At 40.4% G+C, this 108,270-nt stretch overlaps 1 protein-coding gene across 2 annotated transcripts; it reads left to right on the forward strand.

Moving 5' to 3' along the window:
* Window positions 1–2,881: 2,881 nt before the first annotated feature.
* On the forward strand, window positions 2,882–100,782 carry LOC139465940 (acid-sensing ion channel 5-like). Of its 2 annotated transcripts, none has more exons than XM_071247946.1 (9): window positions 2,882–2,961; window positions 36,911–37,157; window positions 79,071–79,671; window positions 84,404–84,502; window positions 91,649–91,829; window positions 93,080–93,136; window positions 94,212–94,350; window positions 95,461–95,564; window positions 96,575–100,782. In XM_071247946.1, exons 2-9 carry the CDS (start codon window positions 36,955–36,957, stop codon window positions 96,733–96,735), a joined length of 1,545 nt encoding a protein of 514 aa, XP_071104047.1. In that variant the 5' UTR covers window positions 2,882–2,961; window positions 36,911–36,954; the 3' UTR covers window positions 96,736–100,782. The 2 variants fall into 2 exon arrangements, with proteins under 2 accessions (XP_071104047.1, XP_071104046.1); XM_071247945.1 differs by lacking the exon at window positions 2,882–2,961 and adding an exon at window positions 12,869–13,518.
* Window positions 100,783–108,270: the final 7,488 nt, after the last annotated feature.

Below are 108,270 nucleotides of genomic sequence, written 5' to 3' on the forward strand. Positions count from 1 at the left end.
GGACACCCCGACGTGGAACTGGTTGACTTCTTTCCACAAGTTTGAAAGGATTTACCCATAGAGAAATAAAGCAACAAAACCTTTTCCATATTCAATCTCTGTATAAAGTAGAGTCGATTGTACGATTCCGACTATATCATGAGCATGTGTTTATGAATCACTATCAAAGAGTAATGATACCAGGTGTTCGCGAAAAGCTGAAAAGGTGAAAAGCAGGATTAAGAATCCTAAGATAGCCTATCTAATTAACTCAAGATTCACATCTCATTGTTTCGTTTTATCTCACTTTGCTCTGAAACCCTGTACCGTGTTCCACGCCTGGCACGTGCGTGGGTCACTCGTGTGCAACTCGTAGAGCACCCGTTGAGCATCCGTTGAGCACCCGCTGAGCACTCATTGAGCACCCGTTGAGCACCCGCTGAGCACCCGTTGAGCACTCCCTGAGCACCCGTTGAGCACCCACTGAGCACCCGTTGAGCACCCGTTGAGCACATGTACAGTCGTGTGGGCTACCGATTAAAAATTCGATACGCAGACGCTTCAACAACTTTGCATTTTCAAACAAACAAATTGCCCCAGATGAAGTGGTTCACGCCAGTGTATTTCGATTTTCTATTGGGTCGTTACCGTTTCACAATGGAACGTAACATCTGATGGGCGTGCCTGGCTAATATACACCATTCTCATGTAATTTCCAAGAGATATGCTTTGGAGTGGTCAAGTCGACTGCAGCAGCTCCGTGGTTCAAGGTTAAGGTATGGTGTTATATTGCATATTTTAGATAAAGCTTTTTATGCATATTCAGCCTTAGTCATACCTGTACATCTACAGCGCCTCATAACAATTAACGGATTAGTGCATTAAACCATATTGATCGCGTGCATTCATTTGAAAGTCACTTAATGCGTTTTTGAAAACATCACATGAGAGTATTGTCTTGGCATCATTGGCAATGCCGGCTGTCATAATCACTCACTCTTAGCACCCAGTAGTATAGTTGAAGCATACCTACAACCAACACTCAATTACTCAGTGTGATGGTGTATGCAGGGGTATTATGCTCACTCGGATCACTCGATCGGCGTGATAGCTGCCACAGTATGTGATGCACGCTCGAAATCGTCACTCGCCTATATGTTATGTGTTTGGGGTGTTTTTGTTTAACGCCGCTCTTAGCAAAATTCCAGCGGTATGACGGCGGTCTATAAATAATCCTGTCTGGACCACAGAATCCAGTGAGTGACATCATGCGCCTCGATCCATGCAATTGCCATACGATGATATGCATCAACCAAGTCAGCGAGCCTGACCACCCGATCCCGTTAGTCGCCCAGCAGAGTCGCCTTTTAGGACACGCATGGGTCAGTGTGATTGCTGGGTGCAATGCCATCGCTCACTTAGACAACTATGCGACAGCTGACGCACGTATTCAACAACTAGCAAACTAGCAATACGCTAACTTGAATTACTAACATAAGTGATGCAGGTTTAGTGTGATCAACCACAAGAGCACCACCGTTTCTACCCATTTCGCACATGGATTGTAGTGTTATGCTCATGATATACAGTTTTCGTTAGTTCATTTCGTCCTCCCTGACTAACTCATGAAACGAATAGAAAATATGTCTGACAGTACTTGTTAAATATTATACATGGATATTTATACTGAGGGAAGATCCGGGTTAGAATTTGTCTTCAGCAGCCCATGATTGCCGTAAGAGGCGCCTGTGCTTGTCGTAAGAGGCGACTAACGGGATCCGATGGTCAGATTAGCTGACTTGGTTGATGCATGCCATCGAATCCCATTTGCGTAGATCGATGATCATATATAATGTCAATCACTGGATTGTCTGGTCCAGACGCGATCATTTACAAACCACCGTCACATAGCTGGAATATTGCTGAGTGAGGCGTAAAACAACATACAAACAAACATGATAATTACCCCCGCCAAGGGGTAATTCTCGGCTCACTCGGAAGTGTTTACCACTATCTGAACTGCATTATCTGAACATCTCATCATGTTGAGTACCTATTCACTTCTGGGTATACAAAGGTAAACATGTTGAGTACCTATTCAGTTCTGGGTGAACAAAGGTACACTGGTTACAGAAAGATGATCACAATATGGTACTCATTCACACTTGCATTTCATAAAGGTTGGTTTTGGCATTATATTATTTATTTATATTTTACGTCTTCGACGTAGCTCACCTGCTCCTCTCAAAGCAAGACGAAGAAAGAACCAGGAATACACATCCGTCACACGTACATACTATGATACAGTTACTACCTAAGGGAACAATATTACCTTAGCACCCCCTCCCTTCCCCTCCCCGCGAACACACAATATAGGTTGTGTGCCTGTAGCTAGCGCCAAATGCTGCGTCATGTTGTAATCAATCCTACCGGAGCAAAGGAAGAGTGTTTGGATACTTGTTACGGACTTGATATGAAGAAAACCATGATAGAATAACGATTTCCTTGAAAGATGTTTCGGTATTGTTAGATAATATTGACAATTTCATACAATCCATACTCTTTGTCTGCACTATTCGTCTCATTTGTCCTTTGTCATTCTGGTGCCTTATGCAACCTTTCTCTCTAACTGTTTGATAGGATTATATTTCTCTCTACCTCCGTATTTTGGGACAGGTGCCAGAGATCTTATCGCCTTAGAGGGTTAAACGGTAAAAAACTGCTGGGAGGAACATTTTTCACTGATACAAGTGGTGTAAGGTGGGTGCTTTTCATAGCAACTATGTGAGAACAATTCATCGTCATCGGTATAATGTGAATTAATATATGATCTACTCCAGTGATTGTATATATCTTGGTCTCTTCATCAACCAGGGACGACGTGAATTGTCAGGCAGGGTCTTCAACATCTACAACCAGAAGGGATGTATTGACCTGCTCGTCAGTGTTCTGCCCAACAGCGAGGACCGACGGGAGCTGTCGGTAGGTGTTCCATCGAAATGCGCTTGTGCTTGCAGTATTTCCACAATAATTAAATTTGAAGGTTCCGAAACATTATATGATGTAATCATCCAAACATTGCATTTATTGATTTTAAGTAACTCGGACATCCACATATTTCTAATATGGATGTCCCGCCTAGATTCGGCAAGAATAATAATGATCCTCCTTGTGTCACTTCCATACTCACGCTTGTGGGTTTTACCCAGGGTTATGTGGCAGTAGAGATTGTTGCATGTATATCTGTTGTGATTGCCAATGGCAGCAAACGATTGAAGCGCTGGTAATATGTCAAATACTGTCGTGTCCAATTATTAACAGCAGGCATCTGAAGTGAGTTAGTTACAGTTAACAGCCTTTGTGCTGTTTGATTTTTCGAGAAGTTCCGGTATAGGACAGATTCGTAGAGGCTGGCTGTACCTGCATGAGCAACACGAGGACGATGTAAAGCCTTTTGCAACCATCTTTTTGGCAAGTGTGGACGGGACAACTGTTTAAAAAGGTTACATCCAGCCAGCTTCCGAAATTATTCTGGATTCAAAATTGGAGCACGGCCTGTCTCACAACATCCGACAGTGACGTCATTCTGGACATTCGTGGGTGCAAAGTCATATTGTAGGGTGTGTTTCATAGTGCTGCTGCCACATTTTTGACCCAATGTGTTGCCTATTGTGATTGCAAACCTGAAAGGGTGTGTTATTTTTCGTACATTTTCAGATTTCAGACTTGAGTTCTGTATGTAGCGATTGGTGGGTTAATTTAAATGGGGTTGTTGTGAAATTATCGCTCAAGCCTGTCATAGTCATGTTTACCCCAAGGGGTATAAATCTAAATTTCTTGCTGCCGATGTCTGCCGCTAAAATCTGGCCACGACAGCACTCGACACGTTACAGCTGACAAACACCAGAAGTAAACCAACAACAATATCCACTGTCACATCAAATCTAACATTCAGATATACATATCGAGGCGATACCTTCATGAATAGGTATTGACAGATGCAGCAATTAAATGCAACATACACCTCGACTTTAGGCCTGGATTTACAATTTGCACGTGCATGTTCAGTTTAGATGTTTGAGTGCTAGTTGAAAGCATGATACTCACAAACGTGATTTTGTTCATTGTGAACGGCACACACTGATTGCTTATCTGTCAGATGGCCATGAAAACACGTTGTTTCATCGAAAGCAACGCTTAGGCAATGCCGCGGCTTGCTGAAAGTCAACGTCAACGCGGCGTGAGTATGCAGTATATCTGGACGTCACTGATGGTCTTGCAGGGGTCTACAGGCGTAGAAGAACGATTTAGTGACGCTTGTGTTATTCAACGTCGTCGGTTTGTGGGTGGAAGTGTAATGGTATTGGGTGGCATCACAACTCATGGGAGCACACAACTTATGATTGTTAATGGCAATTTGAATGGCGTACGCGTCGGGGAAGAGACCATGTTTTACCATGTGTGCAAATATAGGGACGTTACGTGACGCTGCAGCAGGATAATGACCGCCGGGATGGTGCACGTGCACAATATTGCTATATTGCCATGGTCGGATGTTTATCCAGACCTCTTCCTCATGGAACATATCTGGGATGAGGCAGGTCGAGGCCTCCGAGAAGACCAGAACGATCCGGTAGCGCTGGCTGCGTTGGGCCAATCTTTGGTTGACATTGAGAACGCCGCTGCCTTGCCTGTATGGTGGTCAAAACCGATATTGACATTGTTAAATGAGTTCCTACACCAGGGCGTGTCGCTGTCTCCTGTTTCCGGTGTGTTTTGTAAAAAAATTGTTATGATGAAATACTGATCAGACGAATGACCAAAGTTTTTATTTTCACAAAATTTACACCACTTTATATGAAGTATTGTTACAGTTACGTTAAAATATATATTAAGCGAGCGGTTAATCGCTTTGTGTAATATTAAGTTCCGTTGTCCATTAACACTAAACCCGTGGCATTGAAGTGGTGACAACCAAGTATTGATGCCATTGCCAGAACGAGCACCCAAAACGTCACCAAGTATGAAGTATATTGCTATCCCTTTTCATAACCTGTGCTTAATTAAGTTATTTTCTATACATTAAGCAAACTGTCGTTTTAGTGCAAACGGTTGATGTTAAGAAATAAAAGCTTCAATGCCCTGAACCATGTATGCACGATGTGTGCAATTATCGGCGTTCACAAACAACTGCAACATTCACACTGTAGCAACTTTCGTTCTTACACTACGCGATGCCGCAGAATAAACAAAGATTAATTATTGCTGTCAGGACAGCATACCAACAATGTATGGTCAGTGTTTGTGCCTCTGTATAGTATCAACATCATTAGGTAGTCAGAAGACGAGTGTACACATATCAGCACATGTGCTCAAGAACAACTATCCTTCAAAGACAAATACGCATTACATTTATGTATCTTAAGATCGTTATTGTGTTTACGCTACATAATACAATGTTGGAAACCTGTTGTTACTTAAATACACGACCTACGTGGCTGTGTTTGTAGTGTATACAATTATCAACATGCTCTAGTCATTGAGAACACTTTGTGTCTGTCATAAGACAGTTCCTACAGTTCCTATATGTTGACGCATACACTTAATGAGTACCAACATTGAGTTAGATATCTGATTTATGCATACATTTATCCTATTCCACATTGCCTAAGGCTTTCTGTACACAACGCCATGTGGGGAGCCACAATTTAGTGGTGAGAATATATTCACCTAAAAAACGTTAAGCACCAATAACTATATTTTGCACTTTTAAAGGTTGTTCCAAGTATTTATTTTCTGAAGAAACCCACTTATATTTGTTCTTAAAGTGACATGTTGAAAAACAGAAACAGAAATCAATGATGTAATGACATATTATGCAACTGTTACATGACAATAATTGTTAGACCTCCTTTCGATTACTTTGTCTTCGCATCCTTTGGCATCACCAAGTCTATTGATCATCTTGCGGAAGGTACAATGTTCTTATACAAACGTTTCACCAGGCATCTGTTTTCTTTTGGGGTTTATCTCAATAAGACCGATAGCATGTGTAGATGGAAATTCGCATATGTAAAAGAAGAAGAGTTGTTCTTACCTTTTCTTCTAAGTGTGTTGCAACTAATCGGGAGAGTTTGTATTTTCAATTATCCCAAATGCTTTTCTTATCTGGATGTATTTCAAACGGATGTAGCTTGGAGATAGGCGGACTACACGTGCATTATACGTGCACAATGTGAAGGTGTCCTCAAGTTATTCTAAACAGTCTACAGAGATGTGTGAGGCAGAGTGTTAGAATGTGAATCGCGTCAGTCCTACAGATTATATGTAGACTTAAGGTCAATCTTCCCGTTGGACGTACAGTAAAGACAGACACTTTCCGGACAAGTCGGTGTATCATCTTACCTTAGGGAACTTTGATGTGTATGTCTGTATGGACGTGTTCGTGATTAGATAATCAAGACTATAATAATAATACGTCTGTTACGCCATTTCGAGATCGGATGTTAATATTAGTAAATGTCGACAAGTGCATGAACGTTTGTGATGGGGAATTTTAAAATGTCTAGCATGTGGAAATCATGGAATTTGTTAACGCCGATTTTCATTTTGAAATAACACACTCAGCATTCACAAATAGTTTTGTTAACCAGTTAAAATATTGACAATCACCATGCCAAGACTGGATTAACACGTATGAAGTCAGGTGAGAGCTCGTAGAAGCTTGTGAATTTTATTCATCGACGACTAATGTATACTAAAGTATAATTTCATGGATAAGAGCAAGAGATCATAAATATGACAGGGAAGTCCCGCAGCAGCGATGTGACACAGAATCGTTCCACTGAGTCACACTCTCACGGCGGCCTATACAGCAACACAAATTGCTGCACACACAGTCGATAGAAGACAAAGAGCAGACGAACTTCGTATATATAGAGCTTACGGCAGCGTAGCTGTGGCACAACATAATTGTCAAGAAAGCTGGCGCACTGTCGACATCGCCATGGATGGCCTCCCCAACGTGGGCGAGCTGTTTGGAAAGGGCTTCAATACTGCATGTCGTGATTTACTGACTTGTTAGTTCCATAACTAGAAGATGGAGCAGTGTTGGGCGCACATTAGATTTGACTTCATGAGAGCAATGACCTAACCAACGGCGGCATTATGCAGGTGTACATACAATGATTAGTCGTCACACTGTTATCCTTATAATCCTTATCCTTATCCATGCCAATCTGCCCAAGCCACCTGTCCGAGGTGATTCAATAGATATGTGAAGAGGTACCTATTGCGATTCCTTTATGGGAGAGTATGTAATGAAAGTGGCATAGCTATTTTCTTCATTCAACATGGAATGTAATTGTTTCGAAGATTCAGTGTAACAGTTCAAATAGATTTCGTTGTGCACATGTACACATGTCTATACTTATATAGGGTCGTGCGCGTGTGTGTGTCTGATTGCATTGGTCCGGACTAACTTCAATGATATAATTCAGCCTATTGAGATGCCATTCATGTCCTAATGTTTACATGAATACCCCACTCAGACACAGCCGTCCACTCCTTGTTTGAGCTTTTAATGTCGAACGTCAGGCAGGGAAAAAACAAGTACCACCTTCAGATATGTGCGATACACTGCTAGTTTCGTAAAATCAGAGGGGCACGGGTGACCCCAGTCGCATAAGGCGCTGTGCAGGGTTACTTCCCGTGGGCACGCCAGAAACCTATGAATGCGGGTTCGAATCCCCTTTCACCTCGATTATATTTCAAGGTTTGTCAGCACCATACCCATCCTCGTGAGTTTCACCTAAGGAGTAAATTTCTGAGACCTGCGTCAGGCAGACACACCCTAATGTAACTGTATACTGTATATGCGTTTAACCCAACTCACTCACTCTCTCTTAAAATCAGTGCCACACAAAGATGATCAGGTAACACAATCACTACACGAATAAGTGAAAGCAAAGGGAAATGATTTCCTGTTTGTCAGAAATTGTATGGGCATACGTAAAGTAGATAATAGTACTTAAGTCACACTGGGTGCAGGTTCAATGCTGTTGAATGACTTTCAGTGTGGGTTATGCCAGTGCGGAATGTTGTAATTAGTACAATGCACAAACTGAAAAAGAGGAATTAGAATTGGGATAGACCCAGTCTGTCCCAACAATTGTCATCCAAAGTCTGACTTCCCAACATAAACAGTTTATTATTGTTCCAAAACACATAGGCCTTAAATAACGTAATCATTATATGAGAGCATGACTACATTATATGTTTTGATCAAAGAACTTGATGTCAGTGACATATTAAATAATGTCGCATACAAGGCTAGCTTATAAACTGAAAAGGACATCAGCTAAAACCATACATCAGGACTATCAACTTTGACTTTGACTCTAAAACCCGAAGCCAAGTCCAATCTCAGAAAAGAACCAAGTTCAATTCTGTCAAAAAAAATAATTTTTCTACTTTGTCCACCACTATCCAACATAACAAACTTAAGGCATTTTAATTGCATTAATCTTTAACCTTACCCTAAATGTACATATCACCTTCATGATTAAACATACCTACATGAAAGTGGACATAGATTATACTAACGAGAAGGATGTCAAAAGCAATTTCATCCGCAATTATTGAATCGAAATCTCTGCCGAAGTGTATTATGGAATGTTTTCATCTAATTGCAAATACGCTTCCCGGGGGGGACCCACCATGTTCAGAATGTAGCCTACACTAGATGACTAGTGGCACTCACACATACCTTGACCGTTCACGACAATTTGCACTGAACACTACAAGGATGCTGTCGCACATCTCTTCTTGTTTCACCATAGCCAAATGGCTTTCTCAGATTTGTGCAAGAGTTAACACTATTGTGGTGCCTTGATTATCGGCCTTGATCACCATCACTCTCTCGTGGGACCTGATGAGGCAGAGCGATCAACAGCGATTATGATCAGAACAATGAAGACTTCTGTGAGAACTGTTTTATCACTAACACTTTGTGTTCAGACACCTAGAAGACTGCCATTAAGAGACACACACCAATCCATTACATGTCATTGTGTGTTCATTTCCAGAGTGTTTTCATTTACAAAAGATCGTGTTGCTTAATCATTAATCACATGACGCGACAGTCTATTATGAATTAAACAAGGCGGTGTAAGATTTATTTTTGAACAAACATGTGTTTCAGTAGGATAGAAGAAAAATGATATTTCGCATGGTTTAGTGTCCGAAATATGGTTCACTGTGCGTGGGCGATTGTAGTATGCATTATATATAATAAGTACATAAGCATAATGTTTCTCTGGTCAATTATATGCACATACATTATTAGTGCTAATGGCATCGTGAACCATGATGTCGTAAGTAGCGCATCCTGTGTGTAGATTACCAGTGCAGCGATAATAGATGTGGTCAGATCACGTGACTTGCAATAAGTTGGAAGTTGTGTCTCTTAGTAATTGTTGCACATGTACAGTGAGAACAGTGTTGCTTCTTCGATAGATTAAATGACAGATATGGCATAAATGTGAACAGACCCTCCTATGAAAAAACAAATATGTGTCTGAATAGTGATGAACATAAAGGATGTATAAGCATTGCCAGGTGCCATGTAAACAATTGCAATGACATCTAAATCATCAATCGATTATGTAGTTTACTTTACGGACTAGATAACTTGAAGTGCAGTTTTGAAATTGTTTAATAACTGCACCAAATGTCATCTCCAATCGATATAAGAACGTACATATAATTGCAAAACACTTTTGCCACAGGCGATGTCCGTCTATCGTGAGTTTTAAACAACAAACACTCCGTGTATTGATGAACGCCAAAACAAAAACAGACGAAATGTTTATTCAAGTTTGGATCCATAGCTTTCAACCCGTATTCGATTCTTAAAAAAATGTTCAATGTTAGAATATTGATATTCTTCTGATGTGGGCATTCGCAGGTTCTGTTCTTTAGAATAAATGGCTTCTAAATGTTTACTGTGTTCAATAATAGACACCAGCTGTAAATTAATCGTGGCAAATATCGGATTTATCTAAAAACTTTGATAACATGAATATTACGTTCACTTAAGGGGCGGTCGGGTAGCCTAGTGGTTTATGCGTTTGCTCGTCACGCCGAAGACCCGGGTTCGATTCCCGTCATGGGTACTATGTGTGAAGCCCATTTCTGGTGTCCCCCGTCGTGATATTGCTGGAATATTGCTAAAAGCGGCGTAAAACCATACACTCACACGTTCACTCAAACACGTTTCCATGTCGGTTGAACAATATCCCACAACAGCTAACAACATGGCATTATCTTGATCTATAAGAAACTGAGTTACTGAACATAAAGATGAAAACGGTCACAGTTCTCTAGTAATGCACAGCCTACAGCAGTACTTTGGTCATGTGCAACACGTCGGACGTTAATTATTCAGAACATACCGAACTTTAACACATACTGCATTGTGCTTATGTATAAAATACCGAGCTCTGATTCTGTAAAACATACCCTTCTGTTGCTATGTAAAACATATCGAATTGTGGTTATTTCAGATTAGTTGCTTAATTTCTGCTATATTCCATCTATTCTTAACGTGTTACTACAATATTGGTAAGAAGGTTTTCTCAGCTTTGGCCCAAACACTGTGATATCACATGGACTGTAAAAATGGAAGGGGTGTACCTGTCATAATGTCGATTCCTCCGTGTAGGTTTGAGTACGTTTATATCAATACCAAAGGACATGTATATCCGGCTTCTGTCACTGGATGAACCGAATACTGTAATGTATCCAAATAACTGTTGTTGGCGCCATATTTTGTAGTTGTTATGTGGGAGGGGGTGGGGGTTATGCCATTCAAGTATTTGTGCCGTAAAAGATCCGGGTTCGATTCCCCCCATAGGTCGATATCTGAAGCCCATATAGCAGCATTAGAAATAGCAGCAGTTGATATTACTGTTAGAACAGCTGTTGATGCCGTCGTGTATATCGCCAACCACTTGTAAACATACCTCAAACGGAAAGGCACTGTGTAAAGTCAACCTCGAGAGTCAGGTTCATTTAATGGTTCTGGGTTCCACAGTGCAATTTCATCTCACGATGCTGATAAGCTAGTGGTTCGCAGGGGGTTTATAACTTATTGGCGCCCAGGACGAGATCCACTGGTCTGATGATACGACATAAGTGTGATTGCTCTGTAGACACAGTGCTTCTCTCACCCAGGGATGTTACTGCTGGATAATTCAGGTAGTCTGAAAAAGTCACTTTGCAGTCCACATCTCGCGACGCTCTTAATTTATGTTGTTAATTCAGGAGGCATATGAGAGATTCTATACATATGGTTTCCAATTGCTCCAGTTTTTATCGAGCATGTAGGTATATTTACTGTTATTATGTATCTGTTGCCTGGGAAACAGGGACATACACAGGGGCTGGTGGCACTATTGTATTACACACCGCAATTACATGTGCAGAATTCATGGGGTCGACGAATAGTCGTGCCAAAATTCAACGATCGTGTGTTCGAATGCAAAAATTGTGTTAATTATAATTCTTGGTTTATCAGCATCATACCCGTGCTGAAACTACTTTCCAAAGCTCTATTCTCACTTGCTCCTATGATAGACATAGTTTGCAGTGTCAGGAGGAAGACGATTAGGTTCATATGTATATGTAACTGAAATACTGTTACAAATAGCCGTTAAACCTATTTCATTCACTCACATGTTGTTTGTATTAACAACCCTCAACCTCAAGGCTTTCGTTCAATAATTGTTAAATGGAAAATTCCATTTCACCAACTTACCGACCTGAAGAGATCAGTGTAACCACCTCATCTGTTTCATATTTAGATCTATGCATAACGATTAAGAGTGATATTAAAACATCGATAAGTATTCGCAGACTCATGACTTCAACTTTCCCTTTAAGTCAAATAATATTGCAGCAACTCCACCTTTTGGTGTCTACATTTTACAACTTTCGAGGTGCAATCAAGCATGCTCTCTCAGCGACGATTTCAAATAGCGTTATCAGGTGCATGAGTAGGGTTAATTATTCATATAAATGTTGGTTATTTTACCCTTAACGCCAGATTGAATCTGTTTCGACGTATAGTCACGACTGGCCATTGTTTGCATCGACGTTCTATATTTATATGTACAACATCCAAGACCTTAGCAAGACCTCCAAGGGCTTTGTGGTAGACATGTGGAGGATATTTCCATATGCATCAGTACATCGATGATAAAAATAATGCCCGATGTCCGACTCCCGTGTTTGTTCAGGTGAACAATTGACTTGTGTTTCTTTTCGCGGACGCCTGGTATCATCACCATTTTATAGCGATTCATTGGCACAAGCCTCTGATACAAATACAGTCGGAATCGTAAAACGGAATCTGCTTTGAACAGATATTTCCGTGGACTGTGGACCATGATTTTGTCGCTTTTATTTTGTTTTGTACTTCTATAACACAACATCAATTTCCTCACATCCCGAATGACATGGAGAGAATCATGTAAGCATTGTCCAAAAATTATCAGTTTGAATACAATCTATTTACACAAATATGATATAACACTCAAAACGGAGTAGAAATGTGGAACTCTCATCGCAATACAGATCAATTTTCACTCAAAGCCACTGTAGGCGGTTACGTTGATCACGATTCCTTTAAACTCTACCGCCAACACATGTGCAGCGACTGATCAATAACCTGCATAGGTGTTGCAAAACCTGGCGCTACCGTCACGTGATTAGTAATCACCGTGTCCTCTCCCGGACACAAGGTTGTCCTCCTATTGCGCGTGTCCGCTCCCGGTCGCCTGGGTCGCCCTCCTTGCATTGCGCGAGCCGCTCCTCCCACTACACAGAGAGTGTCAATCTCATCACCGCCGCTCGCTGCTCCACACTGCGTCACAGGCAGCCCACATTGCAGGCCTGTTGAGAGAGAGAGGCTTGTTCATACCAGATAAAATATTTATACCTGTAGAAATGATTCTACAAAAAGGATTGGCATTTTCTAAATTATGGGTGATTAGATTGGGAGAGTGAATTCAGTCGTAAGCTCTTTACCATTCGAATCATTCAAAACACGTACTAAAAGTTACTTAAACATTATGTACATATGTCCATACACGTTATTATTAATCAGTTGTTTTCAAAGGAGTGTCTGAATCATAACACCTGGAGCCAACATATCGAAAGACGCAGTCTACAGATCGCTATGGAGATAGTTTATTGACCAACGGAAGACCAACATCGTCGTCTTCCACTGTGGTGATCTAGGTACTGGCATCCTGGTCCGCAGTTCAGCACAGCTGCTGCAGCCAACCTAGGAGGGTGAATGTACCGTCTCGTGTAATTACCCCGTACTTGGTCACCAGGCCACGTTGTGCTCATAAAGGGTTAAAGGTTAAATCCGGTTATTACCAAACAGTCAGGAGTACTACTATCTTTCACGCTCCAGGATGTTTTTATTACGAGCAGGATACCGAAAGATACCTGTTTCCAAGACTTGCGGTGGTAAGTAGAGCTACTCACAACATGTTCACAAGTTTATGTATACTTTGAGTACAGCTGTTTCAGTCCGTCATTTAGTTGTAAAGCGTCTATTTCTTGTATATTTTGTATTTCGAAATTAGTTACATTTATGTTACCAGTTCTTGTCATTTTTTATAATGCCATATTTTTGTGTCCATTATTCGTTGTCGGATTCTGATACATGACGTAGCCATGTTTCTTGTCCACTCTGACGCCGGCACAAGGAAGGTAGGTTTGAGAGAGCAGCAAAGGCTAAATGTTTACACAGAGACCTGACGTTAAACTGAGTGATAACAAAGGATTTCATTTAGTCCTTCCGTCAGAATACTGCATGTCTGATAGTATAAGAGTGTATCCAAACTGAAGATACAAACGAAATATTAACATATTATCTGGATCTACAGTGTAATTATTTGTACTTGCAGAGGAAAGCGTCCAACTGACAAACCTTCCTACCCATGTCGGTTAAATAAAACAAAAAGAGACTTGGTATTCTTCCATCATTCGTTTTTGAAGATACTTTCGTTTGAAGCAGTTTGTTTGAGAACCACTCTCATTCTAATACAGTTGCCCTGACAGATATGGAATGCGTTATTCCAGCATACATCTGAAAGGTAGGTTGTCTAAATGGGGGATGACGTCTGGTGGACTAGTCTGTAGGATGGGAATGTGGGAGGCGGTGTTTGAAGGGGCTATTAGTTTTGGGTTGTATCCTTCCAAAGCCGCACATGAGATTTACTGGGAGCTTGCTTATCAGCAGTTGCGATCGATCACAAAATTAATTAGCATAGCACATTTGTCACATCGTGTCTTGTCGCTGCCTTAAATATGATACCATTTAATATGAATTCCTATTCTTTCCATTAGTTATGATGATCTGATAAGGTATTGTGTCCCAACACTCCTGATATATTGCGCTGACGTCATTTGCATGACATTTAGAATCAACGTTTAACACATATCACGGTCGCTATTGAAACGACTTAAACGGCCTCATGAATTAAATATGTACCGCGGTTCATGTTGTTATGTACCAGAAAAATAAATACAATTTGTAAGCATAAATTAAAACGGAACTTTGTCTTATTTGGTAAATGAGTTTCAAATGATCATGTTTACAGGGACGGGATATTTTATTAACCATTTGTCATCTGTCATCTACTGATCGTGAACGCCATGCCAGCGGTTTCATCGTTATCATACAAAACAGAGTCAGAAAAAACTGTCATGTTTCTGCATCAGTTGTAAATGGTTCATTGGAGCACACGTGAATGCTGGTAATCTATACGCTCGAACTGTTACCGAGTTGCACATGGTGCGTCATCGATATCCCAATTAGATACCAGTATGTTGTTGATACGTGATTAAATCAATATTGCTGGTGTCCATGATCAGATCTGTGCAAAACAACAATACCTTCGTGCCCCAGGTTATGGCCGTAACATTGCTAAAGATGGCGTAAAACCAAACTCATTCCCTCACTCAGTCTCTTACTCACCATTGCCCCCGACCCATGAAGAATCCGGGGTAGAATAGGTCTTCAGGAACCCATGCTTGTCGTAAAAGACGACTATGCTGTCGTAGGAGCGACTAACGGGATCAGGTGGTTAGGCTCGCTGACATGGTTGATGCATGTCATCGTATACCAATTATGTGGATCGATGCTCATGATGTCAATCACTAGATTGTCTGGTCCAGACTAGATTATTTACAGACCGCCGTAATATAGCTGGAATATTGCTGAGTGCGGCGTTAAACTACAAACAAACAAACAACACCATAGCCCCGTATTACCATAGCCCCTGGTCATGTGGGACGTTTGTCAAGTTTTCAAATTTATTTTTTTGTTTCTAATTATTATAGAAAAGTATAGGTATTAGATAGCTTTGTGTTAAGGGATAAACATGAACAGTTTGCAAAGCTATACTGGTTTCCAAAATGAAACAAATCCAATCCAAAACTGTCCCACTGACAACATTTATGATTGCCAAGATGTCGGAAATTAAGTTCACATATGACATCAATGAGTCAAATTAGTATATAAATAGCTCCACGTTATTCCAAACCATAGTCTGGTGTAGTGGCGCGGGACTCAAATCAATATTTCTAATTAGCTTGAACCTGTGCGCAGTTTTGCATAAGGTATGTACCGTATGGCCTACCAGGGCCTTGTACTACGTGGAGAATGCAATTGAACATTAACTGTTAATTAATAATAAGATTACCCACACAAACCATCGCAGGCGTTACATTCAGCGGGTGCATTTGGTGCCTGTAAAATATTGTGAATGTGCAATGTGCCGGGACATGTATTTCACAGCACAAAACAAGCAGGTAATCATTTGAAAGTGTGTATGGTAACGTTAGGTAACATCGGGGCTCCAGGAGGCGGGGATCAAATCCGGGGCCTTCTCATATCACTTGGACTGTACCAATTTGTTCAAATCAAACTGAAATATTGGTTGGATCGATTGCATATCACATGCTCCAATACTTTTATTTAAACATTTTGTTTGTTTATTGGTATATCCTTGAATATAACAGTTCCACGTGTTATTTGTTTATGAATGTACTTTATGTTACACTATGTTACAGTCACACTGTGCAAGTGACATGTCTAAGATTATCAACCAAACACAGGGTCAACAACGGATATTTGAACATTATGTTCATATTTTCAAATATTTTACAGATAATACTTACACAAAAGTGTTTATACATACCTCAGTCGACGACAGATTGACAGAGCCATGTCTTTTTGTATTGTTGAATCGATGTAAATCGGCATAGTTGATGGCCAAAAATATTTATGATATTCTATTGCGATATTTTTTAAGACATCATCCATAGACAATCTGTGAGATTCGAATTGCGAGACACGTCCCTGCAGTCTGCACGTGCTAAAGGATATTATTTATTCAGTTGTTGAGTGTTCAGAATAATCGCAGCACTTGCAAAGTCAGTACCTCGTGCGGCCAACATCTGCATCCACAACTACATCCCTTGTGATGAGTGAACCAACCAGTATTTTACTCACACTCGTGTAGGGCGGAATGACGGCTGGAAGCCACGCTTGAGGTTAAGGCTTCTTCAGACGTGTTCATGCGTGTTTAAATCTTAATTAACTAATGGCCATATAATTAAAGGCGACAATACTATTTCCAAATCACACAAAAAATTGAACGTATCTTCCTTATTTAGTTTTATGTTCATCAGTACTGTTGTATAAGACAAGGGAAAACTAGCATTTATCACAAATGATACCAAAGGTTTGCACCTGGTTTTTAGGGTAATGCAGCGGTACAAGAACTGCCAGCATTTCAAGTGTCTGTCAATTAATTTAGTATATATATTGCAGCTAGACGTCTGATGAAGTCGTCATCATAACTGCAGCGTTTGAATACAATTACTAATCCTTTAGTCACTTGTTTGATAAAGCTGTACAGTACCATGTACCATACTTATAAGAAATCTATGCTAAAAGTGGAGTAGATTGTACGATTCCGAATATTTCATGAGCATGTATTCCCGATTCACTATCATATAGTGGTCGTACCAGGTCTTCGTGAGTGTATCCTGGCCCACGGATGGCACCCGTCACAAACACATACACAGGCAAATTGTTAACCTGAAAAAACACACGGTAACACATGGTCAAATCAAAATAGGGAATTGCATTGAACATCAATTTTGTCGGTGATGCGTAAAATTTGGAAGTGTCTGTCATAAAACGTTTTGAATGCCTTACTGTGGCCTTGAATGTTTTAAAAGAGTCCTTATGTCACAATGACATAACTATGGATGTCGGTGTGAGCCAGGTAGTCCTGCGCCATGACTGTGGAATATATATTTGTTTAGGTATTTTGTTTACTAAAGGCCTAGGCAAGTCTAGATTAAACTAACCAAGTCCAGTTTGCTTGATTCCACACCAGCGGAATAGGAAATAAAATTATACATTTTAAAGTTTTCATTGAAAAAGTGTTAGTCCATGAGCAAAGCAGTATGGACACATACCTCATGCTGCTGAAAGGGGTATATCTGGTGTCGAGCAAACATGGCACAAAATTGCGATCTATCTGCGAGAACAGATGCCCAATACACACACATTGACCCTGTTCTAAAATGCTTGGACCACCCCATGATCATCTGTCTTCAATACCAGAACATCATACAGTGCCTGCCAAGGCCCTACAAAACCATCAGCTGTCACAGTGGAACTGCATGTACATGCTTTCATCTGAACCACGATTCTCCACTGCTGCCAACGGAGGCAGTTGGAATGCTGCCTCGTCCTCTGTAGACTGTTTTGACAAAGCCAAGTTGTATAGAAGCCTGCAGGGGCTCGATGTCCACAAAAGATGCCACAGGCTGCTTGGTGTCGCCTGACTCTGTCATCACCGAATGGCCAGTGATGCTTGCCATGCGTCTATTGAACTGTTGCAGCTGCAGTTTGGAACTCATTTTTGCAACTGTTGCCGATTCAGTTGTCCGTCGGGATGCGGCTATTCATCCATGATTCTTGTTGTATTGACAAGTTCCTGCGAACGTTACGTTGTTGTTGAAGGCATTGTTGGTTTCGCCGTCGTCCCGGTTTCACTAATAAGCTGAAGCGCAGGATTGCTATTTCAATGATGTTTTGTTCCCCAAAACCTCCACGTGCAGCATCTTTTAAAAGTTGACCTTTGTTGTTGTTTTTTTGTTTTGTTTTTTGTTGTGTTTTTATTTCTTTTTTCTATTATCAAAACAGTAGCCACGGGTTTTACAATTAACCCTTACAGACGTATATCCTGTATAAGCATACTTGAAACAAACTCATGTTTTTCAGCTTTTTATCTTACTTCTTTATGTCAGTAACATGTCGAAAAACTACAACGATGCCTCCTGCCCTGCTTGGTGTATATCAGCACGTAATATACACATGTCAGGATCATGCGGTGCCTCACTGTAGACACGGTGATGAGCCACTGTCTGAAGAAGTTCTTACATGTGAGATATACGTCATACTTCCCCATGTCATGCCTACAATCAATCTCACTTCCTTTACGTGTATTGATGACAATTGGTGTTCATAAACCTTCGCCACCGCTCAACGCTCGCAGACATGTCTGGATGATCAACAAAGATATATTTTTATACGTATCATTTCAGCGTAGATATGAGAAAACAACTGACAAGTCTTGAAAAATGTCTTTTGGGGGACGAACCTTGAACTTGAATTGACGTCATACGCCATAAAGGTTAATATTCAAGATTTGCAAAATATCACACTGTGCATCAGCACGTCTGTAAAATTAAGTATACATTTTTTTCAGTCCTTTTTTGTCATTTATCATTTTATGTTTACCATTGGATCAAAGTTCGTACAAACAAATTCATATTTCTCAAAGTAACATTTCTGGCAGTTAGCTAACAACACAGTTTGTGATGGGCTGCGTTAGTTTTATATACTCTTAGTCAACATCAATAAGATCACTGTCTATGTGGGAAATAAACATAACAGATTCCCAATTCCCAATGTCCTACTTGTGCAAACTAAATGTGCTGTTGGGTTACGTCAGTGCACAGAGCTGTCACCATGATGCTGCGATAATCTCTAAATCTATCACTTTCTCGCGCCACCAAGGAATCGCTTGCATGCATTTAAGGTATAAACCGTTTTGTTATCGGCTTTATATTAATTATCTAAATAATCCGACATAAGATAACGTTCTCCCTATTAGATATATTTAGCTGGTGTTGCTAATCGTAAATAAAATTAGCAATTTCAAACAGCTATTCAGTTTTCAATAGTCATGATCCCTCTCAATTTGAATTAAAGTCATGATGTAAATTGATATTGTGGCAATATTTCTTCGGAGGGGTAAGGCAACGCAGTCTACACACGGGGTATTCCTTTGATGTTTTGATTCGTCAATACACTTACGAACACCCGGTGTCCTGACTCATTTACAATTATCCATTCGCATACTTTTCACCTCCATTTTGCCCCCTTTTACGCGCACTGGAATCCGTTTCATCTGGTTACTGAGGCTGATTATGATCGGGCTTATATCTATCGATGCAAAACCATTACACACTTGATAGTTATTTTTGCTGACAAAATTGCGTTATTTATCCATTAACAGCACTATTAACTTATGATTTCTGTTCTTGAGTAACATGTGTTATTATTTAGAATAGTTTGTTGTTTCATTTACATCATTCAATTGATATGTTTTACCTGTGAACGTTCTTATGGAATGCTTTTGAAGTCTCGTATAAAATATATATGCAATGCCTTTAGCGCAAGCTTACTGATCATTGTCACATCACTGTATGTGTCATCTGTTCGTTACTTAACGTGTGAACAAAGATACACGGAATATGTCAACCCCGACTACATTCTTCTCTGTCCGACATTATCAGATCATGTAAGGATTGACTACAACAAAGAACTACATCAAACACCTAACTTGAAATTACCGACTCAGTGGCGATAGGTTTTAAAAAAACATATTTCTTCTTCAACTTTCGTCAGATTAAGATGAACAGGAACTGAAGTGTCTCCCCGTGGACCAATGCCACTTTAACACATCTTTATACGTGAGGCCCATCCGGTCGGCACTGCCGTTTCTATTTGTTTCAGCTGATGTCTTTTGAACCATTACTTTGGTTTCATCATACGCTAAAATGCTGTGGTCGTTTGATGTTATAATAATTCACGATGAAACTTTCTTTCCTTGATGCACACATGCAATACGGAGCAGATCACATAATTAATTACTTATTTGCATCATTTTTATTATTATTATGATCATCATCCTCGTTATCTTTACGCTGAATCATCAGTATCGATAAACAAACACAGACACAGACAGACAGACAGACGCACACACACACACACACACACACAGGCACAAGAAGTATCGTTGAGACTCATATCTCAGAAAAGCCGTTTATTTTTCTATGTATTGATTTCTTTCCTGTTCGGTGCCATGAATTTAGATTATTAGCATAGGAATTTAATAACGCTTGGAAATGCAGAAAATGACAATGGTAATTACTTTTTGCTGCCTCGTGTAAGTCTCTTTCCAATCATCAGTTTGACTGGCTGCTGATCGATGTTTAATTCCCGTGCAGTGTTTCATTTCTGCGTTCAACAAAGACTAATCTCCCTTTAGCACAATGAAACATATGTGTATTGTAAGAAACCAACGATATTTGATGAGCTGGAAATTAGAAGTTAATGGCTTTACGCATTTGGGTGAGCAGAAAGGTTCTTTCTATCAGTTTTACGGATACAAAATTGTAAATGAATAATAAATCAACACGATTCGTTAAATTACCCACGTATTTGTAGATGTTGTTACATATACTAGTGAGCGTTTGTAGCTTATACGTTTTCCAACATACTTAACAAGGCGTGACGGGTGAGCAGAGGCTGGGGTGAGGGTGGGGGTGAGGGTGGGGGCGGTTCTTTTATTGAACAGCTAACGAGGTACGAGTGATTGCGTAAAATATTTCACATTTGCTATTAATGTTAATTAATGACTGCGACTGCGCGTATACTTCTTTTTATTACCCATACTCAGTCTTAACAAATTGATATGAAGATACAAAATCTGACCTCATAATACATTTCTGTCGGGAGGTGTACCTGCCTCCCACCTGACGTTGCCTATTGTCGTATGACGTGATTGACGTCGTCAAATGACAAAGTGACCTCATTCAATTTGGTATAAGATTTGGTTCAAAAAGTCATTTTTAACTGACAAACAAGCAGTTACCATCCCCATAACACCTCGTTAAGGCGAGATGAAGAGGGGTATCACTTGGTTCGATGCTTTGTTTAACACTGTCAACCTCTACAGTAGATGTATCTAGTAGATCATTAGACAGGTCACAGGTGATCAAGTTTGAACAAATATCTTCAGTAAAAAGTGGAGTCTTCATACATTGTATGAAGGGTGTTATTGTAATTTATTCTCACCATGTTTGGGACAATAAATCCATTGCTGAACATAACACAAGCATAACTTGCTAGACTTGTCAGCAATATAAAATGATTTCATCACATAGAGATATTTGTGCTGCAAACACATATCTAATTTCAGTCTTTTGAAGAAATTTATCGAAAACATTTTCAATTCAACTAATCTTTACAATTTGAAATTTCTTAAGATGACGTTTAGAAACTCTTTGTGTTAATAGTTTGAGACAGATTCCGCATGTTTCAGTTGGATAACGGCCCACATTGTTTGTATACTGCATACACTTGCTTGTCATGCTTAACTATGGCACAGAGTAACAATATTGAAATAATTAGCCCTTGTTCATTTTGCAATTCAATTATGAGTTAAACATCCGAGCAATTACTTCATAAATTTTAACAGTTGTCTATACCAGCTGGTTTTAAAACGGTAACAAATTTATAAACAGTATATTATGAAATTAACATAGTGTTGTTGTGGTGAGTGAGTGAGTAAGTATGGTTTTACGCCGCTTTTAGCAATATTCAAGTAATATAAGGGGAATCGAACTCGGGTTTTCGTCATGACGATCGAACGCATTAACTAGACTACTGTAGATTTGTATATGCAGTGTACTGGCCGCCTCCAAATCATAACGTTTGCCCCTGCACATTCGCTTTCAGTCGTTTACAGTCAGTATCACTGCACTGACAATAAACGAACTGATCAGGGTTTTCTCATAAATACACAAGTATTTATTCTTCTTGGATATATTTATGACATTATTCAAAAGATAAGGGGGTACAATTTCCATAACAAACATGTCAGTCTAGATAACTACATCGTGTATAAATGCTGTGTGACCAACATATCTGTCTACATACCTACATCGGACGCCACTACAGCGTAACGAACTTGTCTGTTTATCTATATATATACCTACATCGGACACCAATATTATGTAACCAACATGTCTGTCTATATCCGTGACATTATTGCTATCATTTAACTGGTTTATTGTATAAATGGCCAACGGCCCATTACCAAGCGAGTTACATAGAAATACAGTTTAATTAACAAAGATTGTTGTTTACGAAGCATCGAGACAATAGCATTGAAATTTAAAATCATCATGAATGTAAAAAGAATCGAGTTGCACGTTTTTTACAGCAGTCATACCATGTTATCAGTAGATATTCATGAAAATGAAAAGGCGTGAATATATAAGTATTAGTATTTTATCCTATACAGGGCAAATATTTATGAAATGAAATTCGTCGTCAACGTTAACAGCAAGGTTACAGAAGGGGTGAAATGTGAGGGACTTTTCAATATTCAAATGTCTTCCTTTATTCCCTTTCAGATCGGACACAAAGTCTGCGATCTAACCTACTCAGCCACCGAGACTTCCATAGAAATGAAAGTCCGACAACTGGTAGTCTAGATCACGTCCTTTGTGAACCCCTCTGATATGTGTACATAGGCACAGCTCATATCAATATCAATAGATTGCGAAAGCCATGATGAAAACGTTTTAAGCGTAAACGGGAAGCCCATTTATTCTTCCCAATATTATTAAGACATACAGGCATATAATGAGCTTTCCTTGGAAAACGATGTTCAGGCATATTTAATAACTTCAGCCAATAGCTTTGCCATCGAGCACAAGATGTCAGTTATAGTGGAAACCTCCCACATTTACCATAAACCACATTACTGGGAGAGGTCATACCCACATTAAGTACAAATGTATACAAGCGAACATGTGAACATTTTCGATGGAATAAAACTTTCGCTCCACATTTCTGTTCCATTACATTGTCTGTATTTGACAAATAACAACAGTCTAAAAAATGTGATGTGTAACGAAGACATGTTTACACAAAACATACTGCAATTTAAACAAGAAAGCTTTCTGTGCTCTCGTTAATAAATGTAACATCGATGTATTCCAAGGTATTTATATTCCCGGATAATATTTATGTATTCACCTTTAAAAGTCCGCTTTTCTCTCAATGCAGTAAGTGACCCTTTTTGAAAATCACCATATTAGTCCTATGTACGTTTACTTGCAGTCCCAATTCAATCCGAGTACGCTCATACATGTAGTATATCCATTAGGTTCTGTATTCCTGATATGATGCATGACATATGAATTACATAATCCGCAAACAGAACATCAAAAGTTCTATTATGTCATGAAATAGTTGGACACCATGTTTTCCATGTATAATTCCAGGGCATTTTTCATTGACAAAGAACGAAAAATAGCATAGGACCCAATACACATCCTTGGTGTACATCGATGGACAGTCGAAAATGTCAGTCACAGCCTTGTCACATCAAACACATGATTTAACATTTTGATCATTTTAATTATTTTAAATATTATTAATAACATACCTTTTGCCATCCAAGACATTTCTATAATTGCCGCCAGTTAACAGAAACGATTGCCGTTTTTGAAGTCCACAAAGGCAACACATAATTTCAGTTTATAATATGATGCAAACAGCATACGGATGTGGAACAGGCTTACTTGAATTCGGATATCAGTACGCATTTTCGACCACTGATTCAGTCCTATATACCTACCTCGGGAACCAGGACTGCGTGACCAACATGTCTGTCTGTATATGTTTATCGAAGACCAACACGGAGTGACCATCACGTTTGCCTATATACCTACACTGGAAAGAATGTCTGCATGTTTAATATAGTTGTGTATATACCTACGTCGGTGACCAACACTGCATGACCAACATGCCTGTTTATGTACCTACATCGGGAACACAGTCTGCGTGTTAAATATGACTTTCTGTACACAAAGATATGTAGCTGTGTTTTCTCAATGGATAGAGATAGATTGCGAGGCGACCATCTTATCAGTCTTTAGGCATGTGGCACATGCTGTATAAAGACGAGCACGTCTGTTTGTAAACCTATATCGGTGTTAGTGCAGTTTTCCAATGTAACAGTTTGCACTGTACGGGTGTGTGGTGAAACATCATATGACAAAAGACAAAATGTCATGTTCGTAACTGCAGCTCTCACTACAGTTCATGACCGCTTCCGTGGTCTTGTTGTAGAGTGTCCGCACGTAGATCAGATGGTCCAGGTTTCGATCACCAGCCGCGTAATACCACAAAATGGTACTTGTTGTTACCCTGCCTGACGCTCGGCATTACGGGGCTCAACCAAGAACTGGTCGGTTCGGGGTCAGTACACTCTGTCTGAGTGGGGTATTCATGTTAAACTGCGGTATGGTATCTCAGTGTGCTAGCACTATGTATCGGCACCAGTCTGGACTAGTACAACTACCACTACAGTTCATATACAAAATTTCGTGCTATCGTTAGTGACCACCAACACACCCAACAATACGTTCTGTGATATTATCGCACCTGAAATTTAGCGATCATTTACAGGAAATTAATTCGACATTATATATATATGTGAGCAGCCAGTCATTTCAATTTCCTGGAGCTTATTTAACACATGACACTATGTGATAATACGAGGGGAAATCTTAACCTCTCAGCCTGGAACATCTTGCTTGTTGTTTTGCATACGTGTGACGTATTCGAGTATTAATTTGACATGTGTTGGTTGTCTCCTCAGTCGCAGAATGTCTGATAACTGACATGAACACAACTGTGCACAGAGCAGTCATCAAATGTGTAACCCAGGCGGTAGCTCCCCACGAATATTGATGAACGGTTGCGTGCTATTTATGCGGACAAAGTAGACACAATTTATGGATGACAACTTTCTTTATCATTCTGTAATAGCAACATTTCGGAATAGATCCTTTTACCGTTGTCAAGCAACTATTGTTTATGGGAGACTGCCCCATTATATGACGTTGAAAAGAGTGAATGAATTTCAGTGCCGGGGAGAGTTTGGGAGATGAACTGCTACCTATGATCTTGGGATATACAAATATTTAGAATCGTTCTGTACAATTTCGGAATATTCCGTTATACTTCCTCATATTCCAATCTTGTACTACACATTTATTGCCTCTATACATGCCTTTGTAACTGAACGTCAGTCCAACGGAACATAGCTGACGGCTCTTACCTTGCTTATTGGTTGACCTTCCACCAGGTCCACGAAATAAACCCGATGGCGACTAGAACCTACTACTGAACAATAGGGGAATTCCATTCCATGAGTTAGAAGACAACGAAAGGCTTCTGGTATGCGTCCATAGAAATAATTCTTCACGAATATGTCAAAGCGGTGTGCCCGATGACTTACAAGAATGCTATCAGATGAAGTAAAGGCAACGCGGGACATCATCTTAGTGATGCGTGAATCAGATATTATCACAATCAGAGAATGATCATGATGGGTTAGTGATAGATGATGAGACCCACTTGCAAGGGGATGTTGCTACTGTCGTCTATCCCATTCACTTTATTCACCAGATATGTGACTACAGTCGGTTTTAAAACTTAACAAAACACTTCCTTCGTGTTTAACATGGGCCACGAACTGATTGCTGTGGTAAAGGGCTGATTGACAGATCAGGATTTGACCTTTTACCAGAGAGGAGTAATTGACCTTGAGTTGAGATGGAAGAAATATATTGAGCTGCGAAGGGTCAGTGTTGAACAAATAAGTACATTTCACGACAATATTTCAGGTCTGTGTTTGCTAGACTGAAAACGTTTGATACCCCATCATGCTGTGTAATGACATGTCTTACCTCTGGTTTGGGCCATTGAAAACGGAACTAAATTTCCTGAAGGCGATTGCAAACAGAGATATAATACCTGGATCAATAGGAACGAATACTGGTATGCTTATTTTGTATTCATTGTATATGACATTGACTGCAATTTTCCAGGAAAAGTGCTACATTATTGTATTGTAAATTGCTTGCTTTTGTTTACCTTTCATTTGCTGTTTAATTTGGATCATTGCCAGATGGTAACAGCTGAGTTTATCTACTCCAGTATCAGTGATGACATCAAAACACAGTTTGGAAACTAGGTTTGTTATTCTCATAGTTAATATCTATTCAATATTATTTCTGTAAGTTTAGTAAACGTGCTGTCCATTTCTTGCGTTGTCAATTACATTGCGTCGGCACATGTTTAGAAAATTTGATGGCCAGATAACAGTGAGACTATGTGTCCAACAACGTGTGTTTCCTGGTGATAGCTAGCCTAACCCCGCAGCTCGCAGTTATTCCACGTAAACGTACACATACCTCGACTGGTGTAGGGTTATAATCGTAGCAGGACATTGTGTCCCACGTGCTAAAGGATTGTGCCGTACAGCAAGTATATTTAGAACCATATTCGCTATCGCATCTGTACAAGCGTCAGTGTTAACGACTGTCACGAACATTCATCCACGACAGAAAACCTATTTACAAAGGAATGATAACTGCGTCTTAGTTATGCGCGGAAGGACATTTTTACATTTTTACCGTTCTTCAGTTGATATTCTCTGGTAACAAATCATTGCCATTCATCACCCACGTCCATCCATGGACAACATAGCCATATAATCAAGTACAAACACATTTGCCGTAATGTTCGGTTCTCAGAATGGAGTCACATTGGATTGGAGTCAGCAAAAAGATGTCATTCAGTAGTTCAAACAACTGACTGAAATACAAAGTGGCCATTAACCCAACTCGCTGGCGCAGCTTACGAAATATAAATATAAATATAATAAGGTTCGGTGAAGATTATCTGCTGTTCCTTCACTGTGATCTTTGTCAGGACTTTTTCAAACTCACGAATCAGGGACAAACGGTGTCCATATCTTTTTTCAGATCAACAATATATTTGCCTTTGCATGTGTTTGTGATGGTGCCACCCGCGCGGCTTGTATTTACTAGTTACTGAACCTTTACCAAGCAGGTGAATAATGGACCAGGAACTGTACCGATACGCCACTTTTGAATAAGTCAAGTCTGCCGTCATCAATGTTGAAACGGCGTTATGGTGACGATTTAAAAGACATCTGGCTGCAATATGCTAAATTAACCAAGAGACAAGTGAATGCTTGCAGTTGTTGTGTCACCTAAATACCCATAACACCTGGTACAATCCTTCGGGATCATGTTGGATAAATACTCCTGTTATATCTAGTGTTACACCACTATATCGAATAACAAAATAACTCAAGGACAGCAATCACGGAAAATGTATACATATCTACGCAGAGTATATCCACTGACTATTGGACTGAGTGGGTCATGCCGTTGTATGACATATGAATAGAATATGGTTGTTAGGAAGTTTCTCTTTATTTGATGTTATTATTGATGCTAGACACATACTAATATGCTTTTTGTTTTGGTCTGAATACAACACTCAACCACACACACACCACACACACACACACACACACACACACACAAACACACACAAAACACACACACACACACACACACACACATATGACATTCGTTTTCAATACCTATTATGCATTTTGGACGGTATAGTTCTGAGTTTATTAAAGCGTTTCATTTAGACATTGCGTTGAATAAAATCAGTTTCTGGTATCTTTCTTCCCATGTGTTATAACGGCTAATGTCGTCCAATCTGATAATACATTTAATAGCTTTAACTGATGTTCCTTGCCGCAACAACAACAAAAATAGTAATTTGAAATAATCCGAAAATATGTTCATCCGGCATCTGTGTGTCGAAGTGTAAAATGACCGAATGCTATTAAGGTTTTTCACCCTTGTCAGGAATGTAACATCTGTAGCCAAGTATTCTGTGGAGACCCGAATTGGATCAAGGACGTCATTGCAATTGGTTGATTGTGTTTGCATCTTCCAACACACAAATACAAGGACTTGGGATGTTCGTAGCTAAGGCAACACAAGAAAGTCGAAGTAAAAATGGATTTAAAAAAATTATGAAGTGAGATTGTTAGGGTAAAATTTAAAAAAAAGTTCTACAGTCGTGTTTCCCTGAAACATAAATCAAACGTTGTTGCGTTTAATACCACGCTAATGTGGAGTTCTTTTTAGCGCTGAAATTTGTTAACATTTTGTGGTCATTGGTTCCGTAAACTATCCATTAAAAACGTCAAAATGACGTCCGTCCGAACGTTGTCACTGCGATAAACGGTTCTAGGAGCGATGAAGTAAAAGTTGCTCGCAGGGGACGTTTGGTCCAGTCACATTGATGACGTGTCAGGTTGATAAATTAATGGCCGATTTCATAGCACTTGCAGCAGTCTTGCAGTTACACATTAACAAGAGACGAAGCGAGGCTTTGTGGTGGTGCAGGGATGAGATCTCCTGACCTTCCCATGAGGGAGAGATTAAGACGGTCAATCAATGATAACGTTATGAGTAAAGTACACAAGCGCAAAAGTGAAGAGCCATCAACGCGAAATACATCCCCGTGTGAGATTACACGGAACTGTGCACAATCAATTCTAACGTAACTACGTTGTGATGCTATGTCATGCCAGTGACGTGCAGGTCATGGCCATGACATTAATATGTATGCCAGAATGCTGTAATGCGATACATACAAACAAAACAAAGCCTGAATGCTTTTTCATTATGGTGTTAGAATACCACCACGAAAAGAAACTTTGATCAAGGTTGATATCATTTCAAATGAAAATGTTGCCTCACCCATATGTTTGAAAAAATCACTTCGCCCTGAACTGGAAAACATATTCGTACATTACAAATAACAATCCAATCAAACCACTACTTTATCAAATGTGTTACATATAGATGAACAATATTCCAAGTCATGTATTTGTGTGTGTCGCATCAGAGATTATTGTTCTTACATAGTGACACACATGTGTGTGTCTGCTTGTATTGGCCCGGACAAAGGTGGATTTTATAACGTTGCCCACTAAGATACCATGACGTAGATTATCATGAATACACCACTTAGACTCTGTATACTGACTCTAAGCCAAGCAGTCCTTGTTTGAGCCCCTGAATGCCAAACGCCAGGCAAAGTTACAAACAATTCCATCTTTTAACGCCTTTTAGTATGACGCAGCAGGGCATCGAATCGGGCGGACGCTCTTCCACTAGACCACTGAGGTGGTCTCAAATAGTTATATTGAGTGAGTGTGTATGGTTTAACGCCGCTTTTAGCAATATTCCATCAATATCACGGCGGGGGACACCAGAAATGGGCTTCACACATTGTACCCATTTTGTGGCAGACAATCTTCTTCTTCAATAGTTTGAAGCATAAATTACATATTTGTCTTTTTCCCCCCGATAAAAACAACTTCTCTACCTCCAAGATGAAGTGCATGAGTTTATGCGATCACCTGCCAACAGCACTATGTGGCAGGGATTCGTACACGCATGGTGATGATATAGTCGGGATCGTACAATGGACAATTTTGGAAACGGTTTTGTCGTTTTGTCGATGATCTGAGAACTGACATTTCCCATGCTCTTACGTCCTACATCACCGTTATATTTTCCACATCACAGAAATATAATACTAATTATAAACCCTTGACATTTATATTTATAATTCTGTGGTCCGTATCTGTTTCATCAATACTGTTATGCCCTTTCTTGGCGAAAACGATGAACGTTAACGTTTAATTACCCGTAAGAATGTGAAGCAATTCTTTTAATTCCAGTTGATGTTGTTAATTACCCAAGACGTGCACAGGAGCACGATTCTATACTCGGAGCGAAAATAACACAATGCGAAATAAGACCGACATATTGGGATCTACATTAAGGTGTACCCTCGGTTATTTCATCATTTGCTCCTGAGGCAGTCAGCATGTTCTGCCTTCTCACTCACCGAAGTGTTTGTTTGTTTGCTGTTTAACGCCTCACACAGGAATATTCCAGATATATGAATGCGGTCTGTAAATATTCGAATCTGGACCAGACAGTCCATTGATTGACATCATGAGCATGTGGATACGATGTCATGCATCAACCAAGTCAGCGAGCCTGACCACCCGATCCCGTTAATCGCCTTTTACAACAAGCATGGGTTGCTGAAGATCTTTTGTACCCCTGATCGTCGCGGGTCGCAATGTTTGTAATAAATGTCAGACATTTCCATAATCACAAGTGTCCATCGTACGATATGACGACAGCATGAGCATGTGCCTATAAATAACTATCAATTGGTGAATATGCCAGATGTTTGTGAAAACGTAAGCGTTTCCAGCCCAAAACGGTGGCATCCGTCACAAACACATGCAAAGGCAAGTCAATTGTTTGCCTCAAAATAAGTCAAAATAGGGAATTGCTTCGGAGAACATTTACATGACTGGTGCGTCTGAAATGTCCTCCACACGTCGACAATAAAACGTTTTGTAAACATGAGATTTGCAACTTTTTGAAAGTGCGGCATGCCTTTAAATTGACTTAAGATTGGCCTAATGCGAAGGGAAGTTACTGATGAGAGGAGTAAGAAGTCGGAAATGTCTTTGCGATACACTGAAGTAAATGGCCAAAAGATTGCTACTGCTCACGCTTCCTTCCTGTGCACTTACACTTTCTTTCTGCAGATCGTTATGAGATTATACACTTACACTTTCTTTCTGCAGATCGTTATGAGATTATACACTTACTCTTTCTTTCTGCAGATCGTTATGAGATTATACACTTACACTTTCTTTCTGCAGATCGTTATGAGATTATACACTTACACTTTCTTTCTGCAGATCGTTGTGAGATTATACACTTACCTTTTCTTTCTGCAGATCGTTAGGAAATTATGCACTTACACTTTCATTCTGCAGATTGTTATGGGATTATACACTTACACTTTCTTTCTGCAGATCGTTATGAGATTATACACTTACACTTTCTTTCTGCAGATCGTTATGAGATTATACACTTACACTTTCTTTCTGCAGATCGTTATGAGATTATACACTTACACTTTCTTTCTGCAGATCGTTGTGAGATTATACACTTACCTTTTCTTTCTGCAGATCGTTAGGAAATTATGCACTTACACTTTCATTCTGCAGATCGTTATGGGATTATACACTTACACTTTCTTTCTGCAGATCGTTATGAGATTATACATTTACACTTTCTTTCTGCAGATCGTTATGAAATTATACATTTACTCTTTCTTTCTGCAGATCGTTATGTGATTATACACAAACATGAACCGTCAATTTCATGTTTTGAGAATCGGCAATAATAGAAAAAAATGTTGGCCTTATAATCAATCAGGGTTGGGAGTTTTTCTCTGTCTGGCAAACAGGCAGACAGACTTATCGCCATGTAACACAGTAACAACGCAGACTTGATTCCCTAGCACAACAAACACATAGAGATTAGTCAGGGCCCAGACAAAAGTTTATTGAGGTGATTAATGCGAATTCCGCAACAAGGCTTCGTACTCTGAAAGTGTTCCGTTTCTAATATAATTAAATTGAATGCTCTGACAAGTAGCTGATTCTGGAAATATATGGTCTATCCTGCGTTGTCTTGACTACAAGACCCAATATTTTCATTTGTCTCTGAATAAATTGAAAATGCATACTTCATGAATAATGCAAAAATGACACATGGACATATCATCACTTTTTTCGATGTTAAAAATTGATCCAAACAATGCGGATAAAAAATTGTTATGATTAATAATGAATTATATTTGCTACTGCCATGGTTCAACTTCACCATGCAAAGTGGCTTCAGTATTTCGTTGTGTGTCGGGGAACATTGAGGATATTTATTACGCAATGGAAATGTCGTTTGAAGACCGGGTCCCCGTTCCACAATGCAAGCGCTGGGATTGTCGGAAGTCTATTGCGAAGTATGGGAGTTACGTTCACCTCAGAGCTTTAATGGATTTCTGTAACTGGAGCCAGTAGAAGAGATTGACGAGTCGTCTTTCAGACGATTCTTCCTGCGATATTTATGTACAGTAATACAATTTTGGAGCAGACACAAATCTAACTTTACTTTGGAGGATTGTGTTTTGAAAGTTCACGTACGCCAGAGATTAAATGAAGTTAGTTTCCACAACAAAATGAAAGACAGCTTCTTGGATTATGATCACAAACTTGTGGTTAAGATTGTCGAGTGTCGTTTTCTGCGATTAACAAAATGTCATTGAGGTGCGAATTACAACAGGTCATGAGGATTATCAGTGAAATCAACAATGTTATCTTCCTTAATGTGCGGAACGGGTGGCCAATCATTTGAGGGTCCGCAAGTCGCTGGGCAGAGTTGTGTTCCTTTCGTGCCAAAAACCAATGATCGAGGGTTCGAATCTCGGTTTGTCCGGTTCATGGTTCTCATCCGTCTTCGTAGGCCTCAACGGCTAAAAACTGCATCACTTCCTATATTAAACCGACACGCAGTGATATAACTGGAAGTACTGTTCAAAGCGACGTTAAACCAGACTAACTCATAAAACCATTCCTAAAAGGACATTCATCTAAAATATGTTGTGTGCAAGGTAATGCATTCTTGGTGTCATATGCATTCTTGATGTCCAGAGAAAACGATGAATCGTCCCTCGTAAATTTAATTTCAATTGTATAATTTCTGAACGTGGGAGGCCACAGACCTATGGAACTATTTATTTACAATGTTGAGTAAGAGACTAATGTTTCTTAAAGTTAGAGAATTAGATTTTTTTTTTAAATAAAATAAATGTGTATGTATTTAGATATACAATACATTTAGATGGTCCAACTTAATTCTAAACTGAGACTAGAGAGGACAAAGAAGCGGGAAAGATACTCATCTTCAACTCTATTCAGGTTACACAGTGTGTTCTCGCCTTCCTAAGCATATCGGTATATCATCATGATTGAAATACTGATAGAGCATGTTTAGCTGTTTTAATTTAAAGCGACAAAACCCTTTTCCATAGTCTTAATAAATCCCTGCTAAAAGTACAGTCAACAGCACGATACCGATCACAGCACGATCATGTAACATTAAGATCATACAGACACTGATCTGTATCAATATGTGCTTTTAACATTTCAAGAAATACAGAAATTATTGGTTGAACATAAACATTGACACAGGTTTTGCAAGTACATATCTTTTAGCCTTCGTGTGAATATTTATAAAATGAGAATTAGATTTTTTCCATATATAGCCATACGTAAATAATAGTTGTCTGACAACATGATTTCTGTTTCCATTTAAATCCTACTTTACAACATATTATAACACAAATTTGGACACCCCATGGATGACATATTCAACATTTATAACCAATCTTTTATGTCCTAATATAAGTGTAGATTGACACTGGTTACCTGTTACATCTATCACATACCATACTATTTTGTGCATTTGTTTTTACCCGAATAAATATTGTACAAGCATAATTTCTAATATGTCAAATTTGTATAATCCTCACCCTTCTGCACCATAATAATATTGGAAATAAGTATATATGCGTTGAGTTGACATATGTACAAAAGTCGCGCATTTTTAGGTGTCAAATGATTCTGTGTCAAATCGTTAACATGCTTACACTTTTCGCGAACACCTGGTGTCATCACTGATTGTCATTAAGCCATTTTTATAATGTTCACTTTTATATCGCCTTTTATGCCACTGGAATCTGTTTCGTTGAATAATCGAGATTATCTGGCGTTGATTTAAAATATTTGTTATTGTTCAGCGGACATAATTCTCACTTTCAGTGACGAATCCGCAGGGTAGTATTCCATATGGGTTCTAGAGTTCTAGAGATACATCGCTTTTTAAATTGTCTACAAACTTGCAAAAAGCAGACGAGTGACCGGTGCTGCTGAAGGAACGTAGAAGAAGTGTGAACGAATGTAGTTACTTTGGAATGCTGGAAATCTATTTGCGCTAACAACGACGCGCATTCAACGACGGGAGAAGAGTGTATACCTCAGGAGGAACGTTTGTCACCGACATTATATTGGATTACAGTCTTAAAGAACAGTCAGTGTAGTAATTGGATGTCGGTGTCCGTGATGCATTACATGTGCAGGGCATGTCTGGCATTACACCGGTGTGTGTTGTGTTCATTAGAGGACTCTATGTTGACATTCGATTTATCAAAAATGGACCCAACAGGAAAGAGGGTGATAAACAGTTCCTTGATTCGGGAACCAGTGATTTACAGATTATCTCGAGCAGATTAGCACGGTGTCATCCCGATCGGTCGTATATATAGGTAAGAATAAGAAAATAGTGGTTGAGTGCCCAGCACACTGTATTAAAGCATATTCAACGGATCAGCTTATCTGGCGATTATTACCGCAAAACAGAGCATTCCAATATTTATCAAGTATGGATGTAAAGACAAAGAAAAGAGAGTGTCTTGGTGTCAGCATGGCTTTATTCGTGGCAACTGGATTGTTTAATTAGCACCTAGAAGTTCATAGGACTTTATACACTTTATTTCCACACGCGTACGCCCAGCAAATGTGCAACGGATTCCGTGTATTCCATTGCAGAAATGTTGGTTCTCTGCCTCTTATGAGTACAGATTTTCATCTTTCTTGTTTACGGTGTACTCAAAACCTCCGTGGTATAAATACAGGTATCTGTTACATATGGAACTTGGAAGAATTGCAACTGCTACCATCGCATTAGCGATTGTTTGTAATTTTGGCGTAATATTGTTGCTTTGAGTGTTTAAGAGGTCGCCTTCTGCCTTTGCAATTTCGCCTGGCCTGGCCTGTCCCTCTTTGGGACTCGTATAGAAGTAGAGTACACATATCTATTGCTTGTTTTCGTATTGATAACGTAACTTTTGTCTCATTGATATGATTTCAATTTGGATTTTTAGAAATTTGTACAGTTTCTTTGGCAGCGCTGTTTATATTTGTTCGAGTAGCTGACCATATCTCAGAAATAGAGTTAGTTTGGCCTTTGCTATAGCATATCTTAGCTTCAGGAGATCTACGAAAGATAACGGACAAAACTGTAATTCTTGTTCTAACGCGTCCGGGCTGGGGCATCGTCCTGACATTCCAGTTACAAGTGATCAAGGGATTCAGGTTAACTGCAAGATGGACATAACTTGTCATGGTCAGAGTTTGAGGAGTGAGATGGCTACTTCAGCTTTTCCTGTTATTTGGGTATAAGTATGGCTTTTGGTGGATTTGAGTCTTACTTGCGTCCCATTGCATGTTGAATTTTGAAACAAACAATAGTGCCGTGCATCAAACGACCTGTTTATACTCACGCTTTGCCCTAAAAACACCAGATGTTCTAACTGCAGGAAACTGCCTCTCAAGTTTTTTTTAAAACAATAAATTGGAGTACTCTTCTTTAAAAACATACACTAACAAGATGTAAAGATAAGCCATGTTTTAATACTACAGGAAACTGATTCTCAAACTAATTGAAAACAATAATTTCCTTACACCTTAGGAAGCAGGTGCTTAAGCCCAAGCTCAAATAATCCGTGGATGTTGTGCACTGCTATACTGTGAGAGAATCCATACCTCTAATATGCGGCAGGCGTACATGTGAACTGCCATCATTTCCTTAATCATTTTGATGTGGGAAAGACTCAGTGTCACTTTGTGCAGAGGATGCTGTTATTATTTCAATTGCGCTTACAGTTACATTTAATCAGGGGTTATTACAAAGGCATGGTATATTCTAACCATGGTCACAAATTATTTCACAATTTAACCCCACTTCGTGTGTTTTAAGTCGGAGGCTCCATGTGCATGGAGATATATAGTTGTGAATAGTTACAGGAGAGAGGCTAGACCTGCAGACCTTGTGGTATGATGGACATGATACTAATGTTGTATAATACGCTAAAAACGACCCAGTACATCACTTTGATAGGAGTGTAATATCCAAAAAGAGCGGTAACATGATACATCTTAACATCTATGCTTTGCAAGCTTTTTGCCAGGCCGTATCCTAAGGGCGTTGAGATAATTGAATATTTGAGAAGCCAATCTCTGTCTACATGCTTGTACATAGGCATTGTTCATACACCGGCGACACACTGGTGATACGTCGGCATACATACAGAATGAAGGTAGGAAACAGTATTATATCAACTGCATATTGACATACAGAAGGACCCGTTGCTTGGGATCGTCTCGGTGGTATAGTGGAAAGAGTGTCTGTCCAGATAGCTAGAGGTCGTGGGTTCGATCCCCGGCCGCGTCATATCGAAATACGTTTAAAGATGGGACATGTTGTTACCCTGCCTGACGCACCCCATCCGTTCGCCCGGATTCCCTACTGTCCGGATAATTACTTTTTGAAAGACCTTTCGTGATATCTGAGCTAGTTTTTTTTTGACAGATGTTTACTTGTAGCGGCATTGTCCGGATAGATGGGGTTCACGGTGTGTGTTCTTCTGACTCATCTGTTGAAATTGTTGGTGTTCCAAGTTGATAATACATTTATTAAATCAGCCCCGAACATGGAACCTTTTAGCATTGCACGGCATCTTCGGATATCAAAATTAACAATTGTTGTTTTTTCTTTGCAGATTTCTGACAAAAGCTTGACCCTGCAGAGAAGTCAGGGGAATATATGATGAGCCAAAACGACGAAATGAAGCGGTTACAGTGTCTGCAAATGGAGGACAAAGCCCATGTGCTTCAGGAAGATGATCCTCTGGACGCGGGCGAACCTGACAAGAAGGGAGTTAAGAACTTGCTCATCTACTACGCCCGCCATTCTACCATGCATGGCATCCCTTCTATCGTGGGGTCGCGCCTCTACAGGGGACGCAGGTAAGATAAGATCCGCTGATCAAATACCGACTGTCCGAAGCACAGCTTATTTGGGGCCGTGGGTAGCCTGGTATGCGCTCGACAGGATCCGGGTTCCAGTCCCATCATCGGAACAATGTCCGAAGCCCATTCCTTGTGTCCTCGGCTGAGGAATTATTGGAATAGTGAGTGAGTGAGTATGGTTTTACGCCGCCTTTAGCAATACTCCACCAATATCAGGGCGGGGAACACCAGAAATGGGCTTCATACATTGTACCCATGTAGGGAATCGAAACCGGGCCTCCGGCGTGACGGCCGAACGCTCTAACCACTACGTTACGCAACTGCCCCTTGTAGAATAGTGCTAAAGCGGCGTACAACCAAACTCATTTACTCATAGTCTATTTGTCCGCCCAGAAATATTACTCCAGAACAACACTTGGTAATATGTTATGCATTACGCGACAAACGACAAAAAGTATACAGCTGAGAATTTACAGGCATAATGATTGAATAATTCCGGAAACTGACATTTTGTTCAACCCTCCTAAATGTGAGTTATGGGCGGAAGAGTGTCTCGTAATACAGCATAACATGTCGGACAATTAATGTAAAGTGAGAAGTTTTTTAAACTGGGTTACTTTCTAAGCTGCACAGCGTATCCCTGCACAAACAGGGCCATGCCAAGTAATGGCAACACTTGATGTGCAAGGAACTTCTCTTTCTTCATTTATTTAAGGGGGGCACGGGTGGCCAAGTCGTCTCAGGCGCCGCATTTCGCTATGCAGATTTGTGTCCCTTGGGCACGCCAGAAACCTATGATCGTCTGTTCGAATCCCGGTTCACCCCGATTATGTTTTCCATAATCCTGGAATACTGTTAAAAGCGGCATTAAGCACAACTCACTCACTCATTCATATGTTGGATCTGTCGTTTCCCCATTATCTAGTTTGAGTGAGTATGGTTTTATGTCGCCTTTCGAAATATTCCAGCATTATCACGGCAGGGGACACCGGAAAATGAGCTTCACATCGTACCCATGTTGGGAATCGAACCCGGGACTTCGGCGTGACGAGCGAACGCTTTAACCACTACGCTACCTCCCCGCCCCCATGATTTAGAATGTTGTTTTGTGTACTGCGATGATCACTTAAATTAAGTTGTGTTCGGTGAGCAGAGCTGCGTCCCTTACATGCCAGGACTTCGCCTCAGACCACAATAATTTCCATCTTTGCTGACTACAGCGATATTTTACACTATTTTATATCACTCCAAGGAAGATTATATGATGGTTCCAACCCACCTGACGCTTATCTTTACACTGCAACATATCAGTATCGATGCATCATCTAGATTTCGGGTCGTCTTAGGCGCCGCAATTCGCTGTGCAGAGTTGCGTCCCTTGGGCACGCCAGAAACCTATGATTGTGGGATCGAATCCCGGTTCGCCCGAATTATGTTTCTAGGTTTGTTAGCACCATACCCGTCCACGAGGTTTTTTACCGAAGTGGTAAACGTCTGAGACCTGCATCACTTCGGGCTTTCCTCCCACATTAAGCTGACACGCCGTGATATAACTGGAATACAGTAAAAGGCGGTGTTAAACCATACTCACTCACTCACTCACAATCTAGATTTCGGGGTAGCCACTGTCAACCCATTTCACCGGAAGCATCGCGCCTTTACACACCTATCGAACTTCATGGTCAGATTGTGGACCAAACACATGTATCTGCAGAATACTATCTAGCCTTTCATGTAAGCTATTGCATGTCACTCAGAAATGGCTGACATGAAATGAAAAAACAAAGAAACACAGCGCACGCTATTCTCCGAATTTCTTTCCGGGTCAGTGACAAACAGTGGGGTAACTGTGGTGTATGGTCATGTGCTGGTCATGGGTTCCATCTACAGATGGCACTGGTTATAATCCTGGATCTGTCAGCAGCGGTAGTGGTCTCACCAAAGTAATTATCAAACACGAAATCCTCCACTCCGTGCTTAGTCAGACTCACATGATTAAAATAAGATTCCAGGCGTCGTTATCCCTAGCTCGCCCTCACTGTTGTGTAACATCGAAGGGAGGATCACGCCCTTACCTCATGACTGCTATCGGTGTTATTACTGTTAGAAGTCTCGGCAAACCAACAATTACATCCCTAGACAGTACATTACCGGTATGATACGTTACTGCAATAACACAGTCTACCATTTGGGATATATTGACCAGACATTTCTTATATTGTGTGGTGGTAGTCGAGTTACAACCTAGACAAGGACCGGAGTGAACCGCAGGAGGAATTACAAGATATACAGCGATATAGTCTTTAAAGCAAGCTATTGTCCGTATAGCTTCTTAAACACCAAACATTAGTATCCTCCATTTCGAAAACAAATTACAGTGATGTACGTGGAGCCAGAATGACACAGTGTTCTGTATGTGTGGAGCCTTTTGTGTGTAAAACCAGCATGCCAGGGTTGTGTGTGTGGAGCCAGCAGGTCAGGGTTGTGTGTGTGGAGGGAGCGTTTCAAGTTGTGTGTGCGTAGCCAGCGTGTCAGGATTGCGGTGTGGAGCCTGTATGTCAGTGCTGTGTGTGTGGAGCCAGTAGGTCAGTGTTGTGTGTGTGGAGCCCGCATGTCAGTGCTATGTGTGTGGAGCCCGCATGTCAGTGTTGTGTGTGTGGAGCCAGTGGGTCAGTGCTGTGTGTGCGCAGCCCGATGTCAGTGTTATGTGTGTGGAGCCCGCATGTCAGTGTTGTGTGTGTGGAGCCCGCATGTCAGTGTTGTGTGTGTGGAGCCCGCCTGTCAGTGTTGTGTGTGTGGAGCCCGCATGTCAGTGTTATGTGTGTGGAGCCCGCATGTCAGTGTTGTGTGTGTGGAGCCCGCCTGTCAGTGTTGTGTGTGTGGAGCCCGCATGTCAGTGTTGTGTATGTGGAGCCCGCATGTTAGTGTTGTGTGTGTGGAGCCAGCGTTTCAAGTTGTGTGTGCGGAGCCCGCATGTCATTGTAGTGTGTGTGGAGCCAGCATGTCATTGTAGTGTGTGTGTGCAGCCAGCATGTCATTGTTGTGTGTGTGTGCAGCCAGCATGTCATTGTTGTGTGTGTGGAGCCATCATGTCAGTGTTGTGTGTGTGGAGCCATCATGTCAGTGTTGTGTGTGTGGAGCCAGCATGTCCGGGTTGTGTGTGTGGAGCTGGGCTGCCTGTTAGGGACGTGTGTGTAGAACCTGAGTTTCAGTTTATTTTAGGTACTTGGTTGAAATAACACACCATATATGCATTTGACCTGATTGTACAGACGTAGTTTGTTTCCTCCTTTACCCCTAAGACTGGGAACTTGGTTTAGTGATATCCAATCTTCTTTGTTCTTCTCAAATACTTTGTCTCTCATTTCTTCACTAGAATGACGATAGTGATAATCATTATCCATTGCAATGAAGTTATCCAAGACTGTCTCTTTCTATTCTCTTGGGCCACATTAACACTTTCCTTGATATGATGTGCAACTTGGAAACGGTCTCCAACTGGCATGTCTCCTGATACAGAATTGTATGGCACAAAGTTACTTAGATCCATAAAAACCCTCATTGCCTTATTTTTAACTTTATAAATACTCGAGAGGTTATAGGTTCCACAGTAGTGTTACGGAGCCATGTAGCGTGGTGTGTGTATTATACTGCATGCTACACAAGGTCTTCCACGTGGAAATCAGGAGCCCGAATGCCCTGTTTTCCCGACTCTTTGCTGCTTGTCCCATCCCATCTAAATGTTCTGTTAGCAGCAATCATAAATTGTCGTAAAACTTGCCATGGCAACTTTAATCGGCGTTATTATAAATAAATGTGCCTGTGGCTCTGTAGACGGAACGGTTTCCGAAGTGGATTAATCTGGATTCTGTTGCATTGATAGCGATTTCATTCTCTAGACACAAGGATTTGAGGCAATCGAGTATTAGATTAATATTTTCTTCATTATCCGCGATTAAAATGATTTCCTCTGCTTAAGCTAAAATGCTCAGATTTTCATTGTCGATTTTCCCTCCATGAGACATCTGAATAACAGATATAATAAGATCATTAAGGAAACAGGGAATAAAAGGGGAAATAATATGTATCCTGTCGCACTTCACGTCGATCCAAGGCGCACACTGGCCGTTTAATCCAACACAGCATTTGACGTCTTTATACAGTGAAGTAACTGCATGAAAAGAACCTTCAAAGAATACCAATAATTGAAATTTCCATAAGCTATTATTGTTCATACCAACACAGACTGTGTTCCAGGGTTGTGTGTGTGGAGACAGCGTGCCTGGGTTGTGTGTGGAGCCTGCTTGTCAGGGTTGTGTGTGTGGAGCCTGCGTGCATGGGTTGTGTGTGGAGCCCGCGTGTCAGGGTTGTGTGTGGAGCCTGCTTGTCTGGGTTGTGTGTGGAGCCTGCTTGTCAGGGTTGTGTGTGAAGCCTGCTTGTCTGGGTTGTGTGTGGAGCCTGCTTGTCTGGGTTGTGTGTGGAGCCTGCTTGTCAGGGTTGTGTGTGGAGCCTGCGTGTCTGAGTTGTGTGTGAAGCCTGCTTGTCGGGGTTGTGTGTGTGGAGCCTGCTTGTCAGGGTTGTGTATAGACCAAGCATGTGACTTGTGACCAATCCTCTAAAAATTTAAGTTGTATATCCTTTCCTCTTTGGGATATACGTATCAAATGTAATATAATGTATCGACACTGATTGTAGCCATTTGCACAAGAACAATGCATTATGTTGAGACTGATGTATCAGTATCGATACACCATCCAGCTCCGTGAATACCTGACTTTACATTCTGAACTCATTCATGACTAGATTGACTCTAGTAACCACGAGTCTACCCCATTGGCTAACCTGAAATTCAAATTACGTATCTTAAGTTACATGAAGATATATATAAGGTACGTTCACTAAACCAGATGCCTTATGTATCCCTCGACACGTACAGTCGAGCCTTATTGTGTCGAACTCGTGGGGACCTGGAAGAAACGTTTGAGTACGAGACATCAGGGGAATTTTAAATTGTATGCTTAATTTGGAATCTGGGACTAAAAAATGAGTTCGCGACAACCAGGAACTCGACACTTCAAGTTGGACATAACGAGGTTTAACAGTATACATGATCTGTTATCACAAATGATTTCATGAGAATGTTTATTTGCGCTAAGACGCCATCCGTCATGGTTTATGTATTTCTTTAATTCCAATGTTTTAGAAAATACAAGTAGGAGGTCGTTAACGGTATGAAGTGAGACTTTTGTCATGATTTTCTAATTTAAGATAAAATAGAAACCATCATTTCACACGTTTAGTATATACCAGGATCAAATACATTTACCACACTATCAGTGTGGTGCACGTGTTATAGCTTTCCTGATGGTTATATATGCGTATTGAGCGTTTAATATATCGTAATCAGGAGATCAATTTCTGAAGTTCCTTCTTATCGCACATTCATCTACGTCTCATGCACATTCACACTGGAGATTGCCTCCAGGTCGGTCCTGTCTGCTGACATTTCCAGGACGACTGACTTCGCCGATAGCATCTGTCTCAGATGCACAGCAGGTCCGGAGGATGGTATATGATGAGATCTGGCCACTAGCAGCCACCGTTAATGATGTCATCAGTTTAGGTAGCATATCTAATTGATCATTTTAAAGACAACATAGCAAGTGCAAAGCTTTGTTAATGACACTTGGAAGGAGTTCCTCTCATGCCTTGTGGTATTTTCTTAATGGTAAACAACAGTTCGGGGGTAGTGTATCGAATACGATGGATGAAAGAAGTATCTTATCACCGTAGATAGAGATGAGATAATGTATAAGCAGTATATCATATATACCAATATCAAAATGAAATTTTGATTGCATCAATCAATCAAACATAAGATGCGTTGGGTGTGTGATGCGCGCATGGATTTGTATATGTATCAAAGTACATAAAGACTCAGATACTGGAAATTGCGCATCCCAAAACTCAATTTGTCATGAAAAGCGACACAGCCTTGGAAAATAATAGTGAGCGAGTGAATGTGGTTTTACGCCATTGTTAGCAATATTCCAGCAATATGAAGGAAGCGACAGAAATGGGTTTTAGACGTCGTCATTATGAGAATCTGTGTTCGCCTCAATTGTCGCTTGGAACTATGTGAGATGTCATTGTTATTCCCCCGCCATGAAACTGTTCTCAAAAATTAATGAAAGCCTAACGCATGAACGAAAAGTAGATTCTACATTGGGAGCTTCCACGAATATCTGTTGACGGAATGATTGGAAGGATGTTCGGTGCCCTGACAGAGAGTTCCAGCTGCTCAGCGCTAATCCCCACTCAGAACAAGGAGGTTAATGAACATTCACACAGGAGTTTAATTATGTCGGCGACTTGGACTCATGAAGACAACCCTTGTCAAATCATTCTCAGACATTGTACTACTAAAAAGACACACTGAGTTTGACCTCAGTCCTTTATTACTGCGGGCTCACGCCGTTCGATACCGCATTCCCATTCTGTTTAATGGATGCTTTGTCTTTGCCACACCAATGAAAATGCATTTAAAAATTCGTTGTCGTGGAGTCTTGTCGTGGAGCGGGTAGAGCGTGTAGTGAGTGGCATTGCTGTGTATCAACGTTCATCCAACACTAGGACCAGGAAACCGAGTCTTTTTCTAACCTTGTTATGAAATGTGGACAATGGTCAACGTCTGAAGATTCTGCCATGACCCCTGGCGCTGGAAAATCGACAGTCGTGCAGACCCCATTGGACACTGAGCCAGTGGTGGGATGCTCGTGACGGAGTTCATGAAAACTGAAAATCATCAAAATAGGGAATTCAGTCACCTGAAATATTTCCATGACTTTCCGCTCAACCTACACCATTTGTTCATAGATCTAAAACTTGAACTGAACAATATTAAGGACAAATTAAAGGTTCCTTGACCTATTGGGTGAGGTGAAATTGGGTTTAATGTCGCTTCAAAAAAATTGTGCACGTATGTAGCCACGTGCATGCACTCGTGTGTGTGTGTGGCTGCTTGTACTAGTCCGGACTGATGACAGTTGATAGTGCTAGCCCTCTGAGATACAATGCCGCAATTTAACATGAATACCCCACCCAGACACAGTAAACTGACTCCGAGCCGACTAGTCCTTGTTTTAGCCTTTTAATGCCTAGCGCCGGACAGGGTAACTACAAGTACCACCTTTTATCGTCTTTTGGTATGACGCGACCGGGGATCCAGTCCCGGACCTTGCACTCCCCGGGCGGACGCTCTACCACTGGACCACGGTGGCGGTCCCTTGACCTATTGAATTTGATGAATAGGAGCATAACCTGAATAGTAACGCTCGAGAAAGTTGAAGCAATCACCATTACACTTTAGTTTCCTGGTTCGATGTAAACTAATACTCTGCTATCATTTTACATTGGTCTGCTGTGTATCAGAATCATATCAGTTTTTCTTAATTTTCATCAGCATTTCATTCCAGAAATAAACCATTATTGTGGTCAAATGTAAATATTGATTACATTTACCTTGTGCTGTCATTAACGGATATTTTTTTATTTTTTTTACCACTTTTGTAATTATCTCAGAGTAATTCAATTACGCCTTGATCCGTTGTGACAGTTCTGCTCTGTTAAAGACATGCGTAGCGTAACCCCTAGGTAGCGGGCATATGCAATATACAACAAAGCATTGCCGCTTTGCGTCACGTCACGTGAGTTCTCAAGAGAACCCATGTATCTGATTTTTGTTTCTGGTTTTCTGAATTAGAAACATTCTATGTTATGTGAAGAGCGATGTGTGGACCATGAATAATTAACACCGCTTCTTTAATTATGAACAATAACACCCCGGGGGGAAATCAGGACGTGCTTTAAAGCTGCTTCATCAAACGCAATTCAACTCTGTGTGTTTGTTCGGGATGGTAAGCATCCCAACGACTGGATTAAATCAATTCTGACAATGGTCCTGTTTGCTAGTATAATCCTTCAAGAGTGGCTTGATAATTATGATTCGCGATCTGAGTTCTCTGTTACCATTCAGAAACATCTTATGTATGTAGAGATATTATACACAATATGTCGCCTCATCAGGTTGTCATACTGCAGTTATTCCACTCTCTTACAGTATACTGACTCCGACCCGACCAGTCCATGTTTTAGCCCCTTAATGTCGAGCGTCAGGCAGGGTAACAAAAAGACCATCATTGAACGTATCTTGGTATGACGCAGTCGGGGATCGAACCTGCTCTCCAGGCAGACGCGCTATCCACCAGACCACGGTCGACTGACATTACCTGTAGACACCCAAGCTACCAATATAAGATGGAAGAGAAGACCGCATTCATTATATGAAAGGTTCTTGAAAGGATATCTCCTTTAGGGTAACCCTTAGACTATTAAGAAAGTTAAAATATTTTCCGCACGGACAGTGGTTTCTGTCGAGGATAACGCACAGAATGATTCGTTAGTAGCGATGAACTATGAACATTGATTTGGCAGCGTTGTTCTTTGCACGATACAACTAGTTCTGTATTTTTTATGCACACCCACGTACGCTGGAAGGATACAGTTTATTGTGCTGCCAAGGCACATGGTTCATGAGGAGTATTTTGACAATTGGAAATGGTGACAAGTTAAAAGCCTTGTAAACGTAAAGCTGCAGGATATTCTAATTTGTTTGACTATTGTCCGCGTTAAATGGGTGTATTTGACAGCCAGGACAACGCATTAAAGGGGTTACGTAGGTTATTACACACCCTTTTCTCTTGTCAGCATTATGTGTTTTAAGATTAATGAAATACGGAAGGATAAGTGAGGATAATATGCCTCGTACCTTTCTCTCAACGATGTGAAGAAAATGTTACACATACACGTTGTTCGTTACGTACTCCAAAATGAAGCCAAACATTTTGATGATTCGAAGCAGTGCTATGATAATATCTCAAGAACTTGGTATTATCTTTCTAATATGTCTGCAACATTACACCAACTGGCGTACATGTCTGTAAATAGCTTGGAAAATAATTGATGACAACAGGTGTTCGCGAACTAACTGATGTATTTCATGATGTGACGGTGGCTTGTGAAACTGAGTCAGGTTGAAATCAGATCATACTGATCGTCGATAGATATTTTCTTAATTACTTTTTAACTCTCGGAAACAATTCAAGGTACAATGACAGAAACAATATCAGATAAACATAATGAATACAAAGCAGGAACTTGTAAAACAATAAACGTAAAACATGACTACTTTTGGACGACTCAGCATGTTTTTCCTCTAGCTGTGGATCTTAAAACAATATCACTGAATCACGCGCAGCACTATAGAGAGATTGGGAGTAAAAGCTTTACATTACTGTAATTCACTAGAGAACATAAAAAAATCTTTCTATCAATAATGCCAGTGCCAAGACAAAACAGATTGAAATAAATGAAATCGTAAGTCTCTGGGAAAATCCCATACCTCGAGATACAGCTCACAGCACTTTTCATTACTGTAAGTCAGACGGACATTCGCTCTTAGGTGTTTTTTCTAACTTCGAACCTGGGTGTTTGTTGAAAGCGCTGTTACATTCTGTCTCCAATACTAAGGGATATGCGTTTATTGGATGATATTTGGGAGATTACCAAGACCCCTTATGATAAATCATTTAATGAAGTAAAGATGGGCCTCGCGGTTGTACACAACTTGTCCTGTGTTTGCTGAAGTTATGTCAAGAAAAGCTTGGTATGTGTATGAACAAAATTGTTATGTTAATTCCATCGCATTCCGTTCTGTGATCTGAGCAAAGAAGGATCTGCTAGTTTCAAACCAAGAAACGACCTTATTATGATAATAGGTGAGGTGAAGCGTGGCTTTCAAAATTATTGTACTTATATAGCAACATGCATACATATCCGTGTGCGCGTGCGCTTGTGTGTCTAGTTTATAGATCTAGCCCATTGAGATACCATGCTACAGTATTACATGGATAACCCACTTAGAAACATTATACTGACTCCGAGATATCAGTAAATGGCCAACTTCCAGTGAAAAATATCCTAATACCGTGCCGGGGGAGGGGGGGGGGGGGGGGGGGGGGTAACGCTTAGTACCATCTTTTAACGTACTTTGACACGGCCGGAGAACGAACCACAACGTTCCTCTTTCTGGACAGACGCTCTATCCATTTGACGGTCTATTATATAATGATGAGTGTGCAATGTCATTCGCTTGATGCTCTGGATGAAAATGGACATGGAGATCGCACTGCTGTACGTATTCTTAATAAAAACAACAACGCGTGTTATAGCCAGGTTATTTGTGTGGCTTTTTACAGTTATTTGGGAGATAGACATACTGTATTTTCAATGTAGAGCCAGGTTATCAGTAGATTTAACAGCGCTGAATTGAATTGGGAACGAACGCGCAGGGTGAGGTTTCAACTGTTAAATTTAGCACGGTTAAGTCTACAGGTAACCTAGCTCCATATTGAAAACAAAATATGTGTATCTCCATTCTACCATGACTAAACCGAACTACTTGGCGTCAGCACATACACTGAGTGAAGCGGCACGGATTGAGTCCAGTGGTTCGAGTGGTTTCTCGATCAGAATTTACGGAATCACCAACAACACCATTTGCACAAAATATTGCGCTCTGTATACTCAAACACTTTGTTTACACCGTTATGCTTCACTCGAGCTTATGGCGGGCACTGGAAGCGTAGAGCTAGGCACCTTCGTAAGTTTAAATAAGGCGGGCACGCCTGAAGAACGTCATATCGCTCATTGTGGCGCAAAACCACTCTCCCACCCAGAGCTCCTTGTGGGCAGCATAGTACGTGTGCTACAGGCCCGCGCAATGCGACGATTCATCACATTTTACACAGTTCATTCAAGATATTGCATGCGTTTTTCATATGTTTCGTTTTTGACAAGTCTACACATTTCGATAAACATATGTCAGAGAATTGTCAACTTCTATAGAGAAAATATCCTAAAACGTGAAAAACTATTTGCATTAGCGTAGTTATCCTTTGTTTACATAGGTTATACGGCTCCACGTGCTGTCATCGAAACCCAAGGGAGAGCTGTCAATAAAGCCACTTTCATTTATAAAACATAGTGGCCATGCACCTCACTGTCGCATTTTCGCTAACATATCTGTGTAACTGTGCACAGCAATATGTAAAGCGCACCTGAAAGGCTTGCATTACACCACTCTGTTCCGATTTCAGGATAAGCGCGTTTGATTACATATCACGTGATATGCAAATCAGCCTGTGGCAGTGGTAGTATACTAAGTCATCACTGCACGAGGAATGTGCCTCAAATCTTGAACTATTTTATCTTTGTAGATTTCTAGCGTGTCTTCTGCACGATATGAATCGCCTTACATCTTTTGAATATTGTAGTAACCTTAACTGTGCATTGTGTAGCCTATAATGTACATAAAATTATTTAAATATGCCCACCGACAATGACTGTAAAAGAAGTACTCATCTAAAAGTATCAGCTTCCGCGGTGAGGCGGCCGTCACATCGGCTGTTTAAGAGGTGGTTTATTGTGACTTGATACCTCTGATTGGCCAATCAAAATCGAGTATTTTCAAAATTATTGGTAGAATTTGTTATATACCTACAAACAACAGCCCTCTAAGTCGACTCGTGCGACAAAAGTGGGTTACCCCACCATCGGAGGAGTAATCATTAAACAATCTACAACTGTAGAAAAGGTTGTGTAATATTTAAAACAAATGTTGCGAATCTCGCCTCACTGAGAATCACACACAGTGTCCTCAAATAAGCGTTAGTGAAAACAATAAGTCACAATTCTCGATAAAAGCCCTGTAATAGATTACCCCCCAAAATAATCAAATTTTGCGAGCGTTCTGGCTTGAGATCTGTGCTCTTATAAATCGTGCAGTGAGCCAATGCTAAGCGCCTTCAATCTTGCTCAATGTCAAACTGCATCCCATTACTTTGCACCGTGTGTTCAATCCGTAATCTTCTTCTCATCACAGAAAGGACCCAGCAGTTGTAATTGTAACTAAGAAGGCATAACAACAATTGCCTAATACGCGCTGTAAGTTCATATGCAGATTGGGTATAGTAAAACGATAACATCAAGCTTAACAATTGTGTTTTCGGAACTAGAATCCATTAATATTGATAGTGCGGGCCCAGTGATTGCAGTCTCCAGCCCAACTATATGGATATATATCACGATATCCAACCATGAACTATGTAATTTAGTTATATTATGAATCTTTTTTTTCTCATAGCTGCAATGAAGGCTTCGTGTGAAAGGTGCGTGTTATCGCGCAATGCCGCGCTCTGGACGTAACAACGTCAGTCCAATTGACCGTTGAGCAATCATGTCGAGCGTATCATTTCATAAAAATATTTCATTGTCACAAACCTTGTACAAGTTCTTTTGCATTGATATTTTGTCGAATAGGCATGTCTTATGTTTCAAATTTCTTGATATTGCAAAATCCTTATCATAAGTGTCATGTTAGTCGTAATAGCCTGGTGACACCTGCTCTCAAACCCCAGTAACGTAAAGCTGCAGCCTGACAAGGTCATCTTGAGATTGTGCTACAACTGTTTGTTTGTTGTTTAACGCCGCACTCAGCAATATTCCAGCCATATGACGACGGTCTGTAAATAATTGTGTCTAGACCACACAATCCAGTGATTAACATCATGAGCATCGATCCACGCAATTGAGATTCGATGACATTGCTAAAACTGAGTTCGAAAGGTACATTTCTTGCCATCCTCTGATATGATTTTCGCAAAGCACGATCCCATGTACTCCATGTTTCCAATATCAATACAGCTTGGTATTCACTACATACCGAATCTAGGCACCTGAAAATGATACCGACAAGTGTCTTGTCTTGACAGACCATATAGTTGTTGTCAATGCGTACCAGGGTCTACTTGTAAGGTATACTTATCGTCGACTTACAGGATCAACTCGTATAGTCTACTTACCCTTGTCATGTGAAAATGGCACCAGACAACATCTGAAGGAACAGATTATTATCGATGTATATGTCAGTCTTCCAAACACAGTGCAGTATGTCATAACCCTAACATTCAACATTGCATAAATGACAAGAGGATACTTACAGTTACTTCTTAGAAATATCGTGAGAGGATTACATAACATGATTATTATGTTCAGCGTGTGCTGTTCATGTAAATATAGGCCAATAATAATTGCTCAGTAAGTATCATTCAAATGAAACAAGACGAAGGACTGCAACAGACCGATTGCTCGCACGGGAGATGGCTGGGTTTCTCCTCTACTGAGAAGATGTCAAGATGTCGCAGGAGAAAGAGTCCTGACCTGACCACATCGGTTCCGATTCACGTGTCTTGGAATCCAAAGAATCTTTATTCATCTTTATATTTGCCGTTCAAATTGGACGATCTTATTGTGGCATTGGTAATCCTCTTAGAAATGGGACCCGTTGAAGTTGAGAATATTTTAGTGAATCCTAAACACTACATGTAGTTCATCTGACATCCAACTCACAAGTCTTTGTCTGCAGCAAGGACAATGTGCCACCTCCGGGATCTGTTTATGTTCATCTTTGGTCTCTTTTGAATAATTTGGCATGAAGTTTGAGTCGGTACACGTACTTCCAGCCTAAATGTATCGTCCCCACCAGCTCTGGCAAGATGGTATACCTGTTTCAACAAGATCGACATCTCGAAAATCACATGCAACCTAGCGTACTTCAACGTCAAAGACTAATCAGTCTCTATTATCCGGCGAAACAGATTTCAATGGGCACAACAGGCAAATTAGCGACGAAAATTGTATGAATCACTGAAAATCAGTGATGGCACCAGGTGTTTCAATAAAAGGGTACGCACGTCCTTCTCTACCGGTATCGTTTGCGTATTAGGACTGACAAAAGTAAAGTTGCTGGTTGCATTGGAAATCATTTGTATTCTAATAAAGTCAGGTCATGTAAAAAGCTCTGTATAATTATGTTTCCTGAACACTTAACACCAGGTTTTATTTATGCCGCATCTACTGAACGCATTTTTGAATGGTCTTAGTATTTTGGAAGAACGCTTTTTAGGTATATTTCGATTTCGGTGGCATTGACCGTAAATCTGAATCATCTCAATGAGTGGATGTCTTTTGTATTATATTTGTTTAGTTTTGCTTACAGAACACAAACCCTCAACGTATTTACCATTACAAGCCTTTAATGACAATTTGAGAAATCAAAATTCAGAAAACATAGATTTCTTCATATATGATTTTATCATAAAGTGTCTGCAAAATACAATTCTACTTTATTTTGCAGACCTCAACACAAACAATACATGGCATAAACTATATATTCCGCGTGAAGATACATGTGCACACAGGCCATAAATGTAAAACACTGCACGGTGCCTGCCGTTGAGAATTCGTTGCTGTTATCGGCAATCTACTGGTGTTGTGCAGACAAACCTCATTAAGTATACGCCTTGAAGCTCGGTTTCGTGTTGATGACTATAATATTGCAATCTCAGATTGATTCTCCACACGCAACATGCACTAAGCTGGCAAACTAATAGCAAAGCAATAGTGAACATAATAACGATGTCTGATGAGGTTTTGAACACTTGTAACAATAATCATCATATCTTAATTTCACATGTTGTGAGTGATTGAATAGGACATTTGCTGAAATCGATACATGTCTTTCCGTAAGAGATACGTTCAGTGAATAAAGATGAAGTTGAAAATGCAAAATATTTCTCCGAAACAACTAAAAACACACATCAAAAACAAATCCTTAGAGTACCGAGCTACAGGACTTCAGATGCAGCTGACATCATCAAAGCCCATATCGGTTCTGATAAATGATTTTGGATCTCACAGTAATGGGATATGGATTCCGCGATGGATGTTCCTGAAGGAGGTGTGCTGTCTAACGTGGAGCGAAGAAATTTGAATTATGCTGACATCGTGAAATGGTGCCGTTTCAATTTACAGTTTTCGGGCAAGAATCTTTCGAATATCTTTGTGTTTGTTTAGTTTGGGAATCGTTTATGTTTTGATAGCCTAGGTTCCATGAGAGATAAGTTTATGTCTGCGTAAAGACATCAGAGGGCGTTCTGTGTTGAAGCATCTGTACCCAGTATCTCTAAATACAGATTTTTTTATCAAGTCGTTGTATCATATACCAACACCACGGAAATAACGTAAATTGACATAACATATTGACGATAGCAAATCACCACCTTACAGTGGTGTAGACAGGTGTTTTAGTGGTGCTCTGACGCTGCTAATCCTTCCATGTTCCTACCATAACATGTACATGCATGTCGAGTACTATAATTTTTCAATATTTACTTACACAGTTCGTGTGGGTTAATGTGCAATTACACATAGATAATAAGGACTTAATCATATAATGTTCGCGTAGGAATAAAAACTTATGGAGAATCAGTGTTCACCTGCACTTACATTCATAGATACAGAGGTCAGGTATTATCATAAGTAAAATGGTTTTGTCTCTGTTTTTACTACTTTTTTATGATTTTGGAAATTGAATTTTGTACGTTTTCATAAGAGATTTCTTATGATTAATGAAAGACTTTTGATGATTCTATTTGTGTAGCTACATTTTTTCATCGTCAGAATGTATTTAGTGGAGCAGATAACATATATATTTTTTAAGATGATGACACACGAACAACATTATTGCATGGTCAGTCGTGTTAGTTAACGAGGAAGAAAATAAGTAAGTCAGCGAAAAAACAGCATGGATACCAGTTGTCCTTTAAGTCAGTATTTAGATAATAACTTGACAATTGACTTGACGGTTTTTAGAACGACTATCTGTGCCTGTTGTTATACCGTGTTGTTTTCTGCTATTAAATGCTCCTAATTATTCTGGCAACTCAACACAGGAGCTATACAAGTTTCAAAATATAGATCAACATTGTCATGCTATTTCCACAATATTCATCCACGTTATTGTTTATTAGTATCTTCAATGGGCGATGTAGACAGTACTCATTGCTAATGAATTACGTCAAACAAATAATTCATAAGATTGAGTGAAAAGAGGGATGACTTCAACTTTCCAACTTGCCCTTAATGTCGAGATTGGTCCAGCAGCTCCAGTCCCTGGTGTCTTCATTTCACTACAGAGGTACGGTCGTGCACGCCCGTTCTACGAAGACTCTAGCGAGTTGTTTGATTGAAGTTAATCATTACAACGATTTTTTTTCAGTTTTACGACAGACATTTCGTTTTCTAAGACATATTTTGTAGGATTGTGTAGCTGCCATACACTGGGGTCACTAACGTGTCTCATCATCTGAGGTACACTTCTTCAAGAGAGAATGAAAATGGACCAATACATGTTCCCTGTTTGCCATGCAGGTACTTTCACTTCAGACGGGAACATCACATATATTAAAAGTTCTGTAGCAGAGAATACATCTAGTTTTTCCAGGCCATAATACACAAGTTTTATCATATGTTGGGATCTGTGAAATTAAATTCGTAACCAAGTAGTTTATGTTCTTTTGTCAAAACTAAAGTGTTTAATAGATTACAACAAGCGTTTGACTTCCTGGAACCTCACATTGTGTCACACAGATGTGTACGCCGGGACTACGTCAACCTCGAGGACACACGGCAAGATATGAATGAAGTTCCCGTATTAGTTTGTCAATGAAAGGGAACTTCCGGAGCCATGACCCCGACCCGCTAATCCGTGACCTAATGTTATGTCGCTTACATCTATTTCAACTACCAACATGTTAATACATTGATGATATCCTCACTGTCACGCGTGTAATAACATCCTGATCCAATCAGTCACCCATACGTCCTCTGTGACCGAAGTAGGACTCCGATGTGGATAATGATCTCTGATCCTGCACTACGCTGTGGGTTGGCTCGTTGTGATTCTTCTACCGTGGCCTACAACGGCAGTGGAGACACTATAGAACTATTTCGACATGTTTGATACAGTTTAGTATGGCGGTTATGTGACTCCATATGTGACATGGAGGTTAGACCCCATGTGGACCTCAATGTCTTCCAAACCCCTGAGGGGCGGTCGGGTAGCCTTGTGGTTAAAGCGTTTGCTCGTCACGCCGAAAACCCGGGTTCGATTCCCGACATGGGTACAATGTGTGAAGCCCATTTCTGGTGTCCCCCGCCGTGATATTGCTGGAATATTGCTAAAAGCGGCGTAAAACCATACTCACTCACTCACTCACTCACTCCAAACCCCTGACTGTCAAGTGGGCGCCACCTTCATCTCCACTCCACAACCGTCCCCACTGAAGATAACAAGTCAGAAGGACCCCCTCCGTACACAAACACACACTTTATGTTGTCATGCAATACATATACCCCACATGGACAGAAGTTTATAATTAATTAAACTGACACCGTCCTTATAAAAAACACTTTATAGAGTGCGCGTATGTGTCTGAATTGTACTAGTCCGGACTGATGCCGATTTTATAGCTAGCACACTGAGATACCATCCCGCAGCTTAACATGAATACCCCACACAGACATAGAATACTGACTCAGAGCCGACCAGTTTTAGCCTCTTAATGCCGAGTTTCAGGCAGCGTCTTTTCAGCGTCTTCCGCCCCCAACCTTCCTCTCTCCAGGCGGACGTTCTTCCACTAGACTACGTAGGGGGTCCCAAGTTGATGGATTTGTTCAAAGAAATACTGTCTCTAAGATATTATCTGAAAAGTGAATGTACATACATAGAATATTTATTGCATGCTTTACCCTAAACGCTTCTCCAAACTGTATGGCAGTATATTCTCGGTAGCACTTGACAAGGCAGAAAACTGACTTGCTTTGGATTTCCGCGACATACTGTGTTGTTGTACACGTAGGTTACTGTGGCCACTTCTGCCACTGTGAGGCAGCATTTCACTGTTGTCATTCTGGGAAATAATAATATGCTGGCATAAAAGTCAAATTTAACATTCATGATTTAATAGGTTCGTATAAAACAACACCATTTAATATTTGTTTTAATGCCTATGATTGATTAGGTGTTTTGTTAAACATAAAACATCTTTGATTGACGACCATGGATACCCACCAGGAGGATACATTCTACTGAGACAAGTCAATCAAGATCGCGGCAGTTGTTAGTATTCATTACCATTGAAAGTTATTCGTCATACCCGTGCCTTGAGAAATCATCATTGCAAAATAATTTTTAATTAATTGCGAAAATATTGACGAAATGTTTCGTTTTCGCACAATCCCTCAACTGCTTACCTTTGCTCTCTATAGCCACACATTTCATCTTTCAAGAGGAAAAGGGCTAATTGAAAACTGACAGAAATATCATGTATTAACATGAACATATACCCCCTAGCTTTAAAATGATAAGATGTGAGTCATTTTTGCATTACTTCAAAGATAGCCAATGCAGTGAACAAATTTGTACATACAATGAAAAAGACTTGCTGAGTGATATGGGGCAGATCGTTTAAAAGCGCACTTATTTAAAACTAAAATTAGTGCAATTGACGGACGTTACATATCACTTGCAAGATAGCTTGACAAATAATTCCACACCGAAATTTCAGCATCGCAATTGTAAGTGTCATGTGATGAGATATTTCGGAAGATAACGGTCTTCGGCGCATGTCAGTAGTTTATATCTGACAGACAATTTCTCCTGGGCCTCGTTATTCCCCATCCTTTTTTCTCCACACATCTGTTGTGTGCGTTAAAAGCGGTGTTAGAGAATATATATGTCCCCTAACTATGGGCATTCCTGCACTGCAATTATACAGTTTTCAGGATAGGACAATATATATACTTCAGCGTTATTCAATCACCATCACCCTGTATTACATCAGTTTCATTGTACCTGTCAATGCCATTTGGTTAATACGTTTTGTTATCGGTGGGTGTATTCAGCTATTTAGGAGACTTCGGCCGTGCCTTAACGGTGTCATTATTTGCGGATGATGCATTGTGGAAATTAAGCAAAATAAATAGTACAATAAACATGCGAGAACGTCTCGTATTCCATGACTGAACTGAAATGTCACTGCATGCCTATTGCTCCCATTCCTTCGCATTAAGAAGAGGAGATTATTAGAGCGGGGGAAAAAGTTTGTTAAGCAGTCATTATATTCCTGGTAAAAGTGCGCCGTCGGTGTACTATATCACAAAATAGAGCACGACTTTGCAGCTCATCTGGTCATGTAATGATAACCACAAGATACACGCGTATCGTTTTTCGTCACCCCCAAAGATAAGGGTTTCATTTTCAGTATTGGTATAGTGTGTGATGTTCACTGTCGATGTACACATCTCGATGGTGGCATATTTGGCTGAATGCTCTGTACTGACTTGATGCAAACCATTTTCGTACGAAAGCAAGAAACAGCATGAATGCTCCATCTTGTTGGACGAAACGCCTCTATCGTGGTGTATTAGCAAGCGTGTGGTTTCATACCATCAGCCATGTTTTATGATATTGTCAATGTTATCAAGGATAAAATTTAAATTCAAATTCAGTATGAGCATATGAGGTGTTGGCCGTTACTTCTTACCACCACCTATCACCACTTCATGGTCCTGAGGATCGGATGGTTAAACGCCGTTGTTCATGTTGTCCATTACTGGTTTGCCTGGCCCAGACTCTTTTATTCAAAGGTTGCCGTGATATATATCACTAATGTCATCTACCACGGCTGCAAACTGAAGCCTTACATGATCTGCAAGCATGTTCACTATTTACCGGCAAAACATAACGCAGAGATATTTCAACACAACTACAAATTTATGTTGTGGTGTGGGCATACATACCACGAGTGTCAGCCACGTTGGTTGTCATTCTGGAGGAGAAAATGCGGAACTGAAGAAGACATGCAACGTGGAAATAGCTTTTCAATTGTACAACATGTAGGGAACTTCCATCCGTTAATGTTCACATCATATCGTGATGACCTGTAAGGACATTTATGTTCCGTTAATATGATTTATAAGAGGCACTTACCACATGCAGCCTGACCAGTGTCCATTTTGAGGGACCGCCCACTTGTATGTTTTGGAATTGTCTTCAATATTGTTTTGCATTTATGGAGGTACAAATGTTAAAAACTGTGTGCAAACTGTATACATCCGTGCAGAGGATTGATGCAAAGTGTGCACACCGATCTTTACTTTTTTAAGCCCATAAACGCAAAAAATATTGAAGTCAATTCTTATAAATAAATATTGTCATGAATAATAACTTCAGTTATCAGTGACATCGTTCAGCGCAATATTGCAGCTTACACAGGCCACGCCCATTCTATTATCAGCCAATCGGTAAAAAGTAGTTTGTAAATGCGTGTGGCCTTTATTTTCGGTTAATGAAAACATAAACACAAAATCATGTTGCTTGGTTAGCCCATCCAATGCCACGGGGTCACTTGCAAGTATTTATTAAATGTGAAATTTCCTTGGGTTTCTATTAACCTCTCAGGCGGTACCTAAATGATCACTTGTACCTATATTGTTTAAATAACATCTTTTAAATATGCAGACACTGCACATTATCATGATGGTCTTATGAGTTGTATTAGTTTAAGTGCTAATGAGTAGTATCGGGTTAAAGTTTGATAAACCTCCTTGGCTGGACGCTTTGGGTGAAGGCTACTCGAGCGGAGGTTACTTACTCGGTCCCCGCGCTTTGTCGCCTCAAGCTTATTTAAGATTACTACAAAATACACTCTGTGAGAAAACGCCGAACTTGAGTTCGTACGGCCCCGTCGGTGCCCCAACCAGATGTTTAATGATAGGAGTCACTGTCTAGCTGTGCAGACAAAAACTGGTTACGGAACAGGTGTTTGATCAGATGTGTTAATCTATTTAGACTGGCGTTGTGGCAACCTATATCAATGATGATAAGTAATACCCCTTTGAGTAGGGTCAGCAATGTATTACAACTGATTACTGGTTACTATAAGTGATGCTTGCTTGTGTATATTTAGACGTACTCGCGTGGGACCGCCTCTGTGGTCTAGTGGTAGAGAGAGCGGAAGGCCCATTTCACTTCATCCCACCTCACCTCATGTTCTCGTGCGGTGCGAGTCCAACTTTTCATCACTAACTTAAAACCCAAATGCTTTAATTTTGTGTTTTTTTCCCCAGTGTTAATAAATCCTTCAACTAACAGATGGTTTATCTTTGTCAGTGCGCCTTAATGCAACCGGTCTGTCTATTTATTCCTCTCCCGACTTCACGTGTGTGTCCTCAATCCCGCAATAAAACACTTCTGACAATTACGTGTCGGCTCCTCTGTGGGTTAGGCGTTACCCTAGCGTAGGCGGTGTAATCGTTCGTTAAACACTGTGACAAGAGGTAGACACCTCTCAGCTTTATTGGCAACACCAAGTCAAACACGACGTACTATATGTATATCATGTCAACGTTGCAGCACTGCGTTCACGTCCTGAAAGTCAAATATGTTGATTTAATCATAACTGATAGAACAACGTGAATCAGTCTCCCGTACATTTAAAGGCTTCTATGTATCAGTTTTATCGTCGCGTTCAAGATCATTGTACTTATATAGCGATGGGCATACACGTTCGAACGTGGGCGTGTTGGAATTAACGACGCTTTCAAGATTACTGCACTCAAAATAGAGAGGTGCATGCACGCGCTCACTTGTGTGTCTGTGTGCGTATGTGTGTGTATGTGCGCGCGTGCGTGTGTGTGCGTGTGCGTGTGCGTGTGCGTGTGTGTTTGACTGCTTGTACTCGCCTGTACTAATGGCTATCTTAGTAACCTACTACTGCTGGCCTGCTGATGCTGACGACATAGATACCCTAATCAGACACAGTATACTGACTCTTAGCCGACCTGTCCATGTATTTTCAACCTGATATCGAGCACCAGGCAAGGGAAAACAAGTCTCATATTTTAACGTCCTTTGTTATGACGCGGTGGGGAATCGAACCTACGACCCTCAGCTCTCCGGGCAGACCCTAGATCCATCCCACCAGGGAAAAGGTTTGTATCCATAAACTGTTTTATGTAATGTAAGTTATAATATCACATAAAATAAGAACTTAGTCTAGTTATTCACTCATATGTAGGAACTAGTTTTTTAATGGACAGAAACAATTTATTTTTCAATCTACGTATCATTAAGAATTACGTTATTGTCAAGCAGATCGTTCCTTAATTGTGAATGCATTAAGAAAGTAAACAGACTTACCCATACAGTACAGTCAAAAAAGAAAAAGCAAACCCAATGTTATCTGATGCAAGCAATATGAACGCACAGTTTGATATTCAAAGGAAAGACTTTGGAAATCAACGGTTATTGCACACATGGACAGGTTTGAATCAGCCTTCATAATACATATTCTTTCATCGCCTGAAATCTGTGTTTCGTCCAGTGTCCTACACTCAGCCATCATTTCACCCGCTGGATACTGGGAGCATCACACATCACCGTTGACTTCCCTCAACAAGATTACCATGAACTATAATTAAAGTTTGTCCTTGTTCATGCTTGAGATCTGTGCTCTTACAAATCGTGTAATGAGCCGAGGTTGAAAGCCTTCAATCTTGTTACGTGCCAAACTACATCACGTTCAGTTTCACTATCCCCCCTTTATGTAATCTTTTTCTCGTCATACAAAAAGACCCCAGCAGGTGTAATTGAAAACTAGAAGTTACAACACCACGTGACTAATACGAAACTGTTCAGCCCCATGGAGACAGGACTTAGTAAACGATTACATCCAGCTTAACAACTGTCCTCAGAACTAGTATACATCATTATTGATAGTCTGGGCCCCGTGATTACAGTCTCCAGCCCAACGACATGGATATATATCAAGCAATCCCAGGGACAGCTGTGTAATTAAGTAATACTATGAATCCTTTTTTGCTCATATGATTCAATCAAGGGTTGGATTCCATGCGCAATAGCATTGTTAACACGGAGAACCGCCTTCTTCGCGAAAGTAAGTTGAGCTACTTGAACATTGAGCATTGAACATGTCAATATCGCTATGAGATCCTTGCATAACAGTGTTTTGTTGTCTCTTTCAGTCGTGATTATTAATTGTTAGTGAAGGTGATGTCGATACTAACCCCGCATCCGTATTCTGCTTCATTATGTCGTCGGCGGACTTTGCAATTGCTTGCAGATGGAGTATTTTTTAAAATCATGGATGTCCCTATTTCATCATTTCCATTACCATTACCATCGTTAAGGTATTTGTATGCACACAGCCAGATAAACTAGAGGCGTTTCTGTGGAAATTCCTGTGAATCTAGGATTTCAGTCATGGTAACCTCAGCCTGGACCAAGCAGAACAACCCATCGAGGCCGACATACAATATACTACAGTTATAACGAACTCAAAGATACCACTGATTTTAATTTGTTATAACCGTAGTTCGTTATAAGCATATATATACAACATATATACATCTAATGGACAGACTCAAAAACAGTTCGTCATATCCGGCAGTTCGTTATAAGTGTGTTCGTTATAAACGTAGTTTACTGAGACAAAATAGTACAAAAGGCATGCATGGAGAATATATATTTAAAGAAAATCGTGGTATAAGATGTGATATTCCTATGTGAATGTCTTTAACTCGTTGATCCCTTGGTCGTGTCATGGATGGTATTTGTCGTTGACTTGCTGGCGCCCGGCATTAAGAAGATAAAACAAAGACTGGCCCGCTCGGTATTATGTGTCATGGTGGGTTATCCATTTTAAATTGTGGCATGATATCCCAATGGGCTTGCACCATAAATTCCAAACCGGCATAAGTCTGGACTCGCACAATCAGCCACACACACACATACATACATGTATAGGTAAAATAATCTTGAATGCGACATAAAACCCCATTTCACCCCACCTCGCCGCAAGCATTAAGTAGCATAATTATGAACACAACAGGTTGTCGCCATTAACCAAACTCTTATGAACAAGGTCCCGCATCCTGATTCACAGATATCTGCTGTTGCGCCTGAGCACTGGGCGCTGTGTGCTGAGGTTACTTCATCCAACACGAAGACTCTGCTCAGCGTTTGGTGCTCACTTAACATCAGACTCGACGCAAATTGGTTGGTAATTGTCACGAGCATGGAACCAGACGCGCCAGATTGCTGTCGTTGACGACAGGGCTTGGATCACCCATTGCCCAGATAACGAACGCTAACATCAACAGCTTGCAGTTTCAAACTCAATTACGTCCAGATCTGTTCAGCTTTATGCGCATGGAAATATAAAAAATGCAATGATATTACCTTACTTTTGCCAGAGTTTCACATATGGCAATGTTACGTTGGTATTCAAATTTATGGATTTCTGGAAGCAAGTCGCACTGATGTACTACCAGTGGTTATTCACACACTGTTGCTACCACGATAAGTTAGTTATATAGAATAACTTATATAACTTATATAATAGCAGCTTGACACCAGCAAGCAATATTCCCCCAAATCGAAACAGTCCGTGGGTAACACTTCAGATTTATTAAGGTACTTGAGGGAAGTTAGTTATATTCAAACTTCAGAAAGTGGCACGTTGTATTCGTTAAAAAGATATTCCAAAATCATAACATCAAAGAGCTCATTGAAATGTTAATGGTTTGTTATGCCTCAGACCATTCTCTACAGACTTGACAGCTTGTGAAAAGTCGAGATTTGACACCATACTTTCCTTTGAGCTCTTCGGAAAATATGTCCGTAATTATGTTGCTTTTTCCAGCAATTGACTTCCGTTGGATAATTTAAGCGAAGTTTATCACCCAGGAATTACCGGGGGGAACTGTCCTGATATTTAACAATCACCATTTGTTGGGGCCAACAAAATGAATGCCACTTAGAAGGATAAGAAGGATTCCGCCTGGGACACAAGCAGACGACAGACATTATTATGCTCATCTCAAGGCAGATATTTACATCTAGATGGCATGTATAAAACCTTGAAAAATATCACTAACTACCTCCTCAGACAACATGACATGATAAATGTACATGACATCAGGGAATATCAGCAGAACAAATTAATTTAGTAACCCAATACCATTAATATAGAATACTAAACGAGCTCCCGTGTAATACCAATTTTATGAAACGAGTGAATAGTTGTGGTATCTGACGAGCGAAAGAGTCAGATATCACAACTATTCACGAGTTTCATAACATTGGTTTTACACGGGAGCTCGTTTAGTATTTTATTCATTACTTGCCATTTATAACGTTTTTAGAATTATACTGTTGAGTTTGAATAGGCTGACACCTTCGCGATCCACGGCATAATCCAATTGAGTTTAACAAAATAATACTTCAAACACGTCAAAAGTTGAAACGTATGAATTTAATACCATACAATGGCCCACCTTTAGAATTCAGGCGTCCGTTCCACACAATTATCGTAGCGTTAAGGTTATCGATTCTCACATACTTTAACTTAGTCTAACGACTGTCGTTGCGCTACAGTAAGATCGCCTTGTGGAACGGGGCCTTGCACCTCAAAGTTTACAATCTCGTCACAATACCCGATGACGTAATTTGTGGAAATTTGTTGCAAGATCCTTCGGCGAAACAATGCCATGTGACGTTAGCCTAGCAACAAGGTTGCTGGGGTCATCGCGTGTGCATAAGCTCCTCTCAGTGATCTATTATCTCCACACGCAATGTCGTTGAATAAGCCAAGGGACGTTAAGAGCTTTCAATATATGTTCTAGAAACGTGTTCCGAGAGTACATAAGCACGCGTTTTGGTATTACACAATGTGTAATACAGCTGTATGTTTATTAAACGGGTGATCTCTTCACGGACAAGTAATAACATGTTTTATTACCTACGAGGGCAAACATATCTGGGCACAACTGGTGCCCACAGGGGTGCTATTTCTTCTTGCTTAAATGTCTCATCCGCTAAGTGCACATTGATGTTATAAATGAGGACGTTTTCTCAGTTGACTTCAGATCTCATTTGCTTTCATTTGTAACAACTTGTCCTGAACCTCTGAAGCTATATACATAACTATAAACTATACCTGTGACCACCACGTTCATTAGCTGGTGTCACATGGCTTAAGGAATGAAGTTTTGAGATTTGGATTCCCGTAAAAATGAGGAAAGGACATGTCTTCGAGTTTTAGAGGTCAAAAGTTGACAGCACTAATATGTGATTTGAGCAGATTTCTTCCTCAGTTCTTGTACTGGCCTAAAATGTGGCATTATTTGATATGCATGACAAGTTGTTTGATCAAACAAATAATTCAGTGTTGTTAATATATAACAGCTGTGTTATTTAAATGCTTGTGAGTAGGAACAACTAGAAAATGTTCATGTAGAACAGAAATACTTGGGACGACAGCTGACTGGGACAGAATGGGGCTATTCCAAGTATGTTTCCACTTTTTCAGTTTTTGCATTGTACCAAATATTGAACCCAATCTGCATGCTCCTCATTTAAAGCGTATGCCCCCCACATCATGCATAATGATTTTCAATTTGTGATCCCAGTTGGTAGGGGCCTGCCTACGATTTTTGTTGAAATACTGTTCATATTGTTTGTGGTCCCTGAAATTTGAACAATTGTTAGGCATTTTGGGAAATCTTCATCATTTGAATGTTACTCAAATGAAAACATCAATTAATCCCTTGTTAACAAATTTGAAATTCAGGTACATGCGATCTGAAATAGATTTCGTGGTGTCTAGGGTTTCTGGTTTGGCCAAACTTTTCAAGGCAATATCAGGAACTATACTAACTTGTCGATACTGTGTGCTCTTACTGTTTGCAAACCCATCCATCAGCACATGTTGCTGGAGGCGTTTGATTTCTTTCAATGACATAGAGTATGGTCTTGTTAGTATTCTGTGCAGTCCCAATGGTTCCTGAAGGAGAGGCAGAACTTTTCTGGATGAATGGTCTCATTTGGCCTTTCTTGTGACTATGGCTGCGTCGACGACTTAATACGTTGACGTTTGAAAGACCGTCTACGTCTTTTATTTTGTAATAACATCCATACACTATTCATCACTGCTGACAGTCGAATCCAATGATTTCCTGCTTTTCAGGCTATTATTTGTAATGTTCAGTTATTGGGACCTACCTTGGTTTTACTAATTCCCAAACACACGAGCAAGAATAATACAATACCTTGACTTCTTTGTGTACAACCATTCCATATAGCATCTATCTGTGCTCCGGGGGCATCTTTACCCGAAACACTGCCTGCTGCCATCTGTTTCAATATGGTACCGTCTTTGCCGTTAACAAATTTCATGTTGTGATATTGCAGCATCTTCACAATGTTATGCTTCCAATAACGAATGCCAATACGAGGGCTGGCGTGTTAAAGCGTTCGCTCGTCACGCCGAGGACCCGGGTTTAACTTCCTACATGGGTGCAATTAGTGGAAGCAAGTTTTGTTTTTTCTCCGCCGTGATATGTCTGCTTGAATTATAACGCGGCGTAAAACCTCACTCACTCACTCACTCACTCACTCACTCACGCACTCACGCACTCACTCACGCACTCACTCACTCACTCACTCACTCACTCACTCAACCTAATCTTGAGCCAGGAGTGCTCTAATCAACCCATACATGTGTCCCGCTTGATTTTTGAGGAAAAACAAAGTTCTCAGTTTTACAATTAACTAATTTGCTATGCGTTGGTGATGAAATAATATCGTTATCTCTGAATATAAGAATCGATATTTCACATAGTGTAAGAACACGTTCAATCTACCTCAATGACACTTTGGTTTTCAGAGTAAATTCATGAAAACCCTGGGGAAAATAGATAACTGATAGAATATTTGTGTTTTTTCTTATCAAATACCACGATGATTTCATGTCGGGTCATTTAAATATCAGCGTTGCAGGTCACGTGATGAGATAAACATGTTATTTGACAAAGTCAACATATAATATTTAGCACAAGCTCTCGAGATACACACAGTGACTTGTGTCTGGTGCATTGATCCTGCTTGACTGGATGGAACCTGATACCATGCATTGCGCTCTTAGGTAGCGCACACACTGACCTGCAGCCTTAACTAAACCACTAAATAGTTAACCTTCCTGGTCTCTCGATACATATGCATGGGAAGGGGTCGACAGTAATTGTTGGAGATTAGATACACAAATAAGCCCAGAGTCAAGGGAATCCTGGAATCGATTGGTCGTTAGTTTTAATGTTCCTCCAATGAAGTACAATGATTGATGAAGTTTAAACATTATGTATGTTCCTTTAACCGTGGATGTAAACGTTGTCGAGATACATCTTTCACATATCTGCGGCGAAGAATGTTATATATACAAGTAAGAATTATAACGTAAATTTATTTCACATCTCATGAAATGTTTTATGTGCAGGCATCATTATTGACAGAATGTTACAACTATAACATAGCATTGTTGCCGGCGTGTTGACCATGCTGGTTTTACAAACGGTCAGTCAAAACTACAAGTACCTGAGTACCCTTTCATACATTACACCAGGTGACTTTACCAGCCTGACACCGCTGTTTGATGTTGGCAGTCTTTGTGAATTCCATTCCCTCATTAGTATGTGGTATATAGCTCTCTGCCCATTGAGCGGAAGGTCAGTGCGAACGTTCGATCCTCGGTCGCATCACACCAAAAGACGTTAACAGATGGTATTGGCGCGCGCATTAGGGGGATAAAAGAAGGCCTTCTAGGCTCGGAGTCAGAACATTGTGCATATACATGTGAAAACGGTGGCATGGTACAAGAATAGGCTTTCACCGCCAAGCCGACGTTAAACAGGACAGGCTTTTGTACAAGCAGCCACAAACACGTGTATGTACATACATGTACGTCGGTACGTACGTGCAATAATCTAAAGCAACGTTAAACCCCAGTTCACCTCGTTGTGATTATGGAAAAGGCTTTGTCAATTATATGTCCATACATTCATCAGAAGCCGTATTTTATTCCATCCCAGCACTTGTTGAAGTAGCCCACTATTCCCATGTCGGGTGGACAGCATATCAGTATATACAATACAAACCATTTCATTTTTCGTCCATATATCGCTTCACTTAACTGATTATGTTTAATCCAAAGTGTATGCATGCAAGCATATTTATTTAATACTGGCTACTTGGTACTCATTTATTGTTTTATTTCAACAGAGGCCCATATTACTCATGCATTCAGTGGCATATCGATTACTACGTTATTAGCTTTATTGCGTAACTGTACTTATGCTTCAGGTCGCTGATGTAGTTTGAATATGGGCGTAAGTTTCTTCTCTGAAAGTCAATAATATTTCTGGAAATAGTATCAAACTAGTTTATTTTCCCTCCAATGCCATTTCAATATTGTAATAGAATATAAATATGTTCATTATTGTGTCTATATTCTGTACAAATCAACGTGTATCTTAGTTCAGTACTCAACGTGGCACTCACAGATTTTGTTAACTGTGTAACATATGTGCAGCAGACAATCCGTGTAGGAATTCGAGTTATATAGAAATGTGATGCATATTGAGTACTAAACGAGCTCCCGGGTAATATCAATCTTTTAAAATGAGTGCATAGTTCTTGTATCCGACGAGCGAAAGTTTCATAAAATTAGCACGTGGGCAAGTTTAGTAACTGTTTTATTCATTACTTGTTGTTATAACTTTTTTTGCGTCGTGTGTGAAATAGACAGGCAGATATCAACGCGATCCACAACATAATTCAATTACGTTTAGCGGAATAATACTTCAAAAGTTGACACGTATTAATGTATATAATACCTTACATCGGTCTATCTGTAGAATTCAGTTCCACAAGGCTATCGAAGCGCTATTAGTTTATCATAACTCCCATAATTTATCATGAAATTACGACTGTCGTTCCCACAGTACATAAACAGGCTCTCTGGTATTACCCAATGTGTAATACAGCTAAATGTTTATTAACGGGGATATCTTCACGTGAAAGTCATAAAAAATAGTTCAACATGTCAAGACAGCGGTATGTGTTTAAGGTAACCACCGATGGTACGAGGTGGATGAAAAGTCCTGGTGAAGGATGGAAATCTCGTACACCCATAACAGTTTGATGTATTTTTAAGTACAAAACATACCCTGCTCACAGGCTGCATTTGAAACAAATCACCAACCCGGCATCATATTTCAGCAGGCATAAATATATATGTCATACAAAAAATCATTTGAAAATGACGCGCGATGCTTAGTGCATAACTTCCTTTTTGATGTACACCAAGTTTCATAATGATGACCTTTTATAGTGCAATCTAAGCAGGTTGGACTGACGCCCCCTTGTTTTAGTAGCATTCATGAAGTATGCTGACTCAGCTACAAATGAAATGTTGGCGCAGAGACAATAAATCTGCCCTCATTTGAGCTACAGAACGAACATATTTTCTAAACGTTTTTTCGGAAGTACTGCTGTGTAGTGTCGGCCAACAAACACATTGTTTGAGCACATTTGGTGAGTGGCGGGTACGACACGTAGGGCAGGACAAACTTAATTCACCCTTTTCTCGAACACCTGGTGTCATCATATGACGGCGGCCTGTGGATAATTGATCCTGGGCCAGTCGAGTCAATGCTTGATATTAAGAGAAACGATCCACACTGTCGGAAAACGACGACACAAGTCAGAGTGTCCACCACCTAAACCATTATGGCGCTTCGTACGATAAGAATAGGTTGCTATAGACCAACGCCAACCCTGAATCTCCACGGGCTGGTTGCCGCAATGACATGAGTTGGAGGTTTGCTGTCTGGAAATGATAGGCGAGTTCATCAAACGGCCAAAATGCCGTCAAGGGAAAAAAGCTTTCAAATATCTCTTCTTGTCGAATGTACCGTGTTAATATATGAACCTATGTCCCCATTTCAATAATCCCCTAACTGTAATTAGATTGAAGAAAATAGAGTGTTCCTCGGAGATTCCCTCTGAATGACAGTTTATGCCAGATGATGTTGGCTGACGGTTCGTATAGAGAGCCCGTCACATGCACTGTCGTATAATGATCCTACCAGTTCTTCCGTATTGCTGTATTAATAAGTATCTTGATTAGATCTTGGAACCTAAAGCTGAATTGGTCACAACAAACTTATCTGATTCCAAACCTAAAGGGGCTTGGGGAAAATCGATTGGTATTCATTTTATAGCGCTGTCATTTCTGGATTGATTCTGGGTGTCTTGTTGTTGTCTTCCGATGCGAGATTGTGCATCCACATGATGAAGCAGTTCCTTGTCTATGATGTCACAGACACCGACATTGTGACACGGTTCTGTATTGATAGAAGTTTTTAGAATGACAACCTATGCTGGTCGGGGGCGACTTAATTGATCGGACGGTCATTCTCGGTGGCATAGTTTTATGTTGAATGTCATACACTGGTTTGTCTGGTCCACACTCAATCATTTCAAGGCTGTTGCACTTCTGTTGAGTAGTTAAACAATACGCAGACACGCACAAAGGCACACACGCGCTCATACACACACATTAAGATTTCGTTATCCACTCCAATCAGAGAATGTTAAGTAGTTCATAGGTTACAAGGCCAATCCTTTTGTTGCTTCTGAATAATGTTTTGAGCTTAGATCTTATGAAAATGACGCTTAGTGAGGGAAATCATGACATGCATGCTTATTGAGTTACCTTTTCGTTTAGATGATATCTGGTACATGACTTGGTCAATGTCATAACCGGCTTAACTGGTCAATAATACCGAATAACCACTGACAATGCCTAACACTGAAGTAAAGGGCATATGATCAACAAACCAGTGTAGACAGTCATTCCCAGCTGATCAGTATTAAGGAGCTCGAGTTTCACTCATATATCCCTTGCTTTCGAACAAGTTGACGATGATATATAATGACAAATATTAATGGATTTAGTTCCATATCTAATTTCTGGAAAGGTCATAAGTAAACAAAAGTTAAATAGCCTGCCATATCTTACTACATAACATGATTAAAGGGCACATGGTAATTGCAATAACGCTCCACTACAGCTGTGCGCACAGAAACCAATAGGTGTCACCAGAAATCATCTAGAGTCAACATGAGTCAACGGGAAGTCATTAGAAGTTAACAGTAGTCAACCACAGGTCGTCATAAGTCATGAGGAGTCAACAGGAGTCCACAGGAGTCAGCAGACGCCATCAGGGACCAACAGGAGTCAGCAGAAGTCAGCAAGAGTCAACAAGAGTCGACAGAAGTCAACAGGAATCAACAAAAGTCGGCAGAAGCCAACAGGAATCAACAGGAGTCGACAGGAGTCAACAGAAGTCAACAGGAATAAACAAAAGTCGACAGAAGTGAACAGGAATCAACAGGAGTCGACAGGAGTCAACAAAAGTCAACAGGATTCAACAGGAGTCGACAGGAGTCAACAAAAGTCGGCAGAAGCCAACAGGAATCAACAGGAGTCGACAGGAATTAAAAGGAGTCGACAGAAGTCAACAGGAATAAACAAAAGTCGACAGAAGTGAACAGGAATCAACAGGAGTCGACAGGAGTCAACAAAAGTCAACAGGATTCAACAGGAGTCGACAGGAGTCAACAAAAGTCGACAGGAGTCAACAGGCATCAACAGGAGTCGACAGGAGTCAACAGAAGTCAAGAGGAATCAACAAAAGTCGACAGAGGTCAACAGGAATCAACAAAAGTCGACAGAGGTCAACAGGAATCAACAAAAGTCGACAGAAGTCAACAGGAATCAACAAAAGTCGACAGAGGTCAACAAGAGTCAATCGGCGTCAACCGGAATCATCAGGAGTTCCTGCGACATCTGATGAAAAGGTGTCTCGAACAGTGAGAAATAGTGTGCAGTGTCATAGGACAGTCGGTACTAGTTGACTATGTCTTAGTATTAGCAATCAATGGGAATCAATACTGGTGGCAAAGAGCTAATTTTTCCGCGCCTACTGGATACGATACTCACTGATGATACACAGTGCTGATCGCTGTATAGTCAGAATCTATACTGAACCGCAAAAGAAACTTCACCACGGATAGATATATGAGAAAAATTATTTGTGCAAAATTCGTGTCGATATATGAAATGGATGAGGCGGTTGATGAAGGCCATAGGCGCTTGAGCCCACACTCTGAGGAACGTCTGACGCAGTTCAGCTGCTGTTGTCGGGCTTGTTGGGCTCGCAATGTGGGCACCGGCGTTATCATGCTGAAACTCGTGGTTGCGGCGACGTGCCAAATGAGGTATGGCGTGTGGTCTCAAGACTTGATCAATGTACCTCGCTGTTGTGACACCATTGCCTCTCTCTGGACCGATGTCTGGAAGACCACAGGGCTGACCCTCTGTGCAAGACCAATTCCACCCCACACCATGATGCTCGGACCACCCCACGTGTCTCTCTCGACAACACAAGCATTATAATACCGTTCCCAACGACGTTTCCGGACTCCCTCTCTGCCATCTTCTGTTGAGATACAGTAACGGCTCTCGCCCGAGAAGAGGACACTTCTCCACTGCTGGGGTCGCCAATGCTGGTGCTGTGTTGCCCACTGAAGACGATCCCGGCGATGACGTGTTGTCAGAATGGGTCCTCAGTGTGGCCAGTGACAGTGGAGATGTTTGCTCGTCAATCGTCGACGCACAGTGTCCGCACTAATGTCCCCATTTCCGCAGTAGTAACAAAGCGATCTTGAAGATGCTGTCGCACAATCTGACGATCCTGACGTCGGGTATACGTAGTGACCCTTAGTCTTCCACAACATCTGTAGTGTTGGTGGTCTGTTACCGTTGCTGGAGCCTGTATATGGTCCATACGTCGACTTGAAATGCATTGGCTACTTGCCGGGCGGTTTGTCCAGCTTGAATTCGTCCAAGGGCTTGGTATTGCTGATTTCTTGTCAATCTTGGCGTGTGGTAGCAATTCAATAACGAATAAATGTTATGGGGGAACGCATGTGCATTTCAATTTGCACGGAACTCACGTGCATCGGATTACCATGGCCGTTGCCGTGATGCGTTTGGGCGATCAGTTTTATTGTCATCTGCTTTGCTTTTTTATCATCAAATTTAATTTTTCCGGACAAGGTGATGTTCAACTTTGGCAAAAATTACCCAGATATTTAAATGACAACTTTTCATGCAATGTTACTTGCGGTTCAGTATATATCAGGGACAGTATATGCTAGAAATGACTGTCGGGGACGGAGCACGTAACCACCGGTGCTGGTTAATATCTTATGGTCCTTTTACATTACAACGTGTCAGAGTAACTTGCCCCTTGCGTGTAAAGACAGTTAGTACGCTGTCATAGAAAAAACATGATTTTGGTACCGTATACATAACGATAATTTACTGTATATGTAACGCATGTCTAACGTATTAGTAGCGTATCAGTCACTTATACAGGTTATTACAGCGTATAAAAACGTATTGCCAGCGTGTGTCTGGCGTGTTCAAGGAATGCCCAGCGTATGCCCAGCGTATGAGTAACGTATGACTAGCGCGCTCAGCGTCCTGAGAGGTGCCTAAAACGGGACGTGTAGGTAAAGTATATCTAGCGTATGTAACGTACCTCTAACGTACAACTCATACCTCCATACGTTCCTGTACGCTGAATATTTTGTGGATGCACAAAATTAATTTTAAGCGTCGGCGTACTACAACGTATACCAGCGTACTTTTAACGTATACAACTTACACCTAACTTATCCATAGCGTGTTTCAGCGTTGCCGGCGTTTTGGCAAACATTCTCATACGACGCCATACGTTACTGCTATACCTTGTATTGTGGCGGGGTCATACAGCCGATTATAGATTTGGTTTCAAACTGTTGCGCCATTCTATGCGATGGGGCAGCATTTACCTTGTTACATCCAAACATGAACAGTCAATTCATCTGTGAGGGTGCCTGTGGTAATGTGCGTATTCCCGGGTCCAGGTTTATTTTGTAGTGAGCAGATATCGATGTCCACTCTCGTCTTTGTGTTTAGATACATTTCAATGAAAACCATTTCCTAACTTATCGTGACTATATTTAATATTCAAACTTTATTAAAGATATTTGTGGCAACTATCATTTCATGTTCGGTCCAGTTTATCAAGTATGGGAAAATATATTAAAAGTGAAATCTGATTTCGGTTCATCTACATAATATTCATAATGGAAGTGAATCACCTGACAGCATGACTGTATTTGTATTATATTAGGTGAAATAATATCATTGTTGGTGCAAAACAAAACCGACATTATTATTGAATCTAGTCGAGACAGTATATGTCATGGCATAAGGTGCGAAACATTATACCGCATCGAACATCATAACTGGTTAATATACATTCACAAGAAGTGACAAAAACAACTTTATATGTTAACAAAGACAACGGTTTATGTTAACAAAGACATCTATATATGTTAACAAAGACAACTTTGTATGTTAACAAAGACAACTATATATGTTAACAAAGACAACTTTGTATGTTAACAAAGACAACTTTGTATGTGAGGCCAGTAAGTTAACTGAGGGAGTAGTCTGCCTTAACCAAGCATCAGTACTCTCAACTTCAGGCTTGACTCTAAAATATGAAGACATGTTCACTATTCTATTGTACAGGATTCCAAAACCTCATAACAATCCGTACAAAGAGAGATATATTGTTGGGTCCAGCAAATGTACCACCACATTCCTGTTTGAAAGATTAACCATACTCCATAATAGGACTTTCCATATATTCACTGAAAGTATTTTAGAAAAGTGGAATTAATGCAGTTCAGATTCTCAAAAACTCAAAGGATATCTTTGACTTTTTACAATTTCAGAAAAGAACAAATTTCAGTTCTGCGAAAATAATGATTTTTTTTCAAATTTGTACACCACTAGCCCACATGACAATCTTACGGGAAAACGACTTTCCTTAATCCATGGGGTTTTCGTGAGAAACCGTGCTGACCATGGATACAGTTTGTCAAAAATCAAAGCAAATGCCATCTGAAGTTTACTGAGAAAACAATATGTGGGCAAGAAAAGGGCATTCCCATGGGCATCAATAGTGCTCACCTAATTCACCTAATTTCAAACTTGCCGCACTAGTGACAGAACTCATGTCCGATGCAATTCTCTGTTTTGACTTATTCCTGTGAACAATTGTTATGGCCGGCGAAATATAGCACAATTTGTCTTCACTTATACGTTTTGTGTCCAGAATTTCTTGTGCATGCAGTCGTATTGATATAAGTCTGTTACTTGATCTACAACACTGGCTGGGTTCGAAATAAAGGGGTTCGACTGTATAAGCGGTCATAATATTCAGCTCAGCCAACATATGAGAGATGAGGGATGGTTTAAAACCGCGGCGAGAGACGCCATGCATTAATGGGCTTCCTGACATTGTGTCCACCCGCCCCTTTGTGAGGGGCGCCGTACACGTGCCGTACATGTACTTCTCAACTCAAGAATGTGCGCTCTCTGCGGTCCCAAAATCAGCTCCTTCTAACACTGCAGACATCATCATTCGGCATGAGATGCTTCGCCTACACAGCAAGCTCCAAGTGGAATAAACTCCCTCTCTCCAAAAAGACTTCCTCATCACTCTCCTGCTGAAAGAAAAACATCAAGACCCACCTGTTCAAAAATACTCTCACTGACTCCTAAGTTTCATTTGCAGCGCACAGAACACTTATGCACAGTGAATGATACGCTATGCAAATGAATTGACTGTTATTGTTATAACTCTGTATTACACAACAATATATATTACCGTAACTCAACGGTATATCACTTATTTTCACACATTCGTTACGGTGGAATACTCGTATAGATTGTTGTTTTATTATTGCTATATAATTAATTTAAAAGGTATCCTTAACAATAATATAGAAAATTCCGGTTGTATGACAATTACCGAAGTAAATGAGGAAGGAGAGGAAATATACATCAGTGCACACTCATGATATGAGATGACATATGCTTCGGATTATTAAAGAATAGCCTATTTCCAATGCATTGAAACATATGGGACATAATTTGCAAAATGGCTGCACATGAAAAACCGTAAAAACAAAATGAGAAACAATTATAACACGTTTACGTTGTAATTTGTCGACCCAGGATCAGCTACAAGTGCTTTTTCGCTCCACCGTGGATGACTAGTGCTCGTCGTAACGAATACGAAACGATGGGAGAGTTGAGATATGCATCGTTATTATCGCATTAAATATGTCTCAATGCCTAGTGTAACTAAAATAAATAGTATAAGAAATGATGGGCATGTTGTAATAGTCATCGCTTTTATCGTTTTCATGCATGTGGTATGTGTAGACAATGGTCACCTTCAACAGATACTTATTAAGCCCGAGTGAGCTTCATGAGAAGCTGCACGCATGAAATGAATTTATATGTGTTAACTATCGGCAAAAGGTCAACACGCGTGTAATGTGATGGCACTGTTATTACTGTTAGATCCTATCCCAAGTCATAAGGATGCTTGCTGGTATCCATTTGTAAACACGTGAACCATCTCCGTGTATGAGAGTGTTCTTGCGACTGATGATATAAAGCGGGGTCACAGAAAATAATACTATAAGACTATAACTAAAATCTTCAAACTTACGGCGGAATATATCCAACAAAAGTGAAGGTATTATCCATTTTACGACTTGTGGCATATTGCTCACAAACGGAAATACGTAAATGCGTTTTTCGATTTGCGAAACACAAAAGATCACCAACACAGTATATTATTACTTTTACATTCCAGATAACTGCTTTATGCATATGAGGTAAAACAGGTCTACAAGTCAAACACTGTAATCATCTGTATGCCAAACTGCATACGGTGAGTCGTTCCCTATATATCATTGAATTGAACAGTTAGATCGTAAATAACAAAGACGTTTTATGCCTATCTTAGAAAAAACGTTGACACTTTAACGTAAAATGCTAACGTACATCTAGTCGTTTGTAATAATCCTCGGATCAGGCAACATTACTGGTTCTAGCGACAGTCGATGAACAGCTTCTACTGTCCGCATTTTCCGCAGTGAATATAATTGGAAGATGTAGGTTAGATATACGCCATGATATCCCATGTAATTTAGCACATGTCTATCGGCCGGAACTGCAAATATACACAAAGAAAAACGTTAAGCACACCCTAATATATCTCATTATTGTTTGGTCCCAATATTTGTAACAGTCATGAAAAATATAATTACGGGAAGAATTATGTTTTCTCTACATGTGTAATCAGTCATGCGTAACGAAAGCTCACGTGCCATGCATGGTATGCCCGTGCAGCGTGCTACCAAGAATCTCTTGAAGCAGTATATGCAAACGTTACAAATCCTTTCTTAAGCTCGGTTTTAAATAGTTATTCCATGACATTGTGTGACCATGGCACGAAGGCGATTATCAGACGCCACACGATGGCAAATTATCGGCATGCATAACGCAGGAATGTCTTGCAATGCCATTGGTCGGAATTTGGGAGATCATCACACTGTCGTAAGCCGTTTAGTCGAGAAACATGCTCAGACCGGGGGGTGGGTGTATCTCTCATGATTGCATGTTGGATGTGGTCACCATAAGGGGCAACTTAACCGGGGCTCAGTACATCCGGGACGTTTTGAGACCAGTCGTCGTTCCTCATTTTTGACAATGCCAGGCATCAACGTTCGCATGCAGTCGTTGATTACACGAGTGCCAATGCAATAACGACTCTACCATGGCCAGCATTGAGCCCAGATTTGAACCCCCTTGAACATGTTTGGGGATATTTTGGGGCGGCGCATACAGGGCACGAGATCCTCCTGTACTAGATGTACGCCAATTGGAAGCAGCATTGCATCAGGAGTGGTTGTTGTTGACCCATCAACAGATCCATTGTCTGACTGACCTGTGAAAATCCGGGGTAGAATAGACCTTCAGCGACCCATGCTTGCAGTAAAAGGCGGCTATGCTTGTCGTAAAAGGCGACTAACGGGATCGGGTGGTCAGGCTCTCTGACTTGGTTGATGCATGTCATCAATCGCAATTGCGTGGATCGATGCTCATGATATTAATCACTGGATTGTCTCGTCCAGACTCGATTATTTACAGGCCGCCGTCATATAGCTGGAACATTCCTGAGTGCGGCGTTAAACAACAAACCAACCACCCAACCCACCATTGTCTGACTGGCGGCATGAGACGAAGGGTGGAATGCGTCACCCGGGCACGTGGCGGTTATACCCGCAACTGATCTGTTTCACGTGTCATGTCAAGTAGAGACCTTAACGAACATTTTCACATGAAACATCAAACGTAACTCGTTTTCTAAATCCTGCAGCCTTTTTTTTAGGTATTATCCAAAATAGAAACAGTACCTGTGTTACCATGATGTTTGTGTCAGTAAATTTTAATCACAACTCACTAATATCTTCTTTATTTGTTGTCAAACATATCCGATGACATTGGTGTCGTCCAGCCCTGTGGTCAGTCATCCCATGCCTTGATTTTTGCCATTTGTCATGGTTCAGTGAGTGAGTGAGTGAGTTAATATTTAACGTCACATCGGCAATATTTCAGCCATATCGTGACGAGAATTAATACATTAATAACATATAAGTATATATACTTTATAAAAAAACTGTCAGCAAAGGACAGTACAATAACTAGAATATCACAGAGTGTATTAAAACTAGTTGAGGAACATATAAAAGCAGAAAGAATTAACAACACAATATAAAAATGGGCTAGAGATCGTCAGTAACTAAAGGGAGATCACCATACCAGGGACCATGGGGACTTACAGTGCCTTTGCTTCCTGCACGGGCCCTGGCTGGATTTATATCATCCCTTCAGTCACTGGCGATAGTTTACCAGTTAAGCCTTAGATTAAAATGACAAAAATACTACGTTCTAAAATTCTGGTATGCATAACAATACATTGAATGATGTGGGACTGACATACCCTCTTAGGGGGACAATGTCATGGTTCAGGAATAGGGGTGTGTATGGTTATCGTTTCTATATGGCTGACATGTTGCGAAGTGTACCGTTAACTCACTTGCTACACATCATTAATTTGTCTGTAACTTCACACTCCGCCCTGCCTAACCCGTTTTGGGTCTATTTTTTGTGCGTTGTTACCCAGTGTCCGTATGTTCTTAACACATAGCACGGCCTTGTTAACACTGACCATAACGCACACGCATAGAGCGTCATATGAGCATCCAGTGCTGTGTATAAACCGTCACTCAGGACACCATTGTTCAATATTATTCCGAGTAGATGCTGGAAATTTGTGAATAAGGACGACTGTGGGAGGAAAATGTTCGCTTTAATGAGGCTTTAGTGGGACACCTTTGTGTTTTGTTTATTTGTTCGTTTTTTCCTGATGTTTAACGCAATACATTCATACATTCAATTAAGTCACCGAGGCTGCGAACTCGATCCATTACTCGCCTCTTAATACAGGCACGGCTTACTGGGGATCTATCTTCTTAATCGAACACTACTGGGCTACGGTCAAAGTTTTATTCCCTGAGTTGCTGACTCGCCGACTTTAAGACACCGAAGTTTCTTATTTCTGTCTTTTTTATTACGCCATGCAAGATACTTTGTTTCTCTTAGGAAACATCCCCACAGACTGATGGAAGTTGAATATTGTGCGAAAAAATCGATTTGTGGAAACCACAAACTTTTCATCAAGCACAACATTAAACAAAAATCAATTTGAGAAGCTGTCGTCCTCTGAGTATTAACATTGAGAACACTAGTGTAGGTAATTGATTGAAATTTGATTATTGTGAGACTAAAGTCCTCAGTGTTGCCGATACATGATATGATGGTGCTCCAGGCAATGGAAGTTCCTATCCAAGATCTTCTAATGGTTATTGTGCGGGTCTGCGATGGATAAGGTGTGGGCCCCGGCTTTTTCCCACAGAGTTTGCGTATATAGCCCACAGAAATTTGAGTCAAATAAATATATATATATATATATATATATATATATATATATATATATATATATATATATATGTTAACACACAGAATTGTGACTTCAATGAGCACAGAATTGTGGATTAAGTTACCTTTTCTATTTGCCATAAAATTGTGAGTTAAATGCCGCTATCCCTTTGCCACATGATTGTGAGTTAAATTACCCTTTATTTTTGCCACTGTACTGTGAGTTTATTGACCCGATTTTAGCAATATGCCAGCAATGTGACTGACGGCTGGAGGACACCAGAAATGGGCTTCATACATTGTACTCATATGGGGAGCCGAACCCGGGACTTCGGCGTGACGAGCGAACGCTTTAACCTGTAGGAAACCAACACCATCCATCCCTGCTTTGGTTGAACGCAATAGAACATGCTGAACTGTTTCAGTAATCATTGGATGGAGCCATGAACATTTATAAAAAGCGAGGGAGGGATGCAGGGGTAATTACTTTCTGAGTCAAAACGATAAAATGGTTTCCTTTACATCATCATTGAATAAATCATGTGTGGCCATTTGTTAATTAGACTTATAGTGAAGGCTTGAACTCCGTGGATATGAGTTTCACGTAGCCGACTGACATTTACAACTTGTACTTGTCACTTAATTAAATATTGTGATTCTTGATTTGATCTTGGCACTTTAATCATGTTTTCTTTTTCATTTTGAGATATAGATTTAATCTCATTATTATCTTGGTCAGACTTGTAGTTTTGTCTAACAATACAGAGTTTCCAGTAGGAGCACCTGTGTCATCATTAGTTTTCAGAGATCCATTCAATTAATTCTCCTCGCTTTTTTTCCCTTTTGTGCGCACAATGGAATCTGGTTGGGCAGATAATTCGAGTCCGGTTATTCTCTGGCGTGGATGTTTTATTTTGTCATTTTATGTTCTGAAATTTTGAAAATTGAAGGATGTATTTCAATGATTTTAATCCTCTACTTGCAGCATTTTCTGGTGTATCGTTGTCATGGTGATGGCTATTTTGCTTGTGACCGTCATCTACTGCCAGATGTCCGATTTCTACCGTTATCCTACCGTCACTAGCGTCAACGTCAGATACGTCGACGAGGAGGACTTCCCTGCCGTCACCATTTGTGATCTAAACGTCTTTAACAAAGAGTTTATGGATAAAATGGATAAACACACACAAATGGCAATGCCTTACCTAACTGAAATATCCGGAATATTTCATCTTGTTGGGAAGATATTGCTGGACAAGATACTGCAAAATGAAGGAATGCCACCATCGAATAAAACTGCAGATGACATTGTGGATGCATTATTAGGAGACGTGGAAAAAATGGTGGTTGAATCGGGATTAAAGTGTGCATGGGGGGATTACTATTGGGAAGACTGTGGGGATGCCTTGACCACAAGGATTACAGAAATGGGTCTGTGTTTCACAATAAATACTCGGAACCTTACTCGTCGAAGTAACGGACACAAAATGAACGCGGTGAGCAACTCCTTGCGTGGCCTGAGTGCTCTTGTTACAACAGTCAGGAGTGATATACCATATCGTCTATACCAGTTTGAAGGATTCAAGGTAAGTTTCGTTACACGTTATTGAACATTTTCACGAAGCCTTTGCTACATCAAAGAAACGCAGCTCCAGGTGATTACATCATCGCCTCCAATTTAATCGTGTACTGATTTTTCCTTTCGCTTAATGGATATGAAATTACGACATGCATTAGCCTTGCCGCTTTTATTTTAGTTATCGGTTCGACAGAACGGTAACATTTCTTTACCGTTATTATAGAATGAATGAAGATGAGTTGACATTGATTTAATTTCTTTTTAAATTCGATGCGTCGTTTAGATACAGATGCCAGTACAATTATCAGTATCCATTGTCCATTAACAGTTTTACGAATTAACTTTGAAACCTAACTCAACTGCTTGAGGACAACTCAGTCTCTATTAAATCTGCAGGCTATTTAGCTCTACATTGAAATCGCAACAGATTCATATCGTAACTGCAAACATGTTGGTGACACACTGATAACTCGACATTATTCAGTCCATATGCTGTGTGAGATGATGGAACTTAACTGTCCTGATAGATTGCTGTCAATCATAAGGTTGGAAAACACTACTCAACTTTTCCCAAACGTCGGATAACTTGATGATCAATATTAAACCAAAATGTCAGAGACAGACTCATGTTTATATAAATGTGCAGTCCACGTAAATAACCAGACGAAAGTGTCGAAGACAGTGCCAGGCAACACTTAAGTGTTGATTAAGAGCCTCCTTTCCACGAACAGCTTGATTAGCTGAGGTACTAGTAAGTTCTGCATTAAGAGATCAATAGTTCAAAGATCAAACACGTCTGTCTCAATAGTAGATTTTACAGCATTAGATAACAAGTGTGCATCAGGCTATACGTGCCGGTAAATCAGTTTAAGTTAGGCCAAACCAGGAAAGCTCTGCCACTGTGTGTACAGCCCCGATCCTGTTTGGCCCAACATCATGGAACGTTTGTACAACCTTCGCAGTTGACGGATTGACTGAACAGTGTGGGATGTACAAGGAGGACACAGCGAGAGCCCATACATAAAGCCGGTGTCCTGGCTGGAACTAACTTTAGAACAACTAATTCAATTATTCCCCTATGTTGACGGCACGCCGTGTCATTGAGCTTCGGGAAACCAAGTAATCAGTTTACCTGTCAATACACACACAGATATTCAGGTCTTAATGTTGTGTCATAAATTGATGTTGTTTTTAAGCAACACGGGTCGATATGAGCAAATACAGGCAGAGTGACCGTTCATCGCGTCAGTGATTGGTGTCATTGTTGTCAATGGGCAAAAGCGCCCGATAGCACATCGTGTGCAGGGCGCATCAGAATGGTTCCTGTATCGCGTATAGAGTTTTATAATCCCTACTTGCAAATATGTTCAGTTATATGTGTATTTTTAATACATGGAAATAACGAAGGTGGGCATATTTGCAGATTTCTGGAGATCATATACGTACCTCTGGTAGCTAGCTTGCATGCATCTATCGATAATAATATTTCAACACGTCAATCAATGCAACGGTGATACCATCTGTTTACTACACTACACTAGTTTCAGCTGTGAAAATGGGAGGCATCGATTGCCGGTGCCGTATTTGATGACGTGCACACTATGTCTATCAGCGTTATCTATTGTTCATCAAGGGGGTTTATTACAGAAAAATAATTAAAAATTGATTGAAAAAGGATGATTAATATATTTGTTCATGGCGCATTTTGTGTCAAGGTGGTTAACCCCTCTGCTGCCTCACAGGTTCATAATGGATGCAGTTTTTAATCTGCGTCATACAAGAATGTCATAAGCAATAGGTGTGTACATGTTTACGTTGTAAATTATGAATTTTGTGCATTGGTATTTCTGCATAGCATGTTCGCTACATTTAATAAGAATAACGGACAAATATGAACTATAATACGAGTAATTGATATTCTTTACACATGTCCATTTAATAACCATGCACTTAGACTGTGGTCCGTCCTAAACATAATTAATTATTTCACGAACAGGGAAACCAGTGTTACATATAGAAAGATTCGAATCAAAGTGAAAACCACACGTGACTTTGGAAGGTTCCTTTGTAATGTGCTGACTTGTACTTTTACTTTATAACAGTGTGAGCCATAACACGATCTTAATATATGTAACTGGGAATATTTCAAATGTACACATTCCTTCGGTCAGGGGAACATGTAATAATATTTACAACGACTATAAGCAGAGGAATGCAATCACAGTGATTTCTCTTCGGCAACAACGTGCATATAAACTCACACAACATTGCAATGGGATAGAAATATCGAATATACACCCAGCTGGTAGCCTCATGGGTAATTAGACGATTGGTCTTGCTATCAGCGCCAATGCCTATCTGAATCAATCACGTTGGGGTTGTGGATTATGTGGTTATTATTTCGGGGGTTTAATATGAATGCAGATCTTTAAATAACTTTTCTCCTGTTACCCCTAGAACAGTTACAATTACAGTAGACAACAACAAATGATGTCTCATGTCTTCAGTCCCGTCTGGTCAGAATATCATTTCCAATTTAATTCACATGAATAATGAGACAATTTGTAAACACGTCTACTTTATAATGGCGACGTTCGCTGTATCCCCTGGTATGCCCTTCAAGTGATGTGTTCGTTAGTGGCAGCCAGTGATTTATGATGCTGGATAATTCCTGTGAAAAGCAATAGGTCCATCTTACCCTGTCATGTTGAGATATTCCATACACCGAATGTAACGCTAGATGGACCGGTTTCTCTTTATCTACATATATGTGGTTACGTTTCATAACCAGATGACAGAGATAAAGAAGACCCTGGAAATGATGTATCGCCATGTGTTTACGCAGGGTATCTGTAACAATTCCTTATTATTTTCTTATTTCCTTTCTATAAATATGGATGCACAATACCCTTATATCTCTGACTGAAGTTGATAAGGTAACACTGTCATAAATAACAGTTGATTCTTACAGTAGCTACGCGTGTACCGTGGGGATGACCGGAGACTTGAAATTAATGAAAACACATGATACTGCCGAATTGTCTTTTGAGGAAGAATTCATATTACGCGTTTTGAACGTTTGTAATCTCGTATGTCTGGTATTCATATATAACTTGTACAGCGTAAACCCCGTTAAGCCGGGATGATATGTGGATCACGGTCAGTGACATATGTTGATTCATAGATAAATCAACTGGACAGGGTCAGATGAATATGGTGAGTAATATACAGTCTAAGATCAACTGGACAGGGTCAGAGGAATGCGGTGAGTAATATATAGATCAACTGGACAGGGTCAGAGGAATATGTCGAGTAATATATAGATCAACTGGACAGGGTCAGAGGAATACGGTGAGTAATATATAGATCAACTGGACAGGGTCAGAGGAATATGTCGAGTAATATATAGATCAACTGGACAGGGTCAGAGGAATACGGTGAGTAATATATAGATCAACTGGACAGGGTCAGAGGAATATGTCGAGTAATATATAGATCAACTGGACAGGGTCAGAGGAATATGTCGAGTAATATATAGATCAACTGGACAGGGTCAGATGCATATGTCGAGTAATATATAGATCAACTGGACAGGGTCAGAGGAATACGGTGAGTAATATATAGATCAACGTGACAGAGTCAGAGGAATATGGAGAGTAATATATAGATCAACGTGACAGGGTCAGAGGAATATGTCGAGTAATATATAGATCAACGTGACAGGGTCAGAGGAATATATCGAGTAATATCTAGATCAACTGGACAGAGTCACTGGATTATGTCGAGTAATATATAGATAGTGTGTCCAGTGTCACTGGATTATGTCGAGTGATATATAGATAGTGTGGATAGTGTCACCGGAATATGTCGAGTATTATATAGATTAAGTGGTCAGTGTCAGCACAAGAGGTCGAATAAAACACAGATCGAGACAGATGGCGTGTTGGTATATAACGCGTACCCTTATGAGTGAGTGAGTATAATTTTATGCCGATTTTACCAATATTCCAGCAATATCACGGCGGAGATACAATGACATGATTAACCAATTCACCTGGCCTGAATACCCGATCTCGCCTGTTAGTCGCCACTTACGACAACCATAGTCACCTTTTACGGCAAGCATGGGTTGCTGAAGACCTATTCTACCCCGAATCTTATGGTTTAGTGAGTTAGTGTAGTTTTACGCCGCTTTTAGCACAATTCTAGCAATATTAAGGCGGAGGACATCGGAAATGGGCTTCACACATTGTACTCAGGTGGGGAATCGAATCCGGCTCTTCTACGTCACGAGCGAACGCTTTAACAACTAGGCTACCCCACCGTTCCGCTACCCATATGACGGAACTACTGCTGTCAGGTACACGTGTTAAAGAACAAGGCAGGGGAGTTCCATTTAACGATGTTCTGAAGTATGTTCTGTGTGGCTGTTCATATCGAAATTATTCGGTTCCCTCTTTGCATCTGTTTATATGCATGTGTTTGTTTGATTGATGATCATTATTAATAAGGTTGTGATAGTGCAGAGTTACTTCCCTTAGGACTACCGGAATCCTGTGATTTTGATATTGCGTCCCGAGATTGTGTTGTTACGCTCTGGTTATGTTTCTAGGGTTTTGGATATCATACTCAGGATTGTGGGCTTCACAAATATTGTAATACTGTTCAAAGTAGAATTAAACCAAACATTATTACCGAACAATGTCTAATATGCTCATGACATCGTCCATTGTTTTCAGGTTGTTCTCCACGACCATGATGAGGATCCTCTGCCCCAGTCCCGGGGATTTGTCGTCGGTGCCAACTGCTCGTCAGAAGTCGAAATCACCAAAACTGTCGTAAGTTCGGACTGAAAAGTGTTCCTTGAGCAAGACATCATGCACGTAGTTGATTATCTTTATGTCTTGTGGCCCAGTAGTCTAAGGCGCCGCGATTCGCCTTGCAGAGTTGCGTCCCTTGGGCACGCCAGAAACCTATGATTGTGGGTTCGAATCCCGGTTCGCCCCGATTATGTTTCTAGGTTTGTCAGCATACCCGTGCTCGTGGGTTTCGCCGAAGTGGTAAACGTCTGAGACCTGCATCACTTCGGGCTTTCCTCCCACATTAAGCTGACACGCCGTGATATAACTGGAATACTGTTAAAAGCGGCGTTAAACCTAACTCACTCACTCTTGTCATTTGCCTAAAAAACATGAAACGCTAGAAACAAAGGTATCCTTAATGCCGTTTCTACATCGGTGGTTGAAGACTTACGATTAAACTATGATAAAATTTTAGCAAAAAGAAGAAAATATTTTATGGGAACCACTTGGGAAATCAGAGGCATATCTGGGAGGATTTTTTGTGATTTCTTTAAAAGGGGGTCATATTGTGTATCCATAGCGACACTGGAACTGCATGTCGTATATTCGGGTTTGACATGTACGTGATGGTAGTATACCTGTGTGTTCTGTGGCAGTGGGAATCTTAATATGGTCTTCTTTGTAATTAAACTGAAATTAGTTAACGTTGACCAAATGATCATAGTTGAGGCGATCACGGCTTAAATAGCGCATTGGCATTAACGTGATTGGCGTTAAACATGTTGCCGAACACATGTATATGCAGCCACACTATACTAAATAAAGCTGGCATGTATATCCCGATATGTATATGGTAGCAGAGTTCATCGTTCAAATAATTGCAGTTTTATATTCGTTCTACAATGTCGACCTCTTTAGTAGATTGTCGATTCGAATGGATCATCGATGATTGTTTCAGTTCACAATATACCCTAAGCAATCTATGAACGTCAAAACGGCATTTCCCACGCGACGCTTTCATGGACATCCGAAACTAGTGACAGTGATGTCTCTTTCGTTTTGAATCAGTTACCCGATCAGTAATTTAAGCTAACAAAACATATCAATATTATGATTAAAGACGATGGAGTTTTGAATATAAATATTATTTGTGTTACTGACTATTTGCCATGGTGGAATTGCTCTGAAGTAAAGGGTTACCATTCCCATACTAAACTTGCGTGACGAATTGCTTATTAAGACGACTACACGCAAAGAATCAAACACATTACAATAATATTTTCTACGCATTGGTAGTTACATGTTTTTATGTCGGCTTTTTGTGACACATAATCTCCATTTATCAACAAAGTATATAGGTGATTGCATTGTCGGGTGAATTATTTCATATATCCATGGAAACATTCAGATTTAATATATCTTATCAAACTGCTAGGATAAGAAACATCAATAGACATACCGAATTATTATTGTTTCATGGTAACCTTTCCGGCGCCATGAGCTGATCTTTGTCTGAAATATATCGAAGTCTACGAAACAGGCGAGTCGTTGGCTTAACGCTCAAGCATGGTCGCTTCACACAGTTTGATGAAACCATACAACTATATATGTGTGTTCCTTGGGACAATAAATTAACTAATCCGTCAGTTACCATGGCATCTCCCTAGTTTCGAATTCTCGACACTTTACTGAATACATTAGATGTAGACGCTGTGTAGATGAAACCAGTTTAAGATACCAGGGCTGACTGGCAGCACTTGTGTTTTTTACACCTGACTTCGTGAGCAATCGGCATCAAGGGACCCTTCCTCCACAGGCCCTGCCAGCAAACCGCCTTCATGCCAATATATTTAAAAAACACTAAGTGCATATTTATGTTGTTCTAAAGGGATTGTGTAATATTTCATTAAATATATTGAGAGATTGTTTCGAGTATTATTTGTGATATATCATCAACAACATTATCCTCAATGGGAAAATAAAAAAAACTATTTTCGACTTAACATGTCCATATTTGCAGTACATCTGCAATAAGGTGATTGGGGCTTTAAAGATCACAGCTTCGGGAACACCAATCACATTAAGTCAACGTCAGCTCTTCACCTCACAGACAGCTGATCAACTGAGTAATTTGCTTTATAATGACGCCAATGGTTTCTCGCCCTCGCATGACGCCAGCACCACGTGCTAACGCCTTATATTGCTGATATACGTACTCTGCTGTTTCTGTTTATGACACGGTCTAGGTGAATCTGCTTAACAACTGAAGCTGAAATGTGACATATACCTTCCAGTCACTCAGCACACCACGGTTTGATAGCCGCGACAAAAACATCACTTTCTTATAAACCACAAGTCTCAGCAACGTGAAACAGTGAACATAGCTGCATCATGAATGTAGCTTCACTTTTGTTTGCACTATCCTGACTTGCACTCGACGTCAGCTTTGTAGTCGAGGCTTCATATATTTTCTTGGTTTTGTTTTATGAGCATCTGACAAACAATATAATATGATGAAATCTGTAACAGATATTTGTCAGAACAATGGAATTCAGTCACTTGGTACAGTACATTTATACCACGGTATGTTCAGAAAAGCAAACACTCGAAGGTGATTATTATCACTTTGCTGAACCCACAAGGGAAGGTACATGGACACAAGTCTGCACAACTGCTTCTGACGGTCCCGACAGCCTGTCTGTGAAAATGATGAATGTGGGAGACAGCAGGGACCGTTTGCAAACCTGGTGACTTTTTGACGACATTCCGGAAAGAACTTCTTACGTTAACACAATCATACCATCCACCTAACCAGTATTTATGTATAACAGTTATTGTATATATCTGGATCTACAGTGGGCATTTGGTTAAGCTGTTTGATTAACATTTTTGTTGCATAAATCATAAACTGTAAAAACTGGACACATTTTGTTCTTTTCGATAAAACTATTTTTTAAAGGTTGATTTCTTTCTTAAACCTGTGTGGGACGAGACAAAAGATGTATTTTGTTCAACCCTCCGATAATGATGAAGATCATACATTCATCGTTTTAAAGCTTTACCATTATGACACGTCGGAGACATGACAACCTTGGACATCCATTATGGGTTCAAGAAATTGTCCCTTGTGAATCAGCGGCTTCACAACGTTCTAACCACCATTGTGCTCTTCGCGTAATTTCGTGTTTAAATGTAATTGCTTTTTTGAACGCCAATGTTGGTTTGTTCAGTCGAGTCTTTCATTCTACGTGTTGCGATTTTGAAAATCAATATTGTGATTAAATTATTAGTTTTATCTTCCGAGATCACTACAATAGGATTTCAATCTTTTGGGAAAATCGGGTTTGTGATATTGTTGGTATGACATGCTCCTGCATGGGTGACCCGCTCGTCAAAGGCGCCGGAAATCGTTATCCAGAGTTACGTCCCTTTGGTACGCCAGAAACCTACACTAGTGGTTTCAAATCCAGGTTCGACCCGATTACGTTTCTCGGTTTGTCAGCACAAAATCTCTGCTCGTGGATTTCACCAAAGTGGTAAAAATCTCAGACCTGCATCACTTCGGGATTTCCTCCCACATGAAGCTGACACCCTGTGATATAAACGGAATACTGATCAAAGCGGTCTTAAGCACAACTCACTTACTCGTAGTCCTCTTACATGTGTTCATAGCTTCATACACCGGGAACGTTTGATGCGCCGATTCCTAAAAGGTAGTGATTTTTACAATATTATTAATTTTACCTTACGAACTATTTGAACTTGTTTTGTAAATTAACCCGACCATTGCATAAATCATCCCAAACATACTAAAAAATGCAAAAAATACTTATTTTGTCATATGTAAATTTGAAATAGTCTCTTCACAGTTCTGGCGTGTTGCAGAAGTGAGTGGCAACAGTAGGTTATGCTTCATCATGGGTACCAAAATACAACCATCCCCAAAGTGTTTGGAAAATAACATTAACCAACATTGCTTAAGCATGCCTGTATATGGACATCCAGCATTTTAATTTCAAATACGCTGGTCAAGATTATGAACTGACTAGGTGAGGTGATGTGAAATGGGGTTTAACGTCACGTCCAATATTATTGCACTTACATATATTAGTGTGTGGCCGCTTGTACTAGTCCGAACTGATGCAAATTTACAGTGCGAGCCAACTTATTTTAGCCCCTTAATGTAGAACGCCAGGAAGGGTAACACCAAGTACCATCCTTTTTACGTATTTTAGTATTGAACCCCCGACCTTCCGCTCCCCGGGCGCTCGCTGTACCACTAGACTACGGGGGCGGTTGAACCGAATAGGACTTGCATCAAATATCAAAGTAAACTGATCGCAATAATGTTATTGGTTGATTTTGTTTACCGAACTTACTTCTTACATCTTTCAAAGGATATTGCAATGACATGGCATTCGTCCCAGCAGAACTTGAAGGTATAGTTAGGCACTACAGCTGCTCTGACATGTACACAGACCGTTAAACAAGGTACAATATTTATGCATGCTTGCACTCCCATTGGACAGATGTATCCATGTACAGTAAGTGAATTGACTTGACTGCGAAGTATGCCGGCATAGGCTGCAATCTATAAAGTAGTCAAACGAATTCAAAGCTTTCTGAAATTGAGAATTACGAATAGACAGTATATCGATTTCACACAGGATGCTACGACCTTAAGTGGACGTAGACAGCAAGCCATGGGGACTAGCCTCTATGTGATGGTTTGGCGGTTTTAAAAGGGAAATCCGATCCGGGAATAAAATAAGACATTAGTGTGGCTCCAAACCTGCTGATAAGCCTTTTACTGCAGTAATTGTTGATCCTACTGACATTTACTTCATGTCAACAGGCACATGTAGATTGAAATATGTGAATATGCGATTCAGTCTGAACTGTAAAATGGATGTGGCTAAGAGAGAGATCCTTGTGTCAGTTATTGCAAATAAATCTTTCTTCTAATGCTTGTTTGCTATACTTTAACAGAAACGACGGTTTCGTCTTGGACAGGCATGCTACCTACATTTGCTATATCTAGCTAGAATGGTACCAAGTAATTAATATAGATGCTTTCGATGCCACATTTCTGACATAAAAACATATTTTGTTCTGTCAACAGTAGACTTGTCTTAAACAGTCAATGACGAATCATTGGAGCTTCACGAGGCAATACACTTTTACGGAAGTAGCATACTTGAAGATGAGTATCGTTATTTAATACTGTCGCGGATTCCAGTCGCTTCCTCTCTTAAACGTAAGAAAAGATGGGATCACAAGAATAATACAGGCAATGTCTCCCGTATTAAATTTCTTTGGGGGTTTGCAAAATATAATTGCTCATTTCTAGATAACTTTAGTTCGTCCTTAAAATTGTCACGTTGAGGATTATATGTCTTGACTTTCCTTTATCAGAAGACGCAGAGAGGATGATAAGTGGCCATTGAAGGTCGACATGGAGGCCAATTGCAAATTGGCTTCGAGAAGCCCACCTGAACACCTCCACCATGATTAACGAGTTCTCCCTGAGTGGACATGCCTCCACATCTCCCTCAACCAAAGTTGGGTCCCTTGGGACTGAGCTGATATCCGAGGCATTAGCGTGGCTTAAATGTAAAAGATTCCGTGCTGATGTTTTCCAAGCAATTAGCGCCTGTGTGCATATGCAGATTGAATAACCATAAATGTCAAACTATACAGACACATCTATGATATTGCTCTCTGTGTAATGCGTGTTCAGTAGACCAGGACTTGTGCTGACGTTTAATCACACTCGTGTTATGTTTGTCATGTTTCCTATGAATGAATGTTGGCCACGAAGTACTATTGGACAATCCTTGTCTCTTGTACGACACACTCGATGCCATTTCAAATCTTCATGTAAATTGATAGCCCAGTGTGCCGGAAACCTAATTGTATAAAACCGAAATGGTGGTTTTAGAACTTGATCCTGATCCCCATCCTCATTTTGATTCTCATTTGAGGGACAGACTGTGAATGAATAACATTAACGGTCGAGTGGGGACGATCATTCACACACCTGGGTGTAAACGTCCCGATGCGTTGCGTGCCTGATTGAATTTTTTAACAGAGCCGGACCTTCAGCAGTGCCGTAGCCACTGGATTTATTTTTAGAGAAAACAGTTTTATTGGAATCATTAAAATACAAGTTGGGGACAAGTGATACTTGTACAAATATTTGCCTAGAACAGAACAGAACAGCTTTTTTTATCTTCAAACCACCGGCGCTGCTATATAAGAGCAAACAAATGTACCCATTAATTATTTATTATTAATATATATATAAATAATGCATGGATATATCATACATTATCTGGTTTGTGTTTTCTTACAACTTTCATGGATAAATCTCTAGCGTTTGACAACCTCTTAAATATATGCAAAGACCATGTATTCTGGTAAGCAATTGATAAGTATACAAGTCTATGTTTAGCAGAGACATATTTCCTTTTCTTAGGCGCTCTTTTCTATCCACTATGTGGTTGCTAAATGTGCACAATATGCAGTGAGAAGGCGGCAATAAGTGTTGCACTTGTGCCCCATCCTATTGCCGCTTTTGAGCAATAAAATATGTTTAAAGTAAACTAAGTTATATAAAACATAATGTCACTAGCCCTGAAACGCCCCCACAAACAATAAATAAGTTTGATACCTTTCAGTCCCATTCGATAGGGTTCGTATTCTTCGTGTTTTGCTGAAAAGCAAACGCGTAATAAAAAGTTCCACTTACACGTAAGCTTGGCCCTTTGCCCTTTGAAAATTCTGGGCAAAACATTTCGATAAAGATATTCTTGTCTGGAAGATTTCTCTAATGGCTTTCAGCAGACGAAATGTCTTAAATGTAAGGGTTTCTAAAATATAAGTTACTTTGTCTGGCTAAGAAAATAAGAATTACGGCTCATGTCCTTGATCATATGCAATGTAAAAGTAAATTGTCTCGTAAGAGAGATGTAGAGACAGAAGATTTAATATCATTCTCTAAAATTGGTACCCAACTTTTTATAACTTTCTAAGGTCGTATTGACATATCCTTAATTTACGTACATAGGACTGTCATCAGCATCTATGGTGATGCAGTGGATTTGTAAGGTAGAAAGGAGCAATGTATCCATAACATTGTCATTCAACCCGTGTGTCTGACGTTACAATATGGCATTGCAGAGAATCGGACTTGAGCCTCCGTTCAAGGCTTTTGGTGGTTCCACCTGCGTGGACACGAACAGTGACACGTTTGTCAACCCCCTGAGGCGGTTCGACTACTACTCGAAAGAGGCGTGTGAGAAGGAGTGTTTCTTTGATTACGTCATCAAAGTCTGCGGATGCCGACATTTTCTTCATCCAGGTAAGTGAGTAACGTGTGTGTTTAGGTGCCACATCTCAATACCTTTTCGTAAGGAAAGGTCCGCAAGGATCATGAGGCACCTGTAGCACATGATTGTTTTCATAAGCAGGGGTATCGTAGCACACACGTACATTTCCAGACGCACAAGCAGATACCCTCACAACACAGGTACACACAAGCATATGGACAGACATGGACATGCATACATGCATTGAGACGCCCATAACAATGTTCTTAACGATGGACAATAAAGATACGATATCCTATCAAATAGAACACCCAATTATTAATTTGAAAATGATGTATTTAAATAACATGATATCAATATTATAAGTTATATTATAAGCTGTTGTCACGTCATACATTACCCATGATTAATCCACTGCATGTTGTATTGGGATATTTGACTCACTGCTCTACAGTCGTTTTTTTCTGACTATGCAACTCGTGAGGGAACAGTGTCTGTGATGAATTAGTGCGTGTTGACACCCACTTGCAAGGACGAAGCAAACACAGAATTATAATAAGGGCACATTCGGAATTGAAACCCTGGATATTGCAGATGATATAAATAAAATAGTACACGTTTTAGTATGCACTTGGGAGTGTTCAAGAGTGGAACAGTGTTCGAGAGGCAAATCTAAGAACAGAGTGTTCTCAGGTTACAATGGCGATATCCCCATGGAGACCCGGCCTAGGTGTCCTGTGTCCTGGAAAGTCTGTTATAATTCAGCAAAAGTCCGTCAGCAGAAAGAGTAGAGTGTCACGGTGGTTAAAGGAACTCTTCAGAGTTATGTACGTTGGCCGTCGTGGGGCTGTGTTGCTTGCGGTCAATGCTTTCAAACAACAACTCAAGCCCCCCAGACACGCCATGATATAAATGAAATACTGATCAAAGCTGCGTAAAATCCTATTTGAAAACCTATTACAAGTACGTGTTGTCGACATTTGATCGAAAACCTTTTTTGCATCATTGTTGCTACAGGCATGATGCTTTTTATAATTAACCTTAACTTTATTTCGGATGCCACTGAGTTCTTAGTTGTGTTCCTTCCCATTTTTCTATTTTTCTATTTCAAGGACACCGTTGACGAACACTGTGCAAAATTAATGAACGTTAAACAGTGTCTTTCAAACAGCTGCAAAGGTGAATGATACCAGCTTATGGCTGCCTGCTGTTTCCGTGCCGTATCTTATCCTTTGCCCCATAAAGTAGATAGGTGTTCTACAGAAATGTATTTTCTACCTAGGCAATGAGACGCTGTGTTCCATGGATCGACTGGCTGTGTGCTACAGGGCGGCTGAAGGTATGTTTTTAACATAATAACATGGAGAGTCTCCCAGTGTGTTACAAGTAGGCTGACAAGAGGTATGCGTGTCAAAGATTTTCCAACCAGAGAAGAAGCCATGTTTAATAATCAAATGTCGTTGCATTCTCATTGACATTTTATTATTAAACATGAGAAGGGCAGTCCATCAAATTGTGGACAAATGCCATTACGAGTATATATTGGTTCGGCGGGCATATATACGTTGAATCCGTAATTTGAAACCGTTTTATATGTAGGATTTAATTAACCTCTCGTATTTGCTGCAAACAGAGGAAGATTAAAACTAAACAAAAACACATCGTGAATGTGTTTTGTGAATTGACGGCTTAGTATTGTACACGCAGCCATTTTACGAATCGGACTATATCATAAGCAGGTACTTTTGAACCATTATAAGATAGTGATGTTCGCTGACACCTGGTGTTCGCTGAAAGCTGATCATACCCTGTCGCACCTGTGGTGTCCGTCACAAACACATACAAACATAAGTCATCTGTTCACCTGAAAAGTGGTCGGTCGGGTAGCCTAGTGGTTGAAGCGTTCGCTCGTCACGCCGAAGACCCGGGTTCGATACCCGACATGGGAACAATGTGTGAAGCCCATTTCTGGTGTCACCCCCGTGGTATTGCTGGAATATTGCTAAAAGCGGCGTAAAACCATACTCACTCACTCACCTGAAAAGTAAGAAGCAAAAAGTTCAAGTCACAAAAAGGAATGGCATCGGTCACATTTTGGCAACTGATGCGTCAAATGGAGCTGTTCCGAGTAGATTAGGAATTAACGAATCGTGGCTACCGTGTCATGTATGCACCGGAGAGCAACGTTGCGTGAGTGACGAGGTGACAAATTTAATGTCTCATCTGCACTTACCTTCACGGTATCCAGTGTGACCACGTGTGATGGGCTGGCTTGATTGGTTAGTTTAACCTTGGGGAAGGTGATTAGCAGTGTTTTGTACGAGCCAGAAATAACATGGAAGTGTTTGTGGTAGGAAACTCACTTACTGCATTGTGAGATGTAATTTGTACTGAGTATTGATATATTCTTGCAGCTAAATACTACAGAGGGAATGGGGATAGAGATGTGGAAAAGGCTCCGTGTGTGTGTCCGCTGCCGTGTACAGAGACTCATTATGCCGCAGCTGCCACTTGCACCAAGTTCAGAGCAACCGACTTCTTCGAGAGTATAGTGTAAGAATGTCATTTTCAATTTCTCTGTGGGTTGCAAGTGAACATTCTTTGTAGAAATAACCATCTGTACGAATAATATTATGTTTGATGCAAATTGTTTGTTGACAGCAAGACGAAAACAGGTAGAATGTAATGTTTTGCAAACAAAACGAGGAAACAAATAGGAAAGTGAACAGTAGGATTAGGCAAACTTGTATTTGAACATTTTGCCATCTGATGTAAGGCTGGGGCGTTGGGTTAAGCTAGTGGTTAAAGCGTAACATCGAAGAGCCGGGTTTCATTCCCCAATTCAGATGAGTTAATATATGAAACCCATATGATGTATCCCGCCAAGACATGGTTGTAATATGGCACAAAACGGCGTAAAACTATATTCACTGATTTAGTAAGGATCTCTTTTCACTTCGACACAATTAATGCAATCTTCACTATCGTCATATACTGAATACTGTTTGTGATGTTCCTGTTTTCAATGAAACTCCATGTGATTTATTATAATTGTTGAATGTTGTTAGATCCCCGTCTAACGTGTTTTTCTGTGCAATAACAGCTGTTTTACATGTTTGACCCGTAACGATCTGGGGTAGACTAGGTCTTTAGCGACCCATGCTTGCCGTGAAAGGCGACTATGCCTGTCATAAGAGGCGACTAACGGGATCGGGTGGTCAGGCTCGCTGACTTGGTTAATGTTGACTATGCCTGTCGTAAGAGGCGACTAACGGGATAGGGTGGTCAGGCTCGCTGACTTGGTTGATGCATGTCATCTATCCCAATTGTGTGGGTCGATGCTCATGGTGTTAATCATTGGATTGTCTGGTCCAGATTCGATTATTTACAGACCGCCTTCATATAGCTGGAATATTGCTGAGTGCGGCGTTAAACAACAAACAAACAAACGAACTTGGTTAATGCATGTCATCGTATCACAATTGCGTAGGTCGATGCTCATGATCACTGGATTGTCTGGTCCAGACTCGATTACTTACAGACAGCCGTTATATAGCTTTGCAGTGTTAAACAACAAACAAACAAAATGTGTTTTACTTCGCACATGTTTTAGTACTTCTGATATAGGTTCTAATAATTCGTCTCTCGTGACATTCATCACAGCCATGACCTGGGCGCGGATGTTGTGACACTTCACTTCTTCTTCCCTGATCCTGTGGTCACGACCATCGAACAAGTCCCTATCTACACACTGCAGGGTCTGCTGGGTGAGTAGGTGGAGTACTACTCGGGGAAATGTCAGCATCAATGTACTCTTGGGTAACGCATGCCCCGTGACGATTTCGGGGTGGATTTGGTCTTCAGCAACCCATGCGTGTCGTAAGAGGTGGTCCGTCTCGCTGACTTTCTTGATGCATGTCATCGTATCCCAATTGGGAAGGTCGATGCTCATGATGTCAATCACTGGGTTGTCTGGTCAAGACTCTGACTGTTTACTAACCGCTGTCACATAGCTGGAATTATGCTGAGTGCGTTAAGCAACAAACAAACAAGTACATATCGAAAAGCGTATCCGGTGTCAAATTTGTGTAAAAAACGATAACGAAATAGTACGTAGGAACCTTTGTTCATAACACTGATGTCGGCATTACGTCAGCAATTGGTTCTGAATAACGTTCCTCGCACTAAATCCTTATTTCACGGGTGAGTCATATGAATAAGTATTACCTCGGTTATGGATAATAAATAATCATATATGTAATGAAGATATCACCTACTTATTAGATGTATTACGCGGTTAAAACATATTTAACTCGTTTGAATATAGCATGTGTTCCATGAAAACAACAAGCTTGAATAAAAAAATCAGTTGATTAGAATTCCAGACATATATGCTTCCATGATTGGAAGCCTTTTTGCTTCGCACAAAATTTTGATTTAGCGACCGTGTTTCCATCGCTTCTAAGACATGGCAAGATGAAAAGTAATAATAGTTACAGGTTCTTTTGCCCACAAATCGATAGATCTATTCACAGTGGAGTTACTGATATGCCCTGTACGCTCGCAGTAATTGTATCATATTTCAGATGTAAAGTTGAAGATGGAATTGGAGAAGGCTCGAACGCGTTAACATAATGGTATTACATGTGGGAATTCATTGTACCATTTTAATGCTGTAATTATCCATTTTAAAAATTTAGTAAAATAGGTCTCATGCGCCTGCAACGAAAGTCGTCATTGTGTGAAGACAGTGATATATCTATTTCTATTTGTACAGGGTCTATTGGCGGTCAGGTTGGGTTGTTCATGGGCTTCAGCCTCATCACAGTTGCTGAGATGTTTGAGTTGATTTTCTTGCTCTGCACGAGAGGACGCCATCTCCGGGAAGAGCGAAGAGACCCCATGCAACATACATACGGGGCACGCCATGCCTTCTGACCAAACGCTGGCACCGCCACTGCCGTCTAGGAAAGTGACGGGACATCCATAAAAAGAGAGAGATGATATTTTGTTAAATGATGCTTTGAACGTCTTGTCTTTGACATTCTGCAGTAGAGACACACTTTACTTGACAGATGCGTCCAAGTTGTATATTGGCCGTGTACAAACGCCACATAGCGGAAGAACGCTTAACTTGTAGGATTCATACTTAAGCTTTTTAAGTTGATTGAGGGCCCCTCAAACACCCATCTGTTCTCAACGTCAGTTTGATCAGTTTACGTAACGACGATAAACAGTATGTGACTGACATACATGTAGGACATATATCACATCATCGTGTGGGCTTTGGGGTGTTCAAGGTTACCCATAGCTCCTTATGTATAATAATGTTTTTTGGACATTGTTAATGATGAAGGGTCAAGATGAATGACCCTTATGGAATTACATGATAAAACTTGTTATTATTATTATTATTATTATTATTATTATTATTATTATTATTATTATCCTTATCGTTATGTAGAAACCTAGTTATATCATGTCGGAAATATAACGTCACTAAGACAATAAAACTCAATTTAGTTCTATTTCCAATGTAAATATTACTAACCATAACATACGTGAGATAACGTGTTTTGAAATGTACCTAAAATAGTATATAGATATATGCGCAAGCCATCTCCAGTATGTTGTATTTGGCAAAAGGTAGCCTTGACATACTTCAATATAACTGTATTGTTTATATCAAATATATGCATAAATGCCATCAAGTGGAAATGCTTATGCTCTTGGTGAGACCATGTCTCTCACGATGATATATTGTACATAGACATGTCCACAGTAATTGTAATGTGTGCGGGTGCCAACCCTTTTGGCATCTGGTATGCCATTTAATTTGTCGGCATCCAATTTAAGAACCCTGCCTTATCAGTGTACACAGACTGGGATTTTCACATAGAATGCATGACCTCGCGTGCCCAAAAGCTTTGGGCTAAATATATTCTTGATTTGTCACTCTTTGTAAGAAAAAGAAGAACAATACATTTCAACATTGAAATTTTGGCATCCACGTACCACATAAACATTTCATAGCATCCAGCGTAATGTACTAAGGCATCCAGAATACCACTTATATCAGGTTCGGCATCCGCCGTACCAAAAGGGGTTGGCACCATTGTAGCATTGCCAACGGTTTCACAGCTGGTTCATAAGTTGTTCCAGCGACGACTGCTGAATACTAGGGCTTCGAGCTTTCCTTGTTACGTTGGTTTTATCTCTAGTTGCCTGTTCCTGAATACCACCGAGACATTCAGCATTGCCTCACTGGAAATATGTTACAGTGAAACTGATCAAGATTGTCTCGTGTTTGTTTGTGTTACAAAATACATGACAGGCGTATACATTAAGGTAACATTTATCCTTCAATCCATTCTCTTGCTCTCTCTATCTATCCACTTCTCTCCCTATACCTATACAACTTTTTATTGTACAAGTTCTGAGACCACATGTGATGAATTGTCTTATTTTCTTTATGCTTATCCTTGATCTGCTTACAAAAGCTCAACTGTGATAACACGCGTATGCCACTCTAGATACAGCGACCATTCAAATTAGGTTTTCTGTTCTCTATGTATGGTTAGGTTATGAACCGACATATATGTCACATTGTAACTGTTGTGTTTATGCTCAATCAATCACAGTGATGTACCAGTATGACAGCGCACCAACCGACAAATCAAAATAAATATGTTTTGTTACCTTTATGAACTCTAGGTTGTCCAAATGCAAAAACCTTGTCCTCTTATTGCTTCAAATGAATTTGTTTCAAAATGTTGACATATTGTGAGAGCAAAGCATGTTCAGCCGAGTTTAAATCACGTTAGAGATTAAACTTAGTAGTAATACGTGATTGATACTCACATGGCATCCATTATTGTTGCAACTCTGGATTGTTCTCTATTGTCTTACCCATTGTATTTGTTATGGCGGTAAGCGAATGGTATAGGTAGTCTGTGTGCGTCTGTGTGTACATAGTGATGCTATTGCCTTATATTCCATACATCAAACATGCGTCCAATCATTGTATAATGTGTAGATATTTAGTCTATTGATCATTCTGCTCGGCAAATATACGCGTAGTGAATACTTAATGTTGCCATGCCGCAGTACATACAATACAATCATGCATTTCACCGAAAGTCAACTTTAGAAAATGTGTTTTGTAAACAAAGTGCAGGGTTGTGTCCAATAACATGTTTATCGTGTTAACAGCTGTCAACAGAGTAATGTGAATCCTTGTTCATGACGTCTTCGAGCGGTTGTGTCGTTAGGTATGTTTTGTTGCAGTGAAATGGCTAGCCGTTCGTCAATGTCTATATTGTAGATATATCTGTAGTTACAAATGCATGTACACATGTAAACTTTGTCTGCCACCCAGCATGCATCATGGGCTAGGACTGCACTTGGTAAGCATCAAGAAAGGGGTCAGTTGTTGAGAACTTTTTCTAGAGTTGACATTCTGCTTGCATACATGCATAACCACACAATGCCAGATCGGTTTACATGTCAGTTACGTCATATTATATGAAGTTGCAAAATAACTGAAGAAACAACATGATAAATGTGTTAATTATCGTGTCTATTACTGGGGGCTGTTTATCTACAGGCATGAAATACCATTTAAAATCACTCTTTCTGAATGTGATATTCTATTCCTTACAAATGTTTTCTTTATGAAAGTATAATATAACATTATATCGTAGCCCACCAAATAGAATGATGATATATAATCTAAAAGGCATGCTGAGCACCTTATCCAATCGAATGTCAGCAATTAAGACGCTATATCATACTTGTAAGGCAAGACATATACCTTAATTGAATCCAACTAACAAAATAATCATTGTTACGCGTACCGTTGCAGCACATGTTAATGTTTGAATTTCATTTTTCCACAGTACTTGCTGAATCAAATTTCAATATCTAATAACAAATGTTTTACTAACAATGCTCTGGAATATTATGTTTGTCTTACTGTACGTTAAGAATATGTTACATCGGTAATAATTGGTCATGCATTAAATACATATTGATTGAATATAAAACCTCAACGTCAGGGAATATACAGTCTCGATTAACTAGCGAAATGGATTCAGCAAGTACCGTGGAAAATAAGTAATGACAATACTAAGACCAGATCACTGAGCATCAATGTTGACATCTCGTCGCTCCTCTCCACCAGCATCACCATCCACTAACAACCACGTATAGAATAAAAGGGATGAATCTTCTGTATTATCATTGTTAAACAATGTTTTAAATTCCTTCAACAATCCTAACTAAAATGGCAAATTTTATGTTGCATACGTGATATATATGTAATCAGATCTACATTCTCGGTCCAACCTCAAAAGGACCATGTTAATGTTCCATCACGTAAACGTACAGACGCGACACAATGGACATGACTTGATCCACCAGTGCAATCCATCACTAACTTGATTGATAAAGGTGGACGCTGTTCACTGACCGACAGTATCCCTAATGCTACACTTGCTTGTTACTGTGTACATCATGTGTAAGACGTAAGACCATCAGCTGTGTGTGTTTTATTCGTTATTGCGAAGCAGCTTTTAGATATGGAAGAGTCGATATACTGATCTATATGTTTTATGTCTCATACATTTATTTATTTCAGCAACAGTGAAACCTCACTTACAATATATTAACGTTATCATATATTATATAAAGTAATCAAATACGTTTAATTTCGAAAAGTACAAGTTTATTGATCACAGGGTATATTCTACAGATATAGTATGCCAATGTACAGGTTATGGAACGTATACTCGCAGCACGAATAAACATGCGTGGTATCATATGTATTAAATTCAGAAATTAAAATTTAAGTGAATAATATAGGACTGGTCCCTGCATGTATAATGTACTTGAAATTATCATGATCAATTTACAATGAAGTTTATGAACAGCATTTTAACTGGCATTACCCTTCGTTCTGGTATGTAACATTAAGGTAAACGTATTTGTCACAGCATGACATTTAGGTAAATAAACTGCATTGCATATTTGTTATAGTTTGTGTTTTGATTCAGTGTCTATGTCTTTACAGGGACATAATGTTCACAATAGAACTGTGAGCAGGACATACTCCCTATTGGGGATGTATGTATAGATGAGTGTTGTCTGTTTATTGTTTGACGCCGCACTCAGCAGCATCCCAGCTCTATGACGGCGGTCTGTAAATAATCGGGTCTGAACCAGACAATCCAGTGATTGAGTATCGGTCCATCCACTAAATTGGAATACGATAACATGCACAGAGAGAGAGAGAGAGAGAGAGAGAGAGAGAGAGAGAGAGAGAGAGAGAGAGAGAGAGAGAGAGAGAGAGCAACCCTTCCAATTCACATGGACAAGAACAAATTTTTCAATGGAACTACATGGTACTGTTGATATATTCTATATTCGTTTAAACGTATGGACAACATCTTTCAGGACTGCTCGACAGTAACAACCGTATAAGGACATATACCGAAACGTCGTATTAATAGTGTGAGAAGTCAAAATGTTGTTATCAATAAATTATATATTATACTTTTTTATCCGCCAACTCCTGTGAAATGCCTACCACACTGTTGATATCCTCGTACTCTTAATTTAGCGGACCAGTGTAATGGTAAATTAACATAACATCGACCCATCATGACTACAAGGACGTCTCTAAAGTTAATGTTTAATTACTTTATTGTTTGGGAATAAATTATGAACACATATGAATCTATCAAATAGTTGTGAGAACAATTATCTAGTATCTACAAGCATATGAGTTCACTGAGTTGAAACGATATATTTGAAATGCATAATTAACCAACAGATGTACGATAATACATGCACATGTCAATATTTTGATAAAAATACGTCACATGCAAACATTACCCTACCCACGGACAGTGTGTTTAAATCAGTATTAATTACCCGAAAGAACTATTTATATACTGTTTTATCGTATGTTTCAGGCCATGTATATATCACCACTCCTAACCACGAAATCATATACATGTACCAGCTCCCGGAACCGTTACATTCCCCCAGCCGCCCACACACAGTGATCCCGTTAACTAGCTCTATGACGCCCTCTGGCAGATCATAATTAATGACAGCGGAATTGCCAATACCCAAACAGCGCATAACAGCGTAACCTGAGCTAAACAGTGATATTGACACAATAAGAACCCCCGCTGTTGTTAGGTCAATAACGCTGTCCTGGGGGTCTTCCTGCTTTGGGTCAGGATGTCCTTGACGCGACTGACCGTAAGTCGTCACCTCAACATAACCGCTGACCACTTCACATGATAGAACGACTATTTTGTTGACTTCAAGTATACTTGTAAAGGTCAGAAAGTCACACCTTACGCAGAAATGCCACCTGTCACTAGAGGGAAAACACCCCCTCGCGTAAAGTTCAGTTCTGAGGTGAATAGTAGTATACATCTATAGTGGTTACAGATCATGGTATTTCTTTGAAAACATAACGACAATATTCCCAAACAGACATGCATATATACCCACAGCCAAAGAAACGCGAACCATAGAACCATAGAAATGTATGTACCTTCAGAAAAGTTTCCAATGTGTACCCCTTAAATACGATGACAAAACCATCTATCAGCCACGTGTTACCACAGAGTGTCTTCATTCTTATCATGATAGGCTGCACGTGATTTCCAAACTTTTCATGCTAATTCTACACGAGACAAATGGTGCATCTAGAGTCATGGATCTATAACGGCTTGTGTTGTGCGTTCATGAGCGTCGGTTCATACAATGTACCAGCAGGTTCGTTTGTGCATTGGACCCATTTAATATATCTTGAATATGAGTAATTCTTCATATGTTAACCAACATGTATGATATTCGCGTTTCTTTTGTCGGTGAGTATGAATATTGAGTGAGTGTAAATGATGTTGTTTCTTCGAGTTAATGAAATGCATAAAGAAATAAACAAGATGAAAATAATCGAAATTGCTTTGACCTTGAACGAACACAGATGAACGATTTGGCTGGTGGTGAGATATGGAGAAATGGGGTTTAACGCTTCCAAGATTATTTCATTTATACAGCGACATGTATGAACGCGCGCGCGCGGCGTGTGTGTGTGTTTGTGTGCGTGCGTGTTTGAGTGTGAATGTGTGTGTATGAGTGTGTGTGTGTGTGTGTGTGTGTGTGTGTGTGTGTGTGTGTGTGTGTGTGTGTGTGTGTGTGTGTGTGTGTGTGTGTGTGTTTGCTGCTTTGGACGGACTGCAGGTTTAATCACCTTAATTCCGAGTACTTGGCAGGGTAACAACAAGTACCGTCTTTTAAAGTAGTTTGGTAAGCCACAATCGTTGATGGAACAACCCACCTTCCACAGACATTATGACCGCCCCCGTGGTCTAGTGGTAGAGCGTCCGCCCGGAGAGCGGAAGGTCTGGGGTTCCATCCCCGGCCGCGTCATACCAAAAGACGTTAAAAGATGGTACTTGTTGTTACCCTGTCTGGCGCTCGGCATTAAGGGGCTAAAACAAGGACTGGTCGGCTCGGAGTCAGTATACTGTGTCTGAATTGGTTATTCATGTTAAACTGCGACATGGTATCTCAGCGAGCTAGCACTATAAATCGGCATCAGCCCGGACTAGTACAAGCAGCCACACAAACACACACACGTACATGCACGTCGCTATATAAGTGCAATAATCTTGGACGCGACGTTAAACCCCATTTCACCTCACCTCACCCACGGACATTCTACCCAGTAGACCATGAAGGCGGCCAGTCCAGATTGTGTGGAGAGTGGTTAACCTCATGACCTCAGTGTCTGTTCTAACATCGATATAGGGTTGGAAATGGAACCATTCTGTCATGTGTAGTATCAATAAAGCATTATTAGTGATTATTGCTTAAACATGTGACGACAAACTGATATGAGTAAATGTACTGATGAGATTCACAATATTATCCGGTGCGGTTGGGTAGCCTAGTGGTTAAAGCGTTCGCTCGTGACGTCGAAGACCAGGGTTCGATTCCCGATATGGGTACAATGTGTGAAGCCCATTTCTGGTGTCCCCCACCGGGATATTGATTGAATATTTCTAAAAGCGGCGTAAAACCATACTCACTCACTCACACTATTTCCACTACTGCAGTGCACTGGAGGTATAAACGTCGGTACTGCGGTAAGAAGCCAAATGTCTGACAATATCTGCAATAATATACCCAACACGTTCACATTTTCGTTAGTCGGAGACCTGGGTTCTATTCCCCACATGGGTACAATGTGTGAAGCCTATTTCTGGTGCCCCTCGCCGTGATATTGCTGGAATATTGCTAAAAGCGTCGTAAAATGAAACTGTCACTTTTACATTTTTCATCGTAGTTAGAGGGAAATATTCACATATACACATCTCTGCAGTTTTGGCTTTTAAATATGAAAGTACCCACTGCAAGTATACGATAGTATTACATATTGAATGCATATATTTACAGTTTACAGGAAATACTACACAGCCTTACTATGATATGATAGTATTTTCTTCAAATGTGTTCTTCATGAATACATAATTCATACATTTTTTTATCATAAAAAATTATAATCAATGGAATGACATGTTTAGGAAGTAAACTTCTCAGTATCTACCAGTGATTGATGTTTTCCTACCCAGGTAGCCTGGGGCCCGCATGGCCCTGATTGACTCTTAGTAGATGACGTCAGACACACGTGGGCTGTGGGTTATAAGGCGAGAGCTCTGTCGTCATGCCATAGTCTGCTGCACGTGCTGGACCACTCGCATCATGAATCCCATGACTCTCGTCGCCATCGTGGGCCTCATCGCCTCCTTCAGTGGCAGCCTCGTAGACGCACAGTGGAACAACCCCCAAGGCCAGCAGGGTAACCTGTGGGGACAGCAGTCTAATCTCTGGGGACAGCAGCTGAGCATCAATCCCAGGAGGCAAAGCTGGGGGAACCAGAACAACGTTGGTTGGTGGAATGGTGGCCTGGGAAACAACGGCTTTTCGGACGCTGAACGCTTCCAAACTTGTATTGGAAGGACCAACTTTGGGGACGAAATGAGGATTACCTTCAACGAGAACGACGACCCTCGAGACCGGTTGGGATTTAACTTTAACCGCCCCGCCACTTTACGGTTCTCTGCAGTTGTCATTGCTGGTGTGAGCTCTCGGTTGCAAGGACAGTTCCAGTTCGTTATCACCGAGTATGGCAGAGTCGAAGATTCCTGCGTTAGCAGCGCGCTTGGGGACATCCTCACCGGTAACGACTTTTGGAATCAAAATAGAGTTCGAGGCATTGTGGGAAACCCTATCCGAATTATGCAAGGACAGAGGGCAACGTCGTCTGAGGTGATAGAAAATCTGTCTATTGATGACCTGAATGGTCGTGGTTTTGCGCTGTGTCCAACTACCCAGCTCTCAGGCTCCAGGTGTTTCGACACTATCCTCCTTTGCTGTAAACTGGGCAGGGATAGTCAGGATGCGACCCGAGGCTTCAACGTGGGACAGTTCTTGCCAGGAACTCAGGGGAATATCGGCGGTGGACTTAATGGTGGATTAGGCGGTTTAGGTGGAGGACTCAATGGTAACCTTGGCGGCGGATTAGGTGGAACAGGTGGTGGATTAGGCGGCGGATTAGGCGGTGGCCTAGGAGGAGGACTCAATGGTGGTCTTGGGGGTGGCACTGGCGGTGGTCTGAATTCTGGTCTTCCTGGAAGTGGAAATCTGGGCAACACGGGGACAGGTCTCACCGCTGGTGGTGGCCAACTAGGCGGACTCACCTTCCCATCAGGTGGGCGAAAATAGTCGCTCGTCCCATGGAGACCACTCAGGGAAAACACGAACCTTTACTTCAGTGAGTAACACAGCGTCGCGAATACTGACTTTGAATCGGATATTCGAATTTTTATACCGCTTGTATTTTGGCATATTTTGCGACAGTTAAAACTGTTCCATTCGATTATGTTACACTTAAATATTTCGTTGTGTCCTTGAAATGTAAATAAATGAAAAATATTATTCTGCCAATGTATGTTATATATCATTTTGTAAATATTTTATTAATTTATGTTTGAGATAATGTCTCAAAGTGAGGGTATGAATGTTATGATGGACGTTGATTGTATTAATAAATTCATTGAAAAAAACTGCTGTTTCCTCCTTGCGTGACAACCATTTGCGGACGAATACAAATAACGTACATATATGCACGAGACCAATGCAGATCCGGGATAGAACACATGCTTGTCGTAAAAGGCAACCAACGGGATCGGGTTGACGGGTTCTGTGACTTTGTTTATGCACATCATCGTATCCCAGTTGCGTAGATCAATGCTCGTTATGTCAATCACTGGATTGTCTGATCCAGACTTGATTATTTACAAACTGTCGTCAAACAACAAATAAACAAAGATATAGATACAAGGGAATATTATTTAGCTGAAGGTGAGATCTCTCTCACGGGTTCCTGGCGGATGCATGGGCCATAACGCACCATGTATTCCACCATCTAGGTGCATGTACCACGTGTGATTGGTCGATCATGTTGAAAGCTGTGAGTGTGAAGTACACAAAACACAAGTTTGAGAACTACGTTATCTTCCTTTCCGCATGTGTTCGTATAGTAGCCTGATCGTTTCAACATATACTTTGAATTCTTCACACAAGTAAAGAAAGCCAGAAATATCGAAGATGCCCTACAGGCCAATTTAATAAAACATATGTTGTATCTACATCATATTTTCCTATTGTCTACGTTCATGTTACGTAAGTAATCTTTGTCAGTGAATTGCGTGTGTGGGATGTAACGTTTAAACTTTATATAGAGTGGACCAGACAAACCAGTCTGTCATACAGACCCTGATACAAATATATCCAATACAGCCCATGCAAATCGAACTGTTTGGCAGGTCTAGATTGCTGTAGTATCTGAAAATGTAGATAGTCTCTGGGCTTCTTTTTATATTTTTATTAAGATAATTTACGAACATTTTGTCCGTAAGATATGTTCATTTCGGAAACTAGATGTTAGTCCACAGACAAACCAGTGGTTGTTTGAGTAACGCCCACACGATGATACGCAATCGAAGCATGCTGACGAGCTGAACCAATGTGTATGGACCAGCTATGAAAGGCTGGGAGCTTCATCATCAAGATTGATACACTCCGTGACTATATCCCACGTCACGCTTGTAGGGCACAAGTACGTCCTGCCCTGGCGTGACATGATGGGGAGACTCGTGGCATGCCACGGATAACCTGGATCACCATATCACTGGAGTCCCATACATTATACATAGTCAATCAATCACCGCCTGTCAATAAGATCGTCGTAGCTGTTCTATTTCCCAGCGGGCATGTTAATACTGAAAACATTTTTTTTTCAATCCTAATGTCCACGTAACATACTTTTACTTCATACCACATTCGCATCACACCTCACATGTCACTAAATACATCAAGTTAGTCGTTTCAGGTAACCTGTATTTCATACACAGTGCTTTCGCATGAACTTTAAATGCGTTGGCAATACAAGATGTTTTATTATCAGCTGCATATCACGGCGTGTCAGCATGGTGTACATAGAGGAATAAGGTAATTGTTGACACAGTTGGGATTATTATCGCGGCAAGTTTTGGTTTTCAAAACCGCACGAGCAGCGAGTTGTGTCTGATACTCGCCACCGTTGATAAAAGACCCCTGATGTTCTGGTATCGACTATAGTCTGGAAGGTAATTTAAGGTACCGACGTTTACTACAATATCTGAAAAACTATTGGACCTACTCCAGTCAAAGTTGGTATGAGATTATTAAACAGTCATACATAACTGGATATTACACTGAAAGACAATCGGTGCATGAATAAAAAATCTGTCAATTGAGCTATCACTATATTTCATCAACAGCCAGACCTGTTCGTCACGGGTGGAACGAGCATTCATTGTAACAGCCATCTGCATAATGCTACCCCTGCGTCACGGGGCCACATGACACAGTTGAACCAAAGAACTCAACTCGAAAGGGTGCACGGGAATGACGCACGCACGAATACGGTGTTAGCGTTGGGCGTCTCAACGTGCGTGATTCCCGTACCAACTTTGACTGGAGTAGGTCCGATAGTTTTTCAGATATTGTAGTAAACGTCGGTACCTTAAATTACCTTCCAGACTATACACATGTATGTCGCTGTGATGCAGCTACCTCATTGACGTTTAGCTTCCCACACAGCCTGGGCATCAGGAGATAGGTCGCCATGTTTGTCGCAAGAGCCGAATAATTTGATCGGGAGATACAAATGATTGATGTCGCTAAATGTCCGTCTCCGTACCCCGTCTGATCATGCAGTGCCTTGTCCAGACCTTAGCTGGAGGTGGCTGTTTGTTTGGTCGTTTAACGCCGCACTCACCAATATTCCAGCTATATGACGGCGGTCTGTAAATAATTGAGTCTGGACAAGACAATCCAGTGATT

Source organism: Haliotis cracherodii, unplaced genomic scaffold (assembly GCF_022045235.1).
Source record: "Haliotis cracherodii isolate W230 unplaced genomic scaffold, xgHalCrac1.p SCAF_18, whole genome shotgun sequence".
In the NCBI taxonomy this organism is placed as follows: domain Eukaryota; kingdom Metazoa; phylum Mollusca; class Gastropoda; order Lepetellida; family Haliotidae; genus Haliotis; species Haliotis cracherodii.

What these genes read in the sequence shown, in the direction of transcription:
- LOC139465940 (XM_071247946.1), top strand. Translation starts at nt 36,955, where the DNA reads ATGATGAGCCAAAACGACGAAATGAAGCGGTTACAGTGTCTGCAAATG. An exon ending in TCGAAATCACCAAAACTGTC is followed by an intron (nt 84,503 to 91,648) that starts GTAAGTTCGGAC and finishes ATGGCATTGCAG; the next exon opens with AGAATCGGACTTGAGCCTCC. An exon ending in GTGCTACAGGGCGGCTGAAG is followed by an intron (nt 93,137 to 94,211) that starts GTATGTTTTTAA and finishes ATATTCTTGCAG; the next exon opens with CTAAATACTACAGAGGGAAT.